Raw genomic sequence first — 144179 nt, forward strand, 5'->3', positions numbered from 1 at the left:
AAATTAAAGTTGCACTTGTACTTACCATGTAAACAAAATGCCATTTTTGCCTTCTCCTGGGATGCTTTTGGAACATGAAGGAAATGTTCCCTGCCACACCTGATGCATTGAATAGAATTCAAGCATACAATGGAGTCCATGTTTTCAATTTTCTCATTCACATGGAGAAAAGAGTCAATCTCTCCACACTGTTAAAAAGAAGGGCATAGTAGCAGATGGTGAGGTGACGCAACACTACAGTAGAGACTCGAGACAGCTAAGTTTAACAGCACCAGCTCACTGAAGACGATGCGGGTGTTTTCATGTTCAATAGGCTTTCATTTGGATTTACTCTGCGATGATTGTGTCGTGCTTTCACGCCACATTCATACAGCAACTTGCAGACCCTTGTCCTTGCCTAAAATTTAATATCCTTCTTATTGCAAAATTGATTGTAGTCATGAAGCTGTTATATTTCTGGTTAAAAAAAATCTTTTCCAACAGATTGCTCTCAAAAATGAGTAACGTTTATACATTGGAATATTATTCTAAATACCAAATAGTTCTTGGGCACCTCTTGTTCTTTGTAGACACCGGAGGTGGGCAACTTATATTTTTTTTGCTGGTCCGACATTCGTCAGAACCCCGCCCCCTTTCCACCATCATCGGTCCGTCATTTTTTTCAAGACTGACAAAATTGTAATCGTCAGTCCCTTGGTGCATTTTTGCTCAACCCTCCCCCAACACTGGAGGGTGAAATATTACTTTGTTTTTTTCTGGTCCGTCATTCATCAGGTGTATTTCTGTCATCACTCATACTATTTCTTTTTTCTGTTCCTGTACTTACACTTAACGATAACACCATGTCTGGAGTTCAACAGTTATACTGCAATTGAACCTCAACACAGTAATCTAAGTGTAACACAAAACAAAGCCATGTAAAAACCATGTTTATTATCCCACGTCTGAGGAAATGCAGAGGACGAGAGTGCAATTACTAATCATGTCCACTAGATGGCTTCATCGTGCTTAAAATGATATTCAAATGGTGGATGTCAGTTCTCATACAACTGCCTGCCCTACAACTATAGAAGACAGTTTTGTTGACATTTGTCTAAATTTCATTTGTCACATACAATACAAGTAAAACAAAGGCTGAATTTACTTAAAAAAAATACATCTTTCATCAGGGCATTAAAAAACTTCTATCTTGTGTTTCCTCACCAAGAGCCAGTCAAAGAAAAAAATGCAAAATCGATGCATGTTACTCCAAAGAAACTTTTTTTTTTTTAATTTGGTTGCTTGAAAGAGTGACCACCTGCAGTGGAAAAGCATCCCAGAATGTTCTTATCAGCAAGCAATTTTTCAAATTTAAAACATTTAAAAAGCCAAATTTTTCACAAAAAAAAAACACTTAATTCTGAACATTAATCTTAACTTTTGGTCAGCGAGATTGTGTCCAGTATGAGTTTTGGTTTTTGAAACCAGGAGTAAAATAGGGAGCAACTTCAAATAACTCTCTGGTAAAATCGGCTGTGTTATAGCTGCAAATGAAAAGCAGTGAATTGAATCAACCTCATTTATTCACTCTGAACATGCCACTGCTTAGTGGTGCTGTCAAGTGACTATCGTCACATTGACTATAGGCTGATTATAGTTTGTATTACAAAGATGCAGCAACATAGCAGATAATCATGTAAGTCCTTTGAATTATATATATGTAAGTAAAACGGGGTGTGGTGGGCTGATGGACATCTGACTTAATGTCTATCCCAACGATTACAACGATGGATGAAAATTGAACCATCGACATTTGTAATTTTTAGTTTTAGCATTTCCATTAGTTGTTTAGCATTCCCGCCTGATTTTGCAAAACCTTACCTATAAATCTGAAAATCATAAAACTCCCCCATATTTACCCACTATTTACCTGAAAACATGAACAAAGAATGTCACACCACTTTCACTCAATGGGTGTGCGCTTCCCATGCACTTCACTGGAACTGTCAATTAGAATTCACGGACCAAAGAAGTTACTTTGCAAGACCACTAATCAACAGTTGGACACTGATTTAAATGTAAAGCGCATGTTACTCAAAAAAAAAAAAAAAAAAGGTGCCAACTGTTATCCACCACAGTGTGAGTCAATGTTATCTATTTGCTTTGTTTTTCATGTTATGTGTTTGGTATTTTCATTCTCATCCATCAGTCGTAAAGAACAAATCTGTTAGGCCAGAAGTGGACCCGGCACCAAATGAAAATTACAGTAATTTTAAAAACATTGTGCAGGGTGGGAGGTACGGAGCCCCTCTTGTTGCAGGGTTATGAGAAATAATGTTATTTGATCATCTGTTGCCTTCATTTACTCATCTGTTCCCTCATTTTGGTAATTTGTAAACAGTTTATTAATGTATACCCTCAATTTACAGATCAGTACCCTCAGTTTACATATTTGTTCCCTCAGTTTACTAATCTGGTCCCTCAGTTTACAGATCTGTACCCTCAAATGACTAATGTCCTCCCTCAGTTTAATATTTATCCTTGGGTTAATAATCTGTTCCCTCAGTTTATTCATCGGAACCCTCGGTTTACTAATATGTACCCTGTTTACTTATCTGTTCCCTTACGAATCTGCTCCCTCAGTTTAATACTGTGTACCCTCATTTTACTAAACAATACCCTGTACAGTGCTAAACTGAAATAAATGGTCAATAAATTGAGTAGAAAACGAATGTAAGCTTGATTTATGGAATAGATGAGGTAGCGTGGAATATGAAAGTGAGAAATTGCATGCCATTTACTAACAGTAATAATGATACAACACATATGACTATGAAAAGATTGATCAAAAATGAATCAGCATTTCATCAATAGACTTTAATTAAATGGCAATATAGCCTAGCTTTAACATATTAATGCAGTGTAATTGAAATGATACAACATATCTCGAAAAGACTATGGGAATACTATAAAACAGTGGTCCCCTTTTTATTACCACGGACTGGTCAACACCTTACATTAATGTTGCGGACGGGGGGGCAGATGAATCTCTGAGGATAATCTTAGCCTGGTTGTTAGCCTGGCCTGGAGTAGGCTAGCTGCAGAGAATAAATTGCCATAGTAACTGAGCCAGGTGAAATTTAACATGTTTTTCATGCATCTGACTTGAGGCTGAATTCAGTTTCGTTATCTTGGTTTTGCGCAACACTCATCTGGACAAGACACAAAGCGTTGGAAGGGGCTTATTGGATGACACAAGGCTTAATGATGATGAGAGATGCTGCAGACCAAATTAACAGAGGGAGACATCAAGGCAAACAAAAACACAAGACATAACCAAACCACAAACAAATGTGATCGAAACAAACAAACAAAAAAAAAAACGGAATCATGACAAACACAAAATTAAATGACCCGTATCACAGAAAGTGAACTTTTTAGAGCTTTTAATCATGTTACAGTGTTAATTTATCATCCAAAACACCATCCAAAGTGTAAATTCCCATCATTGCTTTATTTCTATTCTGTGGCTCTCAGCACAGGCCCCGCCCGAGCAGATGAAAATGGCTTACGAAAGACAATATGACGATAAAAAGCTATCGTACCACCTCTATACCTTCCCCGTACTGTCTCCAAGTTTAAAATCTCATTATATGGGCCCCTAATATCGAACTATGTCTTGTGAATTTGAATTGCTAATTTAACTTAAAACTAATGCTATCTTCAGCAGTGCTACACCCCTTCTAGCAACGCACATTAATTTAAACACAAACAATGAAGCAACACAGACACAGTATTCTATTACTAGCATACTATCACTATTCTATGTAATTGTCCTTACTTGGTTTTTATAAAGTGCAATATTGGACAGTAGTTAAATTTAAAAGTAAAGGGTTTTGAGTTCATAAATGAAAGTTAAAAACCCTTATTTTTATTGTTCAGAATGTATGACTGAGGGGATACTTATGATATACTGTACATATACTATACGCACAAAACACTCAACACACTCAGCTTTTCCTTTATTTGTGTGTGGCAAAAGTGCAAGCTTCAGGGCACTAATTGTCTGTTTTAACGTGGCCGTTGTTGGTGTTGACCACACACATAATAAGGATTTATGATGGTAAATAAATAGCCTACCACAGGATAATTGGTCATGATAATCTGACAGACATCTATCTGATAATGGGGCCTTTGCTGACTTCCATCTGAAGGTGAGGGAAAAAGAGTCCACATTTGTCACAACTATATTGTAACGTACGTGTGTTTCCTGCATTAATTGTGTGTCGACTGTCAAACAAGAGGGAATTTCACTGTGACAACAGTCAGAGCATAGTAGTGCAGACAAACCAAAGGGGAAAAAAGGAGGGGCGAGGCATTTCCATCTTCCTCCTCAGGAGTCCCAATGACCTACATACACTTATATTTGGATGACACTGGCTACAACCTGTCCTTTTCCTGAACCAATAACGGGTAATCGAGCCTGAGCTTGTTGCAAGAAAGTCCAAGAAGCAACGAATGGTCCAAATTATCTTATAAAACTAGGTCCTTATTTTTATTGTGAGGCTGTACTGCATACCAGCGGTTCTCAAAGTGTGGTCCTTGGCCTGATTGCAGGGGGTCTGTGAACTAATTTGGGTGTTTTGGAACTGATTTAGTTTATCTATTAACTGTTACTGATTTGTGCCTTTTTTGGCTCAGTCTTTTTTGGGGGGACACTGTTGAGAGTGCATTGATAGTGTGCTGTCTGCCATTATAACATCTCCGAAGGGCAGAGCAGTGGATTATGAAATAAAAAAAATATATATTTAAATTATTAAATCATGAAAGTATTTGCCATTTTATTTTATCATGCTGTTTTGGGGTAAATAATTGGCTGCAACCTTTTGGGGGAAATTGTTTGTAAATAAGGAGGCTAAATTTCAGTATAGCTGAAAAGTAACATATATATTTGCTCTCAAATTGAATATACTGTATTTCCAAATAAAAAGGGCACTTGTGTTTGGCTTAAAAGATTCTGTTTTCTTTTGTTTTCTTATGTTTTTTCAAACATTAGCAATTGTGAATGAATAAGAAATTTATGGTTTCACTTCAATAAAGTATATGATAAATAAACTTGATTGATTGATTGATTGATACACATCATTATGTGATTAAAGGCATATTTAATAGTTCCTATTTTCAAAAGTTGCCTGTCTTTGCAGTTCAATGAGTTCAGAATAATAATTTTAAATGCTTTACATCAAGACACTTTCAAAGCTTTAGAATTAGTCACAGCAGAAAATAAACAATTTCTTTCAATGATGAACTGTCAGTTCCAGATTGCTTTTGTTTGCCGAAAAGTTTCACAAATGGTATCAGAATTGTCATCATTGCAAATGTCCTTCTGTCTCCTGATGTTTATGCACAACATGAAACACTATGAAAGGGAAAGGGTATAACAACATCCTTAATGAAGAAAAATGAAAAACTCTGTGGTGTGTTTCTTGTTTAATTCACTTTGCATGACACAGACATCTGAAGTAACGATGTTGCAAAACAACAATTTCACATTTGACTCTTACTAAAACCACATCTCTCACAGCTTACTTCAGATCTAATAACAAGTAGAGGAAGATTGGACTACATGTACTGTATAAGACCAATATTGTTAATGCACAGTGGTATGTTATACTCAGACTCCATCAGACTACATTTGCTGTTATTTCCATTGAGAACTGACACGAAGATTATTGCACGCAGCTACAGAGAGGCGTAGGTAGGGTCACAAAATTCAAAGTTGGATACCTCCATGGAATTACGTAGGGATTTAGAACAAACCACTAGAATAAACTGGAAATTATGGCATCTGTTTCAATTTTATGGAACATTAATGTTTTTTTTTTCCCTAGGTATGCAAATGATGTCATTTTAATGCATTAAAACCAACAGATGGTATATAAGTCTAAACATGCTGTGAGAAAAGAGGATGTATCTATGAAAGTGTTGATATTTATATGCATACAGTACATATATTGCGATCACCACCTATCCTTTTGTCATTTTTTGATGAAAAAAAAAATGTTTTGCCCTCATCAACACTATTGTGCCGGTTACCTCATTCATCCTCTGTTAGACATATTATTTTAGGCATCCCCTAAAATGAAATGATTTAAAATATAATATTCAGTTCTTGAGACAGTTTTGTGTTTTATCATAATAATAATAATAATAATAATAATAATAATAATAATAATAATAATAATAAGAATAAGAATAAGAATAAGAATAAGAATAAGAATAATAATGAATTTGTCGGAAGTTGGAATGCATTCATCATTTGCATCATTTCCTTCAAAGGATGGATCATTTAAAGATTTAAAAAAAAAATTCTAAAACATTGCATTATGTTTACAAACCATTCATTCCTCTCAAGGTTAATGGTGAGCAATAGCTTAGTCCTCGCAGAATTTGGACTAGATAGTTGCTAGCCAATCATAAGGGACATACTGTATAGCCAAAAGATCCTTGACACTTATGACACCTATGGATATATTGATTTTTAATTTACCTACCCTGCCATGCATGTCTTGGAATGTGGAAGCCACAGTACCCGGATAGAAGCCACGCAAGCGCACGGATAACATGCAAACTCCACACAGAAAGTTCAAATTTGAACCCAGAATCTTTGGACCCTGAAGCAGAGGTGCCTAGATTAATGCTGCCTTCATCATACGTATATGTGAGGCGTTTTCATAAAACCAGGTGTATATCTCTGAAAATGATAATTGAGAAACTGATATATTCTAATTATATACTTAATTCATGTTAAAAACAGATAGATAATACTGTACATGGAAGTAGTGGTAGACAAAGTTACAGCAATTGAATATTGCCAAGTTGAAATCGCTAGTTTTGAGAAAAACACATGTTGGCATATTCATCTTCACTGGTGCGCGTTGTCTCTGGGACATGGCGAGACCTCAGGGAGTTTGTTGTAGAAATCTGAAAATCAACATCTGTCGAAAATTCATATTTTCATCAATAACTCATAAATAATCTCTGCAAGATTAGCCTGATTTTGCGAAAACATATCACATTTACCTAGATATACTGAGGAAACAATGTACTTTCCTATAATGGATTTTTGAAGAAAGCATCCAGAACAAAAAGTTGCATGATATTCATGATTTTTTTCAATGACCTCAAATTTCCAGTTCATTCCTATTAATTCTGAAAACAATTGTAGAATGTATCTAACTTCCCATCTAATTTCCCACAACCCTGTGTCCCACATGATGGAAGTCAATAGGGCTTTGACATCAGATGCTTTGGTATCTGGGCCAGCTTTATACGAAAGCCCCCAAAGATCCACCCTTAGTGTAATGACTCATTCAGACTGTGCTCACTGGGAGAACTCCGGCTCATGTTTGACAAGCTGGCCATAAGAGACTTGACTTTGTGCGCATAGTAGTTCCTCAGGTTTACCGAGGGGACCTCCTTGATGCCCTCATCGAAGTCACAGCTTCGCATTGCGATCTCCAGCTGTTTTTGTCTCTTGTAAAACAGGGAGAATTTATTAAAAATGAGTGTGATTGGAAGCACTACTACTAAGATCCCTGCCAGGATGCAGGCCGAGGCAGTCAGCTTGCCCGCTATAGACAAGGGCACCACGTCCCCATAGCCCACAGTGGTCATGCTCACCGTGGCCCACCACCAGCATGCTGGGATGGTAGACAGGTCCTCGCTATCTTCTTTCTCGACTGTGTAGGCCATGACAGAGAAGAAAGACACCCCCACGGCAAGATAGAGAAGCAGCAGGCCAACCTCCTTGTAGCTGTTTCTCAAAGTGGCCCCCAGGGAGCGCAGCCCAGTCGAATGCCGCGCCAGCTTCAAGATGCGGAAAATCCTCATCAGCCTCAACACTTGAGCCACGCGGCCCAGGTTAGCCAGTGCCGGGCTACTCTCCACCACCAGGTTGATGACGAGCGTCAAGTAGAAGGGAAGTATGGACACCAAGTCTATCAAGTTCAACGGGAGCTCAAAGAAGTGCACAAGGTCCGGGGCCACAGCGAATCTGGCAACCAGCTCGAGCGTGAACCAAGCGATACCAAAGTGTTCTACAATCTCAAAGCGGGGGTCCTCTGCGGGCTGCCCCTCTGCATCCAAGAGACTGAACTCGCTCATGCTGTTCATGCACATCGTGGCGATAGAGCCCAGCACCACCAGGATGGAGAAGACACTGATGACGCGGCTAGCCAACGAGTAACCTGGATTGTCCAGCATCAACCAAACTCGCCTGCGGGTGCTCCCCAGCGGCTGCTTGTCAAATTTCGTTGCGTCGTTGTAAAACTCCAACAGCTCGTCGAAGGAGGAAGTGGTGCTCCCTTCGTCGCTTTTATCCTCCCACTCCTCCCGGTCCTGGTCCATTTTCCTACAGTGGTAGGCGCCGCTGCAGCAGGAGTCGAGAAAGAATTCGTTAATGCCCCAGTACTCTATCTCCTGGCTGAAGGAGAAGATGCAGAGCTCGGCCATGACATGCAGCCGGCCCGTGTTGTAAAAATTCAACACGTAGGGGAAAAGTGCGGGATTCCTGTCGAAGTAAAACTCTTTTTCTGTGTCGTCGTAGTCATCGCACAGTTCCAGTATGGACTCCTTGGACCGGCATTGGAGAAGACGCGCCAGCCGCGTCTCCGGAAACCTGGATAGCGTGTCTGTGTGGAGACGCTTCTTGAAGCCACCCACGTTGATGCGGATGGCGGCATTGTCCTCAACGGGTGGATTGCCGCCAGGTTCCCTCAGGGCCTGACCCGTCATATCTGAGCACATGCACACGTACATGCGCGCACACATACGCACAGACAAAGAAAAAACAAAGAAAAAAAACACTATAGAAAGGGTGATATAGCTATATAACTATTTTTGCAAGCTTGTTCTTTTCAATTATCTGGAATCTATTTTGGGTACAACCGCGTGTTCCTCTCAAAGGTATTCACATGAAATAGAAGCACACAAAGAACTTACTGCAACCGGGTCACCAAATCCCCTCAGATGATTTCGTTGATGGCATCCTGGCAATTTGTAGCCAAGTTGTCTTCCATAGACTGCACAAATTGACATGTATCTCCCGGAAAACTGCAGCTGCGTCTCATTGACATTAATATGGATGAACTCCAATGATGCCAAATGTGAAGCTGTAGCCATACAAAAAAAATTGACACTCGGTTTCTCAAACCTACAAGAATATAGTCCCCTGTATTTGCAGCATCACGGCACCGATTCAGTCTAGGTATGAGCGCAGGCTGGCAGACACACGCCCTGACAACTGCTTTTGTTTGAACAGGGGGATTCCTCTCTCTGGCTCGCTCTATTCCTCCCCCCTCTCTCTCTCTCTCTCTCTCCCTCTCTCTCTCTCTCAAACATCTCTCTTCTATCTGTTGCTGCGCAGCAACACGTAGCTCTCCCACTGCACTGCCCACCTCACTCTACTGATTTCAACATCTCAGTGAAGAGAGGACAACAGCTCTTTTAGCAAGTGTTACCACTGGCGAGGTAGTACACATTCTGCAGACGGCGGGACAAATAAGCATCAATAAGTAAATCAGAAAAGTATCATAACGCCATGAAAGCAAGCATGCCCACAGCCAAAAGAAGGTGTGAAACCTACAGCCCCAAGTTCTTAAACGGCCTGCAAGAAATACAGAAGTACCTGATTTACAGCTTCAGTTTGTTTGTAACCAAGCTCATAATTCTAGGTTTTAAACTCATTTTAATATGGTAGCTCAAATAAAATAGCTGTATTTAATTTTTGTTCGGTAATTAACAAAAATTGTAAAAATTACATTTTTAAGTAAATAATTTAAAAGAGTTTCTTTGCTGGGCCTGTGACTGGCTGGCGACAAGTCTGGTGTGTATTGTGCCTCTCATCCACAAGGATGGGTCCTGACTGTTGTTTGTGTCTACTACTGTATCTACCAAACAGCAGCACAGAGCACGATCCCTTTTTGCAGTCTTTGGATGTGATGATTCAGAGTCCGCATATGCTTTGTGAACTTGGTGGTGTTCAGTCATGTCTCTTGGAAGTTGTATGAAGGGCACTCCAGGAGTATGAAGTGACGAACTCTCTAATATGGGCTGTTTGATCTCAGTAAGGCCGGATCAGAGTTTTGTCTCCATTGCCGGCCGAAAGTCATTATCATTTCCAGTCGGGATTGAGCTCTGCCACAGCTGTCTTTTATGTTACGACGTGCCATGGTGAGTAGAGGTGAGGAAGGAGGGGGACCCAAAAATGCAGGAAATTGAGAAGAAGTGAGCTAAAAAAAAATTAAAAAATGAAAGGTCAATAATTAAATAAGGCAGGAACAATAGCAAACAAAAACCGGACAAAGAAGCAACAAAACTAGAAACTTAACTCACGGAAAACAGCGGGGAGACAGTGATAAGATGACTGGGAAATATGAGGAACCAGGAGGACAGGGTGAATTCAACAGCGACATAGGATTACAAAGAAAAGACAATGACTCGAGAAATAACTGAAATAAAAACTGGAGCTTAAATACACATAGACTAATTAGGGAAAGACGCAACAACAGGATGGGAACGAGAGGCAGGGGGAACATTGTATCAATTATTCTGTCAAGAACCATTATTGAAATACTTTGTAGACACAGCCAAGGCATTGTTGGGATCTGGTTTGGTGACCTCAGGTTTATGTCTGCTTTATGCAGATGATGTAGGTCTGATGGTCTCACGGTGGTGCAATCTATTGCTGATGTGAAGCAGAATTTTATGCCTCAGTTGGAAAAGGGTGGACTGCCCTTTTTGAATTCATGTAGAGATCCTTCCCCAGGTAGGTTGTTATTATCAAAATGTTTTGTTAAAGAGGGATGGAAGAACGGAGCAGGTGATTGCAAGGCAAAGTGTTACAATTTTTGCGACGACACTACGTCAGTCTGTCATGATAAAGAAAGAAGCTGTGCCAAAATGCAAAGCTTTCAACTGTCTCATAAATCTGTATTGACAACCTCACTGATGGTCATAACTTGTGGGTCATGAACAAAAGAAAAGATTTGTACAATGATACAACTGGCTAAAAAATGTTTCTTCTACAGAACAGCAGGTCAGTAGCTTAGTCATTTAAGAGGGCTTCACAGTCGAGCCACTGCTCCTCCACATTGAAAGGAACCAGATCGGGTGGCTCAGCCATCTGTTCAGGATGTCCCCTGGACACCTTCATGATGAGGTGCTTTGGGTAAGTTCCACTGAATTAAGGCCCCAAGGACATCCCAGGGAGTGACTCTCCCCGGCTAGCCTGGGAATGCCTCAATATCCCCCAAATGAAGTGGCCGGGGAGATGAATGTTTGGGCTCCCCTGCATAACCTGCTGGCCTGGTTGCCTAAGCCCGGAAATAATCGGGGAAAAATGATAGATGGATGAAATACAGAATTGCAAGTTAAACATGGCATATAAAGCAGGCAGGAAAGAGCACATAAACATGCACATTTTACTGTTTCAGTGATATCAAAAACTCCTGCATAGAATAATTATAATAATAGGCTTATGTAACGCAAACGTCAGAATGTCTTATGGGAATATCATAGAGGAGATTATAAAGCTATACTGTAATAAAGGTCACCATGTAGAAGAGTCACAGTAAGCATTCTGTTCAGCACTCAGTGGGCTGTCACTGCTAATAATAAGGAGTACAGATAAGAGGTTTTGAGTCACTTCAAAATCCATAACATTGGGCCACATATCTATTACTTATCTTTATTAGCTTTATAACTATTATTTAGTCTGGCCTTGCTGTCAGAGAACTTCAAACTTTGCAGGGCATTCAAAATATACAGATAAGTCCAACTATATTTCTAAACATGTTGTTTTTAACTTGTTTCATGAAACATATCACAACTATAGTTGTAGATGGGCATTGACATAAAGGCCCTCGGCATGCAGTTGCAACAAGCCATTACTAAGCAAAACGCCCGCCAAATTGCTACGATGTAAAGGGTGGCAAAATCTGCGTTTGGTACATCTTGAGAAAGTCAGAAAGCTCTTGTGACCAGTAATGCAAATAGACCTGTATGTTCATGAATGACATACGTCTTGGGTCATAACAGAATCCTTTCTATGATGAAAGGAATAAACCTTTACAACAACTAACAAAGTTAAAAACAGGAAGTTGGCATATAATTGTCAAAGTCTACCATAGGGAGAATATTGCATTAGAGTAAATACAGAGTGCAAGCTTATGCAAACTTTGCATAAGTCTCAAAAATAGAGAGGACATGCTTAAAAAAAAAATCTAAATTAAAAATTAAATCTTTGGAAAATGAAAGAATGATGATAATAAACCCTGTTTCATATAAATATTTCCACAATCTACATTCTTTAGCCCGGCGCTGCTTAACATGCGATCATCTTGTTTATTAATTGTATTAATCACTTCAGTTATGGTATTATTATCAGGCAGAATAGACATAATTAAAGGTGTGTGCATCAATGATTATCGATCAATCCATCATTCATTATTTGCAAAGAGCTGGGCCACTCATCCATCATTGTCAATCCATCATTGTTTCAAGGACACCCCCCCCAAAAAAAAAAAAAATCTCTAATGGTCAATCCGATAAAGCTGCAATGTTTGCTCAAAGCCCATTGGAACAAAAGGCAGCAACACAACAAACTTATTTCCCGAGCATGTAAAATGTCAAGCTTTGTGAGGGGAACACGACTGTGTCTACCAATGATTTCCAGCTAGGAAGGAACCATAGAACAATGTATGATAAGATCCGTAGAATTCAACAAAAAAAAAAACAATCGCCCTAAGGCTTGCAAAGAGTAGAAAAGAATAATGCCTTTATTGCCTTCGTATAGCAGGTAAAAAAAAAGCTAAACTTTTGAATTTCTATCTCATTTTTCTTATTTCCTTTTAAAAAGGAGGGGGGGAAAAAATCCCCAAAATCGGGAATCGATTAAAAAGGAAAAAAAAAATAGTCGAAATCGTCCAACCCTAAGTTATGCTACCTAAATAAATTCATCCCTCCCTACATTGTCTAAACCACTTTTCCTCACGAGGACCACGGGTGTGCTGGCTTCAGACAGTAGGTGGGATACAACCCAAAAAGGTTGCCAGCCAATCGCAGGGCACAAAAGACGATCAACCATTCATTCTCTCAAACAAACTTAAGGGCAATTTACAGTGTCCATTTTACCTATATCATACATATCTTAGAAGCTTGAGAAGAAGCTGGAGTACCCAGAGAAAACCCACGCAAGTACAATGAAAACTTGCACACAACATGAGAAGGCCGTAGCTAACCCATGACCCTAGCAAACCCTAAACAATCTGGCAAAGTGAGACCTACCCACAGTATATATTGTATATAAACAAATATAAAGAGTCATTGCACCAGACATGTTCCTTGGCATCATGGGTTGAAGTACCGCTGTCTTTTTTTTTGTCTGTTTCATATATTTACTGAAAACTCAGAACAGGTAAGCGGCTCAGCAATTTTATTGTAGCTTGTGACAAAATATGTTGAACCGGGAATACACAATTGCTGGATTGCCCTTGCTTAGCGGGCACCTCTGGAAGTTAGTTGAACCACGACACCGGGTCAACCTCAAAAAGGAGCAAACTACGAGAGGGGGAACTGAGATTTAACTGGCATCCGAAACAAACACAGGTAGGTATGCAGGCTTTTCAAAATCAGCTTCCAGTCCTTTCGAAGACTAAGGATGGCATTCAAGAAACAATGTGATGCGATTACGCTACCGTGAGCCTCTAGAGAATCACCTCATCTTCTCACTGACAGTTTTGAGGTATTTACAAGCTGAAAATCAGCCTTGAAACCACTCACAACCGCATTGTTGGCGCAGAACTGATTTTCTCTATTAATCCCCTTCACTCATGGGATTCATTTGTGGTTGTGTGGGAACGTTCCTTATTGAGGTCTCGGGTATCATCCTCCGCTCACAGTGTTTACCTCAGGTTCTGTGCGGTGCTGATTATATGTTGTATACTGTAAATATTGCTGTGCGTGGCAATGCAGCCTAATCCTATAGGGGCACCGGTATGTCTTTACTGCTTCATTTCTGAATGCAGTTAAAAGGTCACAACATTGAAGGATTTGATGCTTCAAAGTAAACTGGCTGAGATTGTTTCTTCCTATTTGTAACAGCACACAGCAGAAAGTGGACTCTCTTGCCTCAAACATGTATCGATTGCTGTATCAAAATTCTGTTTTATGCAAATTAAGTGGCTATATTAGATTCATTCATTCTGTCACCAAATTTGTATCAGTTTCGAAATGCTTTAGTATGTCAGATTAAGTGCCTATTTTAAATTCAATCATTCGGACACAGAATTTGTATCGATCTGCTCAAATTTGTGAATGAATACTCTTTGGAGTTTTTGATTCATCTTCACCAGTACGAATGTAATCAAAAGCATAACGCACAACTATAGTGCGGCGGTATACCTGACGATAAACATTCATTTGAAGTTTGAAAGGAAAACACCCCCCTCCCCTCCAACAAAAAATAAAAAATCAGGCCCCAACTATTTGACGATTTAGATCAATGGCATCTCTGCTCGTTGTAGCAAAGTAGCTCACTAGTTTCCTCAGTTTAAAAAAAAAAATCAGGCCCCAACTATTTGACGATTTAGATAAATGGCATTTCTGCTCGTTGTAGCAAAGTACCTCACTATTTTCCTCAATTTCTACAAGACTAAATTTTCTAATCACATCAATGAATTGAGTAATGGTATGCCTGTTACTCGTGCCGTCTGTAGAGCAGTAGATGAAGGTAAAATTGTGAGACCAACTTTCAGATGCAAAATTAGCAATGTAATTCCTGTTTTTTAAATTAACAGCAAAATAGTCAACAACAGCAGCAACATTTTTTCACCAACCAAGTACATATTGGATAGCTTGTCATCGTGGTGATTTCATCCTGCTTAATGTCATTTTCTTCACTTGACGGGAAAAGGGCCAAAGTTGACCGAACAGAATTTGTTTCTTCAATAAGCACCTCATTCAGGTCTTTATCATAAAATGGTAAAACAGAGCTCGGGGACTTGTCCGAAAATGGTAAAGACGGAGTAGGCAAGAAAGGCCTAAAGAAAGGAGAAAGTTGGCAGATTTCTCCCACTGCGACGTGTGTGATGGTCTTGAGCAGTTCCGCTTGAAAGCTCGGAAGACTATTTTCTAGGTCATCCAAAGGAAAAGCCTGACTCACTTTATCTTTAATAGACGTGACCAAATTGTCTCTCGTGAAGTCGGAGAAGTCTATATGGATCTGCGTGGAGATCGGTAGCGAAATAAAATCCAAGACAGCCTGTGTCACCCCAAGAGCCATTTTGGTTTTTTTTGGTGGCGAGAACCAGAAGCACTGGAGAACTTTAGGAAGCACCTATATCACTATCTCATACAAGGTAAGGAGCTTGGCGCAGGTAGCCTCCTGCTGTTTCAAGTTCCCAGCAAACTGCTGAGCTTTGCTGATGATTCCAGGATGTCTGGAAGTGATTTTAGAAAATACATTATGTTTGATAAATACTACATGCAGACATTGTAAATGTTTTATTTGAACTTGTAATAAATGTATCTCAAAAGACACTCACTTTAACTGAGGAGGGACCATCTCAGGAGAGAGCAGAAGTCTCCTTGCTTCAAACTCAATGTCTCTCATCTTCATGCTCGTCGTGTTCACCTCAAATGCCTGACATGACAAATCCATGCAAAAAGGAGAGAATTAACCAAACATTTTTCACATACTATACCACAAATGTTGCTCAATCTCACCAGTTTGGCATATGCCTCAAAACATTCTTCTGCTTCTAACTTCCAGTGCCTGCAAATTCAAGTCAAATGTTTCAGAATAATATGTGTAGAGTTTAGGTGACATCTCATGTAGCGTGTCTCCACCAATGTACTGTACTTTATTCTGAGAGATTTGTTGGTCTCTTCCACCAGAAGCTCCGTCATTGCTTCAGCGGTTACATCAGATAGAATGAAATTGTTCTGCTGAAGTCTTAAAAGTTCTGCCAACAGACCAATCTAAGAGAAAAACAACAACTTTTCCATCTTTCTGGTGATATTAGTATTTTATTATTAGGAATGGCATGATGTCTCACCTGGATCATATAAGCATGGAGGTTCCAGCAAGAATTTAGAACATTTTTATATGCAGGAGTGTCGAAAAACATCTACAAAATAAGATTCAAAATAAATCATGTTTTTTTGTTTTGGGGGGGTTAGCGCTTGGGGGAAAGATTAAACCAGGCAAAATTTTGGTCTGTGGCCACAACCTGGAAAAGTTCCATACGAATAGAGAAACATGTCTCGTGTCCAGCAACTGAGCAACATACAATGATGGGTCTATAGACACCTATGCTTCCATCAATAAAATCCATTTTAGCAAATATGACTCAAAAGCACACAGTAAAATTCATTCATATACAGGAGTGCACAGAATGATTGTCAAAGGCATTTAATCATAAAGGCACAAATGACCATGGCCACTTCATGATTGTCACATCACCATTTTCCATGACATCACAGCGCTCGCTCTGTCACTTACTGTTCAGCACAGGTACATAACTACATAGCATTATCGGTGTTTTGTTTACATAATTTTGCATTACATAGCATTATATGTTTACGTTATTCGTTATTTTTGCATCATCCACCAGTTATGTCACAGTAACATACTACAACTGCACTTTGTGGTTTTTAAGTGAACCTGTTGTGCTAAAAAATAGATATATAGCAGCCATTCTTGCCAGCAGGGGAAGGAGATGCAACACTACATCGTTGACAGCAGGACTTTGCTGCTGCTTTATCCCATTTGATATGCTGCATTTTCTTGGTCAGTAGAGCTGTGCAATACATGGGTTTTTGGTATCAATGCCAAGTAAATATTGGTGCCAGTATCACTGATACCAACACCAAGTACGCTTAGGTTCATAAAATATTATCATATTTTAAATCATTTGGCCTTTTAATGTTTTCTTTTTTAGATTAAACTTGCTTGTTAAATACTTTACCATGCCAGAATATTACTAAAGTTCTACAGTTAGGATGAAATAAAAAAAAAAGAAAGAAACAACCAAATAAAGGGATATTAAGAGGCAGACATGGAACTTAGAATCAAAACAGGATTATTCTTGGGTAAGCCTGAGACCAAAATATGTAAATATCAAAAAATACTTAGAAATACAGTACAAGTTAATTGTAGCAGGCTAACAAATGACTCCCATGCGCATGCACTAATTTAGGTGTTGCATGGGGAACTCAGGGGAAACCATAAAGAATAAATGAATGTAAATAAATTAAGAACCACTACCAACTCTTTGGTTTTGATACAACACCAATATTGACTTTAATATAGATTATATTAATACTTGGATTTACTTAGATCTGAACATCCCTGTTGGTCAGATTCTTAAAGAGTGCGCCTGACTCAGATTTGTCTCTATCAATCGATTTTCTGACCTATTATAACCTTGTTATAATTCAACACTTTAATTTTATATTAGAAAATGCTGCCAAATTGCCGTTGAGTTGTAGTTTACAGTGGACTTTTGCAATACTGTATATCTTGAATCAGTGATGTTCTCTCCGGCTTTTGTGTTTCATACTGCTTTGCTGTATATTTTCCTTGTTTTTTTTTTCTATTGTTCTTTTCATCCTGCAAGATGCGCAAATTAAAATTTGATTAATCACTTTATACAGCATATGTCTGGTGGGGTTATTTGAATATCGGTTATTGAAATCGGGTTCATTAAAAATGTTCTAACTAATATGCCCCGATGTGAAGGTGAAAACAATTCATGGACATTTCATGTGTGCCTTTCACAGTGTCTTGAAGCCATGATGATGCAAAGAAAGATTAGGAGGAGATAACGATGTCAGATACAGGATGAGACCAAGAGAAGAGAAAAGGAAGTTTTCCTCTCCTTCAAAATCAGAGGCGTAGGCTCGACAAAGAGTGCGTAGGAGTCTTTTTGTGTCGACTACATTTGCTGCTCCTGAGCCTTTCCTCAGCAAAAACCTCACTCCTTCCCTTGCTCGCTTTTCAACTAACACATTATACAGCCTCTGTTATCATTGCCTTTTATTCGCTGCCTCATCCCTTATTCTTCACGAGCCTTTTATCATATCTACCCTCCAACATTGTTCACAATCAGGAAGGTCAGGAAACAACAATATTTTGAACTCCTCTTTGACTGTAAACATTTGGTGTGATTTGACACTGTCGCTATAGCCACAGGGACAATGTCAGTGCCCAGATGCATGATCAAATCTGCCATTCAAAGCTCGAACCTACAATGTCTTGAGAAAGTTGGGGAAATTGAAATTTAAAAGGGAAATGTTCAAATGAAAAATGTTTTCCTTTATCGTCTCTTCGCTTTCACACCACAGCAACCCATTCAAATAGCTGTCCAATACTGCAGCAAAGGGAGCTGGTAGCCTCATAACAGAACAAAAAGAATGCATTTCAGGAAAAACATGAAATGCTGCAGATTCACGTTGACTTCAAAAGACAGCAAGTGGGACAAATACAACTTCAAGTACACTTTATCGGAGTAAAATGCAGTCTAATCTGCATCTATAGATGTATTTTTGGCTATCATACATCACGTGTGTTCATGTAGTAGGCCACTGGGAGCTGTTAATGTTTACATTTAATCATAAATCTGCCATAGGTTAGTGGGTATAGCTATTACCAGAAAATACGTGTTAAACACAGGAATAAAGCATCAACACTCACATGAAAGATTGCGCCGTGTTTTCTCATTTTATCTCTTTGACCAGAGAGCGGACCTGCAGCTGAACCCATACAAAAAAGAAATGTTTTGGCTTCAGAATTATGTGGCAAAATCCAACATCTTTTATACATCTGAGAACTTGTTGTCAAGTGAAAATCAAATCACAGTTGCTCGGGGCTCAGGTGACAGCCAATCAACGTCACGTGACCAAACTCAAAAAACAAGTGAGCCTTGACTGATTGTCACCTGAGCCCAGAGCAACTGTGACATCATTTTCAGTCCACAGCTATCGGCAAAATGCTCGGCCTTTAAGATGAGTGCAATATTAATCAAAATATAATGTTTAGACTAGTGGGGCTGGATAAAACATATTGCAAAGAAAATTTGGGGGTTGACTTCACTAACAATGACATCCTGGCAACTGAAAACCAGATGCAATGTGGATGCAGACAACAACTGCTAAGATCCGGAAACTCCCGTTGGTGAAAGAAAGCCCAATGTTCTTGGTTTGTCACAAAATACTGTTAACAACTCTTGCATTTTTGTAAACATTTTATTACAGCTTTTCATTGGAAATGACTGGAGAAATGACACTTTGCTGCAATTCAGTGGTCACTGTTGGAATGGATTTTCACTCCGTTTCCACCATACTTCCACAGAAAAAAATCCTGTTCCAGACCATAGTAAAAACATATAAATCCTGTTCTATTGAGTACCGCTGCCACCCTTAAGTAACACTCCCACTCCGGTACCGCTATACAGTATATTTTTTCCCTTAAACAAGTTCTTCTCGATTTATTTTGCAAATACCCCCCAGCAAAGAGAAAAACTTTCATGCCTTGCCACTCACCACCCCGACTTTAAATAAGATTATAATCTGTAAAAATTGTATAATTATACCAAAAACTGCAACCCTTTTTTAACATGAGGAATATATATATATATATCCATCCATCCATCCATTTTCTAGAGCCGCTTATTCTTACAGGGGTCGCAGGCTTACTGGCGCCTATCTCAGCTGGCTTTGAGCAGTAGGCAGGGGACACCCTGAACTGGTTGCCAGCCAATCGCAGGGCAGACAGAGACGAACAACCATTCTTGTACCCAATCACACTTAAGGACATATTTAGTATGTCCAATTCTCTTGCCGCGCATGTTTTTGGAGAGTGGGAGGAAGCCGGAGTGCCCGGAGAGAACATGCAAACCCCACACAGGAAGGCCGGAGCTAGGTGGAATTGAACCGGGACCTTTGTACTGTGAGGCGAACGTGCGATTCACTGCTGCCTACTGACCGAAGACAGCTGGGGTAGGCTCTGGCATGCCTGTGATTCCCATGAGGATAATGGGTCAAGATTATGGACGGATAGAAAATCATACAGGTAAATGCCTCAATTAATTATTTTCATAATGATTCAAAGGATTAATTGGACATTGTTGTCACATTTAGGAATGGGATAAGACAGCCAGCACTTATATAGAGCAGAATCTGTCTTCCTGCAACTGGATCAAATTTAGAGTTAGACCACATATGCCACAACGTTGACCCCCTTTAAACTGTTCTTAAATTTTGTACAGAGGTTTATATAAGAAGGAGGTCTAAATCCACCGGAACACCAAACAAGCACCAAATTCCCATATACGCTATATGAAGCTTGCGGCATGAGAATGAAGATGCTCTAGTTTTTAATCCCAAGTGCACAGACACTATCTGCGAAGATAGCTGCCCAAAGGCTGGGCGTTGAGTTATTTTGAGACGACAGTAATTTTTCATTTTTCACTTTTTAATGCACATCTTGCAATTGATCTCGCCTGTGTGCGTGCGTGCGTGCGTGTGTGTGTGCGTGTGTGTGTGTCAATAAATTAGGCTGAACCTAAAGCTGCTCTTCTCTAATTCATTATTCTTCTCTAATTCTTCTCTTCTCTAATTCATTATTCTTCTCTAATTCTTCTCTTCTCTAATTCATTATAAATCTCTGTCTCTACATGTTATGTGAGTTAACAAAATATTCCTCAAATGTGTGGTTTGTGATGGAACCCATCATTTTATCTAATTTTTTGAACCGCTTATCCTTATTTGACATTAAGTATAAGTTATTTTATAGCCATACTGAACTTTACAAAATACATATTGCAAATTGCATGCTTCCTCATCACAAATTGGGTAATTTTCCCCAAACAGTTTGCTGCCAAATATCTTGTTAATAAATAATCAAGCTCTTTGATGATGCTGTGGATTATGTAGGTCTATTAGACAAATTTCAAAATGATTACATTTTTAAAAATATAATAAACTGATTGACTTGATTGCTTTATTGAAGTCATGAAGTAAATAAATAATCAAGCTCTTTGATGATGATGTGGATTTGACAAATTAATTTGCATATTTGCAATTTTGACAATATTATAGATTTTTTTTCAAAATTTTCTAAACTGGTTGATTTGCTTTGTTGAAGAGTCATGAGTACATTCACAATTTAATACAAAATAAAATGAAATTAACACAAATATATATATATATATATATATATATATATATATATATATATATATATATATATATATATATATATATATATATATATATACATATATATATATATATATATATATATATATACATATATATATATATATATATATAGAGAGAGAGAGAGAGAGAGAGAGAGAGAGAGAGAGAGAGAGAGAGAGAGAGAGAGAGAAAGCTAACTCGATTATACGATTATATACCACTTTTAGATCTAGTATAACTATACCTTTGTAACCATGACAAACAATCACTTTGCCGTCCAGAAGGTGGCAACATATCTAATTCCAAGAATAATCCTGAACAATATCTGAAAATATGAAGAAAAAAAATATTTTTACTTACGGTTTATCCACAACTTTCAATTGGTGTCAGAACACACGCATATGGTCTAAGCCTAACTTCAACTACAAACATACAGATTTTAAAATGAGAGACATAGCGTGTATCGGTTTTCTCATAAATGTGCGTCACGATGCGTTTAATGACACCCGTATTTGTATATTTAACACATCACAAGCCAATGATTTTCTCTAGAAAGGCGGGGTATAACAACTGAAATCATAGGAAATCTTTTTTTTTATGCAAAAATTGTTTAAAAAAACAAACTAGTTGTCATTGTACGTGTGCTATTCAGCACCAGTTGGTGCGAGTATCCATGTGTTCTACGGTTGCAAAGTACTCAGACTTGTCAGCCTGAAGTCAAGTTTGGCCAAGTTTGGTTTACTGATGTTCTGCTTCAGCGTGGGCGCGGGTGGCATGAGATGGAAAGGGCTGGAAAGCAGTAGTTCAAAGATGTGAAGCGGAAAAGCAAAAATATCAGTACTGCAGTACAAAATGATGGCGAATTTAAGCCTTCCTTGGGACGCTTTTAACTGGACAATTGCTCTGGCTCACCGGGCTGAAGTCATGGAAAATCCACTTCAGGTAAACATTACTTTACATATTATTGATCAGAAATAATCACAACATATATGACGTATATCAGTAATCGGGGAAAACAATGACGCCCTGATGTTGATAATGCAGACAAACTTTTTCATAAATATTTAATTAACTTGTACGCTCCGGGGTTGATTCGATCAGCATGGCACATTTTGGAAAGTTTTTGCTCACTCTCCTTTTTAAGGGCTCAGATCGACGGTAAATCTTCTGTGCGCAGCAATGATCGATTTTCAATTAAGTTCGAATCTGGGCCATTTCCGAACTTAATCTTTGTCTGATGAATGTATTTATTTTGCTAATTCTGAAAAGTGCAAACCCTGAATCAACGCTGAACGTTTTGTGCCAGCATCGTATTTGAAGCTGCCTGTAGTTCCTACAGTTCCAGATGGGCAAATAGCCGAAAACATGAACCTGTCGTAGCCTGTTTTCCCCGTGGCGATTGTGCTCTATTGGTGACGTGCGCTCTTGTTTTTACACCAAACTTATTTTGGTAATTATGACCAATATTTTCAGCCATGATTTCATCAGACTATAGAACACAGGTTTCAAACTCCAGTCCTCGAGGGTATCCTGCATGTTTTCGAAACTTCTCTTTCAAACACACCTGATTTAAATGATTAGGATCGTTTTCAAGCTCCTGCAGAGCTTGTGTTGGGGAGGGAAAATCAGAAAACATGCGGGATACCGGCCTTCGAGGACTGGAGTCCAACACCTATGCTATAGAACATGTGTCACCATGCTTTTATCATGCATGTTTCTGTACAAATTTAGGCAGGTGTTCTTGCTTGTATGCTTTCTTTTCAAAAGATGGGATGAATCAAGTTCTGGAATGATTTACCTTTAATATTTTTACTTTTAAAAATGCTTTGATGTGCATATCCTTTTTTTAAATAGCCACGTCCTCCACTGAATGTGAAAATGATGATATTTGTGTCTGTGAATGAATGATCTCCCTTTCAAATTATCAGACAGGTGGAACAAAAAAGGTTGGGGACCCACCGGTATTTTATTTTTCAAGATGTCGCCTCCTGTAAGCCATATGGAGCACTGAATGTTGCCCACAAAACAAATGAGGCTCATCTGTCCTGAATGCATAGTGTCTAATGCTTTTTGTGTAACTCTTATCGGGAGATAGCCAGCACAGAGATATACTGTCGTTATACTGGCCTCTGTCAATATTTTCTAAAGCAATTGTATAGAAAGTCCTCCTCTTTAGACTAGACTATGAAACTCACTTTCCTAATACAGGAAGTTTGTATATGATAAGGCCTTTAAAAGTTGGTGCATGTATGTCAGTGTTTTGTCAGTCCTCTGTCCTCCCACTCTTATGTTCACATTCTCCTCATGCACGTCTTCTCCTCTAATTGTGTGCTCCTCTGTCTTGTCTTGTGTGTGACATTTTGGGGTGGGAGAGAAGAGAGAGTAACAGAGGAGGCAAGAGAGGCACAAATAATGAGTAATGACTCACGGGTGGGCGTTAGAGAATGGATCTACTGTAAGAATCCTGAAGAGCTGGATAATGGTCCCTGCCTCCTTTGTCCCAAGCTACCCACTATGCCAGTGAACATCATAACAATATCATTCTGTCTCACACTTCAGCTGACATCTGCGGTTACAATGGTTTGCAGTCGTGCGCATGAAAATACAGGAAGTGCTGCACATGACGGCCAAAAAGCTCCTCCAGTTGGTTTGATTAGCCGAGTCGCATTTATCTATTCAGATAATGAGGTTAACGGTGCTTGGCGTTTTTACTTAAAAATATTTGTATTCCTACAAGGTGTCTCCAAGAATGTCCTTCCATTTTTTTTTTTTTAATCAAACTTATCCTGGTCAGGTTAACAGGAAGATGGAGCCTATCCCAGCATGTTTTTAGCAGAAGGACGACTACGCCTTGGCCTGGTTGCCGGTCAAACAACTGTAGGCCAAACAACTTTTTAGACTCACATTTATGTACACTCTCTTGAGGTGGACAAGTGTACTATTACTTCAACAGATTTGCAAACAGCAGCTGATAAAAATATCCATATCTAAAACATGCACCGTCGTGAAGGCCGTCTCCAATTGCTCACGTCACATGCACTTCCTCAACATCAGGCTCAGCATGCACTCCAATCATCCTGATTTTAATGCAATTAAAGGACATTGTTCCAATTGGCAGAAGGGCTACTTTCGATGCTAGAAAAACAAAAACATAAATGCCTCGTTACGCCCAATTATATTTGTACAAAATACGGGAACATACTAAAAGAAATAAAACCTATCCTTGCCAGCAAGATTCATTAAAGAGTGGGTTAAGTTAAGACAGTGCTTCTCAAATAGTGGGGTGAGCGAAATGACGACACGGGGGGAGCGGATGACGCCAGGGAAAAGGCTTTGTTTTTGTTATGTGAAGTGTATTTGCAATAAATTAAGGTTTCTTTTTTTGTTTGTTTGTTTCATGCACTTTGATGCACGGGGTTATTTTTTTTTTCAGTTTTAGACTAAGCTGTAACCCGTATAAATGCTGTGAAAAAGAATTAGCAGTTGTCTAAAGTTGATTTTTATATTGCTTTTTTTCTTTTCTTAATGTTAGAAAAGGATAAAGGTTTATGTATAATTATACAATTTTTATAAATAATAATCTTATTTGTGGTTGACGTGGCAGGGGGGGCACGAAATGTTTTCTCTTTTGTAGGGGGGCTTTGCAAAATATAATTGAGAAGCAATGGGTTAAAGTTACAGTCAATTAGTAAATATAATGACAACAAGTACAATACAGGTTTAAGAAAAATAGAAATCATATGTTAAAGATGCGCATGATCAAATAGATCTCTAGAGGTAGCTACAAAATGATTTGAGCCTGCATTTCTTCAACTGGAATATAATTAGTCCAGGCGGAGGGTTGTAAACACTGAGCTGTTTATTCCTACAGAATTTAAAATAAAAATTGTCAACCATCAAAACGGTGTGTCGGCGTATCACTAGATTACATTACATCTGAAAGTCAAAGTTTAATTCTCACTGATGATATAGTAGGTCACCTGACTTCCATGCAGGCAGCGTGGATTCAATTGCCACACAGAGTGAATGTGTCAAATGCTTTTCTATCCCTACGGCCCTATGATTGAAAGGTGACCATTCCAGAGTGTCGTCAGCCTTTAACTAAATGTCATCTGAGGTAGACTTGCACTCACAGTTGACCCAGAACAGGATAAGCAGGAAAGAAAATGGATGTTTAAAACTCTCGTTATTGTCAACCGGCCTCCCCCAGCACCACCAAACCGAAGTCGAATAGCTTCGTCCAAAAGTCACCTCTTCCTTTACAGACACAGATTCCTATTATTAGTGGACACAAAGGATCATGTTGTGCCCTTCCAGGGAGGGCGCTCTGTATAGTCAGTCATAGTATTAGCTTGCAAGCTTCCTTTGCCTCCTTTGGCTTTGAATATGTCATGAGCTTTGTGATTTGATTTTGCAATTGCATTGTGCAACAACAACAACAAAAAGTTATGCCAGTGTAATCCCTTTACATTTTTTATACCAAAATTGTCAACAGTGGGTCTCAAATTTCCACACAGAATTCAAACAGTTGGCCTGCCAATGCAAGAACAAGTTTTACAAATGAAAATGTATGCACAGACAAGTGTAACAGTGTTCCTCTACAAATAGAGAGCCCTACTGGGGCACGTAAATTAACACGTAATTTAGGACTCTCTAAAAAGATTTTTGATTGCCTATAAAGGCAACAAAATGGCAGCAAAACACTACTTTCATCTAAAAGAAGCGCCACAATTCACATAAGTGACACCATGATGGTGACAACATTACACTTATATTGCTTTGGCCTTAAGACAAACAGTGTACATTTTTCAGCGAATGACAGAAAATTCACAAATGTCAAACCTCAATTTTTTATGGAGTTCGCTGTACAACAATATGTTGCTATCACATCCTTAAATATTGTAATAGTTGCCTACTGTGAGCATACACTTCATTCTAACCTACAAAACTCAATTGGGAGCTCTGGGATATAAAGTATCCTGTATGTGTAATCAGACATGGTGTGTTAAGCCATACGCCGAAGGCACGCCTAGTATATCAGTGCCTTGTTTCAACTCCTTTGTTTCCGCTGACAGGAGCGCTCTGTCACGCTTTCTCTCAGCTTTCCCTGTTTATGTTGTCCATTTGTTCAGTGTCTCCATTTAAAAAAAGAAAGAAACAAAACCTAAAAAGATCCGCCACTTGTCCTAGTATGCACTTAACTTTGCAACATGGCTGAAAGCTAAGAAAAAGCAAGATTTTTAAACAGTTGAATTAAAGTTATTAAGAATTTGTAGTTCGATTTACAAGAGTGTTTTCAACGGCTTGTATTGTCATTCACAAAAGGTTCACAAAGGCTCGATGTGATCATACACAAAATGTTTACACAGGCTAGGATCCCACTAATGATAGTGTCACCAAAGCACACAAAATGACATCGCTAACTGCACCAAGTGTCAGTCTTAACCTCAGAAACTGAACAGTTGCACTTTATTGGTTGTTTGTTGTTAAATGTTTTCGTTAACATTAAAAGCTTTCTTGTTACGGTTAGGTATTGTATGTATGAATGTCGAGCTGTAGGATAGCTGCGCGCACATGTGCAATATCTCTTCAAATCCCCAATTTCATTGTATATCTCAATTCCACCGACACATCTTCCTTTGAAGAAGCAGAGTCCTGAAGCTCCGAGTTGGGATCTTCCATTTCTGGGGCTGAAGTCACCAAGGTGGTCAGAAAACTCCTTGGTGGCAAGGCCCCAGGGGTGGATGAGATCCGCCCGGAGTTTCTAAAGGCTCTGGATGTTGTGGGGCAGTCTTGGTTGACACGCCTCTACAACATCACATGGACATTGGGGACAGTGCCCCTGGATTGGCAGACTGGGGTGGTTGTCCCACTTTTAAGAAGGGGGGCGGGAAGGTGTGTTCCAACTACAGAAGGATCGCACTCCTCAGCCTCCCCGCTAAGGTCTATTCAGGGCTGCTGGAGAGGAGGTCCATCGGGAAGTCGAATCTCAGATTCAGGCGGAACCTGGCTGTGGAACAGTGGACCAGTACACCCTCGGCAGGATCCTCGAGGGTGCATGGGAGTTCGCCCAACCAGTTTACATGTGCTTTGTGGACTTGGAGAAGGCGTTAGACCGTGTCTCTCTTGGAGCTCTGTGGGGGGTGGTTCGGGAGTACGGGGTACCAGACGCCCTGATATGGGCTGTTTAGTCCCCGTATAACCAATGTTAGAGTTTGATCCGCGTATCCGGCAGTAAGTCAAATCTGTTTCCTTTGAGGGTTGGATTCCGCCAAGGCTGCCTTTTGTCACTAATTTTGTTCATAACTTTGCATTGAGGGGTCCGGTTTGGGAGCCTCAGCATTGCATCTCTGCTATTTGCAAATGATGTGGTGCTGTTGGCTTCCTCAGGCCGTGACCTCCAACTCTCGCTGGAGCGGTTTGCACCAGAGTGTGAAGCAGCTGGGATGAAGATCAGCACCTCCAAATCTGAGACCATGGTCCTCAGTCGGAAAAGGGTGGAGTGCCCTTTGTTGACGAGGTTCTGTCCCAAGTGGAGGAGACATGACCCAGGACATGCTGGAGAGACTATGTCTCTCGGCTGTATGAAGTGGCCGGGGAGAGGGAAGTCTGGGCTTCCCTGCTCAAGCTGTTGCCCCCGCGACCCGATCCTGGACAAAGCAGTAGCTAATGGAACGATGGATGGCATTTTATACCTGTACAATGACAATAAAGGCATTCTATTCTATTCTGTACTACATGCACACAGTTTATTTAAAATCAGCCTTACGATCTCCTTCTCCAACCACCAATGTGCCTTCTTAGTTCCTCCTCCTCCCAAATCCTGTTATACCACTGATGCATTGTGATGATCAAACATATTCCTACTTTTAGACAAAGTCATTCACACACTACAGTCATAATCCTGTTTACTTCTGGCGTGGTCTTATCCTTGCTTTATGTGTTCTGTAAATCAACAAACGGGTGAAGTTCTGAGTTGAAGTGAATGTAGACGATGAATAGGAAAAAGAAATGAGTAATTGAGCAAACCGAATATTGGATAAACTGTTAATTTGGAGGCCAATAATTGACACATAGATTTTTACCGTCCTATTTTCATGATGATGTGTCTTGTTTGTGTGTGAGAAACACACATGTTAAGAGAGGTATGTTTGCCACTGCGCCATGTCCATGTTTCCTGTTTGTATACGTGCATAGGAAGAAAGACTGAAATTCCAAAAGTCTCAACTGTCAAGTGAAGCATACATGCAAACACTTGCAATTTTTATTTATTTACAGTATTTATTTATTTTTTAACAGAACCTTCACAGCTCGATGTGACTTTCATAAAAATGACAGCTGGAGGGAAGACTTGCAGTACTGTGGGACTTGCTGTGTGACTAGTGGAGCGTCCCCTAATCTCCTGGCTGTTTACTGTTTGCCTCCACAGGCATATCTCCTCGGAATCATCATCTCGATATGTGGGAACGTTCTCATCAGTATTTCCCTCAACATACAGGTAGGACTGCTATCTAGCACATGAAATTATTCAAATCAAATTTGTTTTCTCATTTTGATGCAAATCTCCCACAGTTTGAGTTCCACAAACACTTTGGGCAAATGTGGGACCTGCTAGTATGCTACACAGGCTAGCAATGTTGCTAAAAGAAGGCTTAAATGTCATAGTTTGACTTTTGTCACTGACAAAGGTAGATAGCAATCCCTTGTTTGTACGGTACTGTATTTGCAATTTACTAGACAAATAATTGTTTGTTAGGGGAAAGTGATTATGGCTATATGACCAAAAATGTAATCCTCTTGTTAGTGGATTTAAAGCTAAATTTAAATAATCTAGCTGCAGCCACCCGAAAATCTGTTTTGTCGTCATTTCACCGCATGTGGATCATGCAGTCAGCTGTCCAATTGGATAAAGTACGTTTTTCTCATGAGAAATATATACCGATAATAGTCTTGCAAAATAACAGCCATATAAAATATTTACAGTACCAGTCAAAACTTTGCAAACACCATCTATTTTAAGTGGTCTCATACACATTAACAAAACATTCTTGAATATATACAATTGTGAACTGAAAGTCGTTCAAGGTCATAAAGCAAAATCTACATGATAAAGCTGAATGAGAAAATACCAAGATGTGCAAAATTATCCTCCTGGCAAAAGTGGCCTGCTTTGATGCTATGATAAATCATAGGTGTCAAACTCCAGTCCTCCAAGGCTGCAATCCTGAATGTTTTCGATGCTTTTGTCTTATAAAAAACCTGCTTCGAATGTTTATCTCATCATCAATGTTTGTAGAGAAGCGTGTGCTTAATCGACTTGAAGAGCTTCTTTACTCATTGACTTGCTTAATTGGTGTCATGCCCCTCTCTAATGAAATGCTAATCACCTTAAGGTTTTATGTTTCTGTTGAGAGCTGTGCAGCAAACCTTACGATGACATGTTCCAGAAAATGTATAGTATGACGTGCCAACACCGTGATGTGTTTTATGTCCGTTTTTACTGTTTGGATCTGGACCTGCGGCAACCACATCTTCCCTCTTCTCCTCACAGAAATATGCCCACGTCTGTCTGTCTCAGCGAAGCTCCAAGCCTTACTACACCTCTGTGCTGTGGTGGTGCGGTCTGGTTCTCATGGGTATTGGTGAACTGGGGAATTTTGCTGCCTACGGCTTTGCCCCAGCATCCCTCATAGCCCCACTGGGCTGTGTGTCTGTCATAGGTAAACTGTGACCTTTTTACACACATTTTCCATTACAGTGTCCCCTCGCCACTTTGCACATCACTTTTCTTAGCCTCGGTTTTTCACTGTTTTTTTTTTTTTTCCAAAGGATCGTCACTTCACAGCAGTGCTTGAAGTGTTCCTAACTGCTTCTTCGGACTCCATTAGGAGTCCGAGGCAGTCTAACAGCCCTAATACGCAATCTTGTTCAAATGAAGGCACTTTTGCTGAAACCAAACCATTGCTCTCCTATAGAGCACTATATTAGGCCATTTTGACAAGAACTCGACACGACTCTCAGACTTTGCGCTTGTAGCTGTGACGAGCTGTACGGAGATTTACAGGGGGTGGGCTGTGGGCCGATTGAACAGAGCGACGACTCAGACTGAGGCTGGTCCTTTAAGAACAGTCGCAATGCTATGTGGGAATGGGACTAGCAGTCGCGCTCCCTGCTACTGTGAGAGTAGAGCGTTAGTGAGCGGTGTTCCTCACTCACTGATGCACTCTGCTATGTGTTGAAAAATAAAAATAACATTTGTGCCCAAAAAGAGATTGTTCCACACTAAGGTTAGGAGATTACTGGGCAAGGGAAAGAAAGGTAGGAGGGTTCCTACTTCGAGGATTTAATTTTTCGTGGGGGTTTTGCGGGGGTGTCCCCCATTAACCTCAATGATCAAGAGAACACTGTATATGAAAAGAAGTGAGAAGAGCTGTGTTTCACAGTCCGCCATTTTCATTTATCATACCGTATGCTTTTAATACAACATTCATCTTTGTGTGAGCACCGCATCAGCACCTGCGCCGATAATGCTGTTTGATCATCTATTCATTTTATTCCCTACTACAGAATGAAACACACAGCACAGTGAACCCCCGTTTATCGTGGGTCCACATTCCAGATCCACTTGCAATACTTGAAGAAATGCAACCTAGAAAGACTATTTTTAACAAATATTTTATAGTTTTACCTATACCATCTTACAAACACATTTTGAGCTGTTAGAACATGCTTATACATATTAAAGCACACTGATTGAATTATTGTTTAGTTGTGATGTAATTAGTTAGTATATTTAGCCATTAAGGCAACCGTGCCAAAAATGGCTTCATTTAGATAAGAAAAGTCTAAAAAACCAAACATTCGATAGCTTCTTATTTTCTTTTGAAAATAGGTAAATATAAACACTACACACATTGGTTAACCTACAAGTGAACAGTGCATCTGAAATGTTTCGACAAAAGCTATCACATTTATCAAAAACCTTGTAGATGTACTGGCAGAAATAAACATGGTAACTATAGACCTTCTAAAATCATGTTTTAAAGTCTCTATTCCATTGAGAGGCAAACATTTGCTACTGATGGCAACAGTAGTGAATGTCAATGTCCATTATCATGATGTTTCTTGACACCCAAGATCAATTTTGTCGTAGTTGGAGTAAAGTCAGATACACTCTCGCCCATCATTTCCTGAAGAGGTCTGCTGTATACTGAACTTAAAGTATCTCTTTTTCCTCCTGAGTATGGAGATCCTCTCTTGAAAAGCCACACAGTTAGAGATGAACTTGGTCTTTAGCAGTAACAGGTGGTGGTTTAGAGCAGTGGTTCGCAACCTTTTTTCAGTGATGTACCCCCTGTGAAATATCTTTTCAGCCAAGTACCTCTTACCCAGTGCAAAGCATTTTTTGGTTTTAAAAAAAAGGACTTAAAACATGCCATCAGTGTCTAATTTATCAAACTTTAGAACCTTTCAAACTTCATTTGTATTGGCCCACAAAAAATAATCAACATAAAGTCTCCTCTTCTGGATCATAGAAGAAATATGTTAGCAAAAAAGAAATAACTTAATTATTAATAAAAAAAAATTCAAGAAAAAATAATCAACATAAAGTGTCAGACCTGTTCTCAAAAAGAAATCATTATTAATAAATATTTGTCCACTAAAAAATATTCAACTTAAAGTGTCCTCTTTTTGGATCATACTAGAGATGTGTCAACAAAAATAAATCACTAATTTGACAGGTAACGAGAGCTGCCACATGGCAAGTTGGGTGGAACCCTTCTTTGATGGAGGGGGGGGGGGGGGGGGGGGGGGAGATCTGGCTTTTTAAATACAGTAATTAAATTGAATAACCTACTGAACATAAAATTTGTTTTATGAGCTTACATTGAATTAAATAATTATTTTTAAAGGATTTTTGCATGTTTGTTTACACTGGTTTAGAGTACTTTTTAATTTTGGCCGTGTTCCAGTCGTGCTGTGCTGCCTTGATCTTAGCATAACTTGCTCATATGACCTTGTTTCAGGCAACTGAAGCAGAATCACTTTTCCTGAATAAAGTCTAGTTTGCTCGTGTGTAGTGAGTTCTTAATTTGTGTGTGTGTGTGTGTGTGTGTGTGTGTGTGTGTGTGTGTTATTCCATGATGCATTGACTTTGGCAGAAAAGACAGAGACTGGTGAAAGTACCAAGATGACTCTTTAGCTCTTAACATTAGGTTTGTTGAAGACTCCAAATGAGGTGTGAATGTGAATAGTTGTCTATTTGGGTCCAGTACGCCTTGTCCCTCGCCTTTCAGCCAAAGGCAGCCATGATAAGCATATCTGAAACCTACAAGGACCAGTGCCAAAAAAAATATTTAAAAAATGGTTGATTATTTGATGTTGATAAACAATAATACTTACAGTTTCTGTTATGTTTTGGGCTGGAGTTTTTTGTTTCTTTCAAGTCTTTCATGTTCCAGGTTTGAGGTTGTTTTGTATCAACCTGTTCCCTTGTGTCAACCAATCAGCTTCGTGCACCAATTGTGTCGTCCAGGTGTTCCTCGTCGTTGCGTCAGTTTGGAGTGCATTTAGTTTCCTTTTTCTGTTTCGGTCTCGTCAGGTCATTGGTGTTTGTTGTCGATGTCCTTTAGGCAAGTCTTTTTGTAGTGAGTTTATTTCAGGGTTTTGTTTGTCATTTTGTATTTCAGTTTTGACTCTGTCTTTTTTTTCATCCCACTGCCTTTTTGCTTCCCTGCATTTAGGTCCACTGCCCTCACATCCTCCACACCAATGCTGGAATCTGAAATTTTCTTCCTTACCTCATTCCCTGCCAGCCATTTTAGAATATTTTGAACACCCGCAGTATTGTGTTCAACGACCTCATATCCAAAATGGGGCGTCAATAATCGTAATCGTCAAATGATAGCCTACTTTAAAGTGAAATCCTCATGCGTCTCATTTGACCATTTTTAACTGTTGTAGAAAAACAAGATAACCGCTGTTGAAAGTCGAGTGTGAAAACATGTAAATCTGTGCCACGACATTGATAATAAGTGATAATGTACGTAGACGCATTTGATAACCCCAGGCCACAACAAACTGCTTTGAAATGTGAGTCGGCATATTTCACAGTATTTCCATAGATTTTCTAATCCAGTTATTTGCATTGATTTTCTGCCCCGTTAGTCAAATGTCGCAAAAAAGGGGTGTCCTGATGCCAAGTGCACATATCGACATCCTTATGTTTGAACAGCTCCCCCAGCCGAAGGTGGAAAGAGGCTATCCTCTCGTCCACAGGGGTGAACTCCAACGTACAGGTGCCAAGCCGGGTGGCACTAAAAATGCCCACACCTGCTCTGTACCTCTCAATGTGGGCAACTCCAAAGTGGAAGTGAGTTCAACCCCTCTCGAGAGGACGGGTACCAGAGCCCAAGCTGTGCGTGGAGGCGAGTCTGACTACCGCGTATCTAGTCGGAATTTCTCGGCCTCGCACACCAGCTCAGGCTCCTTCCCTGCCAGAGAGGTGACATTCCATGTCCCGAGAGCTAGCTTCTGTAGCCGGTATCGGTGCGCCAAGGTTCCCGACCCTGGCCGCTGCCCAGCTCTTTTCTTACCCGACCCCTATGACCCCTCCCACGGGTGGTTAGCCCTTTGGGAGGGGGGAACCACCCCGGCCTGGTTCCAGAAGTGGCCCCGGTGACCCGTGTCCGGGCAAGGGAAAACGAGATCCCACGATTTATAAATCATAAAGGGTCTGTGAGGGTACTGATTTCCATTTCTACTATATTGTTTCCATCCTGCATTCTTCTCCGCTTCCACACTTGTTCATTTGACAGTGTCTGCAGTGTGAACTAAGCTGTTATGAACTAAGCCTGACTCACAATCCCAATCAAAACAAAGCCTGTCTGCTTGTTACAGCTGGCAGCTGCTCTGAGGACACATTCCAAACACAGGTTGAACATTAAACAGTTTTTTTTTTCTACTCACACAACTCATCAGCCACCACAACGGAGGTGACGGCTGCTCATGATTATTAATGATATCAATTACTCAAATGCTTCAAACGGTTTTCCTTTGGCAATATGTTGCAGTGTTGCAAATGCTTGAGTGGATTGAATAATGCACTGACGTCAACCACAGTGTTGTTGAGGGCTGAATATTGTACTGTTCTTAATTTTGTGTTAACACCGTGCTTTACGTAGTGCTGTTAACAGATATTTTGATTATCATTACTGTAAGTAAAAAATATATCAATGTGTGAACAGGTTTTGTGCCCATTTCCATTTTACTGTCATTTTTCTTGGAAGGCCCATTGTACTTCAATGTGGATATAATATGCTGGTTAATTCAGTCTTGAAAAAGTACCTCAGCATTTTGACACAATTAGGGAGCACGTTACTCTCAGAGTCACTGTCCACACTAAAGACCAAACATTGCGATGACACTTAGGGTGGGTTGATGTTGTGTTTTTCTTCTTTTCAGATATTTTTCACAAGCAAACACACACCCATTCTGTGGTGCCGTTGGATGTAAGTGAAGGCTTGGAAGGGGGGGCACATATAGCATGAGTAAACAAGAGGAAGCCGAGTACTTGCTTGGGTGGCTGATAGATGAAATACCTGACAGGCGACTAGGAAAAATGATGAGTTCTGAAAAATGTTCCAAGCAGGAGAAAAAAAGAGGGACAGAGACAAGAGTGAGACTGTTATGCATTGGTCTAAACTGACACTGATATCCCCTTTACTGCTGTCCTTTTCCTCTGAGACCACTTGTCATAATTAGGTATGGCAGCATCCTTCTAAATATTGTTGTGCGTAGACACGTCTCTCCTCTCCTTGACATATATGTCAATTCATCACTGAAAAAGCTGAGGCGCGCATGCTCTGCTGAAGGTCATGTTACACGGCAGTGTCATTATAGCAAAAAAAAAAAAAACATGTCATTATGGTTTAACAAATTGCATTGAGATAAAATAACAAAGATGTGATTAAACTGTATAATTTAGGTTAATTGTTTCACAATAATATGGAATTTACTGCTCAGTACCTATATTTTGGGGGCCTAGAAGTATTTGAGCTAAGGATAATCAGCCTGTTGTAATTAAGGGTGTAAGATTAACAGATTTATTGCAATCAATTAAAATTATAGTTAGAGCAGTGTTTTTAAAGGTGCCTCTTATACACAGATGCATCTTATATTTGGGAAATGATGGTATATGATTACAAATGCATCAAGTCTGTAAATTAAATATCTGTCTGAAAACACATGTATGCTGTTGTACATCTACCATACAGTATCTCAATTTAAAAAATATTTAGTTCAATTAAATACAGATCTCAATACGGGTAAATGTTTTTAATCTCTTGATAGCACTAACTGTACTATAACTGTGGTTGTCATGTCCCTGAGTATTCTTTGATTGGTGAGTGGACACCTCAGTCTTTTCGGATGACCGGTGACTCATTGAATGTTAACTCAGTTGCATGAATGCTATCATTGTGCTTCACTATCCGGAAGACAGGAGGATCTTGCTATAGTCATAAAATGAAAGTACCATAAACTACAGGTGCATAACTGTTTGATGATGTGTCAGGCCACGTATTACTGTTTATTTGGGGTTTTTTTTCCGTTGTGTGTGCTTTATTCAAGAGACACTGCTGTAGACTCTTTTGTGATTGAGGTACGAGTGCTATATAAAAAAAAATTGATTCATACACAAACTAGTAAATGTGTTACTTGCTTCCAACTGACACCTTATAGCGAGTTGGATTTAGAACACTGAAGATTATTCCACGGTTACCTCATTCACATCTGGAGTATCTGATTTTAGATGAATTTTGGTGACAGAAATAGTCCAACTAGAATAGTCCAAGTAGTGTATTGAGCACGCCTGTCTCAGTGAAGTGATTCCTGGTTCAACTCTCAGCTTTGTGGAATTCACTCGCGGTAATCCCTGTGCTTGCATGCATGTTAAGTAAATGGAAGACTAAAAGCCGACCCTCATTATGAATGAATGTGAACGGTCGTTTGTACGTGCCCAACAATGGATTGGCAGTCAAACTGTGGGCTGGAGCTAACCAAAAAGCTGTACCAAAAAGGTCCAAATAATTTTGAATCTAGCTATAGCGTATGGTTGGATGAGCAATATGATTGCACGCATGTCTTTTGTTTTGATGTTTCTTTACCAAAATGGCACATTGATTGGTTAAAACAATGCGGCACGTGCGTTCTACTTCAGGGGGGCTTGCCGGAAACGCATCTGGAGGGTTGCACTCATCTCATACATGCTCAGTGGGCACTGGCACAAACTCACTCACCCGCACACACCATCTCACCACACAGGACTGTTTACCTCAGAGGTTCCCGTCGTCACATTTCTCTTTTTATCAAGCTGTGTGAATCTCAATTTACACGGTGTTGCTATGGTGACTTGGTGAAAGTCAGCTGCTCCCAGAGGCAGAGTCATATTCCTTAAGGTGTGCGTAATGGGCACCCTTAATGCTCGCTGCATGAAATATTGAACAATTATCTGTTGAAGATTGGGTCTTTTGAATCTTTCAATATGTCACTAATGTCCTTTTACAGCATCGCAAACATGTAATCCATATGTCATTTTCCAAAACAGTTCCAATGCTATTATTGCTGCTTTAACTGAGATGTATTAATCAATCAATCAATCAATCAAATTTTATTTATATAGCCCTAAATCACCGAAGTCTCAAAGGGCTTCACAGAATGAAAAGAGGTCATACAGAGACATCTTTTCAATGTAAGGTACACAACAGCATCCCCTGTCAAAGCTCCCAGAAGGGGAAGGAAAAACTCAAAAACCCCAATTTGGGGAAAATCAGAAACCTCCAGAAGGGACCACAGGTGGGAGGAGCCCCCTTCCAGGCCCACAGGTTGAAGTGGATGCTGCATGTACCGAACACAGAAACAATATAAATTACAGAAAACATATTGTGCTATATAGTGCAGTGATGTCTTGACAGCAGGCAAAGCCATTGGGCAGGAACCATCCCGCATTCCAGCCAGGTGGACTGCAGACGGCTAGACTCCTAACCCGTGATGGTCGACCAGCGCAGGACCCAATGGAGGCGGTCAAGTCAACCCTCACCATCTAGCTAGCCCCCTCTCCCGGCCGGAAGAGGGGGGCAGGAAAAAAGAAGAAGGCTGCAGACAGGCTAATTTAACTAAATGCTTTTGAGTATAGATGTGTTTTTAGTCGGGATTTAAAGATTTCTACCGAGGTGGCTGCGCGAACTTCCATAGGTAGGGCATTCCATAGTACTGGCGCGCGAATGGAAAATGCCCTTGATCCCGCAGACTTCTTTTTAGCCCGTGGGGTCGATAGCAAACCGGCATTTTGTGATCGAAGTTGTCGGGACGGAACATAAGGTGATACTAAGTCGACGAGATAGGAAGGAGCTAAACCGTGTAAAATTTTATAAGTAATTAACAACACCTTAAAATCACATCTCACGTGTATTGGAAGCCAATGCAGGTCAGCTAGAATCGGAGTAATATGATCAAACTTTCTCGTCCTTGTCAATAGTCTCGCCGCTGCATTCTGTACACACTGCAGGCTTTTAATGTGAGACATGGGAAGGCCAGAAAACAAAATGTTGCAATAGTCTAGGCGCGACGTAACAAATGCATGAATTAATGTTTCTGCATCGCTAAGAGAAAGAATAGGGCGAATTTTAGCTATATTGCGGAGGTGAAAAAACGCCGTTCTTGTCATGTTATTAATATGTGTTCGAAAGGAGAGAGTTGAGTCAAATATCACGCCGAGATTTTTTGCAGAACTACTTTGGGAAATAATACAGTTTTCTAGGTTCAGCGTGGTATTCTTAAGCAGGTGCTGATGATGAGCAGGGCCAATAAATAACATCTCAGTTTTATTAGGGTTGAGAAGCAGAAAATTGGAAGACATCCATTGTTTAATCTCGGCGAGGCAAGCCTCCAGTTTACTGCACTTGCACGGATCCGTTATTTCTAAGGGCATATAGAGTTGGGTATCATCAGCATAGCAATGAAAACTAATAGAATGTTTACGTATAATATCGCCGAGAGGAATCATGTAGATGTTGAACAGTAAGGGGCCAAGTACTGACCCCTGCGGGACACCACATGAGACGGAGAAAGACTCAGAGATTGCGTCGCCATAAGAGACACTATGCGTCCTTCCCAGGATGTAAGATCTGAACCAAGAAAGTGCTGATCCCGAGATACCAACACATGATCTAAGACGTTCTATAAGAATATGATGATCAATAGTGTCAAATGCGGCACTAAGATCAAGCAGTAATAATATTGATGAGATGTTGGAATCCGAGGCTAAGAGAAGATCATTCGTCACTTTTACTAGGGCTGTCTCAGTTGAGTGGTTGGCCCTAAAACCTGACTGAAGGAGTTCAAATCTATTGTTGTCTATCATAAAATCACTAAGCTGTTGTGTTACAACTTTCTCGAGAATTTTGGCGATAAACGGAAGGTGTGACACTGGCCTATAGTTAGCGAGATCTTCAGGATCTAGGTGTGGTTTCTTAAGTAATGGTTGAATGACGGCCGTCTTAAAAGCTTCAGGTACAATGCCAGAGGAGAGTGACAGGTTGATAATATTCAAGACAGACGACCCCAAGATCGGGAACAACTCTTTGACGAGTTTGCCTGGAAGCGGGTCGAGCATGCAGGACGTCGGCTTTGCTGCATTAACCAGTTGTGTAAGACACTCCAGGGATACTAAATCAAACTGGGACAGGGTAGCCAGACTTTCATGAACCTGATTGTCCGAACTAGCATCAACAATCACAGTTGAGGTGGTGAGCGGCGCTGCCTTTTTTATTTCTTCCCTTATTAGCTGAATCCGCTGAGTAAAGGATTGCATGAAATCGTGTGCTGAATGGAGGGAATTTTGATTAACCTGCTGCTGCTGTGTTAGCTGCGCTACCGTCTCAAATAAATACTTTGGGTTGTTTTTATTAAGACTAATCATTTTGGAAAAGTGATTAGTTTTTGCTAGCCTAAGAGCCTCTTTATATTTCAGCAAGCTATCGCACCAGGCCTGACGGAAAACCTCAAGTTTAGTTGTTCGCCATTTACGCTCAAGTTGTCTACTTAACAGTTTACACGTACGCGTTTCCTCCGTAAACCACGGAGTGCGCCGCTTCGGACGAGTTTTAAGTTTCAGCGGCGCAATAGAGTTTAGGGAATTTAGAAGAACCGAATTAAAATCATTCGCGAGCTTATCGACTGAGCCAGTGAAGGACGGAAAGGCAGCTGTTGCGGAAGGCAGTAATTCAGAAAGTGCAGCAGTCGTTGAAGAATTAATATCACGGCTCTTAAAGCCTTGGTTGTGGACAACAAGACCACACTGAGCTAGGACTTCAAATGTTATAAGATAATGATCAGACATAACGTTAGTATGTGGCAGAATTATGACGTTTGAGGCAGTTAGGCCACGGGTTAGCACTAAGTCTAAGATATTACCATTCCGGTGTGTTGCTGCTTTTATTATTTGTGTAAAACCAAATGCATCGATTATTGCTTGAAAAGCTACAGTAAGTGGCTCTGATGGGGAGTTCATATGAATATTGAAGTCACCCATAATTAATATATTATCTGTGTGAGTTATTAAGTCAGCCATAAGTTCAGGGAATTCATCTAAGAATCCAGAGTATGGGCCAGGAGGACGGTAAATAACTACCACATAAAATGGTGGTGAGGAGCTCGATCGCATAACGAGAGCCTCAAATGTCTTGAAAGTGTGACTCGTGCTCGTGCTAAGCCTAAGATCAGATTCCGAAATTAGGGCGACACCCCCCCCTTTTTTACAAGGACGGGCAACATGTGAGCCCACAAAGTTTGCGGGTGAGGCCTCATTTAATGGTAAGAATTCATTTGGTTTTAGCCAGGTTTCGCAGAGACCAAGCACGTTAAGATTTTGATCTGTAATAAGATCATTTACAAGAAGGGCTTTTGAAGCGAGTGACCTAATATTTATGAAGCCGAATTTAAACTGGGACATTTTTCCCGGACTATTCTGAGTCCTCGTGTTGGTAGTACTAATACCAACAAGATTTTTATGGCTGGGGCTTGCTCTATATTTTGAGTAATTAAAACCTCGTCGCGATGTTAGTAAAGTAGGAATTCGATTGTCGACGACTACAGCACGCATATTGATATTAATATTTCGCCTAGGCACTTTGTCACTAGTCTTACTGATTAAAGAGGCAGGGCTGTTTTCCTTAATCAACACCACCTCAGCAGAAATCTTATCATTGGGGCATTCAGCATTAGGTATTGAAACAGTGTGTGGATTGCAGTGACCTAGACTAAGTATGCTATGTGTGTTGTAACAGTCCAGCCTAGTGCCGGTTAACTCTAGCCTTAACGACTCCACACCCGTTCTAGCAGGCTCGCTACTCGCCTGCGACCCGACATGCTCTAATGTGGGAAGTCATGGAAGGCTCAAACAGTAATCTATGTTTCTAGAAAGAGTGACAGCGCCTTTCCAGTTAGGGTGAAGGCCATCTGTCCTCAGCAGGTCGGGCCGGCCCCAGAAAGAGGGCCAATTATCTACAAACTGGAAACCCTGCTCTTTACAGAAACCAGCCATCCACCGGTTAAGCGAGAATAATCTGCTAAACCTCTCATCATTGCCTCTCGCAGGCAGAGGGCCAGAGACAATAACTCGATGCCGACTCATCTTTCTAGCGAGATTACAAGTCCTAGCTATGTTCTTCTTTGTAATCTCAGACTGCCTCATTCTAGTATCGTTGGAGCCGACGTGTATCACTATGTCCGAGTAGCTAGTGTTGTTTGCACTAGTCTGGTGTCTAGCCCTCTTGCGTGTCAGCTCCCTAAGGTTAGCTTCAATGTCGGGTGCTCTGGCCCCAGGAAAACACATTACGGTGGCTGGCTTTTTAAGCTTGATGTTACGGGTGATGGAGTCCCCTATAACTAATGTGCGGGAGCCAGTAGACTGAGGAGGAGTTTGCCTAGCGAGGGGGCTAAAGCGATTATGCGTCCGAACAGGCTCACCGCGGCTAGCAGGCTTCTTAAAGTGTGTGAAAGATTAAATTAAATGTGTTGAAAGAAGACTGAGTTCATTTTCAGTGCCAGACACCACCAGGGGTTAAAAGAGAGTTACTCAGTGGTGTGACGATGTCAAACATGACACTTATACAAGACTCAAATGAGACATTTGTCTGCGTCCGCATGTTTTGCTCTCGTTTTTGTTTCGATTTCCGCATTCAGTTTGCGTACGCGTTTGGCCATCCATCTGCGCGTGTCCTTTCCGACGTGTGTCTCTGGTCCAGAATTACAATCCATCACTGTCGCACCCCAGCCGTTTAATGGCTACTCGTCATTCTCGGTTCGCTGCATATCCCGGGGCAATGCTGGAGATGATTTGTGAGGCTTGTCATGTCAAAAAAATAATTTTTCAATATTTCCTTTTATGACACTGATATTGATGAATGGCTTCATTAAACATACTGTATGGAATATCTTCTTGATGTTCTTATCCAGTCGTACGTAATAAGATTCATCCATTTCAACATTTTGACATACTACCCATTTTTGTCACTTAAAAATATGTCAACTTTACACCTGCTGTTGACGCATGAAATCAAACGTGATTTTGGTGGATTCGATCGGACTTTCGACGCTTCACAAACGTGCGACTGGGTGTCGTCCATTTCCTTTCATAAATGTGACAATGGTGTGCATCGAACCCTTTGAGTATTTGTAGAAATCAATTGACGCATATTAATTACTATTATCGTCTTTACTCCTGGCCTTGACACAGCGCTATAGGAGTACATCGGGGCTCGCACAGTGACACAAACAATCAGTGTCGGAATAGGATCGCCAAACACTTCGCAGTGGCGATTTGTTCATTCATACCTATATTTTTATGATTATATCTTTTTAGTTGGTCACATTTCTTGACTGAGTCAAACCATTCCAACTTCTACGTTTCAAAATTCACACTTCTCGGGTTTGTTAGTTCTGTCGGTCGGTTTTACAGTTTTCCCGCGATTCGACTTTACTCACTCCGACCAGTCCCAATGGGGAATTGTTCCCACTCAAAATTGTAAGTTTTCACCTCAGTCAATTCAATTTCAACATTCCCACAACTCTTACAAATGACATGTTTTTCACCAGCATATTACAGTTTATTCCCCCTCAAAATTATTCACTTCAGTCATCTGAAGGTATGGGACCATGTTAGGGGTTGGAGTTGGTTTACAGTTTGTATTGTTCCTTTTCAAAATTCTAAATGATTCCACGTTGTTCAATATCATTCTATAAAATCCAGAATTGGTTCATTATATTTCAAAAAAGCATTCCACGTGCTTCCATAATTTTCTTTTCAGATTTCAGCATTCACACGCATCTTCACCAGAAATTGCATCATCTAGTTTTAATCGTACTTTGCATGTGCCAAGATGCATGCATCTGCAAAAATACCAACACCCGGTCTAAGTCCATATGGACTAAATGAAGATGAATTGCTATCCCTGCTCCTCATCCAACCAAACAAATTCCAATCCTGTATTTACTGTGCTTATATTAAATCAACATTTTTATCCTTGTCCTCTGCCCTTTGCAAAATATTTTACAAGCAGATACGGTCATTAAAAAAAAAATTAATATTTATTATCATCTAGACTTAGCCATTTTGAAGGAACAGAGGTCTGGACTGGAGTCAGACACTGTGACACAAGATCGCAATGGAGTTGAGTGCCTCTATGACACTAATAAAGAATCAGATGCTACAATGACTATTAGACTGATTGAAATCTATTTTATTTGTCTTCCAGCAAGCGCCTTCATCTCTGTGATTTTCCTCAAGGAGACTCTTTGCGTCTCTTATGTTGTCGGTAAGCAAAAACACACCAAGAGAACTTGTTTATCCTGACTTTGCCAGATGAATAAAAAAATCCTGAACTTGATCAAATTTGCTTTTAAGAGATCTGTCAGTAGAACAACATGGGGACATTGTGTCAACTCCATGAATTGAAAAATGCACTTTATATACTCTTATTTATCGTGTATTTCTTTTTTTACAATGTGGTTATTCCATTTTCCGTATTAGGTCTTGACATCAATGTCTAGCACTCAGACTTGCAACACAAGAGCGCGTTGATTGGAGGAAGAAGGGCAAAAGCAGAAGGGGGACAGACACACAATGTACACGGCTGACAAGCAAGAACCATTATAGTCAGATGCTGGTCACATTAAAAATGTTGAGAATTTGTTTTCTCTTTTTTTTTTCCATTTGATTTACATAACATATAGTAGAGACAAAAAGTACAGCATGTTTGCATTTTCTCTTGTTGCTGTTTAGGTCAAGGTAAAACCATTCAAATGGAGTCCTGATAACAAACTAAACATCAGACCAAGTGCTGTTTTGAATATTTTGTTCAGTTGTCTGCAAGTCAAAGTGTCTTTGATTGGTCTGTATATGAATTTGCATCACCATTTTGTTTTCTTGAGGCTGCATGCGCATGTGTATGTGTGTGTTGGGGGGGAGGGGCAATGAATGCTGTCAAGTTGTCAGCTTGCCGCTTGTCTCTGTCTTTAGGTGGCACGCTGGCAATAACAGGAACCTACATCTTGGTGACATTTGCCCCCCACACGTCCACTCACATTACGGCCCAGCTGGTCCAGTACTATATCATCAGTTGGCACTTTTTGCTGTACCTTGTAAGTAACTCTTTCCAAAATGATATATGTGACGTAAATGCAACTATGTAAGAGTATGTATGTTCTTCTATGTTTTTTGTTTTTTGTTTTTTTTTTTTTTTGGGGGGGGGGGGGGGGGGGGGGGGGGGCAAAAGTGCTAGAGCCATATGTGTGTGTGTGTGTGTGTGTGTATGTATAGATAGATAGATAGCTAGATTAAAAGTGCTGTGGAAAAGTATTTGCCCCTTCCCGATTTCTGTGTTTGTTGCATATTTATCACATCATCTCATCAAATAAATATTAATATTACAAAGCCAACCAGAAGGATATTTAAAATGCAGTTTATAAATGGAGATTTTATTTACCAAGGGGTGAAAAAAAAACAACTCTGTCTGACCCTATGTGAAAAGTAATTGCCCCCTGAACCCAATAGCAATACCAATCCAATGATAAGTATTTCACAACGCTGTGAAGGACTTTTGGAACACCTCTTTGCAGAATTGTCTGCCATTTTGAAGGGTTTTCTAGTATGAACTGCTTGTTTAGAGTCACACCATAGTCTCAATTGGATTTAATTCCGTACTTTGACTTGGCCACTTCAAAACCTCAATTTTATTGTTTTTGAGTTTCTCTAAACTGGATTTGCTGGTGTTTTTTTTTGTTTGTTTTTATTTTATTTTTATATTTTTGCATCAGTGGTTCCTCCAAAAGTCTTGGGGATCATCTAGATGCTTTTTGACTAATGTGATTCCAACCTGTGTGTTCTTTTGTGACAGCAGTGTTTTTCGCCTGGGAACCCTCCCATGGATGCCCTTTTTGGCCTGTGTCTTTCTTATAGTAGTCGTGACCTTAACTGAGGCCAGTTAGGCCTGCAGTTCCTTAAATGTTTTTTTAGATTCTTTTTTTGACCTGCTGTATTAGTTGTCGTCGCACTCTTTGAGTAATCTTCATTGGTTGACCGCTTCTGAGAAGGTTTCCCAGTTTTCCCCAACCTTTACCTTAATTAATTTCCTAACTATACTCCAAGAGCAAGTCTTGACCCTCAAAAAGAGGTCTGAACAAGGGAGGACACCCTAAATGTCCCAATTCCTCTAAAATGTCCTCACTATGTCGGTAGAAAATTCAGAACGGTTCTCACAAGCATAGTCTTACCGAAACACACAGACACACATTATCCAAAGGGAGAGAGAGGTGGTTTGGATTGATTTAAAGGTCAGGTTGCCCTTTTTCCACACCCTACTTTTGCATTCCCCTCATATTCTCCATTTTTCACCATCTTGTGGCGTCTGCTCCGGGTCCTTGAATGACTGAAAGCTATTGGACTCACAAGGGCAAAGCTCTTCTCATTAAAAACCAGCAATCCATTTCTCCTTTTTTTTTTTTTTTTTTTTTCCTGCCACGGTGATTTGTTTCAATTAAAGCGTGCCGCTCTTTGTCTGCAAAGAGCACTTTGTCACAGAGATAAGGCGGTCAAGGAAAGATAGAGAGCAATCAAAACTTTCATTTTGTGTGTGAATTTTGAGGAAATGGGCTCTGCGTAAATGAACCCCCTTCCACTCACTCTCCTTTCCCAATAGATGATAGAGGTCATCGCCTTTTGCATCCTGCTCTTTCTGTACAAGAAGAAGAATATGAAGCACATTGTGATTGTGATGCTGCTGGTGGCGCTGCTTGGTATGGACAAGTGCACGCTGCTTGATTGAGGGCGTATGGGTCATGAATTAAACCAATTTGGGTGGTGTGTTTCTTTGTTGCCTGGTTACCAAAATGGATCTATGGTCACACATCATGTACGTAAAAGGAATGTCAAGGCAATACAATTAATGGAAACACAACAAATCGTTTACTTTTAGCACAGACGCGAAGTTCATATTAGCCATGCAGCTACACTAATGTGTTACTTCTATTTCTGCAGCCTCCCTTACGGTCATCTCAGTGAAGGCTGTGTCGGGAATGATCACAGAGTCGATCAAAGGTCATCTGCAGCTCATCTATCCCATCTTCTACGTTATGCTCGTCATCATGGCGGCCTCCTGCGCCTTCCAGATCAAGTCAGTGCTATGTTTGATTTGAGCCTTGCCATTCTCTAACTTTTCTCTTGGGTGTAGCAAAACAATTGTCAATCCGTTCCCATACTGTATTTTTGCAAGGATTATACAGTAGAATTCTCTGTCTCATTCACAGGTTTCTCAATCAGGCAATGAAAATGTTTGATGCCACAGAGGTGGTTCCAATCAACTTTGTGTTTTTCACTGCAAGTGCCATTGTTGCAGGTATGCTCATATCATGAGTTTACCCTCCACAGAATCATATTCTATTTGCACAATAAAGAAACAGTCTACATTCACAGTCAAGGGATGGTATTAATGTAACAATATGTTTGGTCTTAATTGTTGCGCATGAAGGATTTTCTGTAACTTGTCCTGGGTATCAATTCAGATGTCCAAAACTGATTTGATTCACAATCTATTTAAATGTTTGATAGTACAGTAGTACTAATTTTGCTTTGATGAATACATTTTCAGAAGAATCAATGCTGCATATAGAAACTTCTTGCTTAACTTGGTGCATTAGTAAAAATATTAATATTCGCATAAACCTAATGTGCTTACAATAATCATGTATGTTATTGACTATGATCTGATCATAATAATAACAATAATAATTTAAGTCAATTCCAGGACTGACCGCATAAATAAAGTGACCACAAAAAAAAAAAAAAAAACACACTGTACTCGAAAACAAAAGCTAATAAGACTACTTGCATTCATCTAGCTTTGGAGAGTTGGATATACTTCATTATCATTATGACACAGCTACAGTTCTCCCGCAACCACAATAAGCACCAGCGCTATAGATAATGGATGGCTGGGTGCATTATCAATATATTTGAAGGGCAGTGCACCGGATTATTACATCATTTAAAGTGAGAGAAAGTACTGCCTTCTTCAGTGTAAGTCATAAGCATAAAAAAACAGCTTGGTACATTATGATGTGGGTGACAATTTATTTTCTGGAATTTTACTTCTCAACGTGATTTTTTTTTTTGTATCTGTGTGTTTGAAGCCATTTGAATTTGAAGGTGATTCTCTTAATTTATTAAGAAGTTGCAAACTAGAAAATGGAAATGGAAGTATCGGGTGACATTATTGGCCCACTTGCAACTAATAATAATTATTTGTATATGTAGGGGATTTTGCTTTTAATTCCTTAAGATTAAAAATGGTTCCTTTTAGGATTGATGTGGAATCTTTTGTTGTTCAGGGATAGTCTTTTACCAAGAATTTGAAGACTTGGCATTACTGAATATTTTCATGTTCCTCTTTGGGTGAGTGTTTAGTCGCAAAACTTTACCAATTTCAGCTTTCAATTTCAACAATGATAAGGAGTAATCATTTCTACTTTGTTTGCAGATGTCTCCTATCTTTCCTGGGTGTTTTCCTGATTGCCAGAAACAGGCCCAAAGCAAAGAAACAAGATAGTAGCTTTATAGCAATGGATATGGTCCCTGGTAAGATATCAAACATTTAAGCGAGCAGAAGGTGACACATCTGCTGTGATAGACAACATGATTTCTATAGTGGGTGCAAGTGTAGCAGCCCTGGTATGGAATGGCTTCATCTAAACAGCTCTCCTGTTTGTGTTTACAGGAAAGAGACGCACAGACAGAGTGCAGCCCCAGACTGAAACGCAAACATATGGATCGCTAGCAGCCAAGTTCATGTGTAACAGAGGTGACCAAGTAGAAGAATCTTAAGACCCATGCCGTCTGTTCAGACTGAGGAAGCGTGTGAACATATGCCTCCTGCTGGGCCAAATGTCCAGAAGAAAAATCCTCCGTTGCTACCACACGATGTGGAGCAATTGCTTAACTCCTCAAAGTGGAACTTCATGTGACCTGATGCCAACTTGTTTAGATAGATGCTGTGCCCACACTGGAAACAAATGTGTTCATAAATGTGTGAGGACTTATAAATTGAAGCCAAATGAAAAACAATGTTCCATGATTATCGTTGTTTTTCTGAGTTGCCCAAACGCTGTAATGTGACCTTGTGGCGTAAGTAGAACATATAGTAGCATGGGCTTCACCTCAAATAAACCTCAAAAAGCATAAAGACCGAAATCTAAAGGGTTGCTAAGCAACCAAATCTTTACTTCACTCCGACCACCCACGGATATCATGGGATGCGGATACACAATTTGAGGTTTAAGTAGGAATCTGCTTTCTCTCAATTGCCTGTGTTGTTCCATAGAGCAGTGGTTCTCAAAATGGGGCCCGTGAAATAATTTGGGTCATTATTAATAGTGGTATTATTATTAATGGTTGCTAAGCAACTTTATGTATATATAACTGTATAACTATTACTGTATATATTTGTGTTTCTCATTTTATATTCAGTCGTGAAAGTATTCGTGACTCTTCAATCAAGCAATCAGTTCAACCAGTTCAAAATTTTTAAAACTGTAATCATTTTGAAATTTGTCAAAATGTTTTGTATCTATACAATTGCTTGCTAACAAGGCGATGAAGCCAGCAAAGCTAAAGCGACATTTTAGTTTACATTTATTTTGCTGTTTTTGGCTAAATAATTGGCAGCAACCTGTTTGGGGGAAATTGACCCGGTTTGTTATAAGTGGGCGTGCAGTTTTTTATTGTCTAAATTTCAGTATAGCTGAAAAGTAACAAATATACTTGTCAAATTGAATATGTTGCTGAATTAAAAGAGCACGTATGTTGCGAACCCCTCTCATGAAGTGTAAATACGTTTTTTTTCCCCACTTGTGAATGATACACATTGGCTAATTTGTTGGTCCACCCCTATTGGAAGAACAAAATCACAATGGTAACTTGTGGTGGACTTTAATTCATTGTACTTCACTGAAATCAGGCTATAGAAAATAGATGGACGGATAGCTGTACACTATATGAAGCAATTTCTTGTCTGTTTTGGGTATTTGAAGAGCCACGACTGGTATCAATTTTTTTTTCTCCGTTAGACGACACATTTCTCCAAAATGTTTTGATAGTCCTCATTTAACCCTGCAAAGATTCAAGACTCCCTGTGGAGAATAACCAAGCCTTCTCCGAATTTTGCAATAGGTACTGTTTTTTTTTTTTAGCTATAGTATTAAGAAAAACTCCTTGGGCACTGAACCGCTGGAATTTACAAAAATCCACTTGATAAGTCACAAAGCGGATCTACAACAATCCTTTGAACAGATGATGGTTCTGGAACGTTGTCGCGAGTCACATCAGCTATGAGTTAACAGACGCAAAGAGCATCCAAAGAAAAGACCATACATGTCTTGTTTAATATGGAGGCTCATTAAGATTCTATGGCAGTTTTGCCACAACCAATATTTTCTTTAATGTGAGCAGGGAAAAAAAAAAACATTCAAGACTAATAAGGCATTCTGTGTTAACTCGTGTCACGTTTTTACATTTGCTCTCGACTGGGGAAAAAGCAAAAAAGAAAAAAAAAAAAATCACAGGTCCTCAAGGCTCAGCTTATGACTATCACGTCAGCAACCCCAGAAAAAGGTGTGCTGTGATTGGTCACTGCCTGAACTAGATTTTTTTTAAAGATATTAATTGTGCGTGAAAAAAAATTAAAATGATCAAATTAACTATGGACAAAGCTGATATTTTACTGTTTAGTATCCTTTTAATAAAGGGGCAAAAACAATTCCATATGTTGAGGGTAGCCTAATCAACCATGGTTCTTCTCTTAACCAAAATTCGAAAAGCTTTTGTATGAAGTTGCACTCTTTCTTGAACAAACCAAAAATCCAGAAACTCCGGACCGCCAAACTCCATATATTACCGTTGCATGTAAAAGAAATATATTGTATTACCACCGGGCTATTTAATAACCAAAATGATACATGTGAAACTCTCCAGTAACATAACGCATGATAATAAAATGTTTGAACAAATGTAAAAAGTAGTTTGTCATTGCAGAAAACACAAAGAAAGCAGAAGGTTTCTCTTAATTACTGTGCAAAGAACGCATCATGCATCTTTGTTGTCTGTTGTTGTTGTTGTGGAAGGGGTTCCATAATCGAGCAAGTTGTGCAAAGGTTCCACTCAAACCTCTATGTTAAGTTTAGCAAAGCGGTACTGTAGCGACATGGGGTTGCGCAGCAGTACTATTCCTCTGTGCTCCGGAGGCTGAGAGACGAGCGTGTGGACGAGGCCAGTGACGCTGACGAATCCCAGAGCCTCCCCGCAGCCTGCCGACAGGGAAAAGTCAGCCTGAGTCACCCAGCCCAGTGTTACTCTGGAGCAGTGAGAGGTGACGCTGGGCAGGGGATTCGGCCACACACCCAAAACAAGATCAGATGCGGGACAAGATAACTGGGCTTCTTCCAAAGTGGTGGTCTTTTGTTCGGATGCGGAAAGGGTGTCTTTACTTTTTGTCTTATCAGACGCCCTTTTCTTAGAACCCTTCTTCCCACGTTTAATAGAACTTTTCAAATGATCCATGTGGGGGGGCTCCCGAGGGCCACTGGCGTCGGGCCCTTTGCTCAGCAGCTTGAGGTCATCCGCATTCGGCACAGACACCATGGCGTGGAGGTCTGGTTTGCCCTTGGACAACAGCGACAGACGTACCCACACCAAAGTCGTCCCGTGACTTGCTTGGAATGACGTCTTTGCTTTATGGTCCAAAGGTGGCATTTCGTTGACGCGGTATAACCTCTGACCTTTAGATGAAGTGGGTCTGCACCACCGAGAGAGAAGCCGCAATGATTTCCTGTTCCTAGGAAACAAAGATGTGGGATTAATATTTAAAGAGGTACAGCGCAAAACAACGTCTATTCACGAGGAGCTTGGAAATAGATTAAAAATCACTCAAATTTGCCTTTTAGAATTACAGAAACAGCTTTCATATCAACAAAAGGGTCACATTTTATTATCATGTTTTTGTTTTTTTCTTGAGGATGTACAGTAGACTAGTGTAAACAAGTCTGTAGTTTTGACCCAGTTATCTTGGAGAGATACAAAAGTTATAAAAGCAGACTTCAAGTCTAACTAAGTCTGTGTGCTCAGGTTTTGAATTTAAGGTACCCAAAGGAACTACCGGTAATCATTTAAGATTCACATAATCTACATGCATAAAAGGTCTACTTATTTGATTGGCCACATCAGTTTTGGGAGATTTTCCTTTTTTGTTTTCAAATTTGACCTGGATTATAATGTAAATTTGTGCAATAGGGACTTTTTGGTGTCGTAATTTATAGTAATAGTTCTGAAATAATTACACCTGTTCCTGAACCTAACCCTTAATTTGCAATTAAGGCTAAATATAATTCATACCTCCCACTATAATAATTATGAAAACCCAATGTATTAGAGCAAAAAAAAAAAAACGGATTCAGAACCAGTGCAAACTTTTTCAGATTAAAGGCATTCCATGTCAAGTCACAGACCCTACCCACTGACACTTCTTCAATTGACCTTATTTTTATTCAATTAATGTCTTAATGATGTCAAAGGAAGGAATCCGAAGTTTGAGCCTCATAGCTCAAACAATTTTCGAAGTAGGGCCTTGAAAGGTAAGTAGGTGCAGACCTGTAAATTGCTATCTATAACCATGTATTCTGACCCTATCAGAATCTGCACTGAAAACTAGGTATACCATTTTGAAATCCAACCGGTACTCCTTTAAAAGTGGATTTTTGAATGTGAACTTTTTTTTTTTTTTTTTAAATTTGGGGGATCTTGGAAAGGTTTTGTGCAGTGGGGTTTCAATTGAATTATGATCAGAGAATTCTGACCAGCCCTGTGGGCTGCGGCATCTACCTCTAGCCAAAACTTAAATCGTCTAAGTCAGTGGTTCTCAAACGGGGGTACTCGTAAACATGGGGGTACTTGAAGGAACTTCAGGGGGTACTTGAGATTTTAAATGAAACTAACACGCATGCAAAAATATTTTTAAAATAATTATTGAATTTATTGTTTCAGGAACATAAGTTCATAAAACAAATGTTGTGTTCCATAAGTTATTCAATTTAATTTTGGGGTTAGGGTCAAAAAGACAGATTCTCCCCCATACTACGTAGAATGGTTTGACCCAACTTGTCAGTAGGGAGCTCCTAAGTAGCAGTAGTCTGGCCTCTGGATTTTTGTGGTTTTCAATATCAAAATTTTGGTCAATGTCCAAACTTTTCAATCACTGTAACGGTTTGACTTCTACCATAGTTGACAAGTTGTACAACCTTCAGCCAAACAAATAATGGCACTGATCTGATTAGAGCTTTATGCAGCTCCTTCTAACACCATTTACCACCAGCACATCTTGAAGAAATGGGAACATTTAGTCACCATTAAAGGAATTGTCTTATATTGGTTCAAGTTGTGCTCATCAAATTATAATGAGTTTGGAAATTGTCCAAATAACAGCTTGTTGCATGCAAAGTTAGACTAGTCCTTTCGGGGTCTGTGTGAAGGCTAACATTAATCACTGTAAATGCTTCCCAAAAAGCACCACAACACCAACACGATCATTGATCAATATTGCCAGATACACTCAGTTCATCAAGCATACGGATGCCATGTACATTCATGTTCACACTCAACAGAAGAAAACCGCATTTGGCACTTTAGAACGGCTCACAATGAGCTGTGACGCAATCGAAAGCAAACTTTGCATCATCTTTTTAAAACAGCCTTTTCCACATGGGAAACAGAATGTGTTGCATGTTGCATCAACTTCAGATAAAAGAGAGGAACACTCACACTCTAGTGATGCGCTAATCATCATGAAGTTGGGCTCTGGGCAAAATTTTTGTCAGGGGACATTCACACATTAACACTGCAATGGTGTGACTCAAAGGTGTGGAATGATAAATATCAGCAAAGACGACTGTTGTGTATTGTGAGTTGAGTGACCTTGTTTAATTGACCAAAATAACAGGGGAACCTAGATGTTTATTACATGAAAAATGATCATGGGGGGGGACATACCTCAAGACAGTGAAGTGTGTTTGTGGCTTCAGTGCAGGGACATTGTGACGTGGCGTTATTTCGGACTGCATTGCCGTGTCATCTCTTAATGTGCTCTTCGCCTGGATGTCTTCTTTTGTCTCCTCTACATCACTTCCAATAACATCCCACTCCTCGGCCAGCTGTTGCCATGGGCAACAGAATGGAGCCAGGCAGCCATGTTTAATGTAATTGGTTCTTTTGGCAGGTGGACGTCTGGAGGGCAAAATGGTCAAACTGTAAATCCCCCAATTTATAAGACAAACTGAGTGCTGAGCAGCAGCTAGCAGAGGATGACAATACCGCTTTATCACCCGCCTGCACATACACATTGGGGAAACTGTCCATGTGATGGAAATAAACTCAGGTCAAAGTCAAATAATTCAATTTTATCCTTAGAAGAAAATCATTGACTTTAAATTGTGCTTCTCAATGATACATTTAAAAAATATACTTCAAGAACTTGTGGAGTACAATTTATCTTGTCAAGAAGGTCGATGTATTTTGGATGAAACTCAAATTGTCATTTCAGTCAAGTGACCTTTTGAACTTTTCAAGCAGCTCGGACTCTTGTTCCTCCTGAAAACGAGCTCCTGCAGGGCAATCCGGATAATCATGGGGGAAGTGAGGAGCGCCTTTATTCTGAGAGTGTGTCAGACTCATTTTTAGTCCACCAATGCGAACACCTCGGTAAACCTGTCAGAGGGACACAGCCAAGACATAAAGAGTATGTAAGTGCTGCATTCGAAGCTTTGCGAGTGAAAAACAAAATAAACCTGGGGATTTCAGGTCTGCCTTTCATTTCGAGGTAGACGGAACAATTTCACAGGCCATGTTGAAACAAGCATAACTCTTGAAATAGGGACAGGCCACGTGCATAATATTCCTCAAACCTAGCAGAGTAGTGGATTAAGGGACAGGCGTGTTAAGAAAAACAACAGGTTTAAAGAAAGAAAAGATGGAAACGATCAAAAACTGTGGGTCCTCGGCTCTCTAAGCCTCTCTCCAAAGGGAAAATCGTATCACATACATAAAAAACCCTTCTCCCATGCATGCCAAAATGAAGTGTGGTGCCCAGTACTGACCAGCGGGATCCAAAAAGCCATGCCCCAGCCTTTAGGAAGCAACAGGTCCCATCCGGCACCCCAGGAGTTCATCTCATGTCCCACCTGCTTGCCAGGCTGGTGAACCAGCAGGACGGGAACTCGACCCTGCAGGGGAACAGGGCTAAGCCTGGAGCCGGGCACCAGAACTTTGCTCCTCATACGGTTCAAGTCCTGTAACATGTCAAGGCAGAAGTCAAAAAGTATTGCACATCAACTAAAAGAAAGTTCCAATAACACATTCTGGTACCTGCTCTGAAATCTTATTCTCTGTGACATTGTTGCGCACAGACTGTTCCCACAGGAAACTCTGACAACAGTGTTCTGGTACACCGCGCAAAGACAGCTCCTTTCTCTTCTCGTCATCTACTTCTGGAAGAAACATCACACACGAGCATGCCCCTGTGTGATCCTTCACTTTAACAGATAGGCGAGTCACTATAGGCTCCTTGCATATCTTGACATTCTGTAGAAATTTAATTCACTTCGTCGCCATCTAAAACAGCAGTAACCGGGCAGTCTAAAAAAATTTTTTTAGACTGACATATCCATGAAAGTGTTAACTTACCTCTTTACAAAACAGAACATTCAATGAGATAAACCTGCTGAACTTTGCGATGAGCAATTACAGTTTTCTGAACAAATTCAGTTATTTGATTATGTCTGATTTCAACGAACATCCATGTCCTCCATAATGACCTGTAATCAGCAACATTTGAAGCGGATATTAAGAAAGCATCATTCTGTACTGCTCATTTTCTATGCTGCTTATCCATCTCAGGGTTGAGGAAGCCAAGAAGAAAACTGGGGCACACACTTCTTGGCGCCGAGCTACATTTCTATTATTTACAGGAGTGAAAAGTGTGTCACTCTCTTCTAAGCAACGAAAAATACAATATTAAAAAGGAAGTGAGCATAAGCTGTCGTTTTGCCACTGATGCCGTTTTTGGAGTGCAGGGTCCTGCCAGGATTCGAACCTGGAGCATCTGCATGGCTGAGCAGAGGCCCCCCAGGAGCACAGGACCAGAGGTGCACTCTGTGAAACGGCCTCAGCACAAAAAAAAGCAACAAACTTATTTGAACCTCCTGCTCTTGCAGGCCGTTTTCGTTAGATGCAGGACGGAAATAGTTTTTGCTTCTGATGAGCGGCATAATCTTTATTTTTGGGGCGACGTGGTCAATGCAGTTGGCGAGAAGGCTTTGGTGTTTGGAAAGATGTCCATACGCCATTAGTGCTGCTTCCATAGGTGAAACTAGTTTTATCGTACCAAGAGGCTTTGAAGTGTTTTTCCCCCACAGCGAGTAAGAGCGTGCTAATTTCAGAGCCCTGACAAAAAAAAAGGATGTGAATGTGTCTTACTGATCCCTGGGTAACTTTTGATTAAAGCCTGTCACAAAAATGTTATTAAAACGCCTATTAAAACTATGATCAATGGTGAAAAAAAATGCTTAATCACTTTTATCAGATTCACTAAGGTCCACAAACTGACGGATGATTCTAAACTGCAAGACTTAGAATTAGAATGCAAGACATGGAAGACTCATAATTCACATAAAACGGTAACCGTGCAAACGGCAATTAGCATTTGTCGCAATTAGAAAGCAGTGTTTCCGCCATCCCGGTTATGGTAGGACAGATATTACCTTGTGCTTCTTCTACACAGGGCAAAACTTTAACCCGTTTCTTTGGTATATTCAGCCGAGGGTCATCAACTGTTAAGCCCAGCACTGTACCAGGGGGGAGCTCTGTAGTTGAGTAAATACCTAGAATGAATTACACAGTAATGATTAGAATACAAAAATATTTGAACTGGCCAATATATACAGACAAGGAAATAGTCAACCTTTCAGTGTACGAAAGACATCTGCTTGCTGCTGATGAAGCATCATCTTGCTCTCTTCTTTGCAGTGATCGGGCCACCAGAAGCAGGAGGGCTGTGATTTACTCATTTCCTGATCAAAGACGACACAACGCTATGTCACTGTCTTGGTTTGCTTTCCGAGCTGATAAAATTCACAGCACTTACGTCGCAGTCTGTAGCCGCTTCTAAAGCATCTGTCAGCACAGAGTGGGACTGCGGTCCAATCAGACGATATCGTACGATCTCCATTGTGAGATCACTACAAAGGAGAAACAAACCATTTCATATCAACTTCTGCAGATTTTTAGAACAAACCCCATCTTGGAACACTACAGACTTGATCAATATTCCAGTTGAGCCGGATTTCCACGCGACAGGTGTATCGGGTGACCTGGTTCCATCACCCAGGATCTTCTTGGCAAGCGGTCCACTGGCATCCTTGCGGCTTTGCCTCCTCTTAGTTCCAGATGCATGCTTGACTTTAGGATTTGCATCAAGCTTTGGTTCCAAGTCAGTGGGGACGGCCTCTGTCTGCATAACCAATGGAACAGGAGGTGGGAGCACAGCCTCACACTGGCACACACGTTGGAGCTCAGTAAGGAGATCCTAAAAGCAAAAAGTATTGGCGTACAATAAAGTTGACTTCAAAAACAATAACAATAAGATCTTACCTGTTTAAGAGTGGGATGAAACCAGGTCCACAGCTGCCTGTGAACCGAATCCGGTGTGCGGGGTCTCCAAAGGAATGTGACCGGGCCCAAAGGCTGCGACGGGAACTGTCCTGCCCTGTACAACACAACGCTACCTTGTCTTTGTCCGGACAGACACAATCGTTGCGCAAATGTAGGACCTGCATTAGAAAACCACAACAACACAATGTCAACTGGCTCCATTTGACTTCTCCAAAGCCGCATTTGTGGTTGGTTAAGGTGGCCCACACTCTCACCAGCTTCTTTGCTGGTCAGCTGCGACAGACAATCAAGTAGCTTATTTTCTTCTCCTTGGAGCTCTAGGCAACAGTAGTACGACATGTCCTGTATGGTTACAGAAAAAAAAATCTCTTTTGCTAAGTTTTTTTTACAGCATACAAATTATTGTCCAAGTTAAGAGTTACTCAGCTTCAGTGTAGTACTACGTTGTGCCACAACCTGTTAAGATAGCACTGAGGTCTACCGAAATGAGAAAGCATAATTCAAAGAAATATGACAGCACGGCGTCACTTTGATACATTTCCATATTTTGCCATTTTAATATTCATTGTTCTCACAAAGCAAAGAGAATAGTGAAGGGCTGTATGATTACCGTAATATCTACGCTAATTTATGTTTGTCTGTGGAATTTTCACTATGTATATGGATACTTTATTCATTTAACCATTTTTAGCCATAAAAAGCGACTATTTCCTCTATTATCAATTTGATTACGTCTTTATTTTTTGTGCACAATTACTCCCTCACAAACGCGTTTTGCTACTTCCCGTCGACTGGAAATGACTTTGAGCGTGACCGCATGAATCATATAACAACCAATCATAGCTCTGCTTGCAAATGTCACACGACCAAACCCAGAAAACAGGAGAGCCTTGATTGGTCGTTACCTGAGCTCCGGGCAAGTGTGAGGTCATTTTCAGTCGATAGCTAGACCATCCTTTACTGCTTTGTGTCAAGTTCCATACCTGCAGCAGACAATGAGCGCTCATGGCTCTGTAGCTGGGGCGGTAACATTTCAAGGTGGGTCGGTCCCCAAGGCAATAGCCCCACTTTTTGACCATGTGGAAACGCTTGGCGTGCCAAATGTGCGTCTCCAGCCATACATTCTTTCTCTGCCGGCGGTTGAACTCCAGCAGCATGTTGCCATGACGGCGGCGAGCTTTGCGGCACTTGTTCTTCGCTTGCTCCTTTTTTTTACTGCTGCCCAAGCATTTCTCTCTCTGCGGTTGGCCAAAGGAAATATGATTCAAGACAGAAAGCAATGTGTGTGTTAAGGATTATTGAAACAACAATGAGGAGAAGCAAATTTTGCTAACACTACCATCCTGTTGGCCATCTCTCTCAGCCGGTGAGGAAGACGCTTGGTGTTGTGGCTCATCGCTCTTCTCCTCATGTGCTTCGGCAGCGCGCCAAAGACATGACAGCTGCCTGTTGTCTTGGTAACAGCTTTCAGCATGGCACTTACCTCTGCTGCCCTGGCCCTGGCAAAAGTTCCAGCTACAGAGAAAATTAGGAAAAAAGGTGAGAGGGGCTTTCACAACTGTTCAAACAAAGCAAGAAGCTTCTCATGTCTACTGTACAATGAACTCTAGTTATATCACAGCTCATTGTTCATACATTTGCTATACAGTGCAATATTATGGCTTACCAAGCTATTGATTTTGATGGATGATTAGCAAACAGAAAACTTTAATTTAGAATTGGGCACTCTTAGCGTATTGCCACGTAAAAAAAAAAACAAAAAAAAAAACACAGTATACCAGGCTGTCCTGGAGTCAAGAAATGAGAAATGTGGCAGACCGTATGTGAAGGTAATAGAAAAAAAAAAAAAAGATAATCAAAAGTACCAAAATGGAGCAATATATGTACAGTATTTAAACAACTTATTTACAGTACAGCGGACTCTCACTATTCTTAGGTTAGGTCCGATGCACCAATAGCAAAAATACACAAAGAAATTGACGACTATTGAAATGTACTGGAAAAGAGAAAAAAAGAGACAAAAAAATCTCAAAAATACTGATAAGCATTTAGTATGTGGAAATTCAACATTGTTTTTGGCATAAAGTTCACAAGAAAATGTATCTGGAAGTACTAATTAAAATGATTCAAGAAATTAGACTCAGACCCTTATTTGATGAACAGTACATGTTTGCAATTAATGTGGGTTTAATGTACAGGTAATGAGTGAAAAAAGTATTGATTCAACCCTGAAGGAATTCAAATAGTAAGTTGATTATAGTACAGTATTTTCATCTTTACAGCAAGGGGTCATCATCATTAACTCTTCCTCACGTAAAAGAGGATTGGTCTATTTACCAGTAAGAAATGAAGGCATCTTGTCACGATAGACTCCACCAGTCTTGTTGTATCCACGGACCCACCCAGTCTCTTGGTGGGACCTCTTCTGTCTTACTGAAGGCGGAGCTTTGTCAGATGGACCATCACCTCCTCCCCCTGAAGTGGCACATCTTAGAAGTGACTAACAATTAAACTGTCTTTATTGTCAATGCAAACGCGAGTACAAATGATGAAGATGGCATGGTGACTGAAATGCTACTTAGATTGTGTAATTGCTTAAATTGTCTCAAATGAAGCAAGAACAACGGGTAATGTAGTGAGTCCAAGGCAAGAAGAAAAACAAAAGGCACGAATAATATGGAGACAAGCAGAGACGTAAAAGGTTATAGTGTTACCGTTGTGTTGGTGGTTACATTCCATTTGAACAAGTTCAGGTACCAACTGCACACTTGCCGGTTGGTTTCTCAATTTCTTCTCCCGCATTTTGACTTTCGCTGCAGACATTTTCTGAAAAAATGCAAAATGTTTTTTAAGTCCCCGCATGCCAAGACAGTCTAAAATACTTAACGTATGTGCGAACAAAATTGTGATCAAGCATTACCACAATTTATGTGGACATGTGTTTACATCAGTCATGACAATTATTATAGTGATCGCCCCAATATTTATGAATTTATGGAGGGTAATATTTTTTCTCATAGCGCACCATAAACGCGGAAGATGGTCAAATTTCATAAAATCCAAAATATCAAACAAGCTTCGTGGGAGACAAAACAACTTTAATTTTTATAGTAAACGTGAATGCATCCCTACAACGCACCCAATTGACTAAAAACAGACTTCTCTATCAAACCAGCAACGTTATTTCAGGTAGACGTGAACAACGGCACTGTTGTCAAACAAACAAAAAAACAATCAAATAGTAGTATGTGATTTAATTTACCTTGGTAAACGCGAGGAGTCCTTTTAATGTGGTTTTGTCCCTTCGACAAGCTAGCGAGGCAACGTGCTAAACAGAACGCATGTGAATTACTTCCGGCTGATTGGCGCTCATGGGAGTTGTCGTTTATGTGCGAAACATTTCAGAGTCATAGTTCTTGTGAAATCAAATGTGTATTGTTTTACATATCTAATTCTTTTTTTTCACACAACACCACCCGTTTGCATGAAAAAACAAATTTATATCCTTCAAGCGAACGATGGTTTAGGGTAAAATAGCTGTGGCGACCTACGTCATCAACGCGCGTCCTACAAAATATGACATAAACAAGACGACGAAATGCAATATCTGCAGACGTTGCACGAGCAAGAAGAAAAGCTGACGCGGCTGTCATGTCTCGCGTCCTGTACACTTAGACTTTGGCCATGACCAGAAATGTGTGCACTTGTGGAACCCAATTCAATCGCCTCTATGTATAAATCTGTGCGTGAATAAGTGATAGACAATAGTTCACCCTCTAACCGTTTGAGGACGCTGTTTCTCCGTGCTGGACTAGATTTTGATTTTTCGTAGAAAATACTGTATGTATTTGAGAAATGATTTTTAAAGATTAAACAATTTAAAACTGTCCCTACACACTGCTAAAAAATGAACCATCTGAACAATTGAGTGAGTGAAATATTCCATTTCAACACTTTTTTCTTTCCATTACTTGCCTATTATCTCTTTTGCACTGGTTGCTATATTTGCACAACAGCAATAAAAATAGTTACAATGCTGTTTTCTGTTTAAATTGAATAGGTTCATTTCCAAGAGGTGTGACTTGGAGTTACATTGATATGTCAGTGTTCATACCCTCAGGAAGGTTCTTGGCGGTGTGTTTTCACTCAAGCAGTCCACATGTGCTGTCTGGTTTTGGAGAAGGCATTTGGCCCTGTTCTTCAGGAAGTGCTCCTGGAGTAAGGCCTACCTGACCTCCTAGTACAGGCTATTTGGTCCTGTACAATAGGTCAGAATAGGGACCAAAAACACCAACCTTCGCCAACTCAGTATTGCTGCTTTGTCCAGATTATGCTGTTCTAGTGGCTAGTGGCTCCATCTTAATTTGATTTAAACGTTTGCATGTTGTGCTCTAAATTAAAACTATCTTTTGGTCTTGTCATTTGTCTCATTCATGTTGGTTTCATGACTGATCCTTACTTTGTTTTTGTTTTTTTGGTAAACCTTAAGATGTGCCATCTGTGTTTGTGCAAAATCTAAAACGGTTTCAAAATGTACTTCTGTACCCTTTAAAACACACACAATGGGATTAGTCAGTGTAACTTTATTCTATACACTGTTTGCAGAGGCACATATAATGAATGTTCTTTATTACAGACAGAAATGATGACAAGACAATACACATAAAATAAATGTTTCGGTAGCTTCCATCTCATTTTTAAGTTAGTTTTGATAAACGTGTGAGTGTTTTGCTTAAATATGACAATCAGAATTAGAGGTAATTCATCTGAAATAGATACCAGTGTCTTGCATAGTGTTTTACAAGTTTGACACTGTGATTTACACCGTTGCACCCATCTCTTCCATTTAATGATGATACTCAGTATTCTTAAAAAAAAAAAAGCTGGTAAAATTAATTCTTCACATTATCTTATTAAAACCACCAACCAAATTAGTAGGTAAGTACCAGAGATACTGTATGACATAGACTAAATGATTATGAACATACTTCAGAAGGTGACATTACTAAGACATTTACACTAATACATATTTTTACATTTGTTTTTGCCCGTTGTAAAAGGTTCATCTACTATTAGTATTTGTCAGAGAAGATGTAACTTTGCTACACTTGGACCAGGTTGTTTTATCATTTTCTTTCAAAGCACCTCCAGTACAAAGTAATAACAGAATCCATCCAAAACCTATTCTTAAAAGTGACACATTAAGCAACAATATGTATAATCTAGCAAACAAAAGCTTAAAAAATTGTTAAGACAATACAGTACTGACAAAGTTAGGTTGGCTTTGTTGCTGCATCATTTGTTGCATCACCTTTGCATTTGTAACTTTTGGTGTTTTTCCACATTTTTAGCAGATTCCTTTTGTCTGAAACACACAAAACTGTTAAAAAAAAACACAGCTACTACTAGTATTCTTCATTTTTAAAACAACCGTGGTTATGACTCAACTTTACCATCCGCCCATTAATCTATTAGAACCCAAACACATGACTATGACTATGAATTTGAGTTAGCATTTTCAGTATGAAATACTGAATGAAATACTAAAAAAATAGCACTGACCCTTCTGCAAATCACTAAGTTATATCAAAGTGTTCTGGAAAAGTCATTGTCACTGCATCATCGTCAAAGCCTGTGGCCATCATTGTACAGGTATTTGTTTGAGTAATATTCATCTAGGGGTTAGCATTATTCTGGTTTTGTAGACAGTGGCTGAGGGTTAGGCTTCACAGTATGCATTCAGTACATACAGTACAGTTTTTTTGTTTGTTTTTTTTTACTTACCAGTTCAGTCTTCCTTTTTGGCTCTCTCCTTCTCCATACCTTGATGGCACTCTGCTGCTGACACTAATACACAAACATGCACAAACGCACATGCATACAAAAAAAGTTAGTTGATAATTTCATTAACCCTTCATCAGGCAAAATTATTTTTTTACCCTTACTCAGTAAATGCATAATCAATATTCTGAATTCATAAGTGATTTGAATGTTCTCATGCAGTCTAAGATAGACATTACCAGGATTGTATAGGACAAAAGTTCGTCTCCCCAAAATTGTCTCTAGCATGAATCATTTTCAAAATGTAAAAATAGTTTTCAATAATATCTCAACATACCATGTTTTGACCCTTTCAGCGCTATAGCTTTCCACAAAAAACTAAATAATTATTCAGTGCATAACTGTACATATTATGACATGGAGTGGAATGTACCTCAGTACACAACAAGAACATTTTTGCATCTGCGTGGCAAATCTCCTCCAAGCTCTAAACTGAGGCAACCTAGCTATGGAAAAAAAAATATTCTAAGGTAGCATATGGTGCCCTAAAAGCTTTGCACAGTACAGTATCATGTTGTAAAATGTGCTGAATACGCTCTATCTCCAATGGACAAATACTGTACTCTAATAATGTGCACTGCTGTCTGCCTGGGATTTTGTTTGTCTTTTTGAGTATTGCCTTACATAACGTAAAGCAGCAGGAACCAAATAGTGTAAAGTAAGTTGCGTGACCGAGTCTGTTTGTGATGACAAAATGATGCCACTGAAAATTCGCTCGACAAGTATTACATTTTTTGTGTGTGTGTGTGTGTGTGTTCACAGACTAACAATGTCTTGTCTGCTGCAAACAATGTAGTTCAGAAAGACACGTGTGCAATGGATTGTTGAATTGTTCATTTCAAAGACAGTGGAACAATTCATTGTGTTTTTGGTTGCTAGTCAACTCTGTTGGTTTTCTGCATGGTAACAATTATAAAACTTTTGCCATAGTGACTGTTAATCTTAAACAATGTTGACATGCCTAGATAAGCGTCTTTCCCCATTAATTGTTTATCCGGCCATAAACAAGACCTCATCTGTTGGCTTTTGTTAGTTACCTGTCAAAATCTGTTTGGAAATTCCCACTGACCAACTTTGTGTACATAAGTCACTTATTTCAACCACTGATAACACTGCTCTACTTGGACCTCTTCCCAGAAAGATTGTCAGAATTTGCCAGGCATTCATCATTTATCAGGTTGAGACTTGGTATGACACCTTGACAACCAAGTTAGCATGGTAGAGTTGACAGATAATGATGCCGCATTAAATCAAGTAATGCATTAGCTGTCATCATCAACTGCAACTTTTACCCTGGAGGACAAGACAACAGCATCACTTGTCAAACGCTTGGCTTAATGATTGTCAAATTATTGTTAAAGGGATTATGTCAATAATAATTCCATCAAAACATGCGTAAGCATAGTGAAAACTCGCTAGCTCAGACTTATATTAGTTTGCAGGCCTCTTTGTGGTACACACACATTATATATATATATATATATATTTAGAGAGCGAGAGAGAGAAATTTTTTAAGTCTTTTACAGCAATAAAAAGTTAATATCCACCCATTGATACATTTTCTAAACTGCTGATCCTCACAATTGTTGCCAGCATGCTGGAGCATATCCCAGTTGTCTTTGGGTCTTTGGTGGGGTACTCCATAAGCTGGTCGCTAGCCAAGCAGGGTACACAAAGACCAGCAAAAATTCACAGTTTCAAACAAACCAAAGGGCAATTTAGAATATCCATCGATTCAGCATGTTTTAGGAATATGAGAGGAAGCTGGACTGCCTGTTCAAAACCCGCACAGAAATGGGAAGAACATGAAAACTAAAGAGGAAGGTGTACAGTACGTGATAACCAGTCTTCCAACGTGCTGCCCAAAAAGTTAATATTTTGTCTATAATTAATTGGATGACTATTTGTTTTCATTTACAAATAATACCTTTGAAAAACAACTTTTCCACATGCGACTGAAAATGACATCATGAGTCACCTGTTTTATTGTACTGTATGTGTTGAGGTTACGTGAGCCCTGAATACATGCTGATGGCATTAACAGTCGACAGCAAGTGTCAATATGTACATTTGAAAGGTCTTCATTGTACATGAAAGATAAATTGGATAAACCAACCAAGAATGATATTGTTTTCAAGTAATCTATATTGGTGGTGGGGCCAACAGATACAAATCGATCATTTTGACTGTATTGAAGAGGGAGGAAACCAGAATAACCACACAGGAATTGCCCTTGCTCGCATTTGAATGTATGGATGTGAATGTATGGATGTTTGTGTTGGGATGAGCGTAACCAGTTCCAGTGGTTGTTTGGCTAACCAATAAAATTGGTAGCCCCTCCAGATTGGTCCAATTCTGACCAATTTATTGGTTAGCATAACCAAAAGTATGGCTTTCACCATTTGAGGTTTGAAGTTGAATTTTAAGTTAAATGATCTCAGACTGCAAAAAGTGAACATTTATACTGATTTTGACAAACATTTCATTAGTTTTTGCTTGACTGACTTGCCACCCCACCATTTCATGGGTATTGTTTTTTGTTTTTTTAAACAAATAGACATGGTCATCTAAACGATACATCTCAATTTTGTGTTTGGCAGAGTTAAATAGGAAATGACTGTTAAACAAAAGAACAAGGTCTTCTGTTAGTTTCTACCTTCAGTTGAGGTTTCAAACACTTGATCTGTTGCAGTGACTGATGAATTGGCCTCAATTTCTGTTTGTGTAGGCTCAGCTGCAGGAACTTCAATTGCACAATGACTCATCACTGATGGCGAGGCTTCAAAAAGTGGTGAAACGTCTGAGACTTCCTCTGATGAGGTTTCTGAAAGCAATGTTGAAGATACTGGAGCCTCCGGAACTTGTTCTTCAGCTACCAAGGCAGTCTCCTGAAGAGAGCTTGATTCTGCAGGTTCTGTTTGTAGAGCAGTTCCTGAAGGCATCACAATAGCAGCAGGTGGCTGCTCACCTTGTGGCTCATCTGTGACCGGAAGAAAATGAGGCATCTCCGGAATGCTCGCCGCCGCAATTCCTGTATCAATGATAGGCTCTGTTACCTCGAAGCAATCAATGGTGGAATCCTCTACTGAAGCAGCATCTGCTGTAGCTCCTGCTAGTGGCTCAACTTCATTTAGTGTAGCCTCAGTTGAAAGAGGAAATTCAGGTGTTACTAAAGCTGGAGGAGGTGGTAACTTTGCATTCTCCAAAGAAGGGGCCACTTCATAAGTGACATCAGCTGCTGCCTCGTGCGTATCTGCTACAGCAGGCTCAAGAACAGAGGTGGCAGTTTCAGGAGAGGCCCCGGCTGGGACAGCACATGCCTGTTCCACAACTGCAGACACCTCAGCCTCCACATCTTCATTTGGTCTCTCAACCTTTATTTCATCTGCAGCTGGTAGATCACATTCAATCACATCATTATCTTTCAGAACAGGAACCTCTGTCATAAATGCTTCAGACTTTTCTTTATCAGGGACTTCTGCTTGCTCCGTTTCACTATCTGCCATGGTGGCATGGTGGCTCTCTTCTTTTGAAATGGGGTTGGCCATCAGATTTTCCATGGCTTCTAGAGCAACATCAGCGAATCCTGAGTCCTTGGAGGCTTCTGCTGGAAGAGCATCTGAACCGGGCATTTCAACGCTGTTAGGATCCGGTTTTGGTTGAAGATCAGTCAAGAGGTCTTCTTCAGAGCCAGGATCTTCCTGAACTTCCATTACCACTAACGCTGCCCCATCATTTTCCTGCTGAAGATCATCTGTTAAGGCACTTTCAGACAATTGCGTTTTGTCCTCAGTGGTTTCTGCAATTATGCCGTTCCGAACAGCTGCCAACAGACAAGCAAAAGCATGATGAGTAATGGCTGACAGCATTTAAAACTCGTATAAAGGCACATTTGTATTATTTGGCTTTTGTTTTTATTTTCTATGTTTACACTATATGGATTTATTTTGTATTTATGTTTGTTAGTTTATTGCATGTCATTAACTTACTGTTTTCATTGTGGTATTGCTCCAGGTACAGCACTGCGTATGCAGCAATGGCAAGGGATAAGTGAATAAAGATGAGTTGATTTGAACTGATTATCATTGTTACAAGTCTAATGCAAATCTACTAAAACTCAGCAACGCACCCATATATTCATTACACTGCATTCATATCGTATGTGATTCTAATTTAAAGCAACACATGACTTGCCCGTTTATTTATTTGAAAATTACTTTGGTTACAAGTTCATTAAAACATACAAATAAAAAACCCAGGGATTTTAGTTAAAAGCTAAATTGATGACAGGAATTGTTACATAAACAATGAGACAGAAAGAATGTCTGAAAGTAAGTTTTCATTTCCTTTGTTTAAAGTGAGACTTAGTGAATTCTGAGTTGAACCCCTAAAGCTCGGCGAGGCACGCTCAGGGGAAATAAATCACATGTGACAATGGCTTTTCTGAGACACACCCCACCTTAACTCACATGGACTGACATTAATTGTGTGTCAACAAAATGTTAGCCTTGAGGTAAAAGCACAGTACCGGAGCAAACAGGTATATAGATTTTTCAGGGAAAATGTCAGGAACGATAACCTAAATCCATACAGGTTTCATAAGATCCAGGTCTGTTTGATTATGGCAAAGATTTGCCTCAACAGGACAAATCAGAAGAGATCTGCTCACTGTATGGCTGAAAAGTTTTGACTCAGCAGAGGCCTGATTTTATTTGTCTGTGTCTGAAAGGGTGTAAAGTGCCAAGAGTTGATAGGTGGAAAGGAATGTGATAGACTGCTTTCACATAACAGGCCAACTTCTCATGAACAGAGATGTTTTCTATTTTTTTTTTTTCTATGCACACAAAAACAAGGTTATAGGCCAAAGAAAATGTTTCATATTCAGAAACTGTCTAAACAAAAAGTGTTTGGGTGTGAAAATCAACACATGTTTTATGTGTTCACCTGTTTTGTTTTTGTCAAGTAATGTTTTTGGGCCTTCTCTAAATTACTTAGCTCGTTCAATGCCAAACACGTATTTATAGATCATTAAAGTGTCCCAGGTACTAAGTTAAGAAGGGTCTAAAAATAACTGGAGATGACTCATTGAATGCAGCAACTTTCCAAAAAAAAGAAAGAAAGAAAGAAAGAAAGAAAGAGAGAAAGAAAGAAAGAAAGAAAGAAAGAAAGAAAGAAAGAAAGAAAGAAAGAAAGAAAGAAAGAAAGAAAGAAAGAAAGAAAGAAAGAAAGAAAGAAAGAAAGAAAGAAAGAAAGAAAGAGAGAAAGAACATGCCTGGGACTAAATACCTGAGACTCCTGAAAAATAGAGAAAAATGCATATTTGGGGTTGAATGAGTTGACAGTGCTTGTCACGTAACATAACACATAACAATGGTCAGTAAAGAGTCCAGATATCTATTCTAAGAACTAATTTAAGGAGGGTGTAAAAAAACTGCAAATTATATTTTTTAAAAAAACTGCAGGTAACTCATTAAATGTGGCAATTTTCTTAATAAATAAATAACTGAAGTACCTGGGATTGAATGTCTGAAACTCCTAAGAGGGACGTAAAAATATGCCTTTGGGATTGAATGACTGCTTGCCACCTAACATAACACATAACTCGGATTTATACGTTATTGAAGAGTCCAGATAAGCGATCCTGGGAACTGATTTAAGGATGGTGTATAAATAGCTGGAGATAACTCTTTAAACTGAGCCATTTTCTTAACATATAACATTTAAAAAGCTAATCAGAATTAAAATTAAACAAATCAATAAACAAAGTACCTGCGATTGAATGTCTTCTGTAAAATACATCTTTGAGATTGATTAGGGTTATTCCAGAATCGGAGGATATGTAAGTCCCGCCTATCAAATTTTAATTAATCCACATACAAAAGCTGGTTTCTTAGGAAATTCACTTGTCTTGAGACCAAATCTAAAAAAAACACACCAAAAAGAGTAATGAATGCCTCAAAATAGTTTCTAAAATACCAAATAAGTCTGGTGTACTGTACACCCTAAAATTCCATTTGAGGGGGATATGTTTCATTGTGGGGCAGCACGAGACTAGCACGTCCGCCTCAATGTGCAGAGATCACGGACTCCGGCCATCCCATGTGGAGACTGCATGTGCCTGTGTGGGAATTCTCCGGGTATTCCAGTTTCCCCCCACATACAAAAAACAATCCAAATTGTCCTAAGGTATTTAGGTATGTTTGAGAGAAGGAATAGTTGTTCATCTTTGAGTGCCCTGCAACTGGCTGACAACCATAATAAATTATTTTTTCAAATGTTTTCTGTACTTTTCATTCTTCGACATGGGTAAGCTTGTTCTTTTGGTTCGCGGTAGCAGCTATCCTCCTGAAAGAAAGCTAACATTCGTCAAGATTTGCAACTTATTTTACAACTCCTCAGTTGTGTTTAGCGTATCAGTATTGTAAACACCCCAAAAAAATGATGAATGAATCTGTAAACTGAGCGAAGATGAGCTAATCGAGCTGCTGCTAGTTTATTACCTATTAATAATACGCAGCAGAACATCATTAAAATCGCAGGTTGACTTTTCACAAAATGTCCTCCAACTCTGGAATTACCCTTATATTGGCCAAAACATTCTCATGGTCAAGGGCAAAAGGAACACAGGGAAGCAAAACTCCATTATTTTCTCACAAGCATGGATAAAATATTTGGTTGGATTTAACAGACTATAATATGTTAAATACAATATATTGTAATAACATCTGGTATAACAGCTAGCCTACTGGGTTGTGTTAGTTAACACATCAGCTCTCGTATAGGCAGTTTTAAACCATTCAATCAATCCATTTGACCATCAAACGAGCAGGTCTATTCCATCAAATCCAAGTAACAGAAAAGTCACGCTCATGTGGCCATAGCCTTCTAAATAACAGGAAAACAGCCCATGTACCTTATCCTAACTGATAGTAATTTGAACAGCATGCATATATACTGGCATAAGAAAATCTGAATGTAAATTATTGACTAAAGTGAACTTAGAGATCTATTGAGTCTGAGTGCCTGCATACATGCTTGAATCGTGTGTCAACATGATTTTTCTGCCAATGATCACTGGGGTGGTAGTCAAAACAGCGCCATGGTTAGGCAGACAGGGATTCCAGAGATTAGATGGGACCACTGGCAACTGGGACAGCCCACAATGTGTTTGTATTAGTCGCACAAAAACATGCATAACTAAAGAAAAGTGTATGCCAAGTGCTCTCATTTGTACTTTGTATTCGTTAGCCTCATGAAGGTGCAAGCTAGTGAAGGTGCCTGGAGAATAAACAAAAACTACTGACATTATAAACATTACCAGTGGTAATGGCAAATGGCAAGGTCAATAGTAAGTCACAAAAAGTCAAGGATGATCATATTTTTCATTTATTTGAAGTGGGGAATATAATTTGACCTTTTCTACTCTTTAGATTACACACATATTCACAGTCACATGGCTTGCTGGAGTCTATCCCAGCAGTCTTTGGGCAGTCGGTGGGGGGCACCCTGGACTGGTCGATCAGCACACAGAGACAACCAACCATACACACTCACAATCATAATCATCATTGTTTTGTTTTTTTTTTATAATGGCTGACTAACAATAGCCGTGACTGTCATGCATGCATATAAGAAGGTTTTGTGTGCGCAAAGCTGTGCCTAGTATGACATAGCTATGTGCCTGTAGGTTGAATCTATGAATGGACAATCATGGTTTGTCTTAAGTCCCTTGATGGCCATGGGCACCACGTGAAAAACTTGACAAAGTAATACAGTGAGAGTGGCACAGAGGAATGTGTCAAGAGGCCATAAATCCATTATTTGGATTTATCATTCAAACAAATGCTCAATCACTCTTACCTATAAATTGAAATTTCATGAGAATGACATTTATAAACCATATTGAAAGTTTACTGTAGGCTACCAATAAGTCAAGCAAGAAAGCACATAGTGTACCAGAACTGTGGAGAGGAGACACACCTCCAGCAAAACATCACTGAAGGAAAGTACCATTTCATATTGCTTCTTAAATGAAAGGTAAAAGCACCAACTTACCCGATGTGGCACCATTGCTTTCTTCAGGTTTTGTACCTGGTTTCTTTTCTTGATCTACAGTCTGCGCACTGGATGAGGAGCAGCCCATGTTTGTGAATGTAAAAAAGAAAAACTAAACAAGTACCGTAGAGATCTAGAAATTCCACTCGATAAATGTTTAAAGATTGGGGCGATGATCACATGCAAAGCTTCGGTCCTTGTGTGCCACTGTGATCACGCGTGGCATGCTGCCCCCTAATCATCAGTTGTTCACTCTTGCCTGGCTACGTAGTCCACGCACATACATGGTTCTCAGAAGGAGGAGTATAGAGGTGGCGAGGGTGGGGTCAAGGCTGTATGGAGTGTACGTGTGTCCTCCCCTTCCTCACCTCGCCGGGGTGGTTCCTCCACTTCCTCCAAAAACAATCCACTTTCTGTCGCTAATATTTTGCAATAGGCTTCAGTGAACTTGTGACCTTTATGTAAATATTCCAAAAATTAGTAAGTACGAGAGCAGACCGTTTTATTCCTTTGTGTTACACTGCACAATGAATGTACCGCATGAATAGGTTGAGTTTATATGTTTGCATGTTTGTAGCCCCCTCTCCCAAATGCTGATTATCTCGCAGCTGCACCCTGGTAGACCGAGCTTCAAGTAATAAGCGCTAAAACTGACACGCTCACTCCGGATAATAATGCCATATTTATCTAAGACTGTGGGTCAAAGTCAAACGCTAACACGTGCTACGTTGCTTTGCCTATCTGAAAAGCTGGCAGCCGCTGAAAGTATTTGAGCGTGTGCACGTTGAAATATAGTTTGTATAATTCATTTATTTTTAAATATTTTTTGTTGCCACAGCTACTATATGTTTCCTCATGTACAGTGTAGCAGAATTATTCAACTACTTGAGCTATGTGTGCAACAATTCATGCATGTGGGCCATAAATCACAAGAGAAAATATGTGAACAATGGGTTAATTTTTCGGAAATACTGAACATTCGTTTTTTACCATCAGTTTATGGGAAAAGGTGGTAGTCACTATAATTTTAGCCACTCTGATTAGCAGAGTTATATTGTTATATATATTAATTGTTATATATACAATTGTTATATATACAATTAGCAATTTGTGTAAATCGTTATATCTTGCAAATGTCATTTAGACAAAGAAAATCCCAGAAATAATAACAACTAAACAGGCAAGTTAGGTCATTAATTAATACATAAGGATGAAACACAAGCATTTGAAATGTAAATTTGATTTTAATGCACAAGAGAACAAGTTCACTTTGATTGCACATATCAGCAGGACATTTGTATTGGAGGAGCACGCGTAAAATAAAAACACGGCATCATGTTTGCACATGATGAAAGAACACGTTACTAATCGAAAAACAAACACAACTGTGGTGCATATTCATTAAGCTTCTCTTCAATAGAAGTCAAATATCATCACATACAGGTAATTCCCAATTTTATCATCCCACTCTGTTGTGGTTTCCACTCACTAAAAGAAATGCCATAATTGTCATCAAAAGACATGTTTTTATCTCTTTAAAAGAAAAGGATGAAACATTACACACAACATTAGGTCACTTTCAAAACATGTTTTAGTCAATATTATATGTTAAGGTACAGTCCATCAGCGAGAAGACTACTGTGTAAATATAGGCAAGGCACCCCGCCAATCATGAGCTGAGATGCATCAAACAGGAATTATATGTCAAGCCCTAACTCTCTCTTCACACTGGGCATTAATCACTTGAATATGAAAGTTGCACAACACTTACAAATACACAAAACGCAAACAGCGTCAATAAAAATATATATTGTATAATTTATCACCTATTAAACTTTCTGTTGCATTCTTAATGGTAAGACTGTATCAACAAACCTGAATGCATAAAATAATGAGGAATTCCTCAAATGAGACTGAATAACGAGATTCATACTTTTAAGTCAGGGTTAGGTCACGCTGGTGGTATGATGTGTGCATTTTACAATAAACGTGTGCCGTGCCTTTGTTCATAAAAAATGTGCGTCGAGAAACAACATGAGCTTAAGGGAAACCGGAGAGGCAGTGTGGTGCACATATGGATTGTAACATCAAACTCCAGTCAAAAAGATCCTGAATGTTTTCAGGCTGTTATGGTGGACGAAGACTGAGGTGCACTCTGTTTGCCCGGAACACTCACGCAATCGTCATACGGAGGAAGAAGGACCTGTCCAATAAATGACAACAACACACATGTTGAATAATAATAATTATGATAACAATAATAATAAGGGGGATTACTTGAACGCTCCCCAATATTCCCACTCTCATATCAAAACATTAATCCACTAGTTTTTTTTTTCATTTTTACTTATTTTTTTCAGTAAAAGCAACAATAAACTAATTTGGCCATTTTCAGCAGAAAGAAGGGTGATATTTTGTCGACAAATTATTCTTACGTTATAAGTTCATAAAAAATTAAATGTTCAAAAACACATTTTTCCAAATGATTAACACACTTTTACCCAAACAGTTAATCAAGTTAATATTTTGTCTATAATTAATCATGGCTCAGCTTGCAAAAGTCACATGACCAAATCCAATAAACAGGTGAGCCACGATTGGTCGTTAGTGGAGTTCTTGAGTATACTTGAGTGTGCCTGAATATAATTCCGCCATCAACCATTGGCCAGCCGCACACTTATTTAATATTGATTGTGTTTTGTAAATATGAAAGAAAGGAAAGAGTTTTTGTTAGTTTTTGATGAGATGTATTGAATGTCATCATGCTGCAGTACTGCTTTTTAATCCTGGGGAAAACAACATATGCAGTTTTATTTTATAAAGCACACCTTTGGGCATGATTATTGAAGTACAGCAAACAGCAAGCAGTACCCATGTAGTAAGTGCAATCTGTGAAATGGAAATACATTTACAGTGATTTTTTTGTTTGTTTAAAGTTTTTTACACACGCTTTTGGAATGATACTAACATATTTAAACATGCATAATGTATAAGCAAAATCAACAAATAAATAATAAATAAAATAACAGTATATATATATATATATATATATATATATATATATATATATATATATATATATATATATATATATATATATATATACATATATATATATATATATATATATATATATATATATATATATATATATATATATATATATATATATATATATATATATATATATATATATATATATATAGTTGACGTAGTTGGTTATGAAAAGACATACTTGCACGTGCTTTTGTCCTGCAGATGTCATCATAATCCATCTTCCATACAATAAGCAAATGTAAGATGTTCTCCCCTTCATGACTCAACTTGTATTTGCAGCTCACTCATTGAAAGCAACAGCACCAATACATCGCCATTTTAAACAACGAGTCACTGTAGTTTCATACAGTGCAGTGTTTTATTGCTAAGATAAGACATCCTAATCTCTTACAGCGTAGACACGCATTCAGTAATCAATACCGTTTGATAGTGATTACTTCTGCCTGTAACAATCAATGTCTGGCTTAGCTGAATTAACTGACAGATCGACCAACGGAACAGAAAACCCTGAATTTGTCTCGTCGAGTGCTGTCGGTGTGTATTGCTGCAGAGGGTAATTCATTTTTGTATCATGAAATGAACGGATAACAAATGTGTGGAAACTAACATGTGTGTGCCTAATTCATTGTGATTTCATAGTGAAAAGAGTGTGAAGATAACAAAAACATGTTTCGTGACTTGCCTCGAAGTGAAATTGAAACAGAATAAACTAAGCCCAAGACCATTACTTAAGACCTACCTGTATTTTTTAAATATTGTATTTATTTTATTTTCCCCTGTGTTGAGTCAAAATATTGGTCATTTCCCCTCTTGTTCTTAAAAACTCTTAATGTGAATTTCAAGCAGTTCCAACTCAGAATACATCACCGTCATGTGCCGTCAATAGTAGTCATACTTACATACACGTTGCTATTCACAGATCACGAAAGTAGTTGCAAAATGCATACGCACACTTTTTTTGTGTCCCTTTGTGTTTCATTATAAACTTTATGTAGCACCAGCACGGCAACACAATATAAGCATGGAAGCCACCCGCAAGTTGTGTGTGTGCTCAAACGCAGCAGAACATCAGATAGCCCGGTACATCTAACAAGACTGTCATGTTTCGCTTTGTGACTTGCCCTCCTTTCTCTCACTTTCCTCCACAGTTTGCATGCCAGGACTTTTGGCATGTGTTTGTTTGCGTGAGTTGTATGTGTGCGCGCGTGCGCTTCTATTTTACCTCTGAGGTCAGGTTATGATTGTTTGACTTACCGTTGTGTCATTGGTTGTGACATAGAGCAGAATCTCGGCAGTGCCGCGACTGCACACATATCTGTAGCAATTCCACACGCAGGCCATCAAGTAAGCCTGAAAGAGGAATAAAACTCATGATTAAAACACTTACTTTGAATAATGTGCTCCAAAAGAATGCGCTTAAATAAAGGGAACATACCTTAAAGCCCAGAATACAGCTGATGAATATCAACACAATGAGAACCAAGCACACGTTACTGAGTGCAGCAATCTCCTCTTTGTAAGGGAAATTGTCAGGCTAAAGGGGAAAGTGCAAAGTGTGTATTTCTGGAGCATGTACAAATGGCATCCACTGCATATACAGTATATGGAGCTTCCTTACCAATTGCTGCAGGTAATCCTGTACTGTGTTTGGATAAACCACAATGCTCACAGCGACAAGGGTGTTGAGTGCAAAGTCAAAGATTTGATAGCAAAAAAATGGGACGATCCAGGCAGCGCGCAACTGAAAGAGAAATGTCAAAATTGGAGGTGAATTTGTACAAGCTTCTAAGACCTCGAAAGCCAAATACATATTAACCTGTGTTACAGGGAGACTAAGTGTACAGTAGTTTGACTTTATGGTTATTATTATCATTACAAATAATTCATCATTAATTTGTGAGTACAAAAGCAAATCACATTGACTGATCAAATAAACCCAACTACTGTGAAAAGCCTTTTAGGACAAACAAGCATTGCAAAGGTGCACACATAATTTTGATGTAGCAGTAATCAGGATTAGAGAAGTAAACATTTTACCTTGTATGCACCATATGTTGCCATCCCACAAATAAGTATCATCAGCAGAGAAATTGCCGATGCAATGCACATGTCTGAAGCAGAAAGAAGAGACAAATGTCTTCAATTTGCAAGACAATATAAAACAAAGATGCTAAATACACAGTATTATTAACTCAACTATAAATAAAGGGGAAACTGTTATAGTTCATGCAGCACTTTCCCACTGACGAACTTTCAAGTACAAACACCCACCACACCAACAAGTGAGGAGCCACAGCTTTCATATTAAATCCAAAAGGTAAGCAGAGCTGCACTGATCTCTGTTGAATGCACAGGCCAGCCGGGCACATTATCTTCTGAATAGCGTGTACATACAGTACTTGATTTTTTGGGTGAAGTTGTCAGTGCGGTGCTATACCTGCCTGTGTATCACAATACAATGTCACCACCCTGGTTGTTATGGTAACAACATCCCGATTCTTCACTGGCCAAACAGTGTATGGGGTGTGGTGTCTACTTGTTTACTTGCATGCGACAGAGCCACCCTCTCAATGGCCAACAACTCTTTATCCTTTGGACTATTTTAACTATGCAATGGTATCTTATTACCTGGGAATTGTTTCGAACAGTAAAACGTGCATCATATGTTTTGCAAAAATAACATGTCCTAACACTGTGAATCCCCAGTAGTGGGGGGTGGGGGTGATGGGGAGCTAATTTTGCTGCAAAAAGGAAAAATCTGTAATTGACGTTATAGCCTATATATCCCACAAGATGGTAGCAAAGGCCTTCTTTAGTTTAAATGAAGCCGCTTTAAATTGTTTCATGGGTACCAAGATGTCAACATATGGAGCACAAATAACAGCAGTTAATGAATATTCTGAAGTTCACAGCAATTGATATGGTGATAAATGTGTATATTGTGTATATATGTGTAACTAAACCCTTTCTTTTCTTGGTTGTAACATTTCCAGGGACTTAGAATGTTGACTTGTCTTTGGACTGAAGGCGCTTCATTTCATTTCCTCTACTTCATCAAACATTTACAGTGGCCTGCTATTATCCCAGTATAACTTTCTTCATCTTAAATGCAAATCACACTGATACGCATCACAGAAAGATCAGATTATACAATTAATAATGCATGACAAGCCAGCCACTGGTCATTCCGTCATGGCTTTCATACTGTCTGGTCGAAGAATCACAGTGTACAGTTTTGAGTCAAGCTCAAAAGTCCAAAAGCACTCAAACGGGGGGGGAAAAATAAAGTATCATCAGGCAGCTTAATCCCTAAAAGTAGGGCACTGCAGTCCAAAGGCTAACAGTGGCTGTCACTGTATCCCACCTGTCAAACTGTTCTGAGGGCACGCCTGCTCCAACCGTTAAGGAGACTTTCCCGTCTACAAACCCTTTATACTGTACTTTGTGCTTGGTATTTAAAAAAAAATAGCTCTTGACATTGTGGACATGTCCCAATTAAAGAGTGAACAACTTACTGGCATCATCCATGACATCCAAGTCATTAGCCAACTCAGCGCTGGTCAGGTGGTACTGCTCAGGATCACTGAGCGCTGTGAGCAGGATGAGCAATACCACGGCGTTGATGAGCTTAGGGACACAGAACATATGGGCAGCTAAGGCGAACAGTGTGCACAAGGACGCAGGTGCCACGAAATCCGTGAAGAAAACACAAATTCAAGTAATCACACTACATTATTTCATCACATTCCGATGAGCATGCATATCTCATTGGATGTCTAGTGAGTGCACGATAATAGTGTCGTGAAATGTATATACGGAGTGGATAAGCGTTTTGGGTTTGGTCTGGTCAAGCACAGCTTTCCAGAAAATGACTCATACACTCACCAGGAACGGAAAATTCAAGAGGCAGCCAGTAACAAAAGCCGGCTGCTACCTGAGGAGGCCCGCGGTAATTTATTCATTGGGTGGGTCACAATGTTTTTCCACGTGTGCTATTGTTTACCCTTCCCTTTACATTCACACTATGAAAAGTTCCATGCATTGATGTAAATATGAAGCAGCGCATAATCACTACTTGGCATTCATGAAAAAGACAATACTCTACATCTCAATCATTTGATGTCTGCAATATCAAACACTAGGCATTTTAGTTAATGAGAAGGTATTCAAATCAGTGTGACGGGACCGTCACACTGTTTTTTTTTGTTTGTTTGTTTTTTCTTTTTTTTTTTTGTATATGCAGTACTACAGCTCGCACATGATTGCTGCTGATATGCGGTGCTCACCATGTACCAGACCCCCAAGATGATGGTTCCAGTGCGGACATGACAGCAGAGACAGCAGCTTGTGGAATACCAGAGGTCCCACGGGGATGTCGTCATCGTGTCAACCTTGAAAAACAACGTCGGCGTTCCCTCGCAACGTGCCTCCACGGTCCACACCGGGAAATGACAAACACCCACCGAACCTACTCTTATTTATCTGTGGGTGAAGATTAACTGTGCAGAGCGAGCGTCAAATTGCCGGAACATAGTTACCGCAATTTCCGGCTTTCAAAATAAAACACTTCGGTCATTCTTTACATTTTAACTCATTCTATATCCTGCAATTAGTGAGAAAACGGCGCTTATCAGCCACATCTAAACAGAAAGAAAATAAATGAATACAAATGAGCAGAAGGAATGTGGCGAAGTCATTTGGCTTAATAAATGAATGCTCATTACCAGTGTTGTGAGTAATGCATTACAAAAGTAATGTGATTACTGTAATGCATTACTTAAAAAAGGTAGTTCATTACAGTACAGTAATTACAGTAAGCAGTAAAAAAAAAAATCTGTAACGTCGTAATATGACAAAAAAGTAATATTGTACTCGTTACAAATGAGAGTAAAGTAATGCATTACAATGCATTTTATAACGCTATTATAGACTTTTAAAATACTTTTTTTTTTCCTCCGGCTTATAGTCCGGAAATATGGTGTGTGTGTGTGTGTTTCGGTTGTTGAGTGTTGTCACATCTGTGGTTCTTGGATTGCTTTTTGTATGAAAACATGCATGTCCAAGTGTATGTGCATTTTACGGTTGTAACAGCAAAGTGAATTTTAGTACTTTTTTCATCTGAAGCATTATTTTGTACAATGCATCTTAATTTTTAGCCTGGCCGAGTGTGTAAAGATAAGGTAGTATAAAAATAAAATAAAGAAAACCTACCAGTTCAGAACATTGGCTCTTTGAAAAGTTAACAAATTTGATGATGCGGTCTTCTCATCTTCCTGTTTGCATGTCATGTTGAGTTGCTTAAAAAAAAAAGTTTTGATCTTGCATTTTTGTTGCAATGCCCAAGCTTTTCGTGGCATGCTTTGAAAATACAAGAGGAACTCCAAAAATGCATTGCAATGGTTAGAGGATACCTGCCTGGGAATTAAAGCAAAAAACAAAAACAAAAAAACAAACGAACACCATTGGAAAATGATTAACTGCTGGCCTAAGTTATCAGTCCAGGTAATGCACTATAGAACATGAAGCATGAATTTGTCCAAGTTACATCCCCAAAAATGTCTGAGAGGTTCTTTCCTGAGAAAAACTAAACGCACTCATCTTGGTCTTTTAACATATGGCTTCAGCTTTACTTTTATTACAAACTTTTTTGTTTTGTTGTTTTTTTTTTTTATTACAAAAGACCTTTTAGACTTGAGAATACACTACAGCTGGAAAGTCAGAGGTTGAAGATGTGGAACATCTTCAGAGGGTCCAATGAGATTCTGGCAAGAGAATATGTTGTAAAAATTGAAAGGGATCGTAGTCTCAGTACAACAGACAAGTTAATAAACCAGGAGGACAGTCTGCTGAACTCTCAAAGACCAAAAAATACAGAATAGACATGTTCAAGCACTTGTGTCAAAATGTCCAAATTAACATCTGACCTTTTTCATTCAACAACTGTTCACTGTACAGCTTAGAAACAAAACAAAGGACTAGTTCAGCATGTTTTGTCATGCTGAATAACCTCATAGTTACCACAATGATTTTTTTTCACATCTAGATTTCTAATCACTAGCTCCTTCACTTAATTCAATCAATGGAATTACAAGACAAGAGTATCAAAAGCATGTTTAAAAATTAATTCACAAAGCATGACATTAGATTAAGCTGCTTCTAGGGTCGATTTTCCATGACCTAACAACCGTGGAAAACGATGTTCCTGTTTCTGTTTTCAATCAGTATTTAAGCTAAGTCAGTTGTCCGCAGGTCCGAGTTCTTTTCGTTAAAAGTTGTTGCATAATCATGATGTCAAGTCTTTTGCATATGGCTGACTGCAAAACGGACTCATGTCTCCTTTCTTGCCTTCTTCTTCTTTGACGGCTTGGCGGCCTGGTTTTCCTCTGCTTTTTCTATTAAAAAAAAAAAAAGTTATTGCATTAATCCTTTTCCATTCATTTCATCTCATTTTCCAAAGAGCTTCAATAATATTCCAATGTGTTCCACTGATAAATATATAACATGATATGAGTCTGTGACATGGTTTAAATCAGACATTCGGTGTAGAATATATCCTTTGAAAGGCCAAAGCACGCAGAAGCGCTCAAATGTCATTGTAATGTAGGATACTGACTGAATATCCAACTATATGCCCACTCTGAAGTTGCAACATGCCTTCTAAACTCGGGAAAAATGACAGCAATGCATTAAATAAATACATCTGTCACCTCTGTCTCAGAGGAGCCACACATTCGCTGTGGCATCACTGCTGAAGTGTACTAGTTTTGAAAAAGTAGAAACAGAAAATGGAGGTGGGGGGGGGGGCTCAAGCCTTTACGCTCCTTTACGCTAACTTTTGCACTGGTGCTACCAAAATTTTTAGTTACACTGTACAGGATTTGGTCACACTTTTCTGGGGACACAAATATTAATTTTCACAGAAACTTTCTCTGATGTACTCCAGAATGTTATGAATTTAACAGATGAAATAAAATTAATTGCATAGACACAAAAGAACCAGCTGATATACCAGTGATTCTCTTGTTAACACAGTTGAACGTGTTGAGGACAATGCGTGAGACCACTTTCTAACCCTGATTGGCATGAGCAGGAGGGTGGCACAGTGGACTGCCGATCTGCGACGTCCCTGCCTTACGTTTTAATTCACTTTACAATGTGGACCACATTTTTTTTGTCCCCTCTTTACGCTATTTCTTTCGCCTTGCGACACATCCAGCATGGCTCAAGGGTCAGTATGCGTGCGTGAACACCATTTTGGATGTGTCCGCACTATACACGCGTCACTGCTTACATCACTACAATTCTGGGCTACTATTGGTTGGCGTCACGGTCCAAATGGCCGCATGCTAAAGACTGGATCTCGTCTGAGTGCTTACAATAACGTAGTTATTGTCCATTCTCTGGCTTTATTCAAACTTGAACAGGTTATCCATGGGTCCCAAAATTGCTGGTGATGTTAAAGAGAGAAGAAGATGATTTATATGAAAACGAGGCTGGAAATAATCAAGAAATACAAAGAAGGCTAAGAAAGCCTAACCTCACTAGGGAATATGACCATAACAAGCTTGTCACATCTCTTAAATAAATCCTTTAGTTTTCATTTATGATATTATTTGAGTATGTATATATTATATATACATAACACTATATTATTTTGATAACTATTTTTAATATGTATATACAATTTTAATTAAAATTAATTAAACATGCATTGGCTCTTCAACATTGGTTTGGATTGCCCACCATACGGCGAATTTGTGTTACAATCCCAACCGCGGAACGGATTAATCTTGTAAACCGGGGGCCCACTGTACTTGAAATCATTGTTTTTTTTGTTACCAGGATTATCAGCAAGACAACAAATGCATGCATCATTGCGATGAAAAGTGCTTTATGGGCACAGATATTTCTGCCAGTATAATTGTACCTAACTCAACCATTTGTGGGGTCATCAAAAACTTCACAGAGAGAAGCTCAGTTGATAAGACAGACCCACGAATGTCCAGCAAAGCTAGGATCGTTTCCTAACGTTCAATTAGTTGGGAGATCAGATCTCCAACTGTGCATAACTGAGCAATGGCAGCAAGCAGGTGTGAGGGCATCTGCATGCACAGTGAGGCAAAGACATTTGGAGTATGGCCCAGTGTGAAGAAGGGCAGCAAATACGCCAAGAAAAAAAATCCTCAGGTCCAGACTGATATTGTGAAAATGGTACAGTCATGGGACTGCTGAGGACTGGGGTAAAGTTATTTTCTCTGATGCAACCCCTTTCCGATGGTTTGGAGCCTCTGGGAAAAAGCTTGTCAGGAAAGGAAAAAGCACAGTAATGAATAAAGAATGGTACCGAAACATCCAGGAAAGAGCACTTTCTCTCAACTATCCACAAAAAGTTTGGTGACCAAAAATTCATCTTCCAGAAAGACGGAGCACCCTGCTCCCAGGAAAAAGTGATAACTACTTGGCTTGGAGGAGAAAAGTCACTGACATTTTGGGTGCATGGCCAGGAAACTTCCCAGACATTAACCTCTTTGAATGTTTGTGGTCAGCCCTCAAAAGGTGAGTGGAGAAACAAATCCCTATAAACTCCAAGCATCGATTATGCAATAATGGGCTGCCACCAGTCAAGACGTGAATCAGAAGTTCATTGACACAATGCCAGGGCAAATTGTAGAGATCTTGAAAAAGAAGGTGCAATACTGCAAATATTGACTCTTAGCATCAATTTCATTTAACTCTCAATAAAAGCCTTGCAAACATCTTATAATTATAATACTTCAGTAGATCATAGTAACATCTAAGATATAATAACACTGAAGTAGCAAGCTATGTGAAAGCCGGTATTTGCGTGATTCCTCAAATCTCTTGGCCACGACTGTACAACTTGACTATTTGCTGATGTATGGCCATCTCAATTTGCATATAATTTCATGACATAAAAATGGAAGAGTGACTCAAGATATGACACAGCAGCTTGAATAAGCATTGAACACGTCTTCATTATCATCACTAAATATAGTATTTCAAAGGTGCTATTAACATTACATTTTCACCTGACATAAAAACACTGTACAAACTGTCAAGTTTGGAGGTAGGAACGTAATGGTGTGGGGATGCTTTTTAGCAAAAGGGACTGGTAAACGTCACATTATTGGAAAAAAAAGATGAATGGGCAAAGGTAGACATTATTGACAAATATTTGCTGCCATCTACGAGGACGACGAAAAACTGGACATTTCAACACTGTTCCAAAACATACTGCCAAGGAAACTCGCAATTGGTTTCAAAGAGGAAAAATAAAGCTACTGGAAAGGCGCAGAAAATCACCTGATTTGAATTAAATCAAAAACCTACGGAAAGAACTGAAATTCAAGGCCTGTAAAAGAAGCCCACAGAACCTTCAAGATTTGAAAACCGCTTGATTGAGGAATGAGCCAAAATCACACCAAGAGATATAGAGCCTACTAGATTTAACCCTAAGGAGAGGTTTTGAAGCAGTCATTGCATTTTAAGGCTTTTGTACAAACTAAGTAAATACCAAGTGGTATTGCATGAATTTATTTGGTTGTTGCTACCTCTGAGGAAAATTTCAAGTGAATAGCACCTTTGGAAATATATTTATTGGTAAAAATTAGGACATATTTGCTATTCATTTCAGCTGTTGTATTTGCAAACTATTTTACTTCAACAATAACTGTCTGCAACAAATGGTAGCTGGAAAAATACCAATTGTTTTCCTCAAGATTAAAAGAAGACATTCATGGACAAAAAGCTTTGCTTTTATGCAAACATTTTGCTAAACAGAAGGGCCCGCCCGCTCTTACAGTGCAATTAGTTCCTTCAACACTGTTTCCCAACCACTTTGAACATTATTCTTGTTCAATCTTTAAACCCCTGTTTTAAAGGGGACTACTTTAAAGTGCTAGTTTTTTGTGACAAATGTTACAATTATTTGGGTATATTCTTTACTTTGATTCATTAGCATATCAACTAGAATGTAAGAGGAAGCCAAGATATCAGTTAATCAGGTCTTGTGACTGTAAGTATCAAAGTAATGAAGAGTAATTTCACCCTCATTCTTCTTGATAAATGTAAGCTTTTACAGATAGAAAGCCCACTATTTAGTTACAACACTAGTTTTTTTCTGTTTCCAATGTCCAACTGCCTTTGAATGCACCATGGGCACCAGTTAGTGGCTCGCACTTTCAACAGCGTGATTGACTAGTTTCTTAGCATCCTTAATCAGCGAAAGATTTTTTTTTTTTTTTTTTTTTTTTAGTGGCAGTTGAAATGGGAATGAAAAGACAGTCATGAGGACGTCCCTTGGTCGGCCCCGCTCACGACCGAGTATGTTCCCAGCGCCGGCGCCTGGTGAAGAGCGGGGCTAATCAAAAGTGACATGTGAGGCCTAGCTATGCTGTTCAATATACAGCACTAACAATTAAATCTGAGAAACTCTTTTCCTAACAAGAAATGTTATTAAACAGTCACGGGTGAATAAAAAGTCGTCAGACTACAACACTCACGCTGTTGTGTTGTACTAGGAAGGTTGATATGAGCAGTGGTCTTTCCCTCAGGTTGCTTCAATGGCACTTGTGTGGTTTTCGGAGATGTGCTGCCCTTCACTGATCGTGCTAATTGCACCTGAAATACAAGTGAAACTACATTATCAGCTTGGTGAAAAATACATTACAAAGTTGAGTTTCAAAGATTAGTAAGGACTTTTCTTTAACTTTACACTCGATATGAGCCGGTATGTCAGTGCAACAGACCTCGACAACAGCAGCAGAATGCTCCTGAACAGGCGGCTGCTGTTTTGGTTTCTTTTTCTTCTTCTCTTCCTTCAACAGAGGTGGAGGTTCTACTTTCTTCTCTGGCACTTCAACCTAAGCGAGATGTTGTGTACGTGGTTAGAATTAAGGTGTTTTATTAATTATTGCCCAAAATTACATCCACCCAAAATGACAAAACTCCAGTTGAACACAATCGGTGTAGTAATTTGTCAGTAGTTGAATATACAGTAAATTACATAGTTCGGCAATTGTTTGCTAAAAATATGTGAACAGTCAAAACAAACTTTTTTTTTTTTACTGCTGAAAAAGGCAAAATGAATGTACTAACCACTTAAAATATGAGGATGCATTGAATTGCTCAACATGCACAAAAAAATAGTCAGTTGTTCTCTGATAACCTAATGGAATCACCTCTCAAAAATAAAGGAAACGAAAAATACATTTGTGGTACTATGCTGAGCATCTCACAAAATGTTCCAACTGCTTGCAATTTTTGCTTGACTTTTGAGGATTTTTTTTTCATAAGAATTTCAATTCCAAGTTGTAGGGGTTCTAGTGTGTCACAAAGTATATAGGATAATGGCATTTGGATAAGATTGCAGTTGTGTGAATTTTTTTTCCATCAAAATCTACTCAAGTTCATCACATTTTATATGCATGTGTGCAGAAAAATGTTTACTGTCAGATACCTGGCCCGTTTCTCCGTCCTGAGCTGCCTTTTTCTTTTTCTTCCTCTTCTTTTTATTTTTGCCCGCTCCATCAGCCCCACTCTCTCCATTGTTCTTTTCTTCATCCTCCTCCTCCTCCTCCTGACAAAAGCAAGCACACATTAGGAGGCATCCCTTTACAAAAGCAGACATGAAACAATCCAACCCTGTGCACGTTTACTACACCAAGAATAAACTCAAATGGTATAAACACATTATTTTGGCGAATTCCGTATTTGTGGTGGTGCGGTATTATACACGATGAACCTTATTCTTGCCTTATAATGCTTCCAATATGGTCGCAGGTATAGACTGGCACATGTTTCATGCTTTGCCCAGACTTGTGACTTAGCAGCTCACTTGAAAGGTTTATTTTCATACCTTGTCATAAATGTACTGAGAAATATAATTCATTTGGGCAACGGTTTTTCACATATTTTGGTACTGCAATTTCCTGTGAAATGACAATGTATCTTGTTCAATAGCTGCAATAGCAATTCTATAGCTAGCTTCAAAGACGATCACTGTCAACATGCTGTTTTTGTAGAATAAGGCATAAACCCTACAAATCAAATCTTAAACTTAGAATAACTTAAACCAAAACTAAAAACTTAAACCCTTTGTAATTCTGTTTTGCAAACCAGACTGAAAGAGTATGTGGATTCATAGCACATCTACGAAAATAGGTGTTGATGTTTTAAGCAGTTCTGGGACTTGCCATTTTACTTACAGCAGCTCCACTCTTTAGATTCTGTTTAGTGGGCTCACTTCGAGGCTGCTCCTGAACAGAAGTTGGCTTAGGTTTGGGCTCCTCATAGTTACCCCAAACTTCAGAGGGGGCATTCCAGTCGGACCCAGGATCTGCTGAACCACCGTCTGAAGTGAAATGGGAAAAAAAAGTAAATATAAGGGGTTAGTGTGTGTTTTGAAAACGGGTTTTAAATTCTTACTGAATCCAGACCACTCATCATCCACTTTGGGCTGACTGAGCCATGGCGCGCGATCCACCAGCTGTGGATCTAAACATACAAAACACTTTGAATTCCATGCTTTTCATCTAATGTTGAGAAAATGCACTGCACTTACCAGCTGTGCCAACACCAAGATTGGTAAAAGAACCAAGATCAGCTGGAACCCTATCAATCACGGTCCACGAATCTAAGAAAAAAAAACATGAATGCTAATAAATACCTGGATCGATCAAATTGGATCCGAATGATAAAGTGAGCAATTGTTTGCATTGCTTCTGCTAATAGAAAAGCGACCTCATATCAAACTTGGAAAGGTTCCGATGATCGTTAAAGTTACACTGAGTCATTTAAAAGAACAGTGGGTTTTTTGTTGATTTTTTTCCCCCCAAACTACATCTTATACCTGAATTCATTCATTCAAACCAGACAACTTTTAGGTCTAACTGTGTAGTCACCAAGTTAATGACAGATGAGGAGCGAGCAACAAATTTGCCATTCCAGCTAGTCAATGACAACTAGATCACATCTGAGTAAAATGTAGCAACATTTTTTTTTAACTTACATAGTGTTCCAGACAAATAACATAAAGGAGTTAAAAAAAAAGTGTGATTTGTCTGCAAAAATTAACATTTATTATAATGTTCCATGATCACTATTTGGAAGTCGCAGCATTAAGCCTGTGATGCAAAAATATAGAACTTTTTGAAATATTTTCACAATTGTCATAATAGCAAAAATACATTTCACAATTTTCTTACTAGATGAGATTAAATGAAATGCTCTTCCTTATTAATTACTAACACTATTTGATGCAACAGATGCCTGAAGTCGAAAGCCTCCACCTTTGTTCACGTGCAAGTCATGTACATCAGTCACTACTTGTTTTTCTTGAATGTATTTATTATGGAAGATTTTAGACGCATTTAAAGTGCACATTGCATCGTTATTAGTAAATTCCACATTGGTAGGGGGCACTCATGTTGCTAACCTGGATTACTGTAAATTTATTTCCATTCCGTTACTTTTTTAGTAATGAAAAGAAAAAAGATGTCCCTCCATTTTACCATCAATGTCAGTCTTCCACAGAGGTGCTGGCTCTCTAGTGGTAGTCCACAAGCTTTGAGTCTTTGGACCAACAGCATGAAGAACCTTGACCGGTTGACTGTCAGTCGCACCTGCTGCTGCGAATGGTGCCTCACTGCTGTCAACTGATACCAACAAAGAAACGCTTGATGGTCAGCCAGGATACACACAGATCAGTTATCAACACAGCACAAAGGTGGTAGAACCTTGAACCTGGAGATACAAGCGCTAAAATGCATTCCACTGATAATTACCATGAGATACAGCAGCAATAACTTTCTCTGCTGTCACTTTTGATGACTCTCCTGGGAGAAAAGAATAAACGTCAATAAATTCAAGGTATACACCCATAACTTATGTTTATTAAAAACATTTTTGTCAATTGTGCAGCACTATAGCAATATAAGAAAACAGTTATCTATAACCCTAATACATGTATTTATAGTGCATTCTGGCAAAAAATAAAAAATTAATAAACAAACAGTGGAGATTTTGTGAAATACGAAACCTTTTTTCTTCTTCTGGTTGGCAGGTGGAGTAGCTGCTGAAGCCTTGCGCTGCTCAGGAGTAGCGCTCACGGGAGTGCTGCCACCACCAGGACTGGCAGAGCCATCACTGGAACCCTTGTCTTTCTTGCGTTGCTCACGTTTTTCCTTGTTGCTAACTTTAGTCTCCCATGTACCTGAATGTGGCATTAGGTGCAAAAAAAAAAAAAAAAAATCAGTTCTGTATACAACAGAATGATAAAAAGGACTGCTTAGACAGATCTATCAAGAAAAAAAACTTAATTAATTAATGTATTAAATAATTAATTATGCACTTGTATGCAGTCAATATTACTTTTTATAAATGCCTTATAAATGTACAAGCCTAGTCTAACATCATTTAATGGCCTTCTTTCAAACATATCTGCTTGACATCCTTGTATATTATAATCATAATAAACGGCGGTAACATTACTAATGTGTGCCGAACTTCTGAAGTTTTGAACTAAAATTTGATTAGCTCGCGAGGGACTCACTGCACTGACTCAATGCATTCTCAGTCATTTCTATAACAGTATACAGTAAAGACGTCAAAATTAGGCCATTGATTGAACGGTACATAATAGGTGTCAAAATAATTGATAAAATTATGCTGATTGTCACAATCAACAAATATTTAATCAATCCAGTAATGGTTTACAACTTTGCAAATGCACTGCACTTACCAGCTGTTCCAAATCGACAGTAATTATTAGTTATTCTCTGCTATCTATAGTCTGTTATGAAAGCACATTATCTTGTTTTTATTCAAAATAAGACATCTGTGAACACCTGTTTCATTTTAGAAAATAACCAATTCAGAAACTGCACCAAAAAAGTTCAAAAAAGTTTGAGTATAGGATTAATCACTTTGTATAACAAGGCTTAGTTGTTAAAGACCAATATTTTTGTTTTAATCACCGAACAATACTGAATTATTAACAAAATGTGATTAATGAACAATAATAGGTAATTGGCTTTGCAATACTCTTATTTTTTTTTTTTTTTATCACTTTAGATCAGTGGAATCATTTTAAAAAATATTGACAGTAAATGTCCTGATACACAGTCATAGAAAAATTAAACCTTATAAGCAGCCACACTAAGCCAAAGGCAGACAGATTCAACAAGACAAAGTGGCCAAGTTACAATTATATGTGCCTTTCAAAACGTTACAGCTCAAGAGAGACAGACAGCAGTTGGGTTGGAACAGTTCAATGGGAAAATAATTTCATGTATGGGTACACAAAATTACAGATCTAAGTAATAGAACAAAATTATGACTGTATTATTATTTCAAACATAGTGCTGTTGAAACTAAAAGGTAAGGTAGCCAAAGTAATAGCTGCTACTTTACCACGACAAGCCAATACATTGTTCAATCCATACTGCCTGACCTTTTCAATCAATAGGATGTGCATTCAAATATCTATTTAAAACATCCATGGCATTACGAAGAAGATATCACATCATTAAACTAAATAATAACCGCATTCAGTCTATCTGCAATTAATACAAGATATATTTTTCACCTATTTTTATAATTTTACCTTCCTCCGGCTCCTTTCCGACAGTTGTCACCGTCTCCTTCACTGGCTGTTTGGCTTTCTTCTTGGACTTCTTTGTCTAGAACAAATAAAGTCATTATAAATTGATGTAAACAGAGAACACTTGTAGGGAAATGGTCCATAACACACTGGACAGCATCACATAAGATTTCATCAGCAAGCAGTCAATCAAATAAGCACTCAAGTTTAGTCTATTTATAAGTGAAACTACATACACGGGGTATGTCGTCTTTAAATAATTCCTATAATGTAAGTCTATCTAAACTATCTGCAAAAATGCATACACGGATTCATAACACTTAATTTGGTACTTTGTGGGGATATGGAGTTAAGGCAGTATTGAATTGAATTAATTTGACTTAAACCAGAAGTCAATACCCTGAGGGTTTGCAGCATCTGCAGGTTACAGTTAACACTGAAACCCAACACTGGCAGCTGCTGTGGTTACATCATTGAAGGGTGACGGAGAACCCCTACACCCGATCTAAATTGTTCGTCTTCCAGAATGGCTAAAACACATTCAACTCATACGTGCACAAGTTAAGACATTGCATATGGTTAAGCCCAATGTAAGTTTTAAATGGACAGATCTGACCATTATTGTGAGGAGTGTGCCTCTTTTCAGAGACTGTGGGTTGCACTTTGCAATGGCGAAGAACTTAAGGAACACTAATGTTAACCAAGTGCTGTAGATCATGCAGTTTTGCATTTTTTACATAAAAAAATTCTAGAATAGCTTCCCAGAGGTTGTGCATCATACTGAGATACAATTTCCACTTGTAATGAAAATGCAGGAAACGTTTCTCAGGAGGATTTTTTTTCGGATACTTATATATTTTATATTATCTTATATATATATATATATATATATATATATATATATATATATATATATATATATATATATATATATATATATATTTACAGTTTGTGTCTATTCCACATGACAACTTTCTTGAATAAAGTGGATCAGAACTCAGATCAAGCCAGCAAGTTTAGGCCCCCTTTATGTGTCTGCGCCGCATATTACCTCGACAGCTTTTTCATTCTTGGATTGTGGAGGAAGTGGCTGTTGATGTGGCAAACGATCTTCACTAACGATGGCTTCTTCCTCCTGTAGCTCCTCAGTGACAGCTCTCCCGTTTGGCTGGGTTTTCTGACCACAAAATAAATGACAAGAAACGTTTTGCCAAATACACAATAGGCTGTGAGTGATTTTTTTTCTTTTTTTTAAGATCGTTGAGGATTCGGTAGAACTCAATCACGGCGCCGTTAGCTTTGCAGCTAATTTGCATTAGTTGTTTCAATTGCCATTATAATCGGAATAGTGGTTCTATTTACGTGCCTTTTCTGCCCTTTTCTTCCTCTTTTTCGGCTCCTCTGCCTTCACGGGTTTACTGGCAGTGCGTTTCGCGTCGACGGTGTCCTCCGCGACCGAGGTCGCAGGCCGTTTCTTGAAGAGAGCCTGGCACATCGAGGCCCACATTACCAGCATCAGCACGAAGCCGGTTGACACCGCAAGGAGGATCGCCCATGGCGGAATGAGTTCGGGCTTGATCGCCAAATCCACGCCGAATTCTGTTCGCAAAAACTCCTGGCCTTTGGACAACAATTCATTCACGCGAGACGCAAGCAGATCGGCCTGCTGAGAGGCCAAGTCCCTCCACTGTTCCATATGTAATGAATTAAAAAAAAAGAAAAAGAAAAAAAAAAGCTTCCAGAAAATGCACAATGGAACTAACCTCTTTTAGCCGAGCTAGCCAGCACTGCTAGCTAAAAATAGCGGCAAGACGATTTTGACTTGATGGAAAAACATAAATGCATTTCCTCTTCCACGAACATGCATCGGGCCTAACTACACTGATAGCCAAGCTAGCTAGCTAGCTAACTAACCTAGCTAGCCAAGCTGAATCGACAGATCTTGTCAAAACCTAAATGAGCTTCGAGGGCCGTAAACAAGCGGGCACCATCGTACGTCTATGGCCACAACCTGTCTGAAGTGACCGCAGGAAACCAGATTCACCTCATATGGCATCGACTGGAGGTGGTACAGTGCCCGCTCTAAAAAGCGGTGCGTTCAATTCTCACCGGAAGTTCGACAATCTCCCCGTCAGTCACAGAGAACAGCCAAACGTCATGTTGCGTTACACATTTCCAAGGTGTGACGATGAGTAGAAATGGTATGCTTTCTTACACAGACAGAATGTTAATGTACTGCAAAGGAATGTGGAGATTTTTTTCAATCTTGTTTTGCACAGGATATTGATATGCATTTATAAAACACGGCAATTTCGTTTTAAAGGAATTGTGACTTTTAATAAAACAATTGTTACGAATCTGACGTTTATATCCAATAATTGGAAATTATGTATTGCTAATTAATATATTTCGAATAATTTCAATGTCGATCGAATTTAAAATGCAAAAGATTCGATGAGTCGTACCCTTGCTCTATTTAAACAAAATGGTCTTATTCTGAAATTAAAAAAAAACGTTCGTATGAAATCCTGGAACAGTCGGGTGCAAACTGAAAGAAGGCATCTGGCAAGTTTAGTCACGGTGTTTAATAATTTTGTGCTCTCTGTCAGAAATGATCGTTACTCTAAAACACCATAATTAAATACATACACGTGGTCACTAATTGTTGTGCTAGATCTCTTTATTTCTATTGAAATAAAAATGCAAGTTTTGAAGTCCTACATGACATCCTCTTGATATACACACACGAAAGTAGATTGGATTTTTTTTCTGGATTGACGCAAGTAAGAACAAATAAGATCGCATGGTACACATTTGGATTAAAAGTAATTTGAATCAAAGTTATTAACAAAAGTTGTTTTGAAACTTATCACATTTTTCAGCAAGATAACCAAAATGAACATCGTGGTCAATAGCGTATACCTTCATTGTATACCATGAAAATGATTCCCCAAAATTGGTCAATTTTATAATATTCTAAGATCAGTTTCTATATATTCATAAACAAGTAACCGGAATAATATAATTAAATTATTTGTCAAGATTGGGTGCTAGTGTACATTTATGCAAAATAAAATGTACTCTGGCAATTGGCTGTAATGACAGTGGCTAATTTAAAGGGGTCTGAATACTTTCTGTACCATTTATAAACCCTGACACAGAGGACTTGAGGTCGAATCCTGGTCAGTGTGAACGTTAATATAGAGTTGGGTCCTCGATGTTCTCCATCAACCTAGGTATGGGCTACTCTGTGGCAAGGTGGCAGCTAAGACAGTACTTGTAGGATACCTAGGAGAAGTAAATATCACAAAACCGATGCCTAAAAAACATATATTTTAGAAATTTTCTGTGTAGAATTTGGTTGAGGTAAGAGACTAATACAATTTGGAACGAGGCTGCAAGACGATAAAATGTGTAAAAAGTGGAAGTGCTCTGCATATCTTCCAGATGCACCGTTTAAATGTATGTATCATGTGCAATTTGTCAGCACACGTGTTCTTCTGGGGCAGAGAGACTACTAGACACAGGATTCCACGGTGATAGTGAGCGTACTGTACTACATGTGCATGCGTGTCTGCGGCCATAGATTTACTCTTTAGGTGTTTACACAAAATGTTGACTGACCCATTCTTTTTTTTTCATGTACACTAAAAGTGCCTAAGTTGAATAGACCCCACAAAGATGTACTGCATGAAAATCAATGAATTCTATTTTGTGTCTTAAAATCGTTTTAACCCTTGTGCAGTATTTTGTCCTGCACGGTCACTTGGCTACCAGGAGTTTGTCATCCCTTGGGTAAAATATTGTGTGGGAATACTGCACAAAAGTTAAACAAAGTAATGAAATCTTATATTTGAATGTGTTTGTATATTTAAAATTTTAGATTGTATCTTAACTGTGCTGTATTTCTCATTCTGATTTTCAAAATGATTTAGATATCTGCAAGTAACTTGGAGCACTTGATATAAATGTTATACTAGTAAAATCAGGTTGTTTTTTTTACCTATTATTTTCAGGAAGTTCAATTCAAGGACAATACTTGAACACTGATGGGTGGCACTGACTGGCTTAAGAAGTCAACTTGGCTGAAGATACAGTATGATCGACTATAACTTATTTGGTCTAACATTTTCTTGGTGGAAAAATACACTTGAGCTACATGAAAAAACTCAAAATTAACTTAAGTAAAAATCTGGAATGTGCTTCGTTTTACTGTTGGATATGTGTATTATAATGGATGTTCCAAATAAAAACAAAAAGTGAATTTCTTGGTGCAAAAAGAAAGAAATGACAATTTTTTTGCATCCAAGTTTATTTTCAAATACCCTACTCCCCCTGTACAAGAAAAAAAAATCCAGAAAGGCAGCAGTGAACTATCAGTGATAGTACTTTTCTTGGGAAGGTAAATTATAATCACAGTGTCTTTTAAATACCTCTACTGCCGTCATCTTTGGCTGGGTTTTGGCAGACAGCTTTCTGTCGGACCAAATTCCTGGGAAGCAAACATTTAAGCTAATAAGCGTAGAGCTGTGGGCTTTACATATTACAGTGCCAATGTAGGAATGTTCTGGACTGTATACATCTTCATAAATTTCAATAGGGAAAAAACACAAAAAAAGGAAAATAAAAATAACAATTTGTGTTCACAACACAACGTCTGGGGAGATAGCGACAGTATGTCAAATTTTAATAAAATTGTATAGACAAAAAAAATAAATCTACAAAATGGAACTAAGTAAATATTACACAACAGTAAACATGTTTAACTTTTTTTTTTTTTTTTAATAAACTCCTCTGGTCAACCTCTACACAAAACCAAAGTTCTTGGTCTTAATGGCTAAGAGGAGCTTCTGTTTGAGTATTTGTTTTGAAGAATAGAGTGGCACATAGAGGCGCGAGATGCATGTATTGGCTGTGGGGAGGTGCTGGTCGTCTGGAGGCCGGATGGTAATGGAGGGCATTGGCTGAAAGCCCTCTTCGCTGGCTGGCAAGGATGGGCTGGAAGTCCAGAAGTACACCTGACAAGAAAATTCATTAGTCTAACAAGTCTAATACGTCTTTTGGACAATCCTCTCTCAGTTAAGGCCATCAGAGATTGGAACAGACTTCTGAATGAAGCGAAAACCATTGTACAAAACATTCTGTGTCATGACAAAAAGATTGCTCCTGAGGAATCAATGTTGCCAACGTGAGCTCGTGCTGTCTTATTTCCTGCCCATGCCATCCATCCATCCTGTTGCTAATTGCTAACATTGGCACTTTTTAAAAAAAAATCTGGAACATATTTTTAGATTAGGTATTTAAAATAAAACTTTCTTAGACTTTTTACATTAGGACTATGGTTTTCGACTGTATATATGACATTAAGCCCTGCACTTATGAGAAATGTATTTTAGACTGTGTCTGTATATGTTTTAAAAGGTGTGAATGTGATAGTTCTGTGTGTTATTGTTGTTCTGTGTTGTGTCTTCTGGTTTTATGTATGGACTACAGATGGGAACTAGCGACTTGCTAAATCTGGTGCAGCCATATTTTCCATTGTGTAAATCCCGTTCATTCGGAATTAATTATTCTAACAGTTTTTTGCTATTAGGCCGGGTTATGCATGGAGCTTTACAAATGAGATCTTACCAGATCTTGCCTCTCAGTCATGCTCATCTTCTCGACAATTGACCAGAACCAGCGCTTAAACTGCAGCAGTTTGTCTGCATTCTCCCCTGTTGAGCAAACATGCCTTTGTTTAGTATTACCAGTGCACACATGCACATATGGTAGAATTCTGCTGTAAGATCCAGACATACCAGACTCGTCATTGAAGGAGGTGAAGCTAATGAGCATCTGCACATTGACCTCTCCGCAACCATTGACAAGCAAACGGAAGTCCTCAGCAGTCAGATCTTCAAGGGCGTTCTTAGGAAGTACATCCAGTAAACCCTTCCTCATTGCCTTGGATGGACATAAAGTTTGTGAATGTGTGTCAAAGGAGAGTCATTTCAAGCAAGACATTTTAAACTAGTTTATTGTATTTCACACAACGACAATAAAACTCGAAAGTTTGGTAGAACACTTGATAACTGTCGCCAAAGACAAAAACTCACATGGAGCGGTTGTTCAGCCACGACCAGCATTCTGTGCTCTGCGTACTTCCGCACATACTCGTACACATTGAGGGGAGTTACTGGCATGTTCACACCGCCAGAGAGAAGCTCCACCTAGAACAGGGGAAGGCAACTTTTAACACTCAGAGCTACTCTGACCCGGTTTCCATGGAAAAGACAACACTGGGAGCCGCAAACACTTTTTGAAACCTGAAACGAAGATGTTAGCATATAATACGGTAATTACAATAATGGGATAAGCAGGGCAGAAGTGTACGGAGTAAGGAGAGTTGCTTGTAGCAGCTCTTGTTAATCAAGGTTGTTACTGCATTATTTTCAATAAAAGAAGCAAGCAGGCTGAACACACGTCTGAGTTCATCCTTGTTCACACATGAGATTGATTCTGTTAAAAACTCTTCAAGTGCTTCAACTTGTTATGTTCACTTAACTGTATATCTAATTTTTAAATGTGTGCTTTTAATCTGGAAGCCTGCACTGTATTTCAATTTGCTGATACCCGACCTACACAATAAGACAGAAAGTCGGCTTTAATAGCAATGATGATAACAATGTTTAACAAGTGCTTAATAATTTCATTTGTGTTTTAAAAGGAAGTATGTGAAATTTTTCACACGCGCCCATGGGAGCTTTAGGTGCATCATGGGAAACGCAGCAATAAACTCCTCCTCCTGCTGTCCACAGCTATAACAGACATGGCGACCTCCGGAGGTGTGCCACCCCCATGTAATACAATTGAACTAGATCTACAATTATAATTAGAACATACTGTTGGTCGTTAAGAACACATTCACTTGCAAGTCCGCTGAAAGTTCTAATAATTTAATGATTCATTTTTCATGAAAAAGTGCCTAAATCTTACACAATGTCACTTTAATACGAGTTTTTTGAAAGCTATAACTAGTTCTATTAACTTACAAAGGCTGTGTAACGGTGTGATCTACTTTGAGTACGGACAGACCAGTTACTCATGTGGTCCTTGGGGACCACCTGGCACCTTTGGGCACAACATTGGGGACCCTTGGCTGATAGCCTTTTTGCAATTGGTTTGCCTTGGGTTAAGCAAGGGCGTGCCCCGTTCCGAATATTATGCATTGTCCCTTTGAGGTGCAGCTTGCTGATGCAATATGCGTCCATTTACATGTGATCCCAGTAGTCAACTAATTGCATCTACTTTTAGTGATTAATCGACTTGCAAAATAATCATTTGTGACAGCCCTACTTGGCACCCAGAGGGACAACAGGTGGTAGAGAAAGCTGTTCTTCAGTCAAGGAATACCAATGAGGTCATTACCTGTCCGGCCCCTTCCTCTTTGCAAAGGTCAATAGCAAAGGTCAAATCCATTGCAGAAAATACAGCTTCCGCTTCACCGGCTAGTGAATGGCGGATAAGCTGCCTCAGACTTTCATACATGACCGGGTCAAAGAATGCAAAATCATGCCAGTTCACCTGCAGTAAATGACAGCAGCTATTGTTAGGAAAACTGCGTTGATGTTTTCTTGATATTATATTTGAAAAGGTGATGGGTTTTGCCTACCTTTCTTCCAAGTAAGACCTTGATTACGTGCCTATTCAATGTTATTGGACAGAGTTCATTCTGGAGAAGACACAAGCCTAATATCCTATAGTGAAAATGACATTCATGTTAAAGAGCCTCCAAGAATTTTAGTCAAGTAATGACTAACCGTGAGTGAGTGCTGTTCAATACCTGCCGATGTTACGGAAGCAGTTGAGTCTGGCCTCTGTATTTTTTCCCGGCCGAGGCGAGTAGAAGCCTCGCTTGCCAGGCTGGTAAAAAAGAGGAGCGTTGTCATCCCCATCATCTGTGTCATCTAGCTCCATGTCCACCACGCTACGCGTTGAACCATGCCGCTTTCGATTCTCCTGTTGCTATTCAATAAACAGAGAAACAATTTAAGGACAAAGCACTGGCTGTGGTGCGGTGGAAAAATTGGGCGATTTTACATCCCAAACACAATGAACACTTCAAATTCAGAATATCCTATAATATCTGTTTGTTATATGATTAATATTAAGTCATAAACCAGAGAAGAAAATAAGACATTTTACTTGTGCTTTTTCTGGAGCTTCCAAAAGACCCAAGTCCAGTATACTGTCAGCACCATTTTCCCTGGGTAAGACAAAATTCATAGTTAGCCCCATTGGATAGTGCTTTGTTTTAAGAATCAGCCAGTTCCACCAGACTTAAAAAAGAGCATTTGATCGCAGAGATCTTCATGAGAGTAAAGTATATGACATGTATGTATGTATCTAACCTTCCATGTGCAATGAGCAGCTCCATAGCCTCTTCTACTCTGGCTCGGAGAGAATCTTCACTTGCCAGCAGCAGCAGCAGTTGTGCAGGGGACAATTCCAGCAACATACCTGTGATTTTACTGGCAAATGCCTGCAGACAATCAACAAGTCATACAATGCCCTACTAGAAAGAGTTGCAGTATAAAAGCACATAAAAAAAAAAACCTAGATTCAAGATTCAAGAGATTTATCCCATCCGTTCTAATTAACATGTCACCAAAGGCTAAATGGAAGAGTGGTTCAACCAAGGGAAACATTTAAAACTTTTTTGGGGTACATCAGTTGTGGAGCGCAAAATAATGTCACATATAAGTGCTTAACATTGTTTCTATTGCCTCTCTCACATGCTGCAATGGATGTGATTGATGAAAGTCCGATACATGCAAAGTTACACATTGTAAACTAAAACTACCGTAAAACCCACCGTGCTGTGAGGCTAAGGAATGACATTGGGCACACAAAGTCCAAATGTCTGTTCTTATCCCCAAGGTGGGCACTATTGGTCTGTCCCATATGACGTGACCATCGATTTGTTTTCATTGATTTGTTTGACAATACAGATACACAAATGAAATGCAGAAAATGATCACGGTAATTTATCTATGTAACAAAAAGCATCCATTTTACATTTTAAATATGGTAATAAGTTATCTTAGAAATTCAAGACAATGGCAAAAACAATACAGTTTAATATTTGTTTTGAAGTGTAAATTGCAGATGTAGGGGAGCGTATTAAAAATTGTCCAGAAGGTGCCACGTTGGCCCCCTGACAGCAGTGGTAACTGCAATGGCCATATGCAGTGAATATATTTAACATAGGGGGACTACATTGACAGGAATATTTTATGGTGTGAATGAAAAAAGGATTATGTAATTCAAATAAAACCAATAGTTAAAGGACAAGGGGGTTCGTTACATACCGGTTGCATAGCATGAACACGTGGGTAAAGTCTTTCCCCCAAAGCTTGTCTGTGGGCAGGCAGTGGATCAGGCTCATCGTTGGGGTTTCCCTCTGACGACGGTCGGAATGGCCTGGTGTCTATAGACAGTTGTCTCCGGGAGTCTCTGGAACATGCAAAAAAAAAACAAAAATACATGGAATGTGTCTTTAATGGTAAGAGTTGTGGCCTGCCAACTCAAAAAGGGGCATGTGTAACTGGAGTTCACCTGTCTCGGTCTCTCCGAGAGCCCGCGCGTATACCTCCACTTCTTCTCTCCCTTTCCCGATCTCTGTTTCTCAAGCGCTGCATTAGGTCTAAACAAACAAGTGAAAAAAAGCTGACTTTAAAGTTTATTTTAAATCTAAAGTTAGCTGCTTAGTATGCAAGAATGAACTAAAGTTCCAAAATACAGTATAGTTTCTTTGTAATTTCATACTTGAATTGTAATCGTGATGACACGTACTGCTGGCCTGCATGCCCTTGCTGACACTTTGGGCGCAGTCCAAATTGGGCAGCTTGTCATTGGAGAGGAGTGCCAGCGCAATGGCTGTGTAGAAGCTGCGGGCTACACCACTGCCCTCACCCGGCTCATCTTTGAAGGTGACCTTTACTCTGTGTACAGCCATTGGTGTGGTTGTGCACCTTCTGCCAAAGTGAGTGTTCAGCTGGCGCATGGTCTGTTGTATAAGCTGGTCTCTATCCCGATCAACTTCCAAGGCCAGGTCCCGTGATTGCAGATTCCTTAGCTTCTCCATTTCTCGACGGAACTTTGACTCCTTTACTTCAAAGCCACCAAGCTCAGTGAGAATCTTAAAATAAACATTAAAAAGTTAAAAAAATCAAAGTTTTGAATTAAAAATGTACAGTTTTCAAAACAAATTTATATTAGGCATCACAAATGTTTTTTTTTTTTTAAACGAATGTAGTAAGTACCGATCCAGGTTCAGCCCCAACATCTTCCATGAAGACACGACCAAAGAGTTCCAGTGACAGACGCCAGCGTCCAAGGAGCATGTCATGTGAAATCATCATCCCCATGAAGCTACAATGAGGCCTGCCCACAAAACAAGCAGCAGGTGTCAGTGCTTTGTGTTACCACATTCCTACACCGTACCAAATTAAATAACTTGCTCATCAACAATGCTATGGGTCAAGGTACATGATTTGATGTTATTTTGCATCTGCTGTATTAAATCAGCATGAAAACATTGGAAAAACTACCTGAATGATGGAAGAGGCGGCCCATCACTTTCAGTGAGGCCGATCTCAGCAAGCAGGCTGCTCTTCAGCTGAGCAGCAAGGTCGTGGGGGGAAGGACCAGCTTTCGACTCCTCCAGCTCTTGGTCTGGCAGTGACTGGTTCTCAGAAGCCCGCTGGGCAGTCTCCATACTCATCACATTCTTCAGGTTGGCTGAATAAGACATCTTAGTGGGCAGGATCTGTAAGTCAGTGGAATTTAATGTAGTCTTGTGTTATGAAATAGTGTGATGGTGAAAGAATGGTAACATGGAAAATAGATAAATAAATAAATGAATAAATACAGAAAAGCTTGTGTTCCAATATCAATTTGAATGGCTGAGCAACATAACATACAATAAAGCCATTACACAATTCTTGCTATTAGCTGAAATATTTTCTTGAGCAGTGAAAATAAGGAATCCAAATAGCCTTTAAAGAGTTCTATACAGTTTGAAAAAGTAAAGTAAGAAATAAGAATTACATGTTATTTAGATATTAGAACACAGCTGCCCACCTGCTTTTTATGTGAAGAGGGGTGGTATACCTGAGAGGGGGAGGGTAGAGAGGCGCCCAAGTTTACCTCCAGGCAAGTTCTGTCCACGCTTGCCTCAGCCAGGCCTTTGGTTGCCATGGAAGAGGATGAATACAAGCCTTGAGAGGGTCGCCCAAACAGATCCTCCTTCCTCGCATTAGGCTGAAAAAGGTAATATAATTAAGACTCAAATGCCTTTAAATTAAACACACCAGATATGGTAATTGGTACACTTTTTTATCCACCAGTAAACATACAATAAAATATGGTGCTAGTGATTAATATAAAATTGTGACTTATAACATAAGCTCCTTTATGCACCTACTTGGAGCAGTAAGTTTCAAATGTGATCCAGTTAATGTTAACTTTGTTTTTCAAACTGAGTCACTTTTTTCAGTTAGACTTCTTATGGTTAAAACAAATTTAGCGGCCAGCATGCACCACTTGCCGGGTCCATTTTGGTGGTCTTTCTAACCTAACATTTGGATAAAAACATCTCGTTCCGTATTATTTCTTTTTTGTCTTTATTCTTTTATGATCATTTCTTCAAAAATAAGGCCTCTACACTAAAGAGATATATGGTCAGAAAAATACAGAATTTTAATATATTTTTTAATATTACTATTTATTATTTTATATTAATATTATTTAGATGTACATTACCTATTTTAAAAGGGGAATAGTCACTGAATGGTGTGCATATGACCTTAATTTCTGACTGCTATCTAGGCCCTGCAGATTGACTAAGCAACAATTCTGACCTGCAAGAGGTGAGGCTGGTCTGCCAATGGAATGGCCTCAGCCAAGGGAACGTCAAATGGGTTAGGTGGAATACATCCCAGGAAGGTCATGGAATCCGAGCGACGGAAGAAAGGATGATTCTGACCCGTTTCAGCAGGAACTGCATCTTCATCCTTGTCTTGCAAATTTGAACCTGGAATAAATAACTCATTTTAGGTCACCAAACTAACCATGGTTTTAGAAAATGTGCGTATTAACTTGTCTTTACTTTGATTTGTGTCCTCATCATTTTCATGTTCAGAGTCCTCATTGTCCAAACCCAGTTCCAAAATCTCTCGATTCCTACGTAGACATTAATATGAACAGAAAATGTGTTAAAATGATGTAATATTTCAAAAGACAAAAAGAGGGTGATCCTATAAAACAGGACAGAGCTCAGTCAGGGAAACCTGCCCTCTTTGTTGTGTAGTTCACTACATATTGAGTGTACAGCAAATACGGGAGGAACTTAAATAGTTGACCAAATTGCCGTTTTTGTGCAGGTAAACTTAAATGAAACTGCCAACCTGGCGTTAAGTTTGAACAGGCTAAATTGCTGTCAACCATTCAAGACTTGATCCCGGTATTGACTTTGCAAAAATGTTCTTCCCGTATATTCAAAATCAAATTGAACAACATGACATGTCATCCAAGGTTACCTCTTTCTATCAATCTGTGGGGTCTCTAGGGTAGTTTGTTGGTTCATGGCCTTAATCCAGTAAATAAGAGCTTGGAAAACATATGCAACGTGTTTCAGCGAGCAGACATCCAGCACAGGAAGGACATCTGAGTGCTCGTCATTGTGGGAGCGCATGAGCGACAAGGCATAGTTCAAGAAGTCGCCGCGTGCTGACATGCCCTGGCGAGCGGTCAGTAGCGTGGCTGCTCTCCTGAAATAAAATCAGTGACACCATTCTAAACTACAATCACTCGTGCAAAAGAAAAGGATAACTACTTCTGACGTGTATTTTTACCTGCGGCCTTCTAGAGTGCGAAGGTTGGCCTCCTCCCGAGCAGTCATGCGTTCCCGCCGAGCTGAATGCTGAGAGGCATGCATTGGGTGACTGGGGTGACCCGGGTCTCCAGCAGATGACAAAGCTGAGCCGTATCTCAACTGTGCCTCAGTGGAATCCATGATGGACACCATCCAGTTCCAGGTGGGAACCAACTTTTCCTCAACATAGTTCTGATTCGAGACATGAAGAATATTTGTCATTGAATGGAGACCAAAACAAAAACATTCAAAGAGTCATTGATAATACAAAATACAATAGCAGACATCAAATATTCATCCTTTCCAAAGATAAAGGCTTGCTGGTGCCTATCCCAGCTGACATCGGGCAGTAGGAGGGGATCATTTTGAACTGGTTGCCAGCGAATTGCAGGAGTCTAACATGTTCATTCCTTCAATTGTATTCAGTAGAGAGCCAACATTTGAGTGGACAACCTCCCTGCCCTGTATGATTCTTATAATAACAGTTCTTATTAACATTGCAAGCTACAACCATAGCAAAGAAAAATATTACATCTGAGAAAAACAACCAAATTACAAACCTTATTTTCAATGAAGTAGAAACATTTGTGTAAAATGTATAGAAGAGAAAATACAATCATTTTTTTTTGTTTGCTAGCCACCAGCAAGCAAATGTGTGTATCTGTTCGAGGTGTCAATTTGTGGAACAACTATCAAATAGAACTGAAAAGATGTGAATCAATGGCTGTGCTCAAAAAGAGTTAAAACAATATATTATTAAAAAAATATGTAGGTCTAAATTTAAGAAGAGAATGTATAAAATTTGGGGTACATTTGTGATGTGTAAATTTTATATACAGTACACAATACATGTGATTTTATTTATGTATTCATGATTGTCTATGAATTATGTAGAATGTGTTATGTTCACTAAAATAAACTATCAAACAAAGGGAGACAAAAAAAAGATGCTATTGAAGTATTGATTTTGATATTGAATTGCTATTTAACGAACAGATATCCATCCATTCATCCATTTTCTATAAATATGTTGGACTAAACATGCCGGCATGTTCGGTCTGTTAAAGAGAGGATGTTGCTGTTGGCACACAATTACAAAAAAATTAAATAACAAAAAAAAAAAATAAACTTCATATACCATCTTTTTGCGTGAAGATCTGATGTTATTACCTGCAGTCATGGAAATTCAACTTTTTAGAGCCTTTATCAAGGTTACAATGTAAATTTCTCACTGTAGATAACCCCAATGTGTTACTTTCCTCTATTGATGCATTTTTATGAATCTGTCACTTATTATGCAGCTCAGCAGCAGCCCCGCCCGAGAAGGATAAGGGACTCTCATCCTCTTTCACATTGTAGGGATTGGAAATTAGGAAGGCTTTCGTACACCACCCAGTTTTTGTACAAGCACCATTAAAAATAAATAAATAAATAAATAACAAAAAGGGAAAAACGGGCATTTATAACATGTTTGCTTATTGAAAAAACATACACTAATTTGCTTGTATTTTGTGCGATGTTAAGATGACATTAATCTCAGACTCATTTTGTAATTATACTGTCCAGACACACTGCATACGATGAGGAATCTGACAACTTTGATTTACTTGATTAAAAGATTATACACTATTGTTTTAAACAAATATAATTGTTTAATACAAGAGTTGTCAAAAAGCAATTGGGTTAATGACATACCAATACTTTTGAAAGGGAGTGTAAAGACATGCTATAGTTTCTTAATTGGTGGGATTGCTGTAACTCACCTGCAAATTGACCGCATCTTGATAAGTGAGTTTCACAGAGGCAGGATACTGCGAGTAGACAAGGTGGTTGTACTTTGGAATCAAACTCATGAGATCAGAGATCTGTCTAATGACAATGCTGTAGGCCCGGGCTAGGCTACTGGCAGATGTCAGATAGCTGCTGGTGTTGCTGGCCTCCAGAGCAGCTGCTGCTGCAGCAGCGCTGGAGCTGATTGCATTTGATCGACGCAAGTTGGTTGGGTCGATATATATGAGTCCAGTGGAGCTTGCTGTTAATAATAAAAATATATCTACATTAACATACAATACCGTACATGTCTGTTACTCATAATAAAATAAAATAAAAAACATTTAATGAAGACATATTAATTCATTCAAAAAGCCAAAATGCAGCCACTGACCAGCTGATGTTGAGGAGCTGGGCGGTGTGCTCCCAGTAGCCCTTTGGCTGGGGGTATTTCTAACAGCCCACTGCATGGATCGAGGAGCCTGAGCTGCACTGTTGGCATGAGAAGCATTAGTTGTCCTCTCCAGGGGCTCGTCAAACAGAAATGTCTCTTGGTCAACATCATCGCTCTGACTACTACTGCTATCTGAGTCACTGGAGTCATTGGACTGCGAGTCATCCTCTGAAAAGAAGGCAGGGACACTGCTTGCACCTTAAACAAAACAAAAAAAAAAAGAAAAGAACATTACAGAGAGCTGTTTTTAAATTAATCCATACTGCATTTGTAATTCAGCACTTTTTATTCAAGCCACCATTTACAACGCCCACTTTGAAATGAGTGACGAAAGGGACTTTCCTTTTGTTTTATGACACAAACCTTTTGCGACTAAAATTTCAGTATGATTGCTTAAGAGATGTGTTCTTGAGGTCAGCATGAGTAAACAGTCGGATAAAACAATGTCGAAAACAAGGAAAAAAAAAATAGTACCATTACCAACACCATTTGGGATGTCAAGAAGAGCCCATTTAATTGTACAGCAAATTTGATGTAGTCACAGGAAGCCATTCTACTATCATCACCATGAATGTCCACTTCATGCTTTAAATTTCAAGTGTGATTAAATAAAAGTCTAATATAAAACCAACACCGTTGTCTCAAAACAACTTTTCAGTGTGCCTCCCAAGCACTCTCCCCACCTAACGCATACCACTTATTGGACTCTTGGATGACTCATTGTTTGGATACATTCGCCCTGGCTGGTCAGAAAATGGTCATACTGAGGAGGGAAAAATGGAACCAAGTCATGCAGACTGTCACTACATCATAGATTACAGGTCACATGTGTTGAGGGGTTACTGGAGCGGCTAGCAGTTGAGTGTGAGGCATTTGGGATCACCAAAATTATCTGCACCTCCAAATCTGAGATTGTCTACACTAGTCATAAAAGGGTGGAGTGCCCTCTTCAGCTCAATGATGAGATTCTAACCCAAGTGATGATTTTGAGTACATTGAGGTCTTGTTTGTGGTTGAGAGAAGAATGGAGGATCGGTTCAAAGGCTGCAGTTGTACAGACTCTGCATCGGCCAGTTTCGGTGAAGGAGGAACTGAGCCGAAAGACAAAAACTCTCTCTGGCCTGGGAATGCCTTGGAATTACCCTAGACGAGCTGGACCAAGTGGTGGGGGACAGAGAATTCTGGGGTTTCTTGGTTAAGCTGCTGCCCATGTGACCTGTCGTATATCGAATAACATACTCTTGTGGTTATGGTGATGCAAATGTTATGGTGATGCAAATGCAGAAAATTATGTTGCAACAATAAAAAGATTTGACGTTTCAATGTTTTATTTTTTGACATCTGAAAATTAATTTGTCTAAGATTCATCTTCACTATCTGACATTTCAACGTATGGATATAACTGCTGGATGTGCTCTTCTTCCTTCTTGTCATTTGTTCAAACTACCTCATTACTATTCCATGGGTGGTCATCTTTGGACACCATCCAATTTGAAATGAAGGTCTCCAGAGATGCTTTGCTGAAGCTTTTTTTTTTTTTTTCTTTTCTAACCAAGTGATGACTGTGGCGAGATCAGAGCGTGTAAAGTTGCCCTTCAGTGTTTCTCCCCCCACCTGCTGAGATCAATGCGTGCCCACTGCTTTCGCATTTTTGTCATGAATGGAGAAGTTAAGCAGTCTTTTTCTTTTCATAATGCCTCAAAGTCCACCGGAAAAAATTATCTATGCAACCTCGTTGTCGACAATAAATGGGGAATTACAGTAGGCACATTTTTGCGATGGTCTGTGCAAACACACTAAAACGGAAGCAGACTAAATTGAATTAGAGCAGTGCTTCTCAATTATATTTTGCCAACCTCCCCTAGGAAAGAGAAAACTTTTGTTGCCCCCCCACTAATCGTGCTGACTATAAATCACACTATTATCTACAAAAATTGTATAACGTAAACCTGAATCCTTTTTAAAATTAACAAAAGAAAAACACAATATAAATAAACTTTCAACAACTGTTAATTATTTTTACAGTGTTTATATGGGTTAGATCTTAGTCTAAAACTGAAGAAAATGCCCAAGTGCATCAAAGTGCTTGAAACTAAAAAAAAAAAAGAAAGATGACAATTCTTATTTAATTCCAATTACACTTCACCTAACAAAAACAAAGCCATTTCCCTGGGGTTATCTGCGCCCCCCCATAACCTTGCGCCCACCCAGCGGGGCTTGCCCAATTATTTGAGAAGCACTGAATTAAATGTATACAGTATATAATCATTTAAGCCTTGTACATGACATGACCTATTTCACATTCAAATTAATGTTATTCAAACATAGATATGCGGAGAAAATTGGTCTGGTTTTGAGTTATGCAGTTAAGTCGGGGGGTTGAATATGAGGGAAAAAAAATGGACTTGTACTCAGGAGAAATATGGTAGATGGATCGATGGAAATAATCTTTCTGACAAATTTGGAGAAAGGAGAAATTTTCCACAACCATGAAAACCTGGTTTGGAATAATTGCATTAGAGAGTTATTTGAGTATTGGTGAGTATCAGCATAATCAAATGACAAAAAAATTGTACAGGTGAAACGAAATATGCAACAGTGTGCATTTTTAAACTTCACTCTTGCCCTGTCATCCACATATGCACTGAAATATAGAGTTCATACTGAAAACAGGAAATGCTAAGGACACTCTACTGCCTGTAAATGAAATACAGTGGGCCCCCGTGTTAGGAGATCAATCTGTTCCGCAGTTGGGCTCGTAAGGCGAATTCACCATATGATGGGAAATCGAAACTAGCTAATGTGATTAGAACCTCAGGTAAAAACATCAAAATTGTACATACGTATTAAAAATCGGTACCAAAATAGTGTAGTAAGTGCTACGTATATATAATATACATGTATACAATCAGAAAACATCATAAATAAAAAATATAGAAAGGATTCATTTACCTTTGAGTGCCGTTTGTTATGCCCATATTCTCTAATAAGGGTTATCTCCAGCATCGTTTCCATATAAATCATCTTCTTGCTTCTCTCTAACATCACTAGCAATTTTGGGACCATGGCTAACATTTTCAACTTTGAATTAAGCAGTAAAATGCCCCTTGGGTCATTTTGTGACAATACCGTGAATATACCATAAAGAGGGGATACAAAAAAAACTCAGTATTCCACATCGCAACATGAAAATAATGTATTCCAGGGACGATGTAACACGGAGGCCCACTGTACATGGGTTATTCAGCCAAGAACCATTTTATATGCTCTATAACAAGCTCTCTAGAAAATCATACAGCGAAAAATGCTGACAAGAGAACGTGCGACTTTGTGGGAAGTGCATTATTCTGCAGTTAATGGATAAAGTATAGAGCAGTGCAGTGACCCAGATATTGCAAGGTTCCTACATAATTTCATATTTGGTGACCACTTATTTACAAAACAAACAAGGACAAGACCATGGAGCAAGTTTAGAGAAAAAAAGTTATTTACAAGGTCTTGTAAACATAAGTAAAACCCAACCTGCTTCAGAGCCAGCTGTGGCTGCAGTGACAACACTCCTACGGCCACTAGCGTTATCCTGATTGCTGTGGTTACTTTCACTGTCGCTTTCAGTTTCAGCCGCTGCGAGAAGATCAAGCTCCATGTCACTACCTAATAATAATAACCACAGACAAGAAAATATTCTAAATTATTCAAAGTTTTTTATAAAAATTGTATAACCTAAACCTGTATCATTTTTAAAAATTAACAAAAGAAAAAAGCAATATAAATCAACTTTCAGCAACTGTTATTTTTTAAAGTAGTATAGTATAGTATAGTATAGTATTACTGTGAACCCTCGTGACCACGTTTACACTATCGCGGAATCGCCACATCGCAGATTTTTTTTCCATTACATGGACTCACCACACTGCAAATTTTTTTTCCATTACACAGATTAACGACTTCAAGGATTTTTTTTTCCATTACACGGATTAACGACTTCAAGGATTTTTTTTTTCATTACATATTGAACTTTTGCAATACCTCCCAAGCGAGCTGCTCCCGCATAGGCTTGTATTGAGCCTAGACAGCAACAAAAAATGATGAAACTAGCTGAGAAGGTGATACTTCTCGAAGAGAGAAGTTACACGGCCGTGGCCCGCCATTTGGGAGTGAACGAATCCACCGTTCGCTACATTAAGGACGAGGCGAAAATTAGAAGAGGGTTGCCATCCCTTTGGCAATTCAGCAAAGCGAATTGTTATGGCTCATAATAAAATGGTCTGTATGGAAGCTGCTTTAGCAATCTGGATTGCCAACTGTCGACAGAAGAAGAAAATAGTGAAGCCCTTTCTTTTGAAGTCTCGCGCAGATGCGGTTAGATTAGTCGTGGCCCGGACAGTGAATTAAAGTCTAATCTGTACATGATAAAAAATGATTACAATGGAGGGTTTACACTTGAAATACCATTTTATTATAAGTGAAATCTAGGGAAGCGGTTTCCAACGGTCTGTTGAACATCGTCTTTGCTCCTCTGTCCCTGCCTCCTGCCTGTTGACAACAACAGCACCGGAGTGTGCTTCATGAGTTATATGGCGCGTGCCTGTGGAGTTTTAATCTACTCCCGCCCCAACTCCCACCCCACAGGCATGTTCGTGTCAGTCATGACATGCACCCACAGTAAAAGGCACACACACACATTGTCGGGGCAGAGACACACAGTAAGGAGCAGACGTTCGCCAGACCATTGGAAATGTTTAACCTAGATTTCTTTTATAATAAAATAGTATTTCAAATGTAAACTCTCCACTGTAATCATCGTTAAAGCCTAATGTACAAATTAAACTTTAATTCAACGTCCGGGCTGCTGCTAATATGACCACAGCTGCGCGAGACTTCAAAAGAAAAGGGGAACAGTTCACTACTGGACAGTGTATAAGGTTTAATAATTTAAGATTTAAGTAAATATGTGTACTGCAGTAATATTTGTCTTGAATAATATGTATAGCATGAAGACTTTTCACGTTTACCCCCCCCCCCCCCCCACACCTTTTTTTTTATTTATTTATTTTTTTAATGTGAAAGTGGGGGCGCTAATTTGCAGATTTTCAGCTATCGACGCCGGTTCCGAAACAAATTTACCGCGATAAACGAGGGTTCACTGTATACATGTGATGATAAAATCTTCACTCTTTGAATATTCTATCTGTTTAGGGCAAGATTTTAGCTTCAACTGTCAAAAAAGCAAAACAAAACAAAACTTTGTCAAACCATCTTCATCATGGTCATCATGCTGGCCTTCAGTTTCAGCATTTTCCTCTCCCTGTTCTTCTTGATCATCATGATGGTCTTCCTCACCCGCTACTCCTTCAACAACTTCAACCTAAGAGAGGCGAACAAGATAATTACACTGAGTTTCAAATTATTATGAATATACTGTATGATTTAACTTTAAATGAACATTTTAGTTATTTTTAATTCTGGGCAAATATTAAAATATTTTCAATCGTGTAATCGTAATCAACTATCTTACTTCAAAATGAGCCACATTGGTAGAATAACAATTTTATATTTTTGGTATTGGTCTCTACTCAAGAGTTGATTACCCATAATCGTATCGGTTCTGATAAAAGAAAAAGGGGGGGGGGTGGTTAAGAACATACTTGATTAATGGAGTACTGTAATTGATTCTAAAAATATTCAAAACCAATAGCCCAAATTGAGAGAACATTCATTAAAGGAATGAGAAATTGTCATCTATTAGTTTTACATGTGTCTTGTTCTGATTGATAATTTGGAAAATTTTGAGTAGCTTTAGAGTAAAAATACTGTTGTTGTTATTGTGTTCACTTTGTAGTATAAAATATTTATAGAGTTTTATCCAATTCAATTTAAATGATCAAACATCATTCATCTATCTACCCTTTTGCAAGAAATGTCTTGAACAAGATTTCAGGGAATTTGATAAATTCTATAAAATGCCAAATGTTAAACACTAAATACTATTGTTGAAACATTTTGTATTAAACATAAATATAAAGGACTAATTCTGGGTCTGAGAGTCCCACAACTCAAAAGGGCGTAATAAATGACCCAGCATCAACTCTACTTTTGAAAAGAAACAAACATATAACATATACTTAAAATTTGGGAACACAGTTTAGTGCAGGGGTATCCAAGCTTTATGAAATTAAGAGCTACTTCTTTGGTACTGAGAAATACGAAGGGCGACCAGTTAAAGACACCAATGACGTTAATGATTTTTCACAATAATTAAGGACCAGCTGTAGTAAATATGTAAATCAAGTGTAATATGTAATGTAAATGTAATATGTGTAAAATTAATTGTAAAATTCATTGAAAATCACCAATGTTCTATCTCTTGTTAGCTATTTACAGAACAAGCCTGCGGGCTACTCATGTGATCTTTGGGCGCTACCTGGTGCCCGCGGGCACCACGTTGGTGACCCCTGGTTTAGTATAACCCCGGGAAGAAAGATATTTCCAGATCAAAAATTTTAAGTAAAAATTCTGTCCCTATCCAACAGAGGGGCAAACTTTATACGTTCATGTCAGGGATTTGTCTGGGTTCGTTCAAGGTCACAAACAGTCACCAAACGTTAAGACGTTTTTTCTTGTCACCATGAACATCAGAATGTTAAGAATTTCCTTGTTAAAAGAAGAACCTCTCAAACTATTTGAGAATGTTTAGCCAATGTTCAACCTTGAGCAAACACTGACGAAAACACAAAAACAATCATAGAAGATCACAACTAATTGGTATGTGAGGACCTAAGAGTCGACTAAAATACCCACCTCTTCCACATCTGCTGAAACAATGTCATCCTGTTCCTCATCTCTGCCTCTGACAGGCTGAGATTGGCTGCTATGCCGGGGTTGGGGGTTCCTAATGATATAAGATGCAGTAGTCTGGCTGGAGCTGGAAGAATAGAAAATACCTGATTATTTTTTTGTGGATTTAGAGTATTTTATTTTAAAGTGACAGATAGGAAAAAAAAAAGAAACTCACTTTGACTCATGAAAGACAGACATCTAGAAAAACAAAACTCACTTGTTAGATTGATCAGGTGAAGGTCTTGGAGGAAGTGGTTCAACAGAAAAGAGCTCCTCACTTCCCTGGACGGCATCAATACTTGTACTAGCCAAAGTAAAAGGGGCTGTAGGTCTTGCAATGCCCATTCGCACTGGAACAATTAGTGACTCTGCCACGTTACAGAGTTCCTCTACAGCATAGGGGAGAAGCGCTTGGAAAACACGACGACATTTACCAATGGGCTGGGGAATGAAGTTGCTGTTGAGAAGAAACATTTGTGGTTGCATATATCCAAAGTACATTTCAATAATGACAACCTTAACTATACAATAAAGCATAAGTGTCAAGCCCCAAGGCCCTGCCAGATGCAGCCCAACACACCATTTTAAGTGGCCCATAAGTGTGTCATGTGTGCTTCTATGGGTTTTGGAATAAAAATGTCTGAATGTTTTGTAGTGAATAATAACATTTAGATTTTGCATGAATTTTTTTGTTACCCTGTTTACAATAACTAACCCAGTAACAATTATCACTCAAACTAAAGTTTGACACCACTGCTAAAAAGTAAGTGAAAAAATCTTCACTTCTTTGTAGAAGTCTTACTTTTTCTTCTTGGATGAGGCCATCTCCACACTGAGGATTACGAATACTCTAGATACAGAGCGTAGAAATCTCCTTGTAACATTGACGGCCTCCTCTCTTCGACCAGGAGCATACTTGTTCTGCAACTCCTTCACCAGTGTACCAAGTAAAGTGTCTATGAACTGTCATGAGGAAAAGACAACGAATAACCTCAGTGTATAAAGTTGAATGACTTGGAGGAAATAATTGATTCCAGAATATGCCAGGAGCAATGTGAATCAAGCATGGTGCTAGGTGGACTTACAGTGATGTCAGGAGCACACTTGACAATGAGGCAGTGGGTAAAACAGTCAAGTCGAATGGTGCCACTCTGCTGATTCAAATATACTTGCTCTTCAGGAAGGAGATGGGCAATTCTGCTGCTCGCACTAAGACTATGGACGACAAAAACAGCAAAGTAATTAGCAACGAAGATAAACCGCAAACATTTTGTGACAAAAAACAGTGAGCCGTGATGTTCACATGCTGATCCCAGAAGCACTTACATCAATTTCAGCTTCCTCAAATAGTATCTACAAAACAAAATAGCTGCCCCGAGATTGACCAAAACCGGTCTTTTCATCCTGTTTAATTCATATTTCATAAAGGCAATATTAACGAGAGCACTGAAGAAAATTTTGACAAATACTTGACTTGTTTGCTCACTCACTGATGAAACATACATTAATATTATTTGATATTATTTACTTTCCTAATTGTGCCTACATGGTAATACTGCTTTCAGGATGAAAAAAAAAAAAGTCATAATGCCGAGTGTGTCTCGAGGGTTTGGGGGGGGGGGGGGGGGGGGGGGGGGGGTGGGTACCAGTTTAGTGACGGGTGGTTGTGTTATTACTTTGGCTGCTAAATGCTATCTCAGTTGAGGGTTTTACAGCGGCTCTCTCTCTCTCTCTCTCTCTCTCTCTCTCTCTCTCTCTCTCTCTCTCTCTCTCTCTCGAGAGAGAGAGAGAGAGAGAGAGAGAGAGAGAGAGTGAGTGATATAGATATATATGTAGATATGTGTGTGTGTATATATATATATATATATATATATATATATATATATATATATGCAGCAGACCGGATTTTCGGAACCCGTTGGTGATGGTGATTTTTTTGACGCTGCCCCACGCTGTCAGGATCCACTGGCAGACTTGTGAAAAAGTTGCCTTTCGCATGCGGCCAGTTTTAGTGAAAGATTTCTCGCCGCTAGTCATCCAATTCTCCCATTCAACACGAAGCGCCACTTTAAATGCACGATTCACACTAATGTCAAGCGGCTGCAAATACTTCGTTGTGCCCCCGGGAATCACAGCTGGAATGGAGTTTGTCCTGCGTCATATGCCTTTCTTTTTGCATTTTCCATGATGAGGGTATGTTCACGCTAATTTAATTTATGCACAAGACAGATAGTTGCAGTCTTCCTCGACGCATATATTCCACCGGTCTTAATCTTACCTTTTCTACTCGAGTGCCCCTAGCGGCTGTTAGAAAAATTACATAAATTGCCCGCATCACTGAATAAGCCGCAGGGTTGAAAGTTTGGGAAAAAAGTAGCGGCTTATAGTCCGGAATTTACGGTATATACATATATATATAAAAAAGCAGATGGCATATTTGATAAAGACACACAGAGACAGGCAGATGGACGGACGGGCGGGGAGAGAGAGAGAGAGAGAGAGAGAAAAAGAAAGAAAGAAGAAAGAAAGTGAGAGTGAGAGAGCGAGCTCTACGAGGTCTACATTAAACACATTTTTGTTGATATACTGTATTGTTGGAAGTGACTAGACTTGGTACTTACGGGTCTTTATTTTCTTGAGACCCAAACATGATCATCGACTTGAGGGCATTCCAGTCCTGCAGAACCCTCTCAAGAGCCAACTGAGCAAAGCGGGGAGGCTCCAGGTCATGATCTGGCATATCAGAATCTCAAAAGGGGAAAAGGAGACATTTTCATACTGTGTAAATTTGCAGAGACTCAGGTAAAACAGGAGCTTATAGTAAGCCTACCATCTGCACTGGCTGTCTTGCGATTTCTGTCCTCCCTGATGCGTGGTGGCCTGTATTGACAGTGTTCAACACTCTGCCTGGCAACAGTTTGCACAAGGAACAGTAGTATATGCTCACCCCTAGAGAAAGAAAAAATCAGAATCAGAAACACGTTTCTTTACAATAAAAGCACAACTCTGACTTATTACAGAGCAAAAAAAAAAAAAAAAAAAAAAAAAAGGACACCTATGACAAATTGAAATTATTGGGAGATGTATATATCACCTGCTGTTTGGCGCTGTAACCAAGTTAGTGGTGGTGAGTAACCGGTACAGTAAATCCAAGCGAGCAGCCTTTTGTCCTGCAATCAGTGTTTTGCACTTGCATTTCTCCCAGCAGTCACAGTAGGCTGTGGGAGAGGTCCTCTTGAGCCTGTCATAGCAATACCATTTTATTACCCAACAAATGGAGTGAATTATAACAAGATTAATTTATACAGATTAACAAACAATAAGTGCAAATGCTACAAAAGAAAAAAACACCAGTGGAGACTAACTTGCAATCGTGTCCTTTGTGACACACTCTGGCACATTCAGTGCAGCAGCAAAGAGACTCAAGTAATCCGCATGTCCGACATTCAAAGATGTCCTAAATACAAAGTGTGAGTCAGAGATAGCTTCTCTTCAACATTCAAGTCATTCAATTATTTTCAGAGATCCTGACCATTGGTTCAGTCTGAGGGCTGACCTGATTAATGTGCTCAGCTCCAGTCCAAGTGAAACTGCAAGTGTCATTGCAGCAGAGGACGTAAAGGGGCGAATCATCGGGATTAGTTCCCAGAGGACAAATCATTTCCATGAAAACAGAATCTGAAACCTCCTTCTCTGTAATGCCTGGGTCCCCAACTGTGTGTTTAAGACATCCAACACAAAACAAAGGAAATATGAGAAAATTGTAAAGATTAGAGTTTTAGTAAGCACCAATATATATTGGGACTCTCAATTTACATACAGGCTGACGTTTTTATTTATTTATTTAATAACGTCACACAAAATAAAAGTTAAATAGCTCGGCTAAAAGTATGGGTGCGTCCTATTTTTTTTTTTTTATGTTTTAATTCGACACCGGTCTAGGAAGATTGATCTGTCAGCCACATAAGACAAATTTTGACGGACAGATGTGCATTTTTATATTGGCAGTATTTTTACTTTCAATAATTACTATAATGGTATGAGCTAGAGCAGGGGTGTCAAACTCATTTTTATTATGGGCCACATTGTAGTTCTAGTTTCTGTCAGAGGGCCGGTATGATTGTGAAGTCAAATCTTTTTTAAATGCTTTTGTAAAACATGCACCAAGTTTTTAAATCAGAGGCCGGCAAAAACTGATTGTGAATTAAAAACTGCTTGTATTTTCTCCACAGATTTTTAAAAGTTAAAGACAACTTGCAAATTTTGGCCAGAAACTTGAAGTCAAATCAGCATTTCGCGGGCCACAAAAAATGATGTGGAGGGCCGGATCTGGCCTCGGGCCTTGAGTTTGACACCTGTGAGCTAGAGGATGGACATCAGGTGTCTGTTTGCGGTCAATGCCTGTTGCAGCTAACAGTAGCTTGTGTTAGCTGAGGTTGTTGCGGCGTTATTTTCAATAAAAGAAGCAAGCTGTGTTGAGAGGAAAAGGAAAAACAACTGCTTGGAACACATTCAACGTTATGCTGGTGCTGTGTTCACTGACCGCTAACAATGTGGGAAATCTGAAGCACATTTAACATAACCCGCAACAAGCACATAATTTATGGATATGAACACGAGAAAATATGAATAATTTAGGAAGATGAGGTTTATTAAGTTTTGCTCCATTGTTGCCAAATGGTTGGTGCGTTTTAAAGAGGAGTATGGTGACGGAGTAACATAAAAACAAAATTAAGGGTGCGTTCAACACACAGGTCTGTCCTATATTTGGGGAATTACGGTAAATATCAAACAATATCTCAAGGGAAAGTGAGCCTAAATCTATTCACTCACCCATGTTAAGATCGTTTGTATTTTTTTAAAATGAGTAGAGACACATTTGACTACTGTTCTTAAAATGAGACAACTCCCAAGTTCACCTTTATACATGGCATTTTTGTGACATGGTTAGGAAGTGCCTGTTTTTTTTCAAGACTTGATTCAAATTATACAGGATTGTTTACAATATTTTGCTAAATTTAAAATGTCATGTCAAATTTATAAGACATTTGTATCATCCCTTACGAGGGTCCTTTACCCTACCTTTGGCCATCTTCTGTGCGGCCTCCAAAACTGTAATGGCTGCTGGGTAGGCTCGCCCACTGACTGCCAACATAAAGGGAGTCATTCCACGTGCATCCCTTTAAAAAGAAGGCAAAACCACAACAACAACAAAAATAGGTTCAATTGAGCATTACTTCTCATAATGATGACATTAATCAAGTATATTATGTTCACAGAGGTAAAAAAAAAATCATACTTAGCAGACAGAAGTTCACGCAGATGTGGCCTCAGAACAACACTGTCACACATTAGCTTCAGTATAAGGTGAGCATTGGCCTTCCTGTCTTTAGATTCAACTACAGATGGCTCTGTAGATGGTCCTGCTAATAGTGAGGAGGAATACGCAGTGAGGAGCAGCAACACAGAAGACCTACTCGCCACAATGTAGAATATATTTTTACATTAAATGTTTGACAGTCAGCCTGGCTAACAAATTTAAGTTTATTAGGCTGCTTTGTAGAAAGGTCTCATTAGGACTTCCGAGATTTCATGACACAATCCAATCACAAGTTTCATCTAACTCATCCAAAAACCTGTTGTCTACTTCTCATGAACCACAGTACAAGAGTAGCCGGTCATTACCATTGAGATCAAATGCAAGACTAAGGCAAAAACAGCAACCACAATTTCCAATGTTTTTTTGTTTTTTTAAACCATGAGGCGAATTATTGACCTGGTATGGTAGAGGTGCTCGGGCCTTGGCTTGTCCCAGTGGAGGCTGTTGTTAGCGAACCCATTGGTGGTGCAAGAATGAAGTCAATGTCACCCTCTGTTGAGACGAGATTGATAACATTTACCAAAACAATACAAAATATTTCACTTCATCCAGAATATATTGGGTTAATTCACACAAACACACACATATACACAAAAAAAGCTACAATAAGACTAGGTATTATTGCAAAATAGTGTTGTGATAGAGAAAACACAGATTCAAGTAAGACTATCTCAAGTTAATGAAATTGGTAATTCATTGTTGGTATTAATTGCGAGAGGCAAAAGGGGTCAAATATTTTAGAGCAATGGTCTAAAGCATATTTCAATATTATACACATCCTATCACTAGCCCCTGCAATGATATTAATTAATTTATACTTTCTTTTGGTAGTTGGCATAATCAGAACCAGTAAAAAAAATTGGAAAAAAATACTTTTGGTGCATTACCGCCAATGGAGGTAGTGCACAGAAAGTCAACAGGATTAGGGAATGGCATTTTGGGCACCAGTCTGAGCTCTAATTTTATAGTATCACACCTGAGTACACATTGTAGGACCATCCAAACTATAGAAAAGTGCAATTTACAGTCTGAAATTTACAGTAATGCTGTATGTACTTCCATTTTTAAGCTACCACTGTGTATGACATAATATTTTAAAAGAATTTGTGTATAACTCAATTTCCATTTTAGGAGAAACTACCTAATTACTGGGAAAATAACTCATCCCAAACTAACTCATCCCACATCCCTCACTCATATATACATCCATCATTTCCTTTATCGGCTTATCTTCACTAGGCTTGTTGCCAACCAATTGCAGGAAAAACAGACAAACAAGTATTCATGTTCACAATCATAAGAACAATTTGGAGTGTCCAATTGACTTACCTCCAGGCATGATTTTGGAATGGTGGGAGGAAACCAGAGAGGCCAGAAAACACCCATACATGCAAATTCCACAAAGCAAGGCCGGGGCAAACTGCAATTGAACCTGGGATCTCTTAAGACAGACATGCTAACCAGTCTGCCATCATTTTTGTTTTGATTACGGACACATTTGCTTTTTGTTCTGTGTGAATATGTGTGCCCAGTAAGCGCATTTAATTCATGTGTGAGAAATTGAGGATAGTCGTGGGGTAATCGTTGAGCAATTAAATCGATCAACAAAGACAGCTGCCTCCTTACAAAATAGATTCTATTTTGTCAAAAATATTTATCACAGTTTCAATGTTAGTGGGACCCGGGATAGAGAAAAGGCACTTCTAATGCTTACACAATCACCAGATCCATGATAGATACTAGAGTTTGACTCACAATCACCAGATCCATGATAGATACTAGAGTTTGACTAATTATCTATCCATCCATCCATCCACCCACACACACACAGTATATATGTGTATATATGTATATTTAAAACAACACTAACAATAAACTAAAACGTTAAAAACAAAACAGTATATATGTATATACATGTATATTTAAAAACAACACTAACAATAAACTAAAACAATAAAAACAAATACTAAAAAAAAACTGAAAAAAGCTATTCTTAAAACGAAAACCCACAGTTTGACCGACAGTCAAAACAAAAACTAACTGAACAATGCAAAACTATTATAACTGCTCTTAAGACACACTCACCAGGGTCCATGGGAGGAGGATCAGGGACCCAACTGGGTGGGGCAATTGGTGGTGACACAGGATCCTGGTGGTCACTGGAGGATGGGCCCGACTCATGGCGGCCAAGGCCAGCTGCTCTTAGAGAGCGCCGCATCATTTCTCTCAGCCGAAGCCTGACACAAATATAGGAAAGAATACATTAACATCATTTAAGTTTTAAACATAACCGTGTCATTACAACTAGTGCAGTGAAAAAGACTTTTGAATGGTTAAAATAAATAAATAATTTTTACCTCACCACCACACAAACACACACACAACAAAAAATGGAAGTCCGGACTGGATGGAATTCAATGAACATTATGTGGCACGACCATAAAATGGTCAATCATGATCAAAAACCCACCAGTGTTGCTGAATTAAAGAAAGTTAAGAGTGGGCCATAATATTATCACACGGATATGAAAGCCTCCTTTACAGATATAGATACTACCTAATTTTGGTTTCTGCTACTGTGGGGTGTCCCAACCAGCGATTAGATTTAGAGCAGCGGTCCTCAAGGGGGTGCTGCTGCTGCTGACTGCTCGAAAAACCACATCATCCTTCTCGCTATGTATGTAATATCAAAGATGGCCAGAAGCTGCGCCAGAAAAACAAAGCTCAAGCACAAACGTATGACCTGTTAAACTAAATCATTTCCAAAACATTATTTTGGGTGCAGCCCACGCGGCCCAGTACCAGTTGATCCAGAGGTTGGGGACCACTGATTTAGAGGACAAGTACATTTATACACAGGTGAGGTAGCTTTCAATAGATTTATTTGCCCTATAAAAAAATAAAAAATAAAACACTTTTAATACTGCGGGTTTCTTTTTTTTTTTTTTTTTTTACTTGGGTTATCGTGTCTGATACTTAAATTTGTCTTAAAGAGTAAAATGTGTAAAGTTAAAAAAAAAAAAGAGTTGTGGCGGGCATTAGGACCTGGCCGCACACCCAGTAGGCAAGTTGAAAGAGATTGTGAATCTTTGAACTTTGTGTTTTATGTCTTTGATGATGTGTACCATGTTTGTTCAGTTTTGTGTTGACAAGTGAAGAGTAAAGACGTATACTAAAACAGCATCGTGCGTTTCTTCATCTTGCCACATTGGTGACCCCGAAGTTGCAATGTTCCAGCAAGAGGTTGAAGAGGTGTCTTCCTCGGCCACATCGCCCCAAAACTCGCAAGCGTCAGCCTCCGAAACGTCGGTAAAGTTGCCTGAGTTCTGGTCAAGCGATCCGGCCGCGTGGTTTCAGCATGCTGAGGCGCTGTTCCACCTGCGAGGAATCACCGCGGATGTCTCGAGGTACTACATGGTTGTGGCGTCCCTCGACCAGATGACTACACGTCGCATAATGCAACTGTTACGCGACCCTCCACAAGATGGAAAGTACGTCGCGCTTAAGCAGTTTCTGCTTCAGCGGTTCAGTTTGTCGGTGTCAGAGAGGGCAGACAGGCTCCTTTCTCTGCCGGGATTAGGTGATGGCACAGCAGTGGACCTCATGGACAAGATGTTATCACTGCTGGGCTCGGATGAGGGCGGATTCCTTTTCCCACACATTTTCCTCCGGCAACTACCACCTCCTGTGCGAGCCATGTTGGCTAACTCTGTTTGTCTGGCTACCGGGGATTACCGAACTTTAGCTGAGGAAGCAGATCGGATCCTCCTGGCCACAAAATGCTCCACGGTGCAGAGTTTGGCGATGAATCTTTCCCTGGAAGCGACGGGAGATATGGAACCGGCAGTTGTGGCTGAAGCGGCAGTATCAAAGCGGCGCAAGAAGGCTCCATGTCAGTTTCATCAGCGTTTTGGTGCCAAGGCTCGGCGATGTGTTCCCCCTTGCACCTATGACGGGCCGGCGGGAAACTCCGTCGCCGTCGTTCGGTTCCAAAAGAGGATCTTGACGCTGCACCTGCAGAACTGGTGTTTGGGCAGCCTGTTAGGGTTCCGGGCGAGTTTCTCCCTGAAGGTCCCGACGTGCGTCCCTTTCCCCCTTCGTTGAGAGGGCCCAGGACTTCTTTGCCAGTTCACCATTGTTTTCCAAAAGTGTTCGTACCCTCGGCGCTCAGGTCTGCTCGTTTTGTTTTTGTACGACACGATGGCCACCGCTCACCGCTATAGCCACCTTATGATGGCCCGTTTAGAGTACTAGAACATGGTGCTAAAAATTTTGTGCTGGATTTCGGTGGCCGTAGGGAGCGTGTAGCTTTGGATAGACTCAAACCGGCTCATGTCTTGGCAGGAGAGGAGGTCCTGCCAGCCAAGGTCCCTCGCCGTGGTCGTCCTCCAAAGCCCTCAGCCGCGCCTTTCGACGTTAGCCCAGCGTGTCGTGCTCCTAAGCCTGGCCCCCAGGTTTCAACCGCTCCGCACAGGAAGGTACTGCGTACTCGGGGCGGCAGGCTGGTGAAACCCCCAGTGAAGTTTTCGTTCTAAGTGCCTAATTGGGTGTTCGGGGGGGGGGGGGGCTGTGAGGCGGGCATTAGGACCTGGCCGCACACCCAGTAGGCAAGTTGAAAGAGATTGTGAATCTTTGAACTTTGTGTTTTGTCTTTGATGATGTGTACCATGTTTGTTCAGTTTTGTGTTGAGTGAAGAGTAAAGACGTATACTAAAACAGCATCGTGCGTTTCTTCATCTTGCCACAGAGTAAAACAAATACTTTTTCGAAGTGCTGTATAACAAATGAAAAATAAAGAGACTTCCTTTGTCTCCTTCGCAAAAATTAGCACTTACCCTCTGCTACTGGAGGAGCCAGTCCGATTTCCAGAGCTGTTGCTCGAGACCACAGAAATGGCATTTGCTATAGCTTCTACAGCAGATAAGCGCTCAGCAAATGTGTTGCGCTCTGACCTTTCAGCCTCTGAAAAATATTAATGAAAATCTTGCATAAATATATGACATAAAATATTTCAAATAGTGGTACGTGAATGGTTGGTTGTCTCTGTGTGCCCTACGGTTGGCTAGCAACCAGTTAAGGTGTCCCCTGCCTACTGCCTGAATACAGTTGGGATAGGCTCCAGCAAGCCCACTACCCTTGTGAGGCCAAGCAGTTAAGAAAATGAATGGATGCAATGCTGAATCGAAGGAAAAATGTGTAAACATGAATGCTTCCAAGTAATATTTTTTCAAAAAATACTATAAGATGGGTGACTTCCAACCACCATGTCTTGCATAGTGAGACCAGATAAAGTGACCAGTTAAGCACGTTAAATAAATAAGATTAGTCTCGGACTGGTCTAATTTTGGCAAAATATTCTGTTTGTTTCTACGTCAGCGACATAAAGTAAGTGTCTCTCTCAATGCTGGGGTGTGTTGTAGCAATGATGAATAAGGTTCTTGTAATTATACAGTTATTGTCTGTTCAATACCAGTTGGTACGAAGATGGAGTTTACTTTGCACTGCTAGCATTATTCCTAGCTGCCAGTCCCACGTTACCACTGGTATACATATTTTAAAGGGGAACTAAATGCAAAAACTTAATTGAGAGTGTATTGCACTGTTTGTGTATGTTACCACTCAAAATGCAGCTCCTCAATGAATACCACACTCATGACTAAGAAGTATACAGCCTAATCAATTGAATGCAATTCAAGATGGAGTTTCAGTTTGCTCTGCCAGTATTATTCGTTTGCTCTGCTAGCATTATTCCTTGCTGCCAGACCCAGGTCACCACTGGTATGCCTCTTTTAAAGGGGAACTAAATGCATAAACTAAATTGAGAGCGCATTGTACAGTTTGTGTATGTTACCACTCACAATACAGCTCCTCAATGAATACTACAGTCATGACTAAGAAGTATACAGCCTAATAGATTTACATGAGCGGGGCAGACTATGTTAGGAAATTCATTTTCCGTGATGTGATATGCCAAAAAACTGCCATTTGAGCAGGCATGTCCAAACTCAGTCCTTGAGGGCCACCGATCCTACATGTTTTGGAGGTTACTGTCCTCTGACGCACCTGATTCAAATGATCAGCTCATCAGCAAGCTCAGCGGAAGCCTGACAACAAACCTGATCATTTAAATCAGCTGCAATGGATGACTAAAACATCAGAAACATGCAGGATAGGTGGCCCGTGAGGACCAGGTTTGGACATGCCTGCATTAGAGGGTTACCTACTATCGCGGTGCTGCAATACAGCAAGAGATGGATTTTGCTAACGCAATGTTATTATTCTGTTCTCGTTAAGGCTGTTGTTTAGAAGACTGAAACAGGCTTGAGTAATTCTAGTGCCTCGGTTCAGAAAAATATCAGAATATTTTTTTTCTTTCCCCCGCATACACTTTATTTATAGGGGAATTAAGTCAAGCCAATCGCGACAACAATTACTGATGCTCTGCATGACAGAAAAAGGCCAACTCCAAAATTATTCCAAACAATAGACATGAGTGCCTTGCAATGCATTTATTTTTGAGTTGTTCCCGCAGTGTGTCATGGCCTAATGGCTTACCTCGCTCGTCTTTCTAATACAATCACAAACTGTTGCTCTGAAATCACATATCACCCAACGAGCGCAAACAAAATAAAAAATGTGATCACATTGAAATCGTAATGTACAGCAGCTTTAGCAGTGGCTTTACCGTTATAGCTGCATGCAGCATAAATGACTTGGCAGTTTAATAGATGTAAATGACTGTCCACTTTGATGCCGATAGCCATACAAATTTGCTTTTCCTACTGATCACCTTTTAACAAACCAGGCTGACAAGTGCTGTTTCAGCGGGAACTATTGCTCCTGTGATTTGGACATCACTTTGCCGCATAGACTGAAATTAAAGAAGAGGTATTTTTCAAAAATCTCACAGATGTTTCTTCGAAAGATTATGTATACATTTTAGACAAGGGACGTTTGGGACAGCTGGAGCTCGCAATAGTGAGCTCTATTCTCATTCACCAAATACTATTGTTTATACTCACGGTCCTGCACTAATGTATAAAGCTTGTTGTAATGTTGGTCAAATATTTTGCTGCTCCACAGAGTTTTAGTCTGATAAGAACAGTTGATGTGTGGGTCAAAAGTCATCTGTAAATTGGTGGATTGGAAGATACATACGTAATAGTGACTAGTCGAATTCAAGTGTTAAACATTTGTGTAGGGTATTAAATTCAACTTGTTGACACACCAGGCTTACCCTCTTCCTCTTTGGTTTCTTTATTACTAACAGGGAAGCATACAGACACAGCAGCATGCAGAATGTTGCGGTTTCCATCACAACGGTGGCCAAGAAGTGCATTGAGGGCATGGCTTCCCTGATCCAATAGAAAGGCTTGTTCAAGGTTCACCAGATACTGCCGACATGCTTCATAGTCACACCGCAAGACATGTTGCATCAGCGTCTGTTTCTAAGTAGGACAAGGAGAAGTTAGTTATATACAGATGGCAAAGTTTTTAAGTAAGGTAAAATGTATAGTTAGCTTCTAAGAATAATAAATGCAGCAAAATGGGAAATAATTTACCTCAACAGCCATAATGATAATAGCAGCTTTCTTTTTAATGGTGGAGTTAGAGGGGAGATTGGCAAGAGAATGAACCCCCATTCCCAGGCTATTTATCGGTGGCAGATCTAGCCAATCAGGATCTCGAATTCCACCCATGCAGTCTTTGGCCATTGGGTAAATTGTGCCATTTCCATCTCGAAGAATGATAGGGGATTCCTGTAGGAAAAAATGTTTCACATTATCAATATTAATTTCAGTGTTCTCTCTCTTAAAAAGACATGTCACCCATTTCAGTACATCATCTCACCTGTCCTGCAGTAAAGATGGCCACATTACGCTCATTCTGTCCAAGGAAAGCCATGTTGCTGGTTGGGAAGTTATTCTCCTGCTCAGCTTTGCCAGTGGCCAAGTCAAAAATACAGTACCTAACCCAGTTACCAGTTTTCAGAACAGCATGGACTCCTAAAAGAGGGCAATATGTATTACACTGCAAGACATCATATACATTTCAATAAATAGACATATTGCACAAATAAGTTCAATTAAAAGGATACAAGTACACATTCAAATGTCAAACCTTTAGAATCAACATTAACGGCCAGGATCTCTGCCTTTTCTGGGATACAGAGCTTTTTGGGTGTGCGTTGAAAACAGTCAGGAACCTTTGGCGTTCCGCCAGTTTTGACCACCTGTCAAAGTGAACGCAATGAGAAGGTACTACAGTTGAGTTTGAATAAGATATATGTGTGAAAATCAGAAAAATAATTTTTTTAGTTATTACCTGCAGCTCATCTATTCTAAGAAGTCTACAGTCCTGAAGCAGTGAAGAGGGGTCAGAGTCTGGTGGTGCATTGGTGCTCTGGTTGCTCACACTGCTTGCTGTACCTGGAAACTTCACTGCAACATATGCACCATCCACTTTCAGCACCTAGGCATCAGGTGAGAATGGGAGATATGGTAAAATGAGCTTTTAATTAATAGAACCATGGATAACCCAAAGATAAGTGTTTAGGTGCTTGACATAAGTTGTTGGCACTGAGCAGTAACTGCCAAAATAATCACTAAGAAGCAGAAACAGCAAGATTGTTCAAATGATGTTGCCTCATCAGAGAGCGCAAGTCATTTTCATTTCTTTAAATTAGTCAATTGGGCAAAATAACACCCAAACTGGACTGACAACTTGATACCATACTGTACAAGGCGAAAAACATAAAAACTTTCAAGTTGGGACCAAGAAGGTTTCGGCTTGATGGTCACTTGCTGCTTACCTACTGCAACCCTATTCCAAACCGGAATAAATTATCCATCCCCTATTCAAAAAATGTATACACAACACTCTTTTATGACAGGGAAAATACATTTACTGTACATACTTTAACAATTTATATGAAGAAAATGCTTTAACATAAAATGTGATATGCTGAAGTGAATGACTTTCAGATGTGCACTGTATGTGCAAACGTAAACATGGATGAAGTACTGACCTTTCCCACAGGGACATTCTTAACATCCTCCACAAACACCACCTCTCGAAGAGGCCATTGCTCCTCATTTACTTTTTCCTCCTCCTTGGGGGCCGGCGTGGAGCGCCTTCGCTCTGCAAGTTTTGTTTACATCATATTAAATGTTAGTACATGCAGTAAATTCTAACAAGGCCTACGACTTACTGATTTTGTCTTCCAATACTAAGTGTAAGTCGGTACTGGCTGACTGGAAATGTTAATAGATACAGTTCAATGATACAGTTCAATGTGTATGTGTAGTCTGAAAAAAGGTCTTGTTTGTTTGCCATGAAGAAAATTATTTCACGGTAAACGCTATCGTGAAGCTTCTTCTGTGTAGTTACCATACTGTATTTTTCAAAGAGCAGTGATTGTATATTTTGGTAAGTTGTTTTTTTTTGAGGTCATCATTTCTTGCATTTTTACGGTTTAACTCCCGATACAGGTAATTATAATCACTTTTAGGAATACCAAGGTGAATAAAAACTTCACATTTTAACTCCAGCTAACTATTTGAGGCAACTGCCCTCTCAATGTTCAACGAAACAACGGAACTGGTCCCCCCGAGACATACAAAAAGTAGCACTGCCCCAGCCTGGAACAAAAGACAAAATATAAAAGCTCAAGAAATTTAAGCAAAGACATACTGTATGGCAGTGAAGCACTGCTCGCAATGGACGAGGTATCACTGCATGTAGAAGCTGGAGAAGGAGGTGGGCCCATTTCAGTTTTCACCAACTCCGGCTTGTTTTCCGTCCTAAAAGGTAAAGTAAGAGTTGGATTCATTCAGTCTAGTTGTTGAATTCATATCATTTACACAGATCAATATAAATTAACAATGTATTAGATGAAAAAAGGGGGGTGAAATGAAACTGACTTGGTTTCTTGTGTTTTTGTAGTCTTCTCCATGTTCTTGAGGCTCTCTGGCGAGCGCAGCTGAAACCTGCAGCTGTCATTCATGTTCCACACAGACTCCAATAAGAACCCAACTTTAGGAATCCCCGCATTAACCGAAAAGGCAACGGCCCCAGCATGGTAAAGGGGGTTATTCCTCAGGCATACCTATTGAAAATTAAAATAAAAAATGTCTCAGGTCCAACAATCAGTATACGAAAAGAAGCGCATTAGTTTCAGTTGAGTGATTTGCGCAACACTCTGCACTCCATAAACTGCATCTGCAAATCCATAAACTGTACTAATTTTTAGAATGCTTATTATGGGCTTATAATCAGAGGAATAGTATCCAATGTGTGGAGGGCTTAATCGTGTCAGAATGTAATGATACTGATGGGCGAAGAGAACACAAATCATGCATTTTCAAAATCAATGCTCTTTGCCTTTTTAGTTGACTGAACCAAACTGAACAACAAATCAAGACAGGGATAGTTTTTTGTTTGTTGTTTTTAGCATAAGGAACAAGCATGGATCAAAATGCAATGTCAAAGGCAGCTGATTCATAAAAATATATACATATATATGTCTTACTTGGGTTCCCACTGTAATGTTAGGTATTGAGGAAATGCCAGCACTAGACTTTGGCTTTTTATTCTTGGCTCTTGCCTTTTCAAGCATTTTCTTCCGTTGACTAAAAGGCACCACACCCCTGCAAACAGATGACAAATCGTATTTACAACCTCCTCGATTCCATTATAATTAAGAAAAAAAATAAAAATCACAAGGACATTTTGAAATGTCAGAAATGTTTCAAATTAGAAAAAATTGTAAAAATAATTATGACTATAATTACTGATTATCCATAAATCCTCGACTGATTAGGTCTAAAACTGCACTAGTATATGTTACATTACATGCATTTTCTGATATGGCTGTCTCCATCTAATGTCTTTAGAAAGGATTCTATCGACTATTCCATCGATTAGTCCATTAAATAATAACTGTAAGGGTTTACTCCTGATCAGGTTGAACAATGTTATCCGCAAAGTCTGTTTGTGCAGCGAGACATGTTTGCAAATAAAACTTACAATTGCTAAAGTTGTTGTAAAGTAGCAGTCTCGTCATGAATTCTTCATATCTTCAAAAATTTAAAAACATTTTTATTCCACATGCCTGATTTTAGCTTGAATAAAATGTTTAAATGAGTGAGAACACATAGAATATATTCTTAAAAAAACATCTTTTGACTTGACCGACTTCTGCTTTAGATGACTGGATATTGAAGTGCAAGCTAGTCTTCTTACCACCAGAAGAGGCAATTCTCTAACTGTGCACAAGTATAGAGGGCACAGCAGTAGAGGGACACCATTCGTTCACCCTGAAGTTCAGGGAACGCTTGGGCTGTATGCTCCAGCTTTGCAGCTACTGTGCTTAGTGTGTCGTCAACCCAAGTTGCCACCTTTACAACACACAAAAATGATTAAGATTAATGAAATGTATATGTTCAATTGTGATAAGTGAGTGGGTGAAAACCCTAAACCACATATGTCCATACAGTTAAAAGATTATACATATACCTTGTTGGTCTCAGTTGCTACAGTGGCTCTAATGCTATTGGCTGACAATAAGGTGATCCTCTCGTTGGCCAACCCAAGGAAAGATACACGAGGGTGATGAATGGAAGGATTCTGATGAGACAAATGACCAAAGTGATAAAGTAGCTCACAATGATGCTTAAACAGACGCACTACTCTAACACAGCCAATTCAAAAAACAGGCTAGGCTAAAAACAGGTTGCTATCAGGATGACAACAATTTAGCGCGGAGGCACCATCTCGTCTATGCAAATTTCATCACCATTAGCATCAAAAATAGACAATTGTATACAGCTGTATTTATTATAATTCAGGTAGGTTTTTTTTTAACTACATGTCTATTTAAAATAAGCATTGTTTTAGCATTGCAGCGTTTCAAGCCCAAATAAATATATTCTGATGTCAAAACGTTATATTATACTGTAAATTATGTAACAGCCATGTGAATGACTCATGCTGTTTAATTGAATAAAGATTCATTATAACAATATATCTATGCTGTCAGCCCTGGATGGCATTTTACATTTAACAATTGAACTTTGACTCAATATTGAATTAGTTTTGCGACTAAGTTCCTACCTCAATATACTAACATAACTTGGGAGTCTCCTTTGAAATAAATAGAAATTACATTAATTTATTCAAGCTCCCCAAATTTGTTACGTGTTTGTGTGTGTGTGTGTGTGTGTGTATATAGATAGATAGATAGATAGATAGATAGATAGATAGATAGATAGATAGATAGATAGATAGATAGATAGACAGATAGATAGACAGATAGATAGATAGATAGATAGATAGATAGATAGATAGATAGATAGATAGATAGATAGATAGATAGATATAGATAGATAGATAGATAGAAAACTATTTTTAACAATTATTAGAAGATAACGAAATATGTTTCATAAAGAGTAATTACTGTACAGTATATCAGGAAAAGCTAAGTCTTCTGTGTGCCTGAGTTGGGCGCCCTCATAATTTAAGCCTTTATCCCACTGAGAGGTGAACGCTGGTGAGTGTCTGGGAAGGTAATTTCTCTTGTAATCTCCTAAGGGTTCTTTCAAGGTCACCAGGCGTTGCCAAAACGTAGCCAGAAGTTGCTCTTGTTGAAAGGAAATTTTACTATGTTCAAAATTACTTTGTGACAATAGCAGTACAGGCGAACATCTGACAACCTCTGGTGACCTTGAAGGTACCTGAAGAAATCAAAAGAGCTGTTATCTTCTCAGACACTCTTCAGCGTTTGCCCCTCAGTGGGATAGGGGCTTTATGTCAAGAATACTGCCAGGGAGTCTCAATGACCTCTGAATCTGACCTTCAGCCTACTTTAGGTGCTTGCAAATGTTGAAGTGGGACAGCCCAGTCGTGGTAGGTTAGCAGTGGGCTGATATGCACTCAGTTTCAATGCTATATGTATGATTCATCAAAATGTTAAGCAATAAGTTTAAATTTTTTTTTAAATGTTTATATCTTAATCATGCTCTAAAACTCTCCACCACTTAAACCTGGATCAGACTGATGTGTAACCACGCTCCCCAATACTATATTAACAGACCTCTGAGACTATCACAGAGCAGGTGCATTATTACGAAAACTAGATTACACACAGATATTCTATTAATCATGATTAGACGTTTAGGTTAACATTGGATCATTCATAAATTATCAGGGAACTTCTGAAGTCAGGCAGCTGCAGAAAGAAACAGGGATGAAGCTTTTCAACTGTTTAATTACAGTGGTCGCTTCATTTATGGTGGGGGATACATTCTAAAAATAACCTGTGATAGGCTAAATCCGCAAAGTAGCCATCTTTATTTTTTTACAATAATTATACATGTTTTGAGGCTGTAAAATCCCTCATAATACACTTCTCAAATAAAAATGAACATTTTCTTATATTTGTCTCTCATTTAAACACCCAAAGTTTTTAACACAGAACACAAAGTACACCCAAAGTTCAAGCCTTCGTAGATAGGCCACATAAGAAATTAATTGTAATAGTTGATAATAGTAAGTAAATGTATTACACAGATCTTCAACCTTAACCAAATATCATCCATTTTGAGCATAGTTTAAAATTGAATTAAGATATTTTGCTATATAGGAATACACATATGCTGCTTAAAAAAAAAAAAAGAGCAAAATAGCAGCTAAAAAAAAATCTGTGAAACAGCGAGTCAGCAAAAACTGAACAGCTATTTTTAAATTTTGTTCCACTTGATGATTGTGTCTCTGTTGATTCTTCACAAAAATTAAAATCTTGATATCTTTATCTTTGAAGCACAAGTGGCAAAAGATCAAGAGGTTGAAGGGATGCGAATACTTTCACAAGGCATTATGTTCAATTGCTGACCTGGGCATTTCTGTAGGGTTCCGGTTCATTCCATTTCCACTGATAAAGTTCTCCTTTAGAACTGACAGCAACCAACTCAGAGAACATGGCTCCGATGCTGACAAACTTCACACCATCCTGAAAGGAAATCAGACACCCCAATGTGTGCAAAGGCCACTAATAAAGTTAGTACAAGCATGGACACATTTGGGCCCATCCACATGAAGAATAATTTTTTAGGTTCTGCAGTAATAAATACATAAACTACTTGATTATACTAACTATTGGTTATTGCAGAATTCAAGTCTGTAGTAATTGGGACTATAATTTTGTCAAAGGAATTCAGCAAAATCTATCAAATGTTTTTACACTTAATTTCATATCTAAGCAACATCACACTTATTATCAAGTCACAACAAATGTGCTGCAAGCGGGGACTGTGGGGCTGGAATGATGTGGTGATGGGGAAGCCCAGTCACATCTGGAGTTGTGATGAGTGACAGCGTTGTTCCGTTTCATTTTAATTTAATCTCACATCACAAAACACGCAGCAGACATGCATTTTAAGTAATAATTCAGACATGGATATGGTAGGCTTTTCCAACAGTTTCCAGGCGTTACTTCTTTAAATATCAATTAGCCAACATCAGTTCTAAAAGCTCTTGTCCCTTTTAGCTTCTCTGTTGTTCCACTCCTAAGCTTGTTCTAAGGTGGGTGGGGTTAACAGAGGAGCAAGCACAAAAAAGGAATAAAAAAAATAAAAGATTAATTTCATAAAACACAACTTTAGATCTGTAACAAACCTCCATGGAGTTTTTTGCGTGAACGTAAATGTTTCCGAAATGACTCAAATTTATCATATGAAAATGAGTTTGTTTTTAGATAGAGCCATGTACTTTTTATACTTATTGCATGTTCTAGGCATAGTACAAATAGATGCGTGTGATCCTCCTACTTTGTCAGGCCACCACTGAAGCTCCTCTCCAAGGGACACAGGGCTTTGAACTGGGATGTTCTTCTTGTCCAAGCAGGGTTCTCCATCACGGCTAGTGGATCCTCTCTCTGTATCGAACGAGGCCCCGTCCAGCCACCGACGTTCACGTAATCTCAACACAGACTCGCGCTCACGCAACAGCTCAGAGTCGCGCTCTAAGGGAAGAAGGAGAACTGGTATGCAATAAGGTCACACCAGTGGGACAGAAGTAAGCCACTCTCTGGGAAAGACCCGTCAACATAATTTTAAGTATAGAGAAAAGTGTAAGATTTTTTAGAATCACGATTGCAAATCAAAATGGCAGTGCTGAGGTTTGGGTGAAAGGCTTGATAATAGATATGAGTCATTTAACACGCTCTTATGTTATGATGTCAGTACATAAGGGAATGAATCGCCAGAGAAACCATGCAATAGGGTGACACTTGACTTGCCAGTTTTTTTTCTTTCTTTTTTAAGGATAAAATTGATAGCCTTAAATATTTCTTAAGACAAGTGGGCATAGCGGGACTTTCTCAGAGAGCTCATTTTGTACTGTAGCCATGCACCATAAAACACCAACCACCTATAGCTATTAACACCAGACATTCATATTACAGACCCAGATGAATAGGCAGGAGGGAAAAGATTAAGGTCAGGCCACTTAAGTAATTCAGCTCAAGCCATTTTATTAGTTTTCTATGAGGTGATGGGCAATATAGACTCAATATCACAATATTTTTCAAATATATTAATTACGACTACATTTGGAAACACTGCTGTGATTTCAGCTGGCAGGCAGCAGAATTCATTATTTGCTCCATAAAAATATGTAAGATCAGACATGAAAATGTAAGTTGGCTGTGTGCCACAATTGTGGATGTGGAAAGAAAAAAAAGAAAGAGCACAACGAAGTCAGTCAGTCCTATAGCTAATTTTGAAATACTATCAACCCCCAACCAATTGCTAAAGTCAAGGCCAAAAGTTTTGAGAATTGACACAAACACCGGCTTTCACATAGTTTGCTACTTCTGTGTTTTTCTATCTTTTGTTCGATGTTACTATAATAAACTATATAAGTATAATTAGAAGAATTTCAAAATTATCAAAGACTTATTGAAAAATATATGAAATTAATTCAAAGAGTCAATATTTGCAGTGTTGTCCCTTCTTTTTTAAGACCTCTACAATACGCCCTAGCATTCTGTCAATTTCTGGGTCACATCTTGACTAGCGGCAGCCCATTATTCCATAATTAATGCTTGAAGTTTGTCAGACTGTATCTGTTTTTGTTTCTCCACCCCACGTTTGAGGACTGACCATCAATGGGATTGAGGTCTGATGAGTTTACTGAACATGGACCCATAATGTCAATAATTTTCTCCCTGAGCCACGTTGTTATCACTTTTTCCTTATGGCAAGGTGCTCCATCATGCTGGCATAGGCATTTTTCCATCACCAAACTGTTTGTCTTTGGTTGAGAGAAGTTGCTCTCTAAGGATGTTTTGGTATCATTCTTTATTCATTGTTGTTATTGAGCAAAAATGTGAGAAATCCATTCCCTTCGATGAGAAGCAACCTCACAAATGACTGGTCTTAGGATCCTTTACTGTTGCTATGATACAGGACGGATGGTAGTGCTCACCCTTTCTTCTACGGACAAGTTTTTTTTCAGATGCTCCAAACAATCAGAAAGGGGATTCATCAGAGAAAATGACTTTACCCCAGTCCTCAGCAGTCCCATCCTTGTACTTTTGCCAAATATCAGTCTGGCCCTGATGTTTTTCTTGGAGAAAAGTAGCTTCTTTGCTGCCAATCTTCACACCAAGCCATTCTCCAAAAGCCTTTGCCTCACTGTGCATACAGATGCACCTGCTTGCTGCCATCACTGAGCAAGATTGCACAGGTGGCGACCTGATCTTCCAAATGAATGAACATTAGAAAAAGGTCCTGGTGTTTGTAATTGTTCTTGGTGAACACAAGTGTTTTTCAAGGCAACTGATCATTGAAGTTCTTGATGAGCCGATATGGGTTTATTTCTGCAATCTTACCTAACCTTCTGGAGTACATTCAAATTGCCATCATAAAAAAGGCAGTAGATTGTGAAAATTAATACAGTGGGCACCCGGGTTACGAACTTAATCCGTTCAGCAGCTACGCTCGTAACTCGAACTGCTCGTATGGCGGGCAATCCAAACCTATGTTAATTCGTGAATGCGTGCAACGCGTGCAGAAACCTTAGGTAAAAACATCACGACTTTATACACATATTAAAAGTGAGTAACATAACCTACTGTACAGTTAAATTGAACAACATATACAATGGATAGATGACATTTACCTTTGGAGCGACGTAACTTGTGCTGGGTGGAGGCGGAGGGGAGCAGAGACCAACCCGTAAAGTAAACACAGTTACGGTGATATGCTATTGCTCTTAAAATGTCACAGTCACTCTTTCAGTCACGGTGTCAGTTTTTTTTTTTTATTATCTCCTGCTTCGTTTCTATTGTCATCATCCTCTTACTTCTTCCTTTACCGCTACTAGCAATTTTAGAAGCTATGTCTAACAGATAAAGTTTGCAAAGTCTTCACAACATTCCTTCCTTCCGTTTCACTCATTTTCTCTCCTTCCTTCCATCCCGACCAGCTGTGCCATCAAGCTAGATAAAGGCGTTCGGCCAATAGCATATCAGCATTTGTGTGATTGACGTGACGCCGGCCAATAGCATCTCCGTGAGTGAGACCGGGTGACCTTAATCGACCAATAGCATATTGGCATCCATCCAATATGGGGTTAGTCACTGTCTCAGTCACGTGACTGACACCGTGACTGAGACAGTGATTGTGACGTTGTAAGAGCAATAGCGTTCACGTTACTGTCACAAGCGTCAACTGCTGACTTTGATGACGCAGCCAAGCGAAAATATATTTGCTTACACAATGGCAGGCATGTTGGATTGTTCGTAAGATGAACGGTTTGTTCGCAAGCGGGGGACAAAAATCTCCGTGGTCCACGCTCGTAAGCCGAAGTGTTCGTAATACAGGGTGTTCGTAAACCAGGGGCCGACTGTATTTGTGCCACTCAAAGCATTTGGCCATGACTGTACAGCAGAAACGGCGAAAGAAAATGCAAGTACTGTAACAGGACACAGGCCCAAGAAAATGATAATGCCTATAAAATAGTAAAAATTAAATATATCAAACTACTACTATCTTGTTGCATACAACGATACAGAAAGAGCACAAAACAGTTACTAAATTGTCAGTCAATAGTTAAGTTGGCTCAGTGATGGGGGAAAATGAACATAGGAAACTGAGAATAGTTAAGTACGTATGTTTTTAAATAGTTCAATTTGGTTATGCCTGTACATTGGTATATAAAACAGGTATTTTATACATACAGCATTTTGCCATCATAATGCATCACTTTTGGAGAATTTGAATTATGAGTGATAATGAATCTGCTGCAGATTGTGTCACGAATTTGGAACAGCAATATAAGCACTCTGCCTACATACACTTTAAAGCATCCAGCCTAGTTATTGTGAATGCACAACCAAACATATCTATAACAGTTATTTACAGTTTTCCCTCTTTACATATCGAGCAAAACGTAAGTGTTCCAGCGATGCTTTCTTAATAAATTGGTCAACAGGCAGTTTTGCTTACTTTTGTATCACGTCAAATAATAGTGGAACCAGACCTCGTTTGCCTTTTCAGTATTTTTGCCTAAATGTCTGCCTATCAAAGTAGAACAAGTATTGCTTGTTGATCATTTTTTGTTGGTTATTGAACTGATTTTAAGCACCATTTAAGCACAATTATAGAAAACATAATAAGGCAGATTGGTTTCACTGATGCTAAAATCCCAACTAATTAAAAAATTGATTTAATTGATTTAAAAACTCACCAGTTATTCAACTGCTAAAACTGAACTTGTCAAAACGACCATCATAGTCTTATGCCCATTTGTCCCTGCGTTTTGCACAATATTCTTGAATACTCCTTACTGATTTTGTCAAGTAGAAAAACACCTTGTAAATATCATACAAAATTTAAGATTATTGCATTTTCATTCAGCTAAATCTACACCTCTGCTCAAATTCAAACCATTATCAAGCATCATCCTCATTTCTATGTTTTTGTTTTATGTAGAAAAGAATGCATTTGTTGCCATTGAAAAGCAGGTATACAAAGATCTTATTATGTTCTACTTTTATTTTCACTGTCTTGGGACTGAGTGGGCTAACCTGGGAGTCCAGATATTGTACTTAATGGCATATCATGTGGAAATGTCTGTTGGTTGTTTTGAATTTGTTCTTGTTATGCACATATAGAACATATAGGGGCAATGAGGCGCTGTGCATTTATTGAGTACACACAATGAGATAAGAGAATAAAATAATAGAGCAGTAGAAGAAAATTGCGATTGAGCTCTATTAATCTAACTTGTTTCTCACAAATTGGGATGAAAATGAGCCTTTGCCTATTGTTACATAACATGTGTACGTAGTCCTTCAGATTTTGTACGTGATGTTAAGACAGTATATTATATGTCATTTGAAGAACAGTGATTTCCAGAGGTTGAGACTAATTTATATCACTTGCAAACGCATTGCAGCGTTCAGCAGAATAATCTTTCTATGTTTATAAAATATTTGAGACTTTAAGAATCCAATAAAAAATTACAATTCAATTCCGTTAATTGCCCAGGCCTAGTTAAGATGCTGTTAATGCATTAATGAGTTACCTCTGGACGATCCTAGGCGAGACAGAGAAGATCGTCGAAAAGAGGGATATCCATAATAACTTATGTCCTCAGAGAACATAGCATCTGCATCAATAATCACACTGGGATGGGCTGAGTGAATGTCTGCATCCAATAAGGACATCAGGTCCTCTGCTTGGGAAAAAGGCAGAAAGACTGGAGGGTTAAAATTATTTTCACAGCGAGACAGTTGTCATCCATTAGACTGTACTAATACATCAATGCCATCATCCAGACTTTATTCTTAACTTCTCTTACTATTATATTGCAAAAAAAAAAGTAGGTCTGTCCAAATAATTACTATATCGACTTATTGTTTGAGATCTATTGCAGAAGAGCTTTGGTAACATGCCGCCATTTAAAAAAATGCATATATGATACAACATGTAAATACGCATTTGTGTCAAGACAGACCTTGCGCAGACAGAACACAAGAATATAGTATACCACCCTCGTGATTCCGAATAAAAATCCATTTGGATTTGGTCTTTTTATTCTCACTGAGATGTTTGTATGGAGCATTTTCTTTGTTTCATTACTCCGATTTTTTCTAATTGGCCCCGAATAAACCAGGCTATTCTTAGTTGTTTTTTTTTTTTAAACGTAAGGCAGTACAACTGTAAAATATACTTTAACTGTTGAGGATTGAGAATTTAAAGATAATTGCACTTAAATAGAATGTACTTTACTTACTTGTGTTCCGACACATCACTATATCAGGGGCATTTAAAAAAAAAAAAGTTTTATCGAGATACATTCTGGGTAGATAGATCGTCCCGAAAAACGTAAGATTATGACAGGCGAAAGTATTAGTAAGAGAAGTCTAAATTCTGTATCTCAAAATTTTTAATTGAATGACATACCTCCAGGGAGGTAGGACTCGCTTGCTGTGTCGTCTCCATCATCTCCATCTTCATCATCTCTACTTAGCAAGTTGTTGACGGCCAGGTTGACATCCAGGTTGGTTCTTTGTAGTTCCCGAATGATTACACTCCTGGATTTCCCCTGAAGAACTACTTGGGCCTAGTAATAATAGTGTGAATTAATTAGCTGTATTACATTATCTGACAATATCGTCATACATTTGGCAATTGGACTGTGTTCCAAATAATTATGTCCATAGGATTTACGTAAATTAGTTCTCTTTTTTGGGGGGAATGTTTCTGTATATGTTGTTTCACCAGTCTAGAAACCACATTCTAATGAAGTTAGGATGTTGTGTTAAACAGAGCAAAACATAATACAATGATCTGTAAATCCAGTTCAACCAATATTTAATGGAGTACACTACAATATATTTAGTGTACTTTAGTGTGGCAATACATTCCACAAAAGCTGGGACAGGGTCATATTTACCAATGTGTTTCATCACCTTACTGTTCAACAATTTTGGAAACAGGTAGCTTACACGTAAAGACCATACTTCTTGTATTAAAAAAAAAAAATCTATAGTATTTATGCATATCATCTTAAATGAAAGACCACTTGTACCTGGGATATAAGTTCTTCAGGGATGACTGAGGCTGGTATGACAGGTTGAGGCTGGCTACCGAGAAGACCTGATCCCCGATCTCTTCCTGTACGGATCACCCTGGTCTGTCGACGGGAATCACGAGCTGCTGTTGACGATCTGCCTGAAGTGTTGCCACTGCCACCTCCTCCACCACTCCCTCCACTCCCACTGGTTCCCCCGCCTGCTCCTCCCCCTCCTGCTGCACCTCCGCTTCCGCTTCCCCCACTACCTCCATTTACAGCAGAACTCCAGCGACTCCTGTACAAAAAAATGAGAGATAAAGTCAAGTAATATGTTCCTGAGATAGAAAAGGCTTTGAATAAACAGTAACACCAGACTGAAAAATGATTGGTCACTGTGACAGCAGATACACAACAGTTTCTTTTATACAAGTGGTTCTCTCTCAACACAAGAAAAAAAAAAAAACAAGTACATGTATGATTTATTTTGTACGTTTTTATATGATTGCTTTGGGAGTTAAATCTTTTTTTTTTCCTTAAACTGTCAGAATTTGGGAAGTTAGTCATCATTACTATATAAATTAACACAAGATAGAAAGACAAAGTGCCCAATGATAGCTATACTGAAGAGGGCTAAGATTGTGTGGCAATGACTAACAAGGGTCTATACACTGAAATTTTACCTGACCGTTTGTCTCTGTCAACCCTGCCAGAACTTACCCAAGGGTGTTGCCTGCCAGTCTGCCAAGTGTGTCAGAACCAGACAGGAACCAGGGAGGATCACTAGTCCTACCTGGCCTGGAGCTCCTTCCTGTCCCTGAACCAGTGCTCAACTTTGAACTGGAAACAAAAGATGGGAGATCAGTTACAAACCTAGAAGAGTTCCACTCATTTCTTTATTACTTGGGAGAAGAGTGGAAAATTATCCCAGGTAATGTATTTGGCAAAATATACCCCTTGGCTCAGGATTAGTTTCTTAAAACTCAAATTAATGGTTATGCTAGAGGCTAACATGGCAACACCCTTGGGAATCAGAATTGGCTGCAACTCATTCCTCCTTCAAGACTTTTTTTCAAAGTACTTGGTTTTTGGGGCTGCGGCTGCTTTCTCAAGATAAGTGATAAATGTTTGTATGTTTCACTGCCGATTTGTTTAAAATGGGCATTTTGTTTGAATATGCATTCAGCATAACCACAGTTACACAAAATTCAAATGATAAATGTATAACCCTCAACTTGCAAAGGGAAAATAATGTGAGGTGGCAAAGGTGTGTCTAATAAGCCACACAAACAACAGTGCATTTGAGACAAATTAACAAAATGATTATATGATTATATAAGTTAAAAAAAAAAACGTGTTCAATAAACCAACAACTGGGACCAAGACAAAGTCCTAACATTTTTTTTTTTTCCAAAGTAACGAAGCTCTAAAATTATCAGCATTATTACAACTATTTTGCAGCTACTGAAGACGTAGAATGTTCTGCTGGCAAGATAAGTATTGTACTTCAAGAAGACATTGACCATTTGCCTGTGCAAATATAGCCAGCATGATAGACAATGGTAGGCCTTCCATAACATTTTTCTGGATAATAAATGTTTTCAGAAACCATTGTGACAAACGATAATGTCACTGTTGGGGGGTATGCTGGTTAACAAATTAAGTAATTTAGCACAACAATGGTTTGTGATCTAAAAAACACTCTCCTAAATATAAACTCAAGATAATAAATCCACCTATTATGATGCAAATACATTACAGCAATTTCAGGCAAGCTGTAATCTCGCTCAATGCACCAGAGGATCTTGCATTGGAGCTATAAATACTGCATGCTTCGTGGACTTGCTGTCAATTCTGGCACTTGAAACTGGTATATGGTGGCGGCCGCCAGGGTTTTTAGACTGGAGGTGGGTGTAACAAATGTTTGCATGGTGCATAAGCAAGCAATGAAATTGTGTAAAAAGAGCATCGTAGAGGAGCGCCGTGAGATGAATGATGGTTAGCATTACCACTCATTGGTGATAATTATTGATATCGTATGCTGCTGTGTCTCACAAAAAAAAAAAGAGATAGTTGTGCATGCCTATGAATAGACGAAGCATGCCAACCAAACTGGAAACCTAGAACTGAACCATTTTTCAAATGGCATTCCCCCCCTTGTGTGTGTGAGTGTGTGTGTGTTTGTGTGTGTGTGTATGAGCGTGTAATACATCAATAACCAGATATGACTTTTATTTGATAATTTTTTTGGTCACCTGGCACCATGGCTTGCGGTTGCAGAGTTACTACCGTCTCTGACTTTCCAAAATCCACAATTTTGTTTTTGGATAATAGCGATTATGCTCAAACACCTTCTGAATTCAGTAAAAAAGATAGAAGCACTTTCTGATCGAGGTGACCAGGTATTCAGTCATACGTTTTTATCTTTCCTTTTTGAAGCAGGGGTTTCCAAAATCGGTCCCCGACGGCCGCTGCCCCGCATGTTTTCAAGATTTCATTCCCCAACACAGATGATTCAAATAATCAGGATAGCAATCAGGCTTCTGCTGAGTTTGCTGATAAGCTGATCATTTGAATCAGGTGCGTCAGGGAAAGACACCCCGAAAACATGCAGGACACCGGCCCTCAAGGATCGACTTCGGAAACCCGTTTTAAAGGCATTGTGCTATTTTAAATTTTCTACTGTGTGTGTGTGTGTGTGTGTGTGTGTGTGTGTGTGTGTGTGTGTGTGTGCGTGTGTGTGTATTATGTATACAGGGGGTCCTCGACTTACGACGCAGATCCGTTCTTTAGACGTGGTGTAACCCGAATTTGAGTGTAAACCGGAACACCATACAAATAACTATAAATAAATAAATAAATAAAATTACTCTTTAGGTACAGTACTGCAAAGTATTTTACTGTTGTTCTGCACCTTTTGGCCCCCATTTTCATCTTCAGATAAACCTTGTTCTTGCACCGCATTTTATCTTGTAGAGAACTCTTGTTTGGAAGGGCTGTTGAACCACAAACATCGCAGCAGCCATTTTCGATTCTCAACGATTTTCGATTAAAAACGATTCGATTCAATTACTTAAAAATGATTCCTGCTTCAATTTATACAAATGCAAAGAACCACCATACTATGTGTGTCATGTTTGCAAGACAGTATAACAAAGGGAGACTGTATTTTTTTCTTACTTTTGTTCAGTTTTTATTTGTAAGGAGCATGCCTTTTTCCACAAAAATACTATGTGGCCAACTGCTTTTTTTAAGCTAACTATAAACCACTTTGACAGTATAACATAAGATGAAACAAACAAAAAAAATAAGCAGAACAAGATTCATTGTCATTTCATAGTACCAAAATGTCATAGTACCAAAAAGAAAACTGTTGCCCAAATGAAAAACAGTAATATTTCTCACTACATTTATGACACAAAAGATATGAAAATTAACTTTTTCAAGCGAGCACCTGATGGATAGTAAGGGGATGGGAGTGGGGGGGCATTTGCCAGTTGGTTCATCTCTGAGCATATTGGGAGCATTATTAGTTCCAATTGTTCGTAACATGGTTTTGTACAGTACAGACAGTATTTTCATTCATTTACATATGTGAGTAATATGTGTTTGTGACTTAATGTAGGGTTTGCAAATATTGTTTTGTATTTTATCTTCTTAGTTTTATTTTGTTTTGTAGACATGCTTAAGTTTTGTGTCATGTTGATCATGAACCATTTGCTTTATGTCCGGTATGAATATTTTTCCTTGGTTAGCTCAGTTATTTCAATCGAGTCTATTTCTTAACAACGAAGTGAAACTGTACTGTCTTCGCTGAGAAGCATATAAGCTTGGTCCAAGCTAGACAGCAAGCTAAACTTTAAAGTGATAACATAAGACGTCCTCATAGTAGTATGTAGCTTTGAATACACATCTTGGCATTAACATCAGCAGAGTGAAATTAAAAATTAAAACGATAACTCGAATCAGCCAAGTTCTTTGATAGCACATTCACAGCAAGTGTAAAAGAGAAAATTAAACTAGCTGAAATTTCCACAGCAATCACATTAAACTGACATCATACATCACTTTAGCTTTCACATATCACCTTAAAAATTTAACAACATCATACATACAGGCATTGCCCCTGTAGGAGTTTATGCGTCTCTCTGGGCACGAATTTGAAGCACGTCTTCCCCACCTGAGTAACTCCCACGTTCGCAAGCTATTATAAGAAATCTTTTTTACAAGAGGGGGATCTCCCGGCACGGTTTGTTTTAATTTTGAAATAAGGATGTCCAAAAAAAATAAAAATCTGCATCAGTTGGGCCCTAGTCTGTGGGTGGAGACTCACCCTTCAGTGCCATCCGGTTTGCTAAGCTCCAGGCGATCAGGCTGGACAGCAAAGCTGATTCTACATACACGTCCATCCTATGGAAAAGTACAAATCTTTAACTTGGGAAATTAAGAAACTTTAAAGGTTACGTAATGCTTCTTTTTATATCATCAAATACATATTGCAATAATTCATAGTTCACTCGTAAATAAGGATCATTGACAACTTGAATTTTGTAATTTATTAAGATTGGATTGTAGTACGATGTCAACAGCTCAAAAGAAAACCAAACAGTAGCGTGAAAATAATGTGAAACAGTAATAATCAAGTAATCATTTACTGTATTTTCACGGCTATAAGGTACATTTAAAACTCTTAAATTAGTGCCAAAATTGAGGCGTCTTATGATGTGGTGCATCGTATATGCTAAGTTTTTGCTGAGTGACATTGATCACGCCGTTTGAATGAATGAAACCTTGAAAAATGGCACCAACAAAAAGACACCCTTACGAGTAGTGGCGGGAGCAATACGGAAAAGAAAAAACAGGGCACTGTTGTAATGAATTGGAAATTTGAGAGTAAACTCTGTTTTGCTAATATGATGTTTGGTCAGTTACGGGCTCCACTCAAGGACGACATGGGGGGGGTGCCTGTGGCATGTCCGATGACGGTCAATGCGTCTGTTTGCAATGCAAGAAACTTTAACATCGCGTCTCTCCACAATATAGCTTTTTTAATTCAAAAAAGTGTGTGTGCGTGTGTGGACAGGGCGGGGGGGAGAGGGGGTGGGTTCGATCCCCACTAAGTGCGGAAAATGAGGGAACACTGTAAATTGTAAAAAGTACAAAGTAATTAAGTACAACAGAACTCAGTTTTGATCTTGCTGCATTTTTCAAAAACACACATGAGCATGTACGCATTTTACCACATTTTAGGCTAGTGCCTAACTATACGGTGCGTCTTGTGTGTTCAATACAGAACTAGCACCCGCAACTGAGACTGCATCATTAAATTCGGAGCGTCTTTCGGCTGTGAGAATACGGTATTAGCAAAGCCGACTTATTAAACACTACTAATGTGTACTCTATGTTATATCTTAATGTAAAACAGCATTACCTCTAGAAGAAACCCAGCATGGTTTGGCCCAACAACACACTGTTTCAATGTGGCCTGCTCCAACAGGCTAAGATGTGGATGACTATATTGATACACAAAAATAGGAAGAAAAGACTAAACAAAGTAAAGAAACAAAACATGTTCAAGTCAAGATATTAACAAACTCACCTGATGAAACTATATTTGTTGAGTTTCTCTGACACTTCACGGAGCCTTGAAAGAAAAGAGGTTGAATTAACGACTCAGTATGGATGGATTATATACCATGGGTAGGCAACCTTTATCACTCAAAGCGCTATTTTGACAACACTGGGAGCCACAAACACTTTTTGACATCTGAAATGGAGATGTTAGTGTGGGAAAAAAAAAAATATATATATATATATATATTTATATATATATATATATATATAAATATATATATATATACATATATATATATACATATATATATATATATATATATATATATATATACATATATATACATACATATATATATATATATATATATATATATATATACATATATATACATACATATATATATATATATATATATATATATATATATATATATATATATATATATATATATATATATACATATATATACATACATATATACATATATACATATACAGTGGTACCTCGGTCTTTGAACGCCTCTATACTCGACCAAATCGGTGCTCGACCAAAAAAATCAAGTAGGTAATGCATCGGACCTCAATCAGATTTTCGGTGCTCGACTAGCCGAGCCTAGGTGCTCGACTAGCCGAGCCTAGCCGAGCCGAGCCGAGCCGAGCCGAACGCGCTCCTCGGCTCTTTTCGGCCGACCCGAACGCGCTCCTCGGCTCTTTTCGGCCAGTTCAAGCGCCAGTTCAACTCAGACCGCCAACGGAGTAAGGCTTACGCAGTTTGTTTGCGTACGTATTTCTTTCCAATTTTCAACTTTTTTCTGTTGCGCTAGCCCTTAATGATGGGTCCTAAGAGAGATCGTGATAAGGGGAAGGCAAAGAGAAAAACAGTGAGGACCACTATCGAACGGAAGAAAGAAATAATAGCAGAATATGAAAGTGGTCTACGGGTGTCCGACCTCGCATCGAAGTACAAAATGGCAAAGTCAACCATTTCCACTATCTTGAAGCATAAGGAAGTGTTAA

At 39.1% G+C, this 144179-nt stretch overlaps 7 protein-coding genes and 1 pseudogene across 22 annotated transcripts in view; 1 reads left to right on the plus strand and 7 right to left on the minus strand.

Annotated features, from left to right (window-relative positions):
* Positions 1-5454: 5454 nt before the first annotated feature.
* On the minus strand, positions 5455-9278 carry kcns2 (potassium voltage-gated channel modifier subfamily S member 2). Its single transcript, XM_088409306.1, has 2 exons — positions 8983-9278; positions 5455-8777 (listed from the first exon to the last, which is right to left on the minus strand). The coding sequence occupies exon 2, from the start codon at positions 8773-8775 to the stop codon at positions 7336-7338; it is 1440 nt and encodes a 479-aa protein (XP_088265432.1). The 5' UTR covers positions 8776-8777; positions 8983-9278; the 3' UTR covers positions 5455-7335.
* A 1808-nt stretch (positions 9279-11086) lies between these two features.
* LOC148425703 (uncharacterized) lies at positions 11087-16376 on the minus strand (annotated as a pseudogene).
* Positions 16377-21980: 5604 nt separating this feature from the next.
* On the plus strand, positions 21981-49851 carry nipal2 (NIPA like domain containing 2). The gene is made up of 11 exons (XM_088411487.1): positions 21981-22185; positions 28673-28741; positions 29795-29963; positions 43059-43118; positions 43823-43944; positions 45501-45597; positions 45839-45974; positions 46108-46196; positions 47188-47251; positions 47337-47434; positions 47574-49851. The coding sequence occupies exons 1-11, from the start codon at positions 22096-22098 to the stop codon at positions 47678-47680; spliced, it is 1101 nt and encodes a 366-aa protein (XP_088267613.1). The 5' UTR covers positions 21981-22095; the 3' UTR covers positions 47681-49851.
* Positions 49251-59911, minus strand: pop1 (POP1 homolog, ribonuclease P/MRP subunit). Of its 3 annotated transcripts, none has more exons than XM_088411485.1 (16): positions 59829-59911; positions 59281-59392; positions 58904-59041; positions 57906-58081; positions 57550-57804; positions 56821-56908; positions 56546-56724; positions 56212-56480; positions 56040-56133; positions 55857-55965; positions 55657-55776; positions 54263-54381; positions 53995-54186; positions 53451-53605; positions 52892-53125; positions 49251-50684 (listed from the first exon to the last, which is right to left on the minus strand). In XM_088411485.1, exons 2-16 carry the CDS (start codon positions 59387-59389, stop codon positions 50012-50014), a joined length of 2910 nt encoding a protein of 969 aa, XP_088267611.1. In that variant the 5' UTR covers positions 59390-59392; positions 59829-59911; the 3' UTR covers positions 49251-50011. The 3 variants fall into 3 exon arrangements, with proteins under 3 accessions (XP_088267611.1, XP_088267610.1, XP_088267609.1); XM_088411484.1 differs by having other exon boundaries at positions 54263-54384; XM_088411483.1 differs by having other exon boundaries at positions 54263-54414.
* A 1223-nt stretch (positions 59912-61134) lies between these two features.
* LOC148425706 (uncharacterized) lies at positions 61135-70761 on the minus strand. Of its 2 annotated transcripts, none has more exons than XM_088411532.1 (4): positions 70463-70761; positions 65064-66230; positions 62351-62413; positions 61135-61931 (listed from the first exon to the last, which is right to left on the minus strand). In XM_088411532.1, the coding sequence occupies exons 1-3, from the start codon at positions 70548-70550 to the stop codon at positions 62355-62357; spliced, it is 1314 nt and encodes a 437-aa protein (XP_088267658.1). In that variant the 5' UTR covers positions 70551-70761; the 3' UTR covers positions 61135-61931; positions 62351-62354. The 2 variants fall into 2 exon arrangements, with proteins under 2 accessions (XP_088267658.1, XP_088267659.1); XM_088411533.1 differs by having other exon boundaries at positions 61135-61946.
* Positions 70762-71686: 925 nt separating this feature from the next.
* LOC148425707 (lysosomal-associated transmembrane protein 4B-like) lies at positions 71687-78038 on the minus strand. The gene is made up of 7 exons (XM_088411534.1): positions 77806-78038; positions 77035-77146; positions 75557-75630; positions 75138-75260; positions 74955-75053; positions 74774-74869; positions 71687-72665 (listed from the first exon to the last, which is right to left on the minus strand). The coding sequence occupies exons 1-7, from the start codon at positions 77899-77901 to the stop codon at positions 72582-72584; spliced, it is 684 nt and encodes a 227-aa protein (XP_088267660.1). The 5' UTR covers positions 77902-78038; the 3' UTR covers positions 71687-72581.
* A 1080-nt stretch (positions 78039-79118) lies between these two features.
* Positions 79119-91270, minus strand: LOC148425708 (protein LYRIC-like). 3 transcript variants are annotated; one of them, XM_088411749.1, is made up of 13 exons: positions 90508-91270; positions 90193-90318; positions 89145-89220; positions 87579-87752; positions 87325-87375; positions 87052-87195; positions 86103-86174; positions 85967-86035; positions 85735-85892; positions 84999-85118; positions 84289-84402; positions 84043-84160; positions 79119-79911 (listed from the first exon to the last, which is right to left on the minus strand). In XM_088411749.1, exons 1-13 carry the CDS (start codon positions 90835-90837, stop codon positions 79847-79849), a joined length of 1617 nt encoding a protein of 538 aa, XP_088267875.1. In that variant the 5' UTR covers positions 90838-91270; the 3' UTR covers positions 79119-79846. The 3 variants fall into 3 exon arrangements, with proteins under 3 accessions (XP_088267875.1, XP_088267876.1, XP_088267877.1); XM_088411750.1 differs by having other exon boundaries at positions 85747-85892; positions 90508-91269; XM_088411751.1 differs by lacking the exon at positions 85967-86035.
* A 2131-nt stretch (positions 91271-93401) lies between these two features.
* ubr5 (ubiquitin protein ligase E3 component n-recognin 5) overlaps positions 93402-144179 on the minus strand; it is a 57203-nt gene continuing 6425 nt past the window's right edge. The window contains exons 2-58 of one of the 11 annotated variants that reach the window (XM_088410373.1): positions 143185-143229; positions 143017-143098; positions 141919-141995; positions 138306-138425; positions 137604-137883; positions 136976-137135; positions 136095-136244; positions 131330-131523; positions 130396-130512; positions 128022-128132; positions 127749-127903; positions 127036-127153; positions 126428-126612; positions 126198-126307; positions 125533-125645; positions 124830-124976; positions 124626-124737; positions 124356-124510; positions 124067-124264; positions 123742-123952; positions 121340-121466; positions 118590-118741; positions 116901-116996; positions 116424-116547; positions 116207-116304; positions 114681-114838; positions 114490-114581; positions 114219-114365; positions 113955-114073; positions 113746-113872; positions 112210-112339; positions 111927-112087; positions 111342-111581; positions 111086-111209; positions 109541-109652; positions 107807-107938; positions 104225-104482; positions 103824-104092; positions 102041-102252; positions 101726-101956; positions 101296-101369; positions 101048-101220; positions 100335-100448; positions 99737-99954; positions 99449-99569; positions 98952-99324; positions 98742-98829; positions 98495-98639; positions 97535-97665; positions 97329-97389; positions 96967-97148; positions 96796-96880; positions 96552-96707; positions 95240-95353; positions 94943-95087; positions 94773-94858; positions 93402-94159 (exon numbers count right to left, since the gene is read on the minus strand). In XM_088410373.1, coding sequence (XP_088266499.1) covers positions 93947-94159; positions 94773-94858; positions 94943-95087; positions 95240-95353; positions 96552-96707; positions 96796-96880; positions 96967-97148; positions 97329-97389; positions 97535-97665; positions 98495-98639; positions 98742-98829; positions 98952-99324; positions 99449-99569; positions 99737-99954; positions 100335-100448; positions 101048-101220; positions 101296-101369; positions 101726-101956; positions 102041-102252; positions 103824-104092; positions 104225-104482; positions 107807-107938; positions 109541-109652; positions 111086-111209; positions 111342-111581; positions 111927-112087; positions 112210-112339; positions 113746-113872; positions 113955-114073; positions 114219-114365; positions 114490-114581; positions 114681-114838; positions 116207-116304; positions 116424-116547; positions 116901-116996; positions 118590-118741; positions 121340-121466; positions 123742-123952; positions 124067-124264; positions 124356-124510; positions 124626-124737; positions 124830-124976; positions 125533-125645; positions 126198-126307; positions 126428-126612; positions 127036-127153; positions 127749-127903; positions 128022-128132; positions 130396-130512; positions 131330-131523; positions 136095-136244; positions 136976-137135; positions 137604-137883; positions 138306-138425; positions 141919-141995; positions 143017-143098; positions 143185-143229 — 8428 coding nt within the window. In that variant the 3' untranslated portion in view covers positions 93402-93946. Of the gene's footprint in view, positions 94160-94772; positions 94859-94942; positions 95088-95239; positions 95354-96551; positions 96708-96795; positions 96881-96966; positions 97149-97328; positions 97390-97534; positions 97666-98494; positions 98640-98741; positions 98830-98951; positions 99325-99448; positions 99570-99736; positions 99955-100268; positions 100449-101047; positions 101221-101295; positions 101370-101725; positions 101957-102040; positions 102253-103823; positions 104093-104224; positions 104483-107806; positions 107939-109540; positions 109653-111085; positions 111210-111341; positions 111582-111926; positions 112088-112209; positions 112340-113745; positions 113873-113954; positions 114074-114218; positions 114366-114489; positions 114582-114680; positions 114839-116206; positions 116305-116423; positions 116551-116900; positions 116997-118589; positions 118742-121339; positions 121467-123741; positions 123953-124066; positions 124265-124355; positions 124511-124625; positions 124738-124829; positions 124977-125532; positions 125646-126197; positions 126308-126427; positions 126613-127035; positions 127154-127748; positions 127904-128021; positions 128133-130395; positions 130513-131329; positions 131524-136094; positions 136248-136975; positions 137136-137603; positions 137884-138305; positions 138426-141918; positions 141996-143016; positions 143099-143184; positions 143230-144179 lie in introns of all 11 variants that reach the window. The other 10 variants (XM_088410363.1, XM_088410371.1, XM_088410370.1 and 7 more) reach the window with 10 other exon arrangements.

This window comes from Hippichthys cyanospilos, chromosome 3 (assembly GCF_059441005.1).
Source record: "Hippichthys cyanospilos isolate Australia breed blue-spotted pipefish chromosome 3, RoL_Hcya_1.0, whole genome shotgun sequence".
Lineage (NCBI taxonomy): Eukaryota > Metazoa > Chordata > Actinopteri > Syngnathiformes > Syngnathidae > Hippichthys > Hippichthys cyanospilos.

Excerpts from the sequence above, each read along its gene's own strand:
- kcns2 (XM_088409306.1), bottom strand. The coding sequence starts at position 8,775 with ATGACGGGTCAGGCCCTGAGGGAACCTGGCGGCAATCCACCCGTTGAG.
- nipal2 (XM_088411487.1), top strand. The coding sequence starts at position 22,096 with ATGATGGCGAATTTAAGCCTTCCTTGGGACGCTTTTAACTGGACAATT. Across the intron at positions 43,945-45,500 it reads GGCACTTTTTGCTGTACCTT|ATGATAGAGGTCATCGCCTT; the intron begins GTAAGTAACTCT and ends CTTTCCCAATAG. Across the intron at positions 47,435-47,573 it reads AGCAATGGATATGGTCCCTG|GAAAGAGACGCACAGACAGA; the intron begins GTAAGATATCAA and ends TTGTGTTTACAG.
- pop1 (XM_088411483.1), bottom strand. The coding sequence starts at position 59,389 with ATGTCTGCAGCGAAAGTCAAAATGCGGGAGAAGAAATTGAGAAACCAA. Across the intron at positions 56,909-57,549 it reads GCGCTCATTGTCTGCTGCAG|GACATGTCGTACTACTGTTG; the intron begins GTATGGAACTTG and ends GTAACCATACAG. Across the intron at positions 53,126-53,450 it reads CTGCTTGAAAAGTTCAAAAG|ACGTCCACCTGCCAAAAGAA; the intron begins GTCACTTGACTG and ends TTTGCCCTCCAG.
- LOC148425706 (XM_088411532.1), bottom strand. The coding sequence starts at position 70,550 with ATGGGCTGCTCCTCATCCAGTGCGCAGACTGTAGATCAAGAAAAGAAA. Across the intron at positions 66,231-70,462 it reads AAGCAATGGTGCCACATCGG|CTGTTCGGAACGGCATAATT; the intron begins GTAAGTTGGTGC and ends GTCTGTTGGCAG. Across the intron at positions 62,414-65,063 it reads GTTTGAAACCTCAACTGAAG|TGTCAGCAGCAGAGTGCCAT; the intron begins GTAGAAACTAAC and ends TTTGTGTATTAG.
- LOC148425707 (XM_088411534.1), bottom strand. The coding sequence starts at position 77,901 with ATGACGACATCCCCGTGGGACCTCTGGTATTCCACAAGCTGCTGTCTC. Across the intron at positions 75,631-77,034 it reads GGATGTCATGGATGATGCCA|ACATGTGCATTGCATCGGCA; the intron begins GTAAGTTGTTCA and ends TTTCTGCTTCAG. Across the intron at positions 72,666-74,773 it reads TCACAACCAATGACACAACG|GTCCTTCTTCCTCCGTATGA; the intron begins GTAAGTCAAACA and ends TTTATTGGACAG.
- LOC148425708 (XM_088411749.1), bottom strand. The coding sequence starts at position 90,837 with ATGGAACAGTGGAGGGACTTGGCCTCTCAGCAGGCCGATCTGCTTGCG. Across the intron at positions 87,376-87,578 it reads CAACCAGAAGAAGAAAAAAG|GAGAGTCATCAAAAGTGACA; the intron begins GTTTCGTATTTC and ends CTTTTCTCCCAG. Across the intron at positions 87,196-87,324 it reads TATTGCTGCTGTATCTCATG|TTGACAGCAGTGAGGCACCA; the intron begins GTAATTATCAGT and ends TGTTGGTATCAG.